Raw genomic sequence first — 144,179 nt, forward strand, 5'->3', positions numbered from 1 at the left:
TACAACAAAATATCAAATCATCCCAAACTCCCAAACTCCAAAACTACTTTCAAAATATACAACCAAACAAATCAAAAAAAATTCTAAACTCTTTCTCCAATTTTTTTTTCAAAAACAATCAATCATTCTTTCTCTCATTTCTTATTTTCAATCATTTTTTCTCTCACATACATCTATTCAATTACAATAAAATATCAAATCATCTCAAACTCTCAAACTCCAAAACTATTTTTAAAATATACAACTAAATAAATTATAAAAAATTTTAAACTCTCTTCTTAAAATATTTTTTAAAAATTTATCTCTCAAAATCAAATCAAATAAGGTCATAAATTCCTAAGCCTCCGTTTGGGAAGTGGGTTAACTTTTTAATTTTTTGACTTTTTTAACATGGGTTAAAAAACTTAATTTAGAAAGAATTTTTTAACTTTTTAACTTTTTTTAATTTATTTTATAAAAAAAATATAATAATTATAAATTAAATATAATATTTTATTTGTTATAATTAAAATAATCGATTTCATTTAGCGACAAAATCAACTTGTCAGCATGTTAGGCTGCATAAGTAGAGGGATCGACTTTTATTTAGAAGCATTGCAATGAAAACATGTTTGGTTTTGATCGGCGAAAACCACCTGTTGCACATTGATTGCTCTTACAAAGTACTTTTGTTGTGTTGTTAAACGTCTCAATCCATCTATTCGGATGACAGAGGCTTTAAAACATAAGAATGGAAATGTAGCTAGTATACTTACAAAATACTTCTTTTTTTTTTGCCTTTTTTTTTTTAACCATTACAAAATACTTTTGTTGAGTAGTTAAACGTCTCAATCCATCGGATGACAGAGGCTTTAAAACATAGGATTGGAAATGTAGCTAGTATACTTACAAAGTACTTTTGTTTTTTTTTGTTTTTTTATCCATTACAAAGTACTTTTGTGGACGTCTCAATCCATCTACTCGGATGACAGAGGCTTTAAAACATAGGATTGAGATTCAAAACAGAGGCCTTTTTTTGTTAAAGAGGTTAAGAATAATTTTTTTTTTTATTTTTAATTTTTTTCATTATATTATTTTTTATTTTTTTACATATGTTTTGAAAAAAAATTAAAAAATTAGATTTTAACATATTTCCAAAACAATTCAAAGTTTTGAGAAGTTATCAGTTGGTCATGCGGTGTATTTGTATTGTGATTGATAAAGATGATGAGATTAACAATTTTATTTTGAATGATTGACAAATATAAAATGACATAAAATTTGTAATTGATTTAGAACATGGTCACTTGATGTCCCAAAACTAACTAATAATTTTTTCAAAACATGTTTGGTTTCTATTTTTTAAACTCATTTTTTTTAAAATTTTAGAATTTTTGTTTGGTTAAGTCTAAAAATCAAAAAAAGTTTGCAAAATCCAAAAATGGATACACTTGGAAAAAGATATGTGACTTGTTCTCTTTTGCTTTTTTTATTTCTTGACGTGACTTATTTTCTTTTATTTTGTTGATTTTTTTTTTTTCAATAAATTGATCAAAAGTCTAATGTGGCCGATTTTTAAATTTTACGTTGACCCAATATTTAATGCGGAGAGATTTTAAATTTAACTTACAAAATTAAAAAAATAAACCAAACAATTGTCATATTTTCAAAACAAAATTCTGAAAATTAACTCAGAAAATCATAACCCAGCACAATGGGTGTTTAGTGTTTTTCTTGCCCATTGCAGAAGTCATTTGGTGATTCTTGGGTATATGGCCAAAAAAAATTTGAAAAATATTCAGTATGTTTGGTTTGAGTTTTTTAGATTAATTTTTTTGAAAATTAAGATTTTTGATTTTCGCATTTTTTTGTTTTTAGTGAATATTTTTAAATTTTTAGACATTTTTTTTACTTTTTTAGATGTACCTTACTTAGATGTATCTTGAGAGGGGGATTTTCGTAATCTCGGCTTGGGCCGCAATTCTGGCCGGGCTGAATGTGGTCCAAGCGTATTTGGGCCGAGCTGGGTTAGGTTGAGCCGAGGTGAAGCTTGCTCGGCCGAAGTCCAGACCAGAGTTGGCCGATAAGATCCTCTGCCAGCTTGTCTTCTCTTGTTCGCTCTTTTTAGCTCGATGATCGTGATCTGCCGTGGACCGGCCTAACTTGTCTGGAGCACAGTCGCACCGGAGTGTTGCTAAGCTCGGTTGTGATGGAGCTCGGTGAGTGGCACTGTTGAGCTCAATAAGTAGCTCCGTCGAAAGAGGCTGAGATGATTGTCTGTCGATTCGGGTATTATGCTCGCGCTTCCAACCCGGCTGGAAAGGTCTTCGGTTTATCAGCTCGACCAGTTTCAGCTCGGCTATGCCGGAATGCAACCGAGTTCAGTCGTCATTGAGCTTGGCAAGCGGAGCACTTTAGCTTGTTGTGCAACACGGCCGTTGGCAGCCGAGATGATGCAGCCCGGCTGCCAAGATCCCGGTAGTGTAGGATGGCAGTTTGGTTAAGTGATGATCAGCTAGATTTGTGCTGACAGATGGGATAGCAGCACCACGTGCTGAGAGACTAATGGGAGTAGATTTGGGGCGCAGAAGGTATATAAGCGAGTCTGCGCCCCCCATGCCTAGACAGATGAACATTTGGTGAGATATACACTTGCACTCAACTCTCTCCTCTCTATCTATCCCTATGCGTGTGTGCTAACTTGATCGTCGAATGGGTTTTCCGGCCACACACCGTCGGGTAGCTCACCGCTGTTATGCTCGCAGACAAAAGCTTGGAAGAAAGGAGTACGAGCTTGCTTGAATATTTGCTCCCCGTACATATCTAAAAAGTAAAAAATTTGTAAAAAAATATTTTAAAAAATTAATAAATACATAAAAATATATAAAAAAAATGTATTGAATTCTCTTTTATATATATATATATATATTTGGTATTTAGTGAATTTTTAAAAAAGTAAAAAAAAAAATTGCTTAAAATATTTTTAAAAAATTTAATAAAAATAAAAAAATACGAAAAGTAAAAAAAGTATAATTTTCCAAAAAATATTTTTTAAAAAAAATGAAACTAAATAAAGTGATTCTAATTCCTAAAAAAGATAGAATCTACTATTTGTGTTGAATTATGGAAATTAATGGACAAAGGATTCTGTTGTGTCGAGACTCGTCTGTAGCCTTTTTCGATAACTCAACTTTAAGTCTCCGTTTGTGACGTAGGTTGATTTTTTAATTTTTTGATTTTTTTAACTATTTAGTTTGAGTTAAAAGGTTTGGTTTGAGAAGAATTTTTTAACTTTTTTGATTTTTTTTTTTTTTTTGTGAGAGAAGAGTATAATGATTATGGGTTGAATGTGATATTTTGTTTATTATATCTAAAATAGCTTATTTTATCTTTTGTGACTAAAATAGCCCCAAACCTCCTTGCCAAACAGAACTTAAAGTCTATTTTGATAACTTATACGGTTATATTATAAAGTTTGTTGGATAGATTATTAATGTAAAAAATTAAATTAATTGGACATTGGTAGAGCCATAACAAGGTTTTTTTTTTTTTTTAAAATAAAAAGTAATAAACATTTAACATAATTTTGACAATTTTTTAAAAGTTAAGATTTGATCATGAGCCTACGTATGGCTAATAGATTTGGATAGTGTTTGACAGAGTTTTAGAATTATAATTTGAAAATAGAGTTGTATTTTAAATTTGTGAGTTTTAAAATTATGATTTGAAAAGAGAAAATTGGTTTGGTTATCAGTTTTGAAAAGAGTTTTAAATTGAATTTTGAATTGAGTGTTGAATTTTTTAAATGAGTTTTAAAATAAGAAAAGTTGTTTGATTATGAGTTTTATTAAGAGTTTTCAAAACTTAATTCAAAAACTTGTAACTCATAACCAAATACACAATTTAAAACTTGATTACAAATTCTATTCAAAACTCATAACAAAATTCTTTCTAAATTCAATTCTAAAAAATAACTTCTGAAAAAAATTGTTAATTTTTTTTTTCACATAACAGCTGCACGCACGCGCACGCACACACACAAAAATTGCTCCGGATGACTGGGTACACCCAAATATTCAAAAACTGCCCGAGAGGATATCTGGGCAGACGATCAAGTAGATCAAATTTCGAAATTCAAAATTCAAGTATTGGAAAAAGTTTTCAAAAGTGGGTGTAAAATTAATTTTTGAGAATTATATCCAAACACAACACTTAAATATGAATGTAAAATCATGATTAAAACTCGACACCAAATATAATTTTAATTTTTTATATGAATAATATATTATGTTGTACTAAACCTACAATATAAACAATTTAGATTAATAAAAGAACTCAAGAGAAGCCTCCACAGAAATTCACAATGTGTTCTTTTGGGAAGCTGGTAAAAATTTAGCTTCCAATTTTTTACCAATTTTGAGTCACATCACTTCTCACATAACTTACCACAAAATAAGTTAAAAAAACCAAAAGACATATACTATCCTTATGTCCATAAACAACTTTTTACCAGCATATACTATCCTTATGTCCATAAACAACATATACTATCCTTATGTCACATAACTTTTTACCAACTTCCCAAAATACTATCATTATGTCCATAAACAACAAAAGACATATACATATTTGTCCTAAAAATTAGTGGTTGTCTTGCGTGGAAAAGTCAATTCCATATTTATAAACAAGGGCTCCGTTTGGCAAGAGTTTTTTTTGGCTATTTTAGCCACAAAAGTCAAAATAGGCTTTTTTAGTCGCAACAAACAAAACATTAAATCCAACCCATAATCATTACATTTTTCTCTTACAAAAAAAAAAGCCAAAAGCCCTTCCCAAACCAAGCTTTTTAACCCAGATTAAAATAATCAAAAAACTCAAAAAATCAAAAAGTCAATCCACTTCCCAAATTGAGGCCTTGTCTTCTTTGCATTTATTCCTACCCGTGAAGCATCTTCTTCAGCTTTATCTTCTTTGGCTCGTGATGCTACAGAATGGAGAAGCCAAAGCAGAGTGTGTGTACGATAAGCTGAGAACATCGGGCCATTTCCCTAAATAAACCAAATTATCAATTCAATTCCCAAACTAGGCCTAGTTTTGAAATATTTCCCAAAATAGGCTAAAACGTGGTTCAGAACCACGCTTTCACGTCTGTGCGCCTGTCCCACGTGAGAATTGGGAAGTCTTAAAAGTGTGGTTACAAAACGCGCTTTTAATTAAGAAAGCGCGGTTACAAAAGGCGTTTTTAATTAATTTTTTTTTCTTCTAAAATCGCTGTTATGAACCACGCTTTTAACTTACATTTTTTTTTGTTCTGAAAGCGCGATTGTGAACCACGCTTTTAACCAAAAAAAATTTCTTCTGAAATCGTGGTTACGAACCACGCTTTTAGCTTAAATTTTTTTTCTTCTGAAAACGTGGTTATGAACCACGCTTTTTGGCAAAAAAATTTTTCTTCTGAAAGCGTGTTTGTTAACCACGCTTTTTTATAGGATTTTTTTCTTTAAGTGAAAGCGTGATTTGTAACCACACTTTTAAAACTTATATAAAATCTCCTCAGCCCCGTGTTTTGCAATCACACTTGTTACATTCACTCTCGCTGCTTGCTCTCTCTCTCTCGCTCTTACTGCTCTCTCTCTGTCGCTGTGCTTGAGCTCCCTCTGCTTCAGTATTGTCGCTCTCTGTGCTCTCTCTCATTGGTATGGCTTCTGTTTCTCTCTGTTGATCTACTTTAATGCGTTTTTTGTGTTTGTGAAAATGTGAATGTGGTATAATGTTGGTAGAATAGGGTTCATGAATGTGAAAATGTTGTGAAATCAGAAATAATAAATTAGGGTTAGGGTTTATAATTGTGAAATCAGAAATTACGATTACGGTTTGAGAAATTAGGGTTTTGAATTGTGAAATCTGTTTAAAAATTTGTGAAATCTATTTAGAAATGTGAAATCTGTTGAATGTGAAATCAGATTTCTATTGAATGTGAAATCAGATTTTTGTTCAATGTGACATCTGTTGAATGTGAAATCTGTTGAATGTTGAATTTGTTTAGAAAAATTTAAATATTATGTTTGAAATGAGAAAATGAGGGTTATAGTTTTCTACTGAATGTGAAATCAGAAATGAGGGTTTTGGTTTTGAATTAGGGTTTTGAATTGATGAATGTGAAGTCATTTTTCAATTAGGGTTAGGGTTTTAAATTGTGAAATTAGAAATGAGGGTTATGGTTTCAGAAATTAGGGTTTAAGAAATTTATGATAAGTTAAATTTTTTTAATAATGTTATATGCTTTTTTTTAGGAACAAATAATTTTTAGGAACAAATAATTATCTATAATAATAATAATTTTTTTGTATATTATTATCGTAACTAACTTTATAATTTCTTGGAAAAAAACATGGCAAAACACAAGAAATTTTTTTGTCTATATAAAAATTATCTATAATTAAAATTTCAAAATTTTCTATCCCTTTCTTTCAAAATTTCTAAATTATTATTTTTTTTTCTTTCACTTTCACTTTCCACAAATTTTTCTTTTTAATCAAAAGATATTTAAGGAATAACCATGCCATTCCCTTTTATTTTCATTCCAATAAATTAAGCACAGCCTAACAAAATTTACGATATATTAAAAAAAAATAAAAATAGAATCATATAATATATATCAGTGTCATATAAAATTGAATTACAAGGAACTATGTTTAAAGTTGTCATGGTTAGTCTAGTACTAATTATCCCGAGTCCATAGATCCAACTGATCATTATATCATTTTTTCTTTCTCTATTATGGAAAGTATAAGGGGATGTTTGGCATAAAAGAAAAGCAAGTTCAGCCAAAAGAAAATGAGGAGAAAATTTAAGGGAAATGGAGAGAAAATTTTCAGTTGTAAGAGGGTGGCCATGTCCTTCGCCGCGAATAGTCTAAGTCATCGACGACATTCTTCTGATTGTGAATTACAAATATTTTTTATAGGGTTATCAATTCTGAAATCAGAAATTAGGGTTATGGTTTCAGGAATTTGGGTTTTGAATTGTGAATCCTGTATATATTTATTGCATTGTGAACTTGGAATCCTATCTATTATTTTACAAATTAGGTTTTTGAATTTTGAATTTTGAATCCTGTCTATATTTTTTGAATTGAAAATTTAATTTCTGATTGCTTCTTAGTCCTGTCGATATGGTTAAATCTTGTTATTCTTTCGCTTATCTCTTCAGCTTCATCATTAGGCCACTATAACTAGTACAAACAATTTTTTGGGTTGTTTTAGGAAATAAGTTAAAAGCTAATTTTTTGTATTTTTTAAATTTTTTTTTTTTGGAAAAACGTATAAAAAAAATACTGAAAATGCCTTTTTACCTCGCCCAAAAATTACCAAAACATTAGAAGTCAAAAAATTTGATATAAATAAATGACTTTTTACAAAAAAATTGATATAAACATTAGAGGTCAAAAAATTTGATCCACAAAAAATTTGATATAAACATTAGAAGTGATCCACAAAAAATTAGAAGTCAAAAAATGACTTTTTACCTCTTTGCCAAAAGAGGCCTTTGAAGGCGTCTTGGAAAATGCTATTATCAAAACATTTGATATAAATAAAAAAAAATTGTTTAAAAATTATGTTTGAAAAAATTAAAATATTTGATTTATAAAATGACTCATTTTCGATAATTTTTACCCACTTGAATTATCTAATTGACTTATTCTCTATGCGCCTGCATTATGTTTATTCAATTAAGTTTTAATTTTTTATGATAGTCGGATGTCTGAATCAGTTTACGTATTTATGGACTAATCTTACAATCCACACCAAACGTCCCTTCCACGTAGATCCGACAAATCTCAATTAATACCTATAAACATGACACATACTGAGAGTTCAACTTGAGACCTGAAAGGAGCATACCTAATTTTTAACACATAATGAGAGCTCATTAATATTAATGAAACTCAAGTTTGACTCGGTTCAAGTCGATAATTTTTTTGTTATGTTATTTTTATTGCTTAAAATTATGAGAGCTCATTAATTTTTTATTTAGGTTATTTCTTACATTATTTTCCTAAGTTATTTCCTTCGTTATTTCGTATGAGGTTATTTCCCTAAGGGAAAAATCTCATAGGAAATAACCTACCAAATAACTTTGTCATTAAGGTCCCTAATGGCAGAAGCTTTAGCAAATAAAAGTAACTTCTCTTTAATTGTCCTTAAATCTCACTAATTGGACCACCAGTTTTAACAAATTACGTGAACAATGTTTGAAATAAAAATTAAGAACAAGTCATACAAAATTAGTCAAGTTATTTCAACTCAATGAAAATAATAATAATTTCATAGAAAAAGTTACACTATGATTTAAGATTTTTGTAAGACTTGTCTAATTTTGTCCAATCGCACTGAATAAATACAATACTTGATACAAATTATACTATAAAATTATATGAACAAAAAAATAAAAGAAGAATCTTCATAATGTCTTTACATTCAAACTTATTGATATATCTGTCTAGTTTATCGAAATACTAAAAAAATAGATCAAGATTTATCAAAATATCCTCAAAATAAGTGTTTTTTAAATTGTTACTATTTACATGCGTACGATTAAATCATTGCCCAAATTAGGGGCTTTTCCCAAATTAAGGCAAAATAGTAATTTATTTCCTAAAGTAGGCTTAGTTTGGACAGAATTCCTAAACTAAGCTAAAATGCGGATACAACCACGCTTTCACCGTTCTCGTGGCCCTCCCGCGGACAATTTGTAAAATCTTAAAAGCGTGGTACAATCCACGCTTTTAATTAACAAAATGTGGTTACAAATCACGCTTTTAAAGAAATTTTATTTATACATAAATTTTTAAGTAATTATTTTTTAAAAGTAAATCTGATTAAGGAAATTTGATTTTTACATAACTATGCTTTTGTTAAGTAATTCTTTTTATCTTCAGAAAACGTGGTTGCAAACCAGCACTCATTCTTGTTTCTCACAGGCACGCACACTCACTCTCTCTATCTCTCTCTTTGACACACACACATCCACAACACTCACACTCACATCAAACACATATAATTTGTAATATATATAAATTTTATTTTGTAAAATTCAGACCAATATTAATTATATATAATAATTGATAATAGCAAATAATAATCAACTATATAAAGTGATTATTTTTTTACTTTGATTCTTAAAATGTAATTTTTTTATTTAGGTAATTACACTGACACCCCCTCAGGTTTATGTTTATGACAGTTATTCCCCCACCTTTGAAAAGAAAAATTCATTGGCAAAAAAAATAAAATTAATTGGAAAAATAAATTATTCCAAAAGAAAAATTACATTAAAAAAATTATTTGTTTTGAATTTTATAAAATAAAATTTATATATATTAAAAATTATATGTTTTATGTGAGTGTGTGTTGTGGGTGTGTCTGTCAGAGAGAGACAGAGAGAGAGTGAGTGTGTGTGTGTGTGTAACAAAGAAGAGTGAGTGCTGCTTTTGATTTTTTGTTCAAAATGTGTTTTGAAAACACGTTTTTACATATTTTACTTACAAGCGTGGTCACGAATATGTATAAATCAAATTTCTTTATGTACCTACACTCATAATTTATGTAATGATTAGAAATTTAGGTAAATTAGAAATATTGTTACTTTGATGTAGGTTGCTACTTTGATGTAAAGTTAGGTTTACCTACACTCATAAGATTGTTGGATTTTCCTACACTCATAAGTTTACCTACACTCAAAGTAACAAGATTAACAACTTACCCTCATAAGTTTATGTAAATTACTTAGATTTATAATTTATCAATTACCTAAATCAACTAACATCAATTACATTTATTTAATGATTACAAATGTTGTTACTTTATAATTTATAATCATTTGTATATAATTTATACAAAATTAATCCAAAATTAATAAAAGATTTTCAGACCTAAAACTTAGCTGAATTACATTTAATGTGCACAAGAGCATGATCTTAATCCTAATAAATAATGTAAAAAGTATAACACAAGAGCATGATGTTAATTTTGTATGTGTTGTAAGATTTGTTTCTTAAAAAGCTAAAAAATCTAAAGCATTGTCATTATTTTAACTCATATTTTAATTAAAAAAATCAATAATGATTATTGGATTACAATTGCTGATTACTTAAATAAAGTTTTTGCATCACAAGTAATTGTAATTGAATGAGTTAAAATTCATATAATTCTTTTACAAGTACATGCAGATATAAGCATATTGTTGCTATTTTAATGTTTTTTTATCTTAATTGAAGCAAGTATATGGAGACTGTTCCAATTATTTTCTATTGGGGGGAAATATAATTCGGAATCCCGATGAAGGCGTCTCATATGATGCTGAGCCGAAAAGAATATATGCGGTGCAAATTGGCATCACGCTTAGCAATTTGGAGGAGATGTTTATGTCAAAGGTGGCAAGTTACGGGGAAAGTGTCCGATTGACCTTCAAATATAGATATCCTTATCGCCAGTGGCAAGCACACAGCAAATACAAGATATTACCGATCAATGACGATGAGGCGTTGCACACCGTATTAAGTATCGGTGCAAGTTTTCAAGCACCAAATTGTTTGGAAGTCTACATTGAGAAAGAGGTTGTACACAATATCCCAAACATGACACAGATGGATTCTCATCCGTTCACTACATTGCTGACGCATGGGAATGACACAACAGCGTGTCAGTCTCCTATGTATGAATCAGATCAATGTTATCCACTGGGCTACATACAACAGTCATTTGAGGGCCATGGTGTAGAATCAAGTTCACGTGGTGGATATGATTATGAATTTGAAAATAACACACAAGATGTGCCCACATGCAGTCATCATACCACTCCGGTTGAAGTTGCTGGTAATATGGCAGAAATAGTGAACAATGTGCAGTTTGCTGACAATGACATGTACGGTCCTGATGTCGCCGTAAACGATGATGACAATGAAATGTATAATGAAGAAAATTTATTGGGCGGTTCAGATGATGATGATGATGAAGAAGATGACGCCGAGGCTCCCGTTGACCCTAAAAATGCCCCCATTCCACCTAGAGTTGAAATCCTTTTCTATGACAACATTCACATGGGTGGTGATTTTGACATTAGTACCCGTGATGTCGTTCCCCGTAACCGGATCTGAAGCGCTGAAAATCCAGAGTTGGACAGAGGAATGGTTTTTGTTGATAAGAAGCAACTTGTACATGCTGTGAAATTGTACCATGCAACAAATAATCGAGAGTATAAGGCCGTAACCTCCAAGCGAGACGTTTGGGTGTCTGCTTGCAAGCACGACTGCAGTTGGTGGTTGCGTGCCTCTCTTAGTAGGAAACATGGTCTTTTTGAAATAAAGCAGTACAGGGGTCCTCACCATTGTTTATACCCACGAATGAACAAGGACCACACTAATATTAGCTCCAGTTACATTGCTTCTCATATTTTGGGACAAGTTGCGGTTAGTATAAAAAATAAATGTTTATATATACATACATATTTGTTTGTTTATAGTGTTCACACCCAGATAATCCAACTCATATGTGATTGTCGTATGCAGAATGAACCTGATATGCCAATTAAGAATGTCATTGAAGATATCAAAAAGATCATGAACTATAGTATATCATACAAGAAGGCGTGGCATGCAAGGGCAAAGGCAATTAAAATGGTATTCGGTGATTGGGATGAATCATATAGGCAGTTGCCTATATTCATGCATGCATTACAGACATCTAATCCTGGCACCGTCGTCAATGGAAGCATAGATATACCGGGCATACAACCATTATGCCCGTCTTCCACTTTGTTTTCTGGTCTTTCAAACCTGTCATTGATGGCTTTAGATATTGTAGGCCTGTTATAACTATAGATGGTACATTCTTATACGGTAAATACACTGGTATGTTGCTTGTAATAACGATTGTCACTGCCAATGGCAAAATATTACCGCTTACATTCGCTGTTGTCGACAGGGAAAGTTTGGAGTCTTGGTCGTTCTTCATTCAAAATATCAAAGAACATATTGTCCTGGACCGACAGGGAGTGACTTTGATATCTGATCAAGCTGAGAGTATTTTAGCTGCTGTGAGGCAACATTGGCTGAATCCCTCACTCAATGTATTGGATATCATCGGCACTGCTTTTGACATGTTTGCAGTAACTTTAACAGAAAGTTCAAAAATAAGGAGCTCAAACAACTTCTATGGAAATCAGGGAGTGCTGATCAACGACGAAAGTGTAATGGTTACTTAGAACAGATGCAGGCTATTAACCAAGAAACTATCAATTGGGTCCACAAGATGAATCCTGAGGACTAGGCCCTTGCATATGACGGTGGATATCGCTGGGGGGTATTGACCAGTAATGATGCAGAGTGCTTTAACAGCATCTTGAAAGGTGCAAGGAACTTACCTATCTCAGCTATGGTTGAATTTATATTTCGAAGGCTCGTCAAATATTTTGATGAGATGGGAGCCCAAGCTAAAACAGATGTACAGAATGAGTTCCAATACCCTAGGGAGATACAAAAAACTATCGAGGAGGGTATCGCAAGGGGAAATACTTTCCACCGGTGTACCGTCGGCAAATGTACGCCGCCTTAAAAGGTGCACGACCACGGTAACTCCGCTTATATCCACTGACCGCCGGTGTCCTTGACCTCCGGTACGCAAAGGGGGTTCGATACTGGCTGCTTCCTATTCCTTCCATTTTTTATAAAACACTCCAAATCTTTTATCCTACAAATTCTGCTGATTCTCTTACCTCTGCTAACCCTTCTGTTCAGACACCTTAGCTTTGATATATTTGCCCTCTGCTCCTCGTACACCGAAACAAACTTCGCCGGAGCTGACCGTCGGCTCTCTTCCCACAGCCCTATTTGCCACGTCAAAAAGTGATCTACACACATTTGAGTGAACTGCCCATAATTCTCGGGATACTCTTCTAAGGAGTACAACATTGTATACCAAATAAATCAACAAAAAAGACAAAAAGAAAAGGAGGGACGAAATAAGGTACCAGAAAGCAACTTCACCACAATAGCTATCCCACTGCAAAAGCATATTCCTCCATGCCATAAAATATTTTCTAGTACCAAATATATAGCAAAATCGGCCCGCGTGTAAGGACGAAGATTCCCCATTCAAAATAATTCAAACGCATTTATTTTCCCATCTTTGCTTTATGTCTATCATTCTGCAAAAATGTTTTCTTTACAGCCACGCAAACCACCAGAAGAGCGACACGTGTATAGCACTATCTGGCAAAGGAATCAAAAGTACTCACACCACTCATACCTGGGCCCGGGTGTGACTTCCTTTTTACTACATCCATACACGTGTCCGTAAGTACAGCAATGGACGGCTCAGATCAGCGGGAGGGGGGGCGCTGGTAATATTAATACAGCGCCCCCCCAGTCACACCACTCACACCAGGTTTTTTAACTAAGAGGGAGGCTTTGTACGGCTGGTGTGAGTTCACTGTTTACCACTACAAAATGCCTCGCCAAGCCTCTTTCCGTTTTTATGCCAAGAATGTTTTCCTCACTTACCCACAATGCCCATGCCCAAAAAGAACAACTCCTAGAACTCCTACAATTTCTTCTCCAACTAGCCTGTCAGCCATACTACATACTTGTCGCAAAGGAGCTCCATGAAGATGGAAACCCTCACCTTCATGCCATGGTTCAATGCACGAAGAAGATCCAAACCTCAAACCTGAGATTTTTTGATCTCACTGGAACCAATGGGAGGATCTACCATCCAAATATAAAAAAACTCCACTTCCCAACAGCAAGTAGACAGTATATACAGAAAGATGACGAGTTCGTCGAATGAGGAGAATTTTCAGCTAAGGGGAAAAGTCTTCGAAAAACAGAGACGAACTCTGGAGGGGAATACTTGGCAAAGCAGAAACGAAGGAACAATTCTTTGCTCTCTGTAAAGAAAGATGTTCCACCGATTACGTCACAAAGTACCCCCAATTAAAAACATTTTCGAGGGATCATTACAAAAGAGAGAGGCCTCCATATACTAGCCCCTTTAATTCATTTCCTTTCTTAAATAAAGAAGTAAAAAAATGGGCAGAAAATAATATTTTGTTTGTAAATCGAAATTTCGTTCAGTACGAGTTATGTCAAAATTGCTGTCTCTCCGTTTGAAGAGAAGACGACTTCCTTAGATTAGGGATACACAAAAACAATATCAATAATTTATATACTGACAAAGAACTCTCCTCCTCCTCTGATAACAGGAACCAGAGCAGAGGCCCATTCGCCCAATCTCCCTCTAACTCGAAGGACCCTCAAGAACAGGCAAAACCGCCTGGGCCAGAAGCCTCGGACGACACAGTTACTTCTCCGGCAGAATAAGCTTCAAGGACTACGACCAATACGTCGTCTACAATGTCATAGACGACATCAAATACTTGACAGTCCCTACCGAATTAATGAAGAATTTAGTAGGCTGCCAGAGAGATTTCCATGTATTTGTTAAGTTCCAACCAGATCTCACTATTAGAGGAGGAATTCCTTGTATTTTATTAACAAATGGGGACAGTAGTTGGTTAGATGCAATGTCCCCAAAAATGAGAGAATAGTTTGATGTTAATGTAACCACTGTCATGATTAATGAAAATTTTTATTAATTTTATTTATGAAACCACTCAAAATTTTATTTACTTACTACATTTCCCTTATCATCAACTATTGCATCTTGAGTCACATCACTATTTTTTACACTGATAATTACATTTCGTAAAACATTAGAAAATTCTGCTGCATCCATAACAACTGATCCTCTACGATCAACTTCCTCTTTGCTAACACCAACCTCTGAAATCGACGGACCAGGATCAACATCACTAGTGTCATCACCACCTCTGCGTACATCAATCTCTGACAAACTCAGACGACCTCTGCGTTCATGAATAACTAAACCACTTTCCCCAAAACCTCCTAACAACAAATCTCTTCGCCTCTCCGGTAAACCAACAGACTTAGTCTGTGTCAGAATCAGAATGGCCTTCGTTGGAGGGCAATGCCAAACATCAACATTATCATTATTATATTTTTTAGATAACACAACAATAGAGGGGGCCCTCATTTGCAAATCTTCTGGCATGTCACTCGTAGAATACTTCAGATACCCCTTCATTTTACAATACGTAACCCCCCTTTTAATATTCAAATTTTCAAGTCGATACTTCACCATCCATGGCACATGTTTGTCGTTAATTGAACAATAACCATTCCCATAATAGACTAACTCGCATTGACAATCCACTGGGAAAATAAACCACGCCTGCAAACTATCATTACCGTCTAACCTCCGATCATAAATATTTACTCTGACCAACCCACTAGCATTGGGTGCGCAAAGGAGGGAATATTTTATCAATATTTTATCAACCTTAATACTTTTTTGTTTGTATCTTAACCTCAATTGAGAAAATAAATTAGGCAATGCAAGTTCAATACAACTGAAATCACTTGTTGAAATACCTTCAACAACCCCAGTTTTTATATCGTCCACCTCCATTAACCTGAACATTAGAAATAAAATACATAAAATTACAATTCTAAACAGTTTTAAAGTACATTTGACTCCTTAAAGTAATTTTGCATTCCTTTCCACTAACAGTAGCAGCCACTAAATATATGGCACCCTTTTGAATACTTCCAACATTTCTCAACAGCATATCTTTGTAGTCCGTCCAAACATCAACTAGAAGAACCGGTCTACAACTTCTATCCCGTGACGAACGTACTCTTTGTCCTTGCCACCAACGAGCTTGAATCTCATTTTCTTTAGCAGTTAATTACACCTAAAAACATGAACTTGATTAGTTTGTATCAATATTGTCTTATAGGCCCTGCCACGTATTTGAGGTGCAAACATCTTTTCGCTGTGGACGAGGTCGCAATAGACAGATTGTGCGGATGAATCAACCCACGTGCAGTTGTAGGAAATATGAGATACGACACTATCCATGTTCCCATATGTTCGCTGTAATGTCTGAATGCGGTGACAATCCATTCGAGTACGTTGATCTAGTATGTAGACTTCCTGTATACATGAGGGTTTGGGAAACTAAATTCAATCCAATACCGCATCAAGATTATTGGGATGATCCGCAGTGGACCTTAATGCCTAATGTACTTTGTCTGCGAGAAGTAAAACGGGGTCGTACATCTATGGCTCGTATTCCGAATGAGATGGATATATCAGACAGGTGTTTGACAGCTCGTTGCAGTCAGTGCCAGCAGACAGGTCATGACAGGTGAACATGTCCGGCGCGACTTGGTTGATAAAGACTATGCAATACTTACATATTGTAATATATCATTTTGAAATTCTTTATTTGTAATAAATCATTTAATTATGTATTTTTAAATTCTTTATTTGTAAACGGGGTCGTACATTTAAAATGTGCATTACAAAATGTGTACTTGATTCAAAATGTGTAATACAAAATTTAAAATATGTATAATTTATTCAAACTTGTATAATTTATTGAAAATGTGTACTAGTTTTTCACTGTGTACTTGATTCAAAATGTGTATTACAAGATTCTATACTTAATCACGTAGTTCTTCTGCCATTTCAAAATTTCATATTTTTGAATAAATTTAATATTGAATGCTGCAATCATTGTTCACATTTTGTAATTTAAAAAATTTACAAATTTAAAAAAAATTAACCTATTATAAATTAAAATTTTAAAAATTGAAATGCTGCAGTCATTGTTCACAATTACAAATTTTATATGTAATTTACAAAATTTATAATTTATTCAAACTTTTAGCATTACAAAATCAAATATTTAAGTTTTGTCAAATATGCCATAAATGTAATCATTAATTTCGAATTGCTTCCATGTAAGTGGCACATAAATTTGTCTTTTCTCGAACCCTTAAGATTTACTTCATTGTATTTTAAATCGTTAAGTACAAAATCAATAATTACAGTTTCTCTGTTATTATGTTATGATTAAATGAGATTTTGATATGGATGATCTAATATTTCAGTTGTACAGGCTTTATGGCACATGTACCTGAGGAGGTTCCACTGTTCAGCCAGGCACATCGGGCTGACAGTATATGGGAGCATCTGGTATGCAATAACGTTTGTTGGACTTTATGCTTACAATTAAAATACATTGCATTTTGTTGTATATTTCGTGATAATGCTATTATTTAAACTGGTCATTCTATTGTGCAGGATGAGACATGCACCGTGTTAACATGCTGTCGAGCAGATTCTGGATTGTCGGAGCATCCGTTGGACCATAAAGTCTTGCAGTATGTATTACACGCGGGATTCTATGGTGTGTATCGTATCGGGCACATTTGACTGGACCACGCACTCATCACTGCTCTCGTCGAGAGGTGGTGCACAGAGACTCATACACTCCATTTCCCGATCGGGGAGGCCATCGTCACATTGCAGGACGTATCCGTCCTATATGGTCTTCGGATTGATGGCCGAGCAGTTATTGAAGTTGACCCATCTTTTGCGACGGAGCAGTGGATAGCCCTATGTGCTGAGCTATTGAGAGTAGCACCTACACCAACAAATTTACAGGCAGGTAGACTGAGGGTCAGGTGGCTGGCCGAGCAGTTTACTCATCTTCCAGATCATGCTCCAGATAAGTTGGTATAGCAGCATACCCGAGCATATATTTTATGGCTTATTGGGGGGGTACTTCTCCCTGATAAGTCACAAAACCTGCTCAAGCTGATGTACTTGCCACTGCTGAGAGACATTGACGAGATTGGGCAATACAGCTGGGGTAGCGCGGCTCTGGCATGCTTGTTTAGTATGCTATGTCGAGCAGCTCAGGTGGGTACGAGGGAGATTGGAGGACCACTTGTGTTGCTACAGGTTAGTAAGAATTTTATTACATGTCAATTCATATTGTATGCCATATATCAGTATTGTAATTGTGTTCAAACTATTTCAGATTTGGTCATGGGAGAGATTGATTCGCATTGCCCCGTCTAGGCGGCAACTAGTTGGTCCTGGTGAGCTTCCTATGGCTAAGGGGGACATGTAGTTGCCCCCCGGACCGCGAGGTAGTCGGTGGACGGTTGACATGGGCCACGAGGTCGTCTCGACCCACGTAGTGGTAGTTTATAGAGACCAGCTGGACCGGATGATCGAGGGCGAGGAACGAAATTTTTTGATTGCATTTTAGTTGTCTTCTTTATTGTATATGTATTGAGTTCACAAGCAAAATTTAATTTATTTGTCATCATTGTAGTTTATCTGGCAACCTTACGCTGGGGTCCTCGGTACGCTCCTTGACTACTGCTGACTGGGTCAAGAGATATGGATGGCGAGAGTGCCACTTATTTGTTTTGACGTGGTTAAGTGGCATCTCCCCCATCGTGTCCTCCGACAGTTTGGTCAGGTCCAGTTCGTGCCTGTCATGACCCGAACCCGCTCCTCTAGGTTAAGGCCATAACCGGCCAGTAATCACGAGATTACCTACGACCTCAAACCAAATAAGACAAAACGCATCAGAGTAAAAGGGGCCAAACGGAAGCAATTTTAAAACTTTGTCCATAGAGCCGTGCTTATATGCACATCATAACATTCCAGACATACATATGTTAATAACTCACAACAGAAAGTATAGTAACATAAGTACTGTATAGACAGGATCATTCAAATCTAAGTCAGCCAAGCAAAACTACATACAGACGTATTCAAAATTTCGCCAACCTGACAAAATGTAAATACATGACAAAAGGGCGAAGACGGGTCTCGTGCGTGAGACACAAGGGCTGACTCTCTTAAAACCTTAGTTGTTCCATACAGACTTCACTGAGGCTGGGTCTGGACTTCTCTTGGCTCACCTACAAACACATGAATGAGCGTGAGCGAAAGCCCAGTGAATAATATCAAATCAAATACAGAAGTTACATAACAATGTAGAACAACATGTTCCAAACGGCCTTGGGCCCAATTCATATTTCTATTTAACAAATATATGTATAACTATACGAAATTCAAATCAAGTGACTGTAGTTCCAAACATTCTGGCCTTTAGCCCATTCAGATTTCCATTCATGTCAAAACGGCCTTCGACCCATTCATTTATGTGAAAACAGCCTTCAGCCCATTCATTTCTGTCAAAATGGCCTTCGGCCCATTCGTTTACGTCAAAACGGCCTTCGGCCCATACCTTCGTATCAAAACGGCCTTCGGCCCACTCATTCATTTCAAAACGACCTTAGGTCCATTCATATATGTCAAAACGACCTTCGGTCCACTCATTTCTATTAAAACGACCTTCGGTCCATTCATTTCTGTCAAAACGACCTTCGGTCCATTCGTTTACATCAAAACGGCCTTTGGCCCATACATTCGTGTCAAAACGGCCTTCGGCCCATACATTCGTGTCAAAACGGCCTTCGGCCCACTCATTCATATCAAAACGACCTTAGGTCCATTTATTTCTATCAAAACGACCTTAGGTCCATTTGTTCATGTCGAAACGACCTTCGGTCCATTCATTCGTTCATGTCAGACTTTTGTCCACAATCCCAATTAGCAACTCACAAAGCTTATAAGGGAATAAACAGTTGGACATTGCTAAGCTTTCAAATATCGATATTACTCACAGTGATCGGCTTGTGGATTTGTCCTGGAGCTTGACCCTACACATTGCATGAACACAAAAGGGGTCACTAACAATTCAATCCGTTCCTTAATTCACATATTCCTCTTTAGGCCTTATTCTTATCTCTTTAACTCATTTACAATGCTTAACACATGCCTAAGAGTGCTTGCAAGTGAAAGAGAATAGAAACGAAACACAGAATGCGAAAATAAAATTTTAGAAAACAGGATCCCCACTTGAGCGTAGACTTATACGCTCGAGCGGACCCTTAAGGCCTGCAAAAGTACTGGTTGCATCAAAAATACACTCGAGCGTGAAATAGGGCGCTCGAGCGGAAGGCCTGTCTACGTAACTTCCCCCGCTCGAGCGTGAACTAACCCGCTCGAGCGGACACCAAGTCTGCAAAAAGTACTGGGAGCACGTTTTTTCCGCTCGAGCGGACATCAAAATTCTGGGTTTTCCAGATTGTGTTCTTGAGCTCTATTTCGACCTTCAAGCAAACATTTCTTGCATGTAATGGCTCAAATCTCAAATATAATTACACTAACATGGTATAAACCCCAAATTACAATCCAATGAAGCTCAATTTCACAAATAAATCACATGCATGCCCCAATCTCCTATCAAACTCACTGTAACATAATAATTTCATGCATTCAAGGTTCCCCTTTTTAATAACCAACATGCATGCCCATATTAACTTTCATTTCCACTTCTAATGATGCAATTAGTGCTCATTCCCATGAAACTCAACAAAAACATGCTTGCATGTGGGATTACACTTTTAATCTTTCATAATTTACAATTCACATGCTAGATTTTGTGATTCCATAGGTGTTCTTTACATGCATGCACATATCAACCCTCAATTTCAACAAAACTAACTTAATCATGCTCTTGATTACAAACAAACCTTGAACACACAAGATTACAAATTCAAACGTTTGAATTCAAGGTCAATTACTTACCTAGAGGCTCAATTCTTCCAATCTATGGCAATTTCTTGAGTGTAGCTTCAAATGACTCAAGCTTTAGGATCAAAACCCCAATTTTCTTCACCCTCTCTATCTTAGCCGACCCTCTCCTCTCTCTTGAGTTCAAAATCAGCCAAAGTGTAAAAAAGAGAGGAATTGAGGTGTAATGGCCCTTATATAAAGCCCCACTAATTCCAATATAATAACAATAAAGTAATTGGGCACTAATTCAATAATTGAATCGATTTAATCTGATCCGAATCAATTTCCAATTAAATTTCACCGTAGGCTCTAAAAATTACGCTAATCACAATGGCGCAATCAATTTCGGGTTCTGTGGCCGATAAGGCCTTCAATTTAATTTCTGAAGCAGATAGTCAAACAGATATTCCTACGGTGAACAGATAGAAATTCAAAACCACATATTTTCACTTAATGGCACACAAAATCGTATCAAACACATAATCATATACGTATTAAGGCCCAATTAGCATAATACAGAACAGGGGTATTACAGTGCCGGATCGGTTCGATACTGAGTGGCAGTTATACGTCATTGATAGGCGTAGCCGAGCTGGCACTGACTGGCATCTGTTTTATATGCCATATGTACAATTGCGGGATACCCGTCGGGACAGTATTGTACAGGCTGACTACAGCGATGAGGTGATCCCCTCTTCCGACCCTTATATGTTGTGGTATCGACGACATACACACCTACTAGTCGGGAATTCGAGCCACGTGTCTGAGTCCAGATATCAGGGAGTTAGGCCTTATCTTGAGACATTGGTGAGTATCATATTATGTGTCAGATAATTATTAAAATCATACTTAATTTACTTTCAGTCAACTGTAGCCTAATAATACGTCTGAATGTTTGTTCAGATGGCTGGAGCTGGGAGGTCGTATCACTTGGCTGAGGATGCCCATTTCAAACGTGATGGACAGCATGCCTTGCAGGCCGTTGCAGAGATCCGAGAGTTATTGTACCAAGCATTCCAGGTTGCCCATCGGGGAGATCGTCTGCATTACGACCACTACGGTGTACACAACTCAGCAGCTGCTCCAGACACATCAGCGCCGTCCACTTCAGCACCTGCCACATCAACTCCTTCGACATCAGTCACCCCACCACATACTACCCCATACATATCTGGCATACCTTATGTGCCTGACCCTGATTAGACACCGCCCCGATACATGCATGACGTTGTTACCCCACCCACCCAGTTACCACCACTAAACAGTTCGACCGTGACCATGAGTACACATGATGCAGTTCTCACTAACATCTCCCACGTTGACGATGAGGCCCATATTGAGCCCCCCTCCAAAGTGCGCGGGAGAGGCCGAGGTTTTGGTCGTGGCGGACGTCACGACCGAGGTCGGGGTGCGGGCAGAGGCAGATGTCAAGGTCCAGCTGCAGATCGTGATACAGTTGCACCAGATGATGGAGTTTCACAGCTCACAGTAGTATCTGATCTTCGGCCACAGACAGGATCAGGGACAGCACATGTAGTAGAGGGGGGGTCACACTCACAGGCTCCACAGGATACGCATTTATGATTGAGGGAGCCAGATATTCAGAGAATCTACCGCAGGAGACCGATGAGGGAGGTCCACGGTCAAGGTTGTGGGACTGGGGGCTAGTTGGGGCATTAGCGGGTGTGATATGGAGTGTATAGTTTATTTTATTTATAGTTTTTATTATAGTTTTTGTAAATCAAACTTGTACAAATGATGTAAATGTGTCATACTTATTTATTCCAAAAATATAATTTTACAATTTTTTATTCTTACTTGTTTTGATGATTTCCATAAAAATGAAAAGGAAAACAGAAAAAAAAGGATAAGAATTGATAGGATTTTATTAACGAGGGAGATTGGAGGACCACTTGTGTTACTACAGGTTAGTAAAAATTTTATACAAAAAAAATCTGGAAAAAAAATGTAAACATTACATAATGGATAGTTGTGGGGAGAAATAGGAATAAAAAGGAAACAAAATACATATCTAAACAAACACATAATTTTGTTTTTCCCTTTTCTTTCACTTTTCTGAATGATTGCATTCACTGTCTTTTTTTCATGTACAAACCAATGATAACCAAACAAAATGTAGACATATATATTTGTTGTTCATCTAGCTTAAACGTGTATTTCAACTATTTGTTATATGTACCTATAGTTCATTAAGTATCGTTATTATATTCCACATCAATAATGCATGAAATCATGAAAGTCTAGTTCAAGTAGCGTTCTTCAAAATAACAATAACGGACAGAAAGTAAAGGTAGAATTATAAGAACTATTCGAAAACAATTGAAATATCTCCCTTCACTGATAAGTCGTGGATAAGCATTACAAATTGCATGCATTATAGAAATGGTTTGGTCGTTCATCCAAACAATTTCATTCATTATCATCATCATCTGACATCTCAATATTAGGTTCATACATAACATCCATGCTCCAGGCGAAGTACTGGTGTGCATCATCCATTAACCCATCTTCGGCACGCTCATTTGCGGTCTTCATTAGTCCGGACTTTTGCAAACGTTGGGTCATGCGATTAACCTCGTCGCGGATACGATGCAATGCCCTTTGCAACAACTGTGGAGTGTCAGTTGGCATACGCATGGCTAACCGGCGGGGAAATTTAAGATTAACTTCACGACATAGCTCAATGAAAACGTTTTCTCGAGTTTTGTGAAATTCCCACTCAGCTCTCATGGTATTGACGGCGGCACGTGAGTAACGCAAATTTGGATTTAATGAGTATTCAAATTCATCTCCATCTGCAACCCAATAGCGACCCATTGCTGAATATAGATTAACCACTGCATATCTCATGATGATATTGCTCGAAATAGTTGTAAAACTTTTGTTGTGGTATGATACAATATTTAAACCATATATACACATGGTAGCTGTATGTATGAAATTATTGTAAACAACTATGCATCAGAGTTGTCATGTCAACTTTTATAACCTGAACAACTATGCATCAACTTGATAGGAGTTGTCACTTCGACTTTTACGAATTGCATAATTTATTGTTATTTCAAAAAAAAAAAGTAAAAACATAAAAAAAAAAAGTAAAAACGTCTGAATTAGTCAAATTACTTAAAATATTTTTAAAAAAGCAGTAAAAACTTTGGAAAAAAAACACGAAAATTAAGAAAGTATAATTTTATGAAAAATATTTTATGAAAAATGAAAAGAACCAAGCTGATCAACCGACTAAATGTCTGAATTAGTCAAATTTCTCTACCTGAAATTTTTTTTAAAAAATAAATATGAAATTACAATTTAAAAATCTTTAAAATATTTTTAAATTTTTTAAAATATTTTTTCACAAATTTGTTTTACTTTTTAGGTGTATTGACATATTAATTAATTTATTGTTATTTTTTTATGACACCCCCTCAAAATTTTAATGAATTGCATAATTCACAAGGGCACAGTAGGTATGATACGATAATAAATTGTAGCTCGGCGCAGTGATACGTCCAACATTTCTTAGTGATGCTCGCCAATGACTTGAACAGACGTAATAATTTGGATACTTTGTTTTTTCCTCAAATGCTACGTGACTTTGTGCAGCAATGCAGTGATGCATCTGACTTTGTGCAGTGATGCAATGATGCAAGTCACTTTATGCAGTGATACAATAATGCATGTGACTTTCTGACTTTGCCATGCTTATATAGTTTGTGACTTTTTTCCTCACGTTACGCGATGCGTGTGACTTTCTGCAGCGCAAATAAATGCTTTCTTTTTTTCTCACATTTCAGAATTCATCTAAGTCACATCAATACGACCACATGGCAATAGTGTTGATAAACAATTATGTGATGGACTGAAGGAGTAAAGTGTAATTTAGCGAATATAAAAAGAAGCAAAAAATGCAAAGAAGAGAAAATGGGATGACTGTGAAGTTCATTAAGTGAAAATAAGATAAAATATAGGAAGAATATTACTTTGAAAATAAGATAAAATGGGATGATTGTGAAGTTCATTAATTTATTGTTATTTTGTTTCATAGTTGTTTATGAAGAATATTACTTTAAAACAAAAAAAATTTAAGCATTTAATTTCATTTATAATTTTTTAAATACACCAATTTGTATTGAAATCGTCAATTCCAAGTGACTACTTACTGTATTAAAAAAGTAAGCATGAAAAAATAGTTTCATGTGGCGATGTGACAACTCACTGCATGTTGTTTTATTTAACAACTCACTGCTCGAATATGAAGGGATTGCATTGTCATCCTCTGGCCTACAATTATGATTTTATCTGACAACCACGTCCGTGACTACATCACAGGTACACAAAGTCACGGGTACTCAGGATTGCATGAAATGAATAGCATAAAATAATATCACGGGTATCACTTCTTCCATAGTGCCCCAGCATGCATTATCGTCACTAGATCATCTCTAGTTAACCCTCAGTATGATGACTATAAATAGCGACACCCCCAGTATGATGTTTGTTCAAGTCATAACAATAGTAATATATCTACAATTACTATTATTATTTGTTTATTTGTTTTATGAACAATGACTTCAAGAGGTGCAGGAAGTTCACGCCGGCAAAGAAATCCGAAAGTGTGGTTACTACCTCCAGTTACTTATGACTACAAGAGCGAAAAGTACTCAAGTCCGAAGGATTATTATGCTGGTATCTGAGCAGAATGGGCGTTCAGGGTAACGGAGCAAGAAGGATTATTTAGTGATCTACGTAACTTTGGGGCACCGGCACCTCATCGTCGTTCATTGACCATGGCTAGACGAAATGTGAGTGACTATGAAAAAGTAGTTAGCAGAATTAAGAAGGAGAACAACAGAATGTTGATGCGGAGATGTCGACATTTCATGCTTCAGCTAGCCACCGAAATGGCAAAAGCAAGCAATAGAGATTTGAAAGTGATTGAGCGAAATAATGTCTTAAACAATGAAAAATATCTCTCTGACTACTACATGTCAGATGAGGAATGAGAAATCAAACACCTTTATCTTTCATATATGTTTGTATGTTGTCTCATATCTTCGTTACTGGAGTGTAAGACAATGTTGTTGTTCATCTAACATACGGATGTATTTCAAGTATTTGTTTTATGAACCTGAAGTTTATGAAATAACTACATTTATAACTGCACATTTATTAGTTCATGACTTTCTTTATTGAATTGCAATGAGTTAATGAATGTTCTGGATTAATGAATGGATTAATGTATGTTGAATTATGTGAATACTTAAAACACATAAAACAAAACAAGTAGCTCGGTGAAAAGCTTCCCTTAATTGGGGCTCGTGAAATAGGGATCCTGTATGTAAAGAATTTCAATCTCCATCAGAAAAGAAGAAAGAGTCGCCTTACAATTCCTGGAAGTCCAGTCAAAATGATGACTCTGGTAAGGAATAGGGGGTTGACAGATAACTAAACTTGGGGGGCTGGACAAACAAGCTCAAAGCCAAGTGGTTGGTCCAGTTGGGGGACTAATAAAGTTCAGACAAACGAACTACCGCCTTCAACAACACATAAAACAAAACAGGTAGCTCGGTGAAAAGCTTCCCTTAACTGGGGCTCGTGAAATAGGGATCCTGTACGTAAAGAATTTCAATCTCCATCAGAAAAGAAGAAAGAGTCGCCTTCTAATTCTTGGAAGTCCAGTCAAAATGATGACTCTGGTAAGAAATGGGGAGTTGACAGATAACTAAACTTGGGGGGCTGGACAAACAAGCTCAAAGCCAAGTGGTTGGTCCAGTTGGGGAACTAAATTTAAAACCCAATTAGTTTTACTTGATTTGCTTGTCAAAATCACTATTTACAATTAATTATACACAAACAGATTGTTTTCTGCACCTTTTTCAAGAAATTGACAATTCTGTTAGTATAGAACAGCAATCAACGCAAGGCCAAAAATGTAAGAAATTTGACTTGTACTCAAATGACAACAAATAATTCAAATAGTCATACTTTTCAATGAAATACACGAACATTTGGTCGTAACAACGAATGATGCATAGCTAAGTGAAACACAACATTGCCTACATAAGCTTCATTTTTTATTACAGTCTCAATTCAGAAAGTCACATGGCAACAGTGAATTCACTGATTTACCTTACAATGAGCATGTCATTATTTTGTCCGTATATGCAGATGGATTGTCAAGTCATGTGACTTGGTGCACATGCTTTGGTTTTCTCGATTTTTTGCTCGATTTTTTTATTACAGTGACAACTCATTTCTTATTGATATATGTGGGATTCTCAATTCATAAAGTCACATGGCAACAGTGAATTCATTGATTTACCTTATAGTGAGCATGCACTTATTTTCTCAGTATATGCAGATGGATTGTCAAGTCATGTGACTTGGTGCATAGGCTTTGGTTTTCTCGATTTTTTGCTCGATTTTTTTATTACAGTGACAACTCATCTCTTATTGATATATGTGGGATTCTCAATTCATAAAGTCACATAGCAACAGTGAATTCACTGATTTACCTTACAGTGAGCATGCTCTTATTTTCTCGGTATATGCAGATGGATTGTCAAGTCATGTGACTTGATGTATAGGCTTTGGTTTTCTCGATTTTTTGCTCGATTTTTTAATTACAGTGACAACTCATCTCTTATTGATATATGTGGGATTCTCAATTCATAAAGTCGCATGGCAACAGTGAATTCACTGATTTACCTTACAGTGAACATGCCCTTATTTTCTCGGTATATGCAAATGGATTGTCAAGTCATGTGACTTGGTGCACAGGCTTTGGTTTTCTCGATTTTTTGCTCGATTTTTTGCTCGATTTTTTTATTACAGTGACAACTCATCTCTTATTGATATATGTGGGATTCTCAATTCATAAAGTCACATGGCAACAGTGAATTCACTGATTTACCTTACAGTGAGCATGCCCTTATTTTGTCGGTATATGCAGATGGATTGTCAAGTCATGTGACTTGGTGCACAAGCATTGGTTTTATCGAATTTTTGCTCAATTTTTTTATTACAGTGATTCTCAATGCAGAAAGTCACATGCCAACAGTGAATTAACTTATTTACCTTACAATGAGCATGCCCTTACTTTGTCGGTATATGCAGATGGATTGTCAAGTCACGTGACTTGGTACACAGTATTTGCTTTTCTCTGTTTTTTCATTCTAGTGACAACTCATACCTTGTTCGTATATGTGGGATTGTCATGCAGGGGCATCTTTCTAAAGCTGTTCATAACCAACTATTTAAACAACTAAAGGTGAAGACACAACCTTACAATTCATTTTGCCCTACGAAATTATCATTCATTTATTCTAAAAAATTAGCATGGCTACATGGTTCATGGAAGGGAGTGGGAATCGTAGAGGTGGTAAGAACTTGCAAATGGGTGACAGTTCACGACGAGAAGGGGGAAGGGGAAGTGGCGATGCTGAAGATGAAACACCATTAACTTTGTTAGATGCCTCTTGTGCTTATCATGATAGGTTTGGGAAGCGACATTTTGTCATGCCCAAGTACTATCGAGATCCATGTGGTTTGGTGGAGGATCCATCAGATAATCAAACAGGATATGGTTTAGCAAACGCTAGACTTCTGAAGTGGCCCGCACTATTTATAGAGCGAGTGCAAATGAAAAAATTATGTCGGGAAAATCGACTGAAGGTGCCAAAAGCACGTTCTGTTGAGATCCAAAAGGAAGATCCTGATAATGTTGATCGACTATGTGAAAGATTACAACGTGAGATTTCTCAAATGCGCCGTAGGTTAGCCCGCGATATGCAGCTGTACATAGTTAAGAAGGATGCCCAGAAGAACAGAACAGAACCAAATGGTGCGGCTATCAAGCGTATCATGGAGGATCCTGAGCTTGTCTCTGACGCTGAGCTTTCGGACTATTCAGACTCTGAGCCACCTACCGATTTAAACGCGAATTAGGTATTAATGTCTACACTTCGGCAATATTAGGTCATGCATTAATATGTAATGTCTGTGTTAGACTAAGTGTTTCCGTAATGAGTTTGTCAGATTGTCTGGCTAATATTTGTCTGTCTAACTGTTATGTTTATGTATGTATTGTGTGTTCAGTTCATGGTGTCCAGAATGTATTGTTGTCGGAGACTTATGTCTGTACTACCTATGTATTTTTGTGGGAGACTTATGTGTTTTTTCCTCAAGGTTTTATGAATTACATTATCACCTTCTAATCCAAAACAAAGACAACAGAAAAAAAAAAAAAAAATTATTTAAATGAAAACGGCTTTAGTAAAGCCAAAACAAATTTCTGAATAACACCTTCTAACCCAAAACAAAGACAAGAGAAAAAAATAAAAAATAAAAAACTTTACATGAAAACGGCTTTAGTAAAGCGAAAAGAAATTTCTGAATTACATTATCACCTTATAACCCAAAACAAAGACAAAAGAAAAAAAATATATATATATATATATATATTTAAATGAAAACGGCTTTGTTAAAGCCCAAACAAATTACTGAATAACACCTTCTAATCCAAAATAAAGAGAAAATAAAATAAAATAAAATTTACATCAAAACGGCTTTACTAAAGCTCAAAAAATTTATGAATTACATTATCACCTTCTAATCCAAAACAAACACAAGAAAAAACAAAATAAATTTACTTTAGTAAAGCCAAAAAAAAATTATAAATTACACCTTCTAACCCAAAATAAAGACAAAAGAAAAGAAAAAAAAATTAACATGAGAACGGTTTTAGTAAAACAATTTTAACCTAAAAAATTATTCTGAAATACATTATCACCAAAACAATGACAAAAAAAAAAAAAAAAAAACCCAAAAAAAAACCCAAAAAAAAAAAATTTTCTTTTTCAGAGTTCAGTTAAACTGAAACTAAATAATTGGTGTAGTTTATGTAAAAAGCGTGGTTCACAAATACGCTTTCACAACAAAAAAATTTTTGCCAAAAAGTGTGGTTCATAACCACGTTTTCAGAAGAAAAAAAAATAAAGATAAAAGCGTGGTTCATAACCACGATTTCAAAAGAAAAATTTTTTTGGTTAAAAGTGTGGTTCAGAAGAGCCCTTTCAGAAGAAAAAAAATTTAAGTTAAAAGCGTGGTTCAGAAAAGCGATTTCAGAAGAAAAAAAATTAATTAAAAGCGCATTTTGTAACCGCGCTTTATTAATTAAAAGCGCGTTTTGTAACCACGCTTTTAAGACTTCCCAATTTTCACACGGGACAGGTACACAGACATTGAAAGCGTGGTTGTAAATCACGTTTTAGCCTATTTTGAAAATTCTTTCAAAACTAAGCTTAGTTTAGGAATTGAATTGATAATTTGACTTATTTAGGGAATTGGCCCGAGAAGATCCAGCAGAAAATGGGGAGTTGTGTGAATGGAGCCCAAGTGAATTTGGGCTTGGAATCAAGTCTGAAAACCATAACCAAACACGAGGTCCTCTTTTGTAATGATGGGTTCAAATGTAGGCTTAGAATCACGTTTTCAAACCCATAATCAAAACGGACTGTCTAAGCCTCCGTTTGGCATGTAGTTTTTTTGGATTTTTTTTTTCGTTAAAATAATTAAAAATAAAATAAAATAAAATAGATAAAAAAAATTAATAAGATAAAATATCACATTCAAATCATAGTCATTTCATTTTTTCTCTCACAAAAGTCAAAAAGTCTATTTCAAACGAGGCTTTTTAACTCCGGATTAAAACAACCAAAAAAATTAAAAAGTCAATCCACATCTCAAACACAACCTAAGGCTCTGTTTGGTTTGTCTTTGGAATCATGATTTCAAGGGCAAAATTTTAAAAACACTTTTCAAAATTCATAACCAAACACATAACTCAAAACTATATTAAAATCAATTCAAAAATTAATTTCAAAACTCATAACCAAACAAACAACACAAAACTCAATTCAAAACCTTTTTATGATATAGTGTTGAATATGGTTAGTGATGAGATTGTTAAATTATTTTTATAAAAAATCAAAAAAAATTAATTTCTGTATTTAAAAAATATCTAAAACAAATATATATATATATATATATATTTTTCTTCAAATAACAAGTTGTAATTGAAAAATAAATAAATAAATAAAATTCACTATTCCGATCAACTGGCTGGATGATCAGGTAGACCCAATCCGCTCTTCTTGAAATTTAAAATTTAAAATTCAAAAACACTTTTCGAAACACTTTTTAAAACTATTTTCAAAACTTAATTCACAATTCCATACTCAAATCATAACTTTAAAAAGAGAATCACAATTTCAAAATTAAACCAAATGGAGCCCAAATTTTTCTAACATTTTAAGGTTCGAAAAATGACAACCTTAACAAACACGTGATAGTTTTGTGGGTTTTGAAACTTCATTACCAAAAACATGCAAAATTAAGGTTCGAAAAAAGACAACCTTAACACATGTGATAGTTTTGTGGGTTTTGAAACTTCATTACCAAAAACATTCAAAATGGTTTTGTAAGTTGCCATCTTCTACAAGAAGGAAAATAAATTATACCCGTAATATATATAATTTGTGTATTGTGTCAATTTAGTATTTATAATTTAATTGCATCAATTTTATAATTAAAATTTTAACAGTATGTCAATTTTATTTTTTTTGTCAATCGATAGAAAATTAATTATATATATGATAAATTTTACATTATCATATAGATTATTAATCTGCAATAATAAAAAATTCAATAAAGCTCACCGTGCCCAACAACCACTACTAATTGCATACAACTCCATAATTTAGGAGAAATAAACCACCACAAAGGTATTAAATTCCTCTCCATAGAGCTTGAACCCGCAATCTCACACCACAAAAAGTATTATACAACCACTAGGCTAAGTAGTATGTCAATTTAAAGGGCAAAATATTTTATTTATCATTTTCAAAAGGGTGATTCTACGGTACATACTCTCAACAGATGTATATCATACGCAACTTATGGCATTTGACGTGTTCATTACCATAATTGTCATAATAAAATTATTTTCAGACATAATTGAAAATAATACTAATAATAATAATTCATAATCAAACACCACAAAATGTATAGTCAAATATTTAATCAAAATAAAAATCGTAATATGTTATAATCAATATCACAGCAAGTTATAACAAATACCAATGAGTCATTATCAAATCATAACTAACACTCTAATAGATCACAACCAAAAACTATAAACCTCATAACTTAATCATATGGTACACACTCTAAAAATGAGTTTGGATTATCTCAAATTGACTATCTTAAATTGAGAGAGTATTGGGGCTTGATGGACCCATTTTGAGACTGACTTTGGTGATTCAAAGCATTCATTTTTTAAGACTCATTAAGCAGCTATTCATGCAAAAAATAAGATGATCGGACATTAGTAGTTATATGTTTGAATCACATTTACATTACAAAAAATTGAGGATAAATTATGCAAATGGTCTCTGTAGTTTACATGATGTGTCAATTTGGTCCATGTTGTTTTAATTTGCTCAATTTTGCCCCTTAATTTAACAGATTATGTTATTTTAGTCCAATAAATAACGGTTGCTAAGTTTGACGGATAGAAAGTCTACACGATGTGTCAATTTAGTCCCTACAGTTTACAAAATGTGTCAATCTGGTCCATATTGTTTTAATTTGCTCGATTTTGATAAGGACCAAATTGACACATTGCGTAAACTACATAGACCAAATTGACACATAGTTTGACTTTTCGTCCACCGAACTTAACAATTGTTATTTATTATACTAAATTGACACAATCCGTTAAATTAAGAGGCAAAATTGAGCAAATTGAAACAATAGGGACCAAATTGACATATCGCGTAAACTACAAAGACTATTTGTATGATTTACCAAAAAATTGATGACTATTTTTGAAATTATAATTATCATCCCTTTTTTTTAAAACAAATGTCACTACAAGAAATCAGTTTTTTAGGGACAAATTTATTTCGTCCCTAAAAGTGTAATATTTGTTAGGAAAAATTTTAGCCAACCAATTTTCTCCATCGCGAAGTTTGTCCCAAATGGTCCGCTCGAAAAAGTCAAAAAATGACTTTTAGAGACAAAATTTTGCATTTGTCATTATAAATAGATTTTTAGAGACAAAAATATATGGTTGTAAAAAGTTTTGATTTTGAGACAACCAAAATTTATCCCTAAAAGTCTAATTATAGTCCAGCAGGCGGAGTAGTTATGGAGACAAAAATTAATTTTTGAGACAACAGAAATTGGTCTCTAAAAGTTTAGTTTTTGGGACAAATGAAAATGGTCTCTAAAAGTTTTAGTTTTTGGAACAAATGAAAGTGATATGTAAATGTTGTAATTTTTTTGAGACAACTAAAATTGGTCTCTAAAAGATTGATATATATATATATATATATATTTGGTAACAATTACTCTAAAAATACTAGTATGAATATCAACTTATATGGGCTACTGCAGTGGTGGAGGGGTTATAAATGGAGAAAGTTTGAAAATAAAATTTGGAAGGCCATCCCCATGGCTGTCATGTGGTCATTATGGAGAAGTAGAAATGATGTGGTCTTTAACGGGAAAATCTTCCAGTTGAATGAATTATGCGAATTGATTAAGGTGAGGATTGCCTTTTGGGTTAAATCTCTGTCAAAGGAGCCTTTGTATTCAGTTCAGGATATTATTATTAACTTGCAGCATATCAGAGCTATCGGTTGCTAGACATTGTATCTGTATGTTTGGGGTGTGGGTGTTCTGCAGGATAAGTATGTAGCTGTCTGTCTGTGCATTGTTCTGGTTTGGGAGTATTGTTGTTGTCTGTTTTGAGTATGCTGGTTTTGTGATTTCAAGACCTGTATGTGGAGACTTGTAGGTTGTGGGTATTGAACCGAACTGTATTTGTTGTTTTAAAAGGTTTGCTGGTTGCATATGTTATCTTTCCCTTGGCTTGGATCTCCAAGTACAAGCACATGCTCTTTTTATGTCTCTGTAATGTTAACAAAGGATGCATTGGTGGAGGTTGAGATGGTTTTGAGCTTGGGAGTGAGGCAGTTGTGCCTATAAGTAGGGTGAGCTGCAGTGGAGGTTAACACATTGATGGTCAGGTACAAATAAGAAGGACAAGGTAATGGAGGAATCTGCTAATTGCTGGTCTGCTGGTGCTGCTAATTATTGCTCTGCTGATGGTTCTGCTAATAATTGCTGCTAAGTCGGAAGCAAATTCTTTTGGTACTGTGCGGTGCATTCTTTTAGTGGGAAGCAGATTCTTTTGGTAGAGCTCTTGTGAATTGCAATATGGGTTAAAGCTCAATCAAAGGCGTGTCCATATTCAATCCAGGATTTCATTTGTATCCTGCAGCAGATCAGATTTGCATCCAAGTCCTAATGCTACTAAGTTGTGCATTGTTGTATCAGACTGGTCTTGGAAGGGAGAGTGTTGTACTAGATGGGCTGGGGGAGTTACGGGTGTATTGTTGTTTGGTCTTTGTGTCCTGTTTGTTTTTTTTCTTCTGTGGTATTGGTATCTAGCCAACCCTTTGGCGTGAGCTCTCAAATGATTGGGTGTTGCTCTTGGTACCAACCTAGATGAGATGAAGGGTAACACTATGATGCTCGTTGCTCTTCGCCCTTACTTTATTGATGTAATCCGTTTATTGATATCAATAAAGTTGTTTCCTTTTGCTTATCAAAAAAAAACTTATATTCCTTTCTTGATTTCTCAACAATCAAACAGAAAATATCAAACATATCACCAGACCATCTGTTTATTTTCAAATTAAAATTCAACTACACGGGAAAAAAAAAACAAAAAAACAAAAAAAGCTCATTACATTCAAAGAGGCTTAATCAAAAGATAAATTTTTTGAGGGTAAATTATAAATTCACCTCTTGAACTTCACTTGTAATATGGATTACCCCACGTGACTTAGAAAATTATAAACATCATATTTTAAAATATATATATATATATTTAATAAAATTATATGAATTATTTATTAAAATATATTTTCAACATTATTAAAATTATTAATTAACTTAATGATTTATTAATAAAAGTGTCATTTGTATGAAATTAAATATTTCGTATTTTAAACAAATCTCGATTTTTATTTTATTTTTATTTTTTTGTAATTTATCCATTTTTAAAAAGATTTTTGTACTTTAAAGTATATCAAAACTATAATGAATTATTAAAATATTTTTAAAAATCACTAAAGACAGAAAAAAATACAAATTCAAAATTCAAAAAAAAAATATTTTTATAAACTCCAAACTAAACAGAAAAAATGAATTTTATAATTAAAATATTATTTACTTTTTAATAACATTTAGTAAAAGTATAATAATATTCCTAACATTTAACAAAAATACATCCACATATGTTATAATATATCAATGAGGTGTCGAACATCAAAAGGCCATCATCATCATTAATATTTTATAATGAAATTATTATTGTACAAACGCGAAATAATCTTCTCGTATAATCCTGTTGATCAAGTTTGCACTTCTCCAAATAACATTGCTTTACCACTTGAAAACACAAGCGTGAACTAATCGGCGGGTGTCTGCCGGAAACCCCTCCGATGCCTAAGTCAGCAACTAGACAATAGACAATAAGCTCTATGTATTCTAAAGTAAGAATTAGGATACCTCTACATAGGTCCTGCTATGAGCTTTTATAGATTCTACTTGGCCCAATCCTAATAGGACTCCAACTCTCTTTATAAGAGTCCTCCTACGAATCACACACCCTGTGAAGAGTGTCTATCTTGATAACACTCTACTCACAACCAACCAAGTGAGATGGTTTACACAATCCTAACAGAACTCTACTCTCCTTAGCAGAGCCCTTCTAGGAGTCTTAAGCTCAATGAAGAATGTCTATCATGATAACACTCTGACTTCGTCCAGTCAAGTAAAATGGTTACCTCCTTTGTTTAAGCTGCTGTAACCTAACCGAGCTCTATTACCTCGGTCATATACTCAATTAAGTAATGATACAAATGGCATTCGGCCGAGCTATACCAAGCCCGGCCCTTTCTCACCAACACCTCAGCTAACCACCAGGCCCACTTGTTTAGGTAGCTCGGTCCACAGTACCTCTGCCCAGCTTGGAGTTTATACAACATGGGACTGAGCTATTTGAAGCCCACACCTCGGCCTTTAGTCCGGCCCAAAACAGAGACTAAAGGACCGTAGCTCGGCCAATATTTATTTATAAATTACCCTCTCAATTGCTCCTTAATCCCATCTGCGAAGCATGATTGGGATTATTGACTTTCAGCCGAGCTACCGAAGTCCAACCACGTTGAAACAATGATTCCAGCCGAATTAAAGCTTGTTCGGCATCCTAAAATTGCGCTGGTCGCATGGCCTGTCACCCCAAAAAAGTCTGACATCACGTCCTTACCAAGACGTGTCGATTGCCCCCTCGTACTATGCCAACCGTTTCACTTTGCCCAAAAAATTTTAAAAAAGGGGCCCACTGTTTTGTTTTTAACATTTATAACCTTCGAGTTCGCAATCGCATGAAAAGGCGTTATTTCTGTGTAACCGGGCTATATTTCCTACCTTTTGTAATCATCGCCCAATTGATGAAAATTTTCGATCTCTTTGCTCAGTTACCGTGTTTCTTTTTCAATGTTTTGCATCATTCCGACTACACGTCTAACCGGATTAATTAGCTTGGCCTTACCTGATCCTGCCAACCTTTTTGAGTCGTGATCCTTATCTCGGCTGAAAAATGAAAAATTTGTTGGTCAAACCCGCCAACCTTCCTGAGCTTAGATCCTTATCACGGCTAGAGGAAGAGAACTTGTTGGTCATACCTGCCAACCTTCCTAAGCCTAGATCCTTATCTCGGCTAGAGAAAGAGAAACTGTTGGTCATGTCTACCAACTTTCTTCAGCCTAGATCCTTATCTCGGCTGAAGAGAGCTAAATGTTGGTATTCCTGCCAACCATTCTTCAACCTAGATCCTTATCTTGGCTGAAAAGAACAAAAATGTTGGTTGTTCCTGCCAACCCTCTTTAGCCTAGATCCTGATCTCAGCTGAAGAGAACAAAATGTTGGTTATTCCGGCCAACCCTCTTCAGCCTAGACCCTGATCTCGGCTAAAGAGAACAAAATGTTGGTTATTCCTGCTAACCCTCTTCAGCCTAGATCCTGATCTCGGCTGAAGAGAACAAAATGTTGGTTATTCCTGCCAACCCTCTTCAGCCTAGATCCTGATCTCGGCTGAAGAGAACAAAATGTTGGTTATTCCAACCAACCCTCTTCAGCCCAGATCCTGATCTCGGCTAAAGAAAACAAAATGTTGGTTATTCCTGCTAACCCTCTTCAGCCTAGATCCTGATCTCGGCTGAAGAGAACAAAATGTTGGTTATTTCTGCCTACCCTCTTCAGCCTAGATCCTGATCTCGGCTGAAGAGAACAAAATATTAGTTATTTCGGCCAACCCTCTTCAGCCTAGATCCTGATCTCGGTTGAAGAGAACAAAATGTTGGTTATTCCTGCCAACCCTCTTCAGCCTAGATCCTAATCTCGACTGAAGAGAACAAAATGTTGGTTATTCCGGCTAACCCTCTTCAGCCTAGATCCTGATCTTGGCTGAAGGGAACAAAATGTTGGTTATTCCTGCCAACCCTCTTTAGCCTAGATCCTGATCTCGGCTGAAGTGAACAAAATGTTGGTTATTCCTGCCAACCCTTTTCAACCTAGATTGATCTCGGCTGAAGTGAACAAAATGTTGGTTATTCTTGCCAACTTTCTTAATTACCCCTCAGCCGGGCAAAGACTTTTTGCGCGATCGGTCTACTTGTCAACCGTGTTAACTCTTGCCAAAGGCTTTTTGTCTGGTATCGTTGTTGTGCCAAAAGCTTTTTGCGCGCCCCATCTTTCTCTACCCGGATGTGTTGATGCACTCTCTCCATCAAGGCTTCCATAGTAAGGAGTGGCGTCATTATTATTGAATCCCTCAACTTATTGCCAGCCGACAAACCTTGTTTGTACCGTGCAATAGCTAGGTTTGTGGGGCAATCTCCAATCTGATTAAAAGTCTCCCAATACTGGTTATTGTAAGACCCCAATGTTTCCTTCCCGCCCATATCTATGGAGAGAAGCTGGTCAATCTCTGCAGGCGTCTTGGTGTTTGTTCTGAATCTGGTCACAAATGCCTTTACTAGTTGCGCCCATAAAGCTATGCTACCTTTTGGCAATCTTCTAAACCATGTTAAACCCAGGTCACCCAGGCTAGAAAGAAATAGGATACATATTAGAGCCTCGTTTCGCCAACACACCGCCATAACTTGGCGGAAATGGCTCAAGTGCATGTAGGGGTCCGATTTTTCCTCATAAATAGTGAATTTAAGATGGTAGAAGGTGGAGGGTAATGGTGCATTCTTTATCGCTGGAACGAATGGTGAACTCTGCAACCTTGCCAACGCTTTATCTGTCGGTTCATAGGCAAGACGCGGCTCTGGCATTCCAACCTCGACACTCCTATGTGTTCTAGGAGCCAACCGTTGTAATACAGAGACTCTGCGGGGTCGCGAGCCTAAGTGTCTTCTCTCCTTCGAGCCCTTTCTTTAAGCACTGTCCGCGGGTCTGCCGTCCTAGGCAACTTCGTGTGCCTAGATGTCGTTTGGTGCGTGTACGAGGGCCGATAGCTACTTCCCTCTGTTTGTGACCTTTCAGTCCTCGTTCTCTCAAACCTGGAGTAACGAGTCCTAGAAGTCCTTGATTGAGTGTCGCATGTTCTAAGGCTCCTACTTTCTGCTTGTGATAGCATGACTTGTCTGTCATGATCTTCTGAGTGGCGAGGGTATGCCCTGCTCTTGCCCACCTCTTCTTCTGCCGCCCCTTTGCCTTTTATTTGGCGTTTCATAGTCTCCATGTCTGCCGCCATCCTTTGTATCAATTCGTCTTGCTCCCTTACCTGATCTTCTAGAACTTGAGGACCCAACCTTCACCTTTGCCTTTCTGGGCTTTTGGAGTGACAAGGATTGGAGCCCCATCTTTCACGGGTATCCCTCCGCGGGTTCTGTCGCTGGGGATCTAACTCTGCCATGGGCGGGATAAAAGGTAAGCCTTCGCGCCTTCCGCCCCCCTCCAGGGTTTGCCCATCAATGGCAGAGTGTGGCAAGTCTTCATTGTGCGCCATTGAAATCAGTTGAAAGAAAACTTAATCAAGAGGTTCGTTCTTTGTGATTGCAATTCCCACAGACAGTGCCAATTATACGAGCGCAAAATAATCTTATCATATAATCCTGTTGATGAAGTTTGCACTCCTCCAAACAACGTTGCTTTGCCACCTGAAAACACAAACGTGAACTAATCGGCGGGTGTCTGCCGGAAACCCCTCCGATGCCTAAGTCAGCAATTAGACAATAGATAATAAGCTCTGTGTATTCTAGAGTAAGAATTAGGATACCTTTACATAGGTCCTGCTATGAGCTTTTATAGATTTTACTTGGCCCAATCCTAGTAGGATTCCAACTTTCTTTATAGGAGTCCTCCTAGGAATCGCACACCCTGTGAAGAGTATCTATCCTGATAATACTCTACTCACACTACCAACCAAGTGAGATGGTTTGCACAATCCTAGTAGGACTCTACTCTCCTTAGCAAAGTCCTTCTAGGAGTCTTAAGCTCAATGAAGAATGTCTATCATGATAACACTCTGACTTCCTCCAGTCAAGTGAAATGGTTACCTCCTTTGTTTAAGCTGCTGTAACCTAACCGAGCTATATTACCTCGGTCATATACACAATTAAGTAATGATGCAGATGGCATTCAGCTGAGCTGTACCAAGCCCGGCCTCCTTTCTCACCAACACCTCGACTAACCACCAGACCCACTTGTTTAGGTAGCTCGGTCCACAGTACCTCTGCCCAGCTTGGAGTTTATACAATATAGGACTGAGCTATTCGAAGCCCACACCTCGACCTTTAGTCCGGCCCAAAACAGAGACTAAAGGACCGTAGCTCGGCCAATATTTATTTATAAATTACCCTCTCAATTATCATACCCTTTAAATTTTTAATTTTTTGTAAAAAAGAAAAATGAAATGAAATAAAGAATAGTAAATATGTTGTATTCATAATTTAATGTATTAAGTGCAAGAAAGATATTGCTGATCGTAATGTTCATTAATTTCCTTTATTATAATTAATAATAATAATGTCTTTAAAAAATTAAAATCAAAGTGTGTCTATATTTTTGTCAAATGTAATGAAGTGATTTAGGAGTGAGCATTGTCTGGATTTGGGTAAAATCAGGATCAATTTGTTATCTACGGTTCCTGAAAAATTGGAATCAAACCAATCTGTTTAAATCGTGGAACCAATCCGAACCAATCCATTTAAACACGGATTAAATCGATTTAGAACAACGGATTTATTGGGTGTACCTCCTTATTGGAGTGTGGGACCCAATTGGTTTGTTAAAGAATTTTAATTTGACTTGATTTAGGTATAATATATTTTTATATATTATATTTGAGGAGACTCAATTCAGTTTGGTATCAATTAGGTTTGATTACAAAATTCAAGATTTAACAATATATATAAATATATTGTATTTGTTTTCGATGCACATGGTAGCAGCTAATTGATTTTGGTGAGATAGGGCTTGGTATGATTTATTCGGTGCTATGAGGTTGCTACAAATCTGTTCCACTTTTTCAGAAGTAGTGCGCCTGTTGATTTGCTAATTCGTTTGTGCTTTGGAATGTTTTTCGGTGCATCTTCGGTTAGGTGTTTTGGTGAAGTTGATTTGGGTTCGTTTTTTTTTTTGTCTTCTTCAACTCTGATTCTGAAGATTTTGGTTCATCTATTTGGTGAGGTCTTTCCTCTTTGTTTATTTGTGATTATTTGGAATTCACCTAAGGGTGGTTTGGTGAGACCATTAGTGTCTCGTTTGTAATCGTTTGGAACTTATTTGGTTGATAGTGGAATCGGATTTCGATCCCGTGGACGTACCTCACATTGAGGGAACCACATAAAAATTCTTGTGTTGCTTTTGATTTAATTTTTCCGCATTAGTTTTTATTCCCATTGATTGATTTACTTGTGGGGAATCACATATTTTCCCTAACAACTGGTATCAGAGCTTACAGTTTATTTGGGTCTATTTATTTGTGTAAATCAATGGAGGGGAATGTGGGTCGTATGTCTAGCTTCAATGGAAGCAATTGGGTAACTTGGAAAACTAAAATGGAGGACCTATTATTTTGTAAAGATTTGTATGGGCCTATTGAGGGTGATAGTGGCAAACCCGAGGGTATGAAAGATGATGAATGGAATAGGCTTAATCGAAAAGCCGTTGGTGTTATCCGTCAATGGATTGATGACAGTGTGTTTTATCATGTTGCTACTGAAACTTCAGCACATGATTTATGGAAAAAATTAGAGAGCCTTTATGATAGGAAATCAGCCACAAATAAAGCCTTTCTGTTTCGTAAGTTGGTTAATTTAAAATATAAAGAGGGCAGCCCTATTCCGGAACATCTGAATGAAATAAAGAGTATTGTTAACCAACTTGCTTCTATGAAAATTATTTTTGATGATGAGTTGCAGGCTTTGATGCTACTTAGTTCTTTGCCCGAAAGTTGGGAGACTTTGGTTGTGACCGTCAGTAATTCGGCGCCCGATGGAGTTGTCACAATGGGCCAAGTCACTAGTAGCCTGTTGAATGAAGAAACTAGAAGAAAATCAGCGGGTTCCTCTCATTCGGAAGCATTTGTTGTGAGAGGCCGAAGCAAAATAAGGGGGAGGAGTAAGACTCCTCATGGTCGTGATCAAAGCCGTGATAAATCAAAAGATGGTTCTTTTTCAAAGAAAAACATTGATTGCCATTATTGCCATGAGAAATGGCACATGAAGCGAGAATGCCGAAAGCTCAAGAATAAGGAGAAAAGGCGTGACAAAAGTGTGGATAAGAAGTAAGAAGACACAACAGTAGCTACTACCAATGGTGATCTCATGGTCGTTTGTGAAGATAATTGTATTAATTTTGTGGGCCAAGAGAGTAATTGGGTGATTGATTCCGGTGCTTCTTTTCATGTGCCTTCTCGAGTTGATTTCTTCACTACCTACACCGAAGGAGATTATGGTTTTGTTCGAATGGGTAATGAAGGTTTGTCCAAGATTATTGGTATGGGTGATGTTTGCTTGGAAACAAATTTGGGCTGCAAGTTGTTGTTTAAAGATGTGAGGCATGTTCCTGACATTCGCCTCAATTTGATCTCTGCTGGGAAGCTAGATGATGAAGGCTTCAACAACAAATTTGGTGATGGAATATGGAAGCTCACAAAGGGTTCTTTGGTAGTGGCTAAGTGCAAGAAGACTCATACACTTTATTCGATGCAAGGAAAAATTTGTAAAGGTGTTGTCAATACACTTGAAGATGACACTTCTACCGAATTGTGGCACAAGTGGCTTGGCCACATGTGTGAAACCCCGTATTTTTATATATAAAAATAATAATAATAATAATAATAATAATAATAATAATAATAATAATAATATATTTTAATTTTCTTAAGTAATTATTCACAATTTTTTTTGAATTTAACAGTCTGTATATTTTTATACTGAAAAGTTATTCAAAATAAGATAAAATAAAATATTTTTGACTTTATTACTCAATATTAATTTCTGAACCGTATGATATTTTTATTATATTTTTCTTTACATTTTTTTGTAGTCAAATTACACTAGAACCTAATATTTTCTGTACTAAAATCTAATCAGAAACCATGGGTTTGCTCCCCATGTTTTCTTACCGCCCACCTTCCACGTGCAACCATCTTCTGTATCAAAAGAAAATGTGGTGGACATGCAGATGCTATATACACCAGGTGTTGCATTCTTCTTTTTAATTTCTATCTTCTTTTACTCTTTCTCATTCTTCCCATAAATTGAGTCTAACGTTTCCTTATATTTCTTCATCTTTTGCTTCACTTCCAGCTTCATCTTTCTCTCTCTCTCCGTCGGTTCTCTCTCTTTCTCTCCCCCTCTCATTCTCAAAACTATTTCTTCTTCTTTATCTTTATTCTTACTCCTCCTCCCGACCTCCATAGTCACGGCTTTAACCCACACTATCGCCAACCCGCGAACTTCACCACCATTGGCGCACCATCGGACCGCCACCACCACCATCACCTATTTCTATTATCATCTAGAACCACCATTCACAAAGTGTTGTAGGTGAAGAAAGAGAAGAAGAAAGAAGATGGAGGAGAAAGAAGCAAAGTTAGAGAAGTTTATTTTGAAGTTCAAAAGTTGGTTTTCGGCTTACTTTCGGCATGCCAAAACCATCCATTCCGGGAAGAAGTGAGACAAATAGGCCATGTAAGATGAAGTACGAAGTAAGTTGAAGAGATTGGCGAAAGAATGAAGTAAAACCGTTAAGAACTAAGAAAGTTATGGGGTCCGAAAGATGGTTCGAAAAAAATGTCCGAGACGGTAGGAAAATAATCTTATTTTTTCGTCAAATTTTGGAGATCCGACGGCATGCAAAAAGAGACAGAACGAGGCGTGTGAGTAGTAAACTAAAAACTAGGCCGTGAGGTGAACCCAATGACAGAAAAATAAGATAAAACAGAGTTATGGTGAAGAAGATACAAGCATTTGAACTGGTGACATTGAAACCAAAATTTTGGGTCTTCTGTTCGTGTATGCTATGGCGGTTGGAGAAGATGAGCTTAAATTTTACCCAGCGTTTCTCGGCCCATGGTGCTACGGTGCACCCTAGTACCTTTAGGTTAATCGAGTGGTCCTATGACTTTGGGGATGGCCACCCTTAGGTTTTTCGACGTGTAGAATCCATTTTTGGGGTTAGATCTTGCAAATTCTGAGTCTAAGATGATGATCAACAACTAAAAGTTCTAAGAGAATCCAATGGCAGATCAACGGTGAGATCGCGTCCGATTGATGTGAAATTTCAGCAAGACGATCATGGAGCCAGGACGATCATATCTTATGATCAGAATCATAAATCAAATTCGGACGATAAATCGTTAGCAGCCTAACATAGTAAGAAAACTCTCATAACCGTCTCATTCTTTTTAATTGTTAAATTTTTAGATTTGTGTTCATATGTTAACATAGCTAAAACTTTAGATAAAATTTTGTTTATAGTTGTATGTAAATTTGTGATTGGTATGTTAAATATTTGAAGGTCATTTCTTTATTAGTAGCCTCAAAATCATGATATAATCTTGGATTTAGACTTGCATGTGTAGTTTGTGCCATTAAAGAGATGATTAAAGATTTTATTTGGTTTGATTATATAACTCTTCAATCTGCCAGAAACTTGTACGAATTTTTAGACAATTTTATGCTCAAAATTTTGAAATGATTTCTTCTACAAAGTTGTTGAGAATGATGTCTAGTTCATCCGGGAATTTTTTTCAACAATTATTGAGCTTGGTACGAATTTATACAAATTTATAATTAAATCTGCTACTGTAAGACAGATTTTACTATATGTTTAAAAACTTATTAAAAATTCTATATTAAGCCAAATCTAGTAATTTCTAACTAAAATATGAAATTTGAGAAGTCTAATTTCATACTAAATTTTTAGATTATGGATCTGATTTATAAATTTAAGTATGGAATTAATTTAAGAAAATGCGATAAATCTGTGTCATAAAATTTCTGAAAATTTTACAGAATTATTTATAACTTATTTTTGGGAATTTATTTCTGAAAAATGACCCAAACATATTTATTGAATATTCTGTACATTTTCACGAATTTTAGAACTGTATAAATAATTTATTTATAATTTTTATTATTTGAGGTATAACCTAAAAATTTCTAGACAGGTTTAAGATCATCACTTCAATTATTTATTTAGATAAAAATAAGTTATTGTGTTGGTCCAATCCATCAAATATAGTAAATTAGTAAACCATGTATGGGTGTATTGTGGTTTATTTAATATTGTGCTAGTTTAATCTTGTAGATTAAAAATCCATGCACGTGTGTGACTTTGGTTTATTTTCTTTGTATCCAAATTATTATTTCATACCATGGTTTAAATAAATTATTTATTTAAATGCTGTACATTTATTTATTATTGTGTGACATGTGTAATATTTTATGTTGGAAGTTTTAATGAGTTGGTATAACATCATGTGTGATTAAAAATTGGAATTATTTGTGATTAATATTAAAATTAACTGAAAGGATTAAAGGCATAGACAAAGTTAACAATTGACAGTTAATACCAGTTTTCAGAGTAAGTCTTGGTTTTAAAGAGTGTATAAAATCATGGGATTGACAGTTAATACCGGTTGTTCAGGGTGAGCCCTGGTTTTGAGAATTCTCACGTAAATTGTGTTGCGAAACTCTAAGATGGCACGGGACTTATTTGAACCCTTTTCGGTATTTGGTTTTGGAATAAGGGTGGATGTGCCGGTGGCATACAAGGAGGTTACGTACCCCTGGCAGACCGTTTCCTTGGGGCAGACCACGGATGCTACTACTTGGGTATATAACTCCGGACGTGGGCATCCCTGGTAGTTACGGTTGGTAACACTAAAATATTTGACCAAGGGAGGGTTTCAAATTAACCGTTGCCATGCTTAGTGGTTGGTAAGTTAAATCTCTTTGGTGAGATTTCGAGTATCACCTAATTTATTAAAATTATTGAAATTATTTTAATGGTTGTAATTTATGCTTACAATTATATTGTTATCTCATATTTATAATCTCATTATTTTTCTCTTGAAAAGAATGGTAGGTTGGTTATGTTTTCTTACTGTGTTGCAAAACTCATGGTTGCCCTGGCGTTTTATGCCAGGTTTTGGCGAGGAAATAATTGAAGCTGAAATGGAGTTGACGCTAACGTAGAGCCCTGGCTGACTTGAAATCATGACTAAAGTCGAATAACTTTATTATCTTATAAATTGGCTATTAAGGACCTTATAATTTCATTTGTTGTTGTATTTGGATAATCTTAAGTTTTTATTAAATATTATTTGAATCTTTGGTTATGTACGAGAGCTGGAATGTCCTATTAAGATGTCAACTTTTTAGTTTATTAAGTCATTTTGTTTATTTAATTTCCCTTGATGTTTAAAAAAATTTGGAGCGTCACAACATGAGTGAAAAGGGGTTGCAAGTATTGTTCAAGAAAGAGCTTCTACCCGATTTGAAAGGTACACATTTCAAAACTTGTGTTCATTGTTTGGCGGGTAAACAACATAGAGTTTCTTTTCATAAAAATGTTGCTTCTAGAAAAGAAAATGTTTTGGAGTTGATTCATTCGGATGTTTGTGGTCCTTTAAAAGTTAGAACACATAGTGGTGCACTTTGTTTTGTTACTTTCATTGATGATTATTCAAGGAAAGTTTGGGCTTTTCTTCTAAAAACTAAAGATCAAGTTCTAGAAGTATTTAAGCATTTTCAGGCTATGGTTGAAAGAGAAACAGGGCAAAAATTGAAGTGTATCCGATCAGACAATGGTGGTGAATACATTGGGCCATTTGATGAGTATTGTTGCAGCCAAGGTATTCGGCACCAAAAGACAGTTAAGAAGACTCCTCAACAAAATGGGGTTGCCGAGAGGATGAACCGCACCATTGTGGAAAGAACAAGGTGTTTGCTTTCACAAGCTAAATTGCCAAGATCCTTTTGGGGTGAGGCATTGAAGACAGTGGTTGACATGATCAATTTGTCACCTTCCTATCCTTTGAATGGTGATGTTCCAGAAAGAGTTTGGACCCGTAAAGATGTGTCTTATGAGCACTTAAGAGTGTTTGGTTGCCGAGCTTTTGTTCACATTCCAAAAGATGAGAGGTCCAAGCTTAATAGCAAGTCAAGACAATGTATTTTTCTTGGCTATGGGCGTGATGAATTTGGGTATAGATTGTGGGATCCGGTCGACAAGAAAGTCATTCGAAGCCGTGATGTTGTGTTTCTTGAAGACCAAACAATTGAAGACTTTGGCAAAGGTGATCAACCGGAGCCAAAAACTAGTGATCTCATTGACATGGATCCATCTCCTTCATCTTCAGTTGATGATGAAAATGGGGGAGATGTGCAGCCACCTATTGAAGATGTAGAGGATGATGCTAATCCTAATGAAGTTGAGCCAGAAATTGAGGAAGAACATCCAACTCAAGAACCGCCACCACAACTTGAGTTAAGAAAATCTACAAGGGACCGGCAACCTTCAAGAAAGTATCCTCCCAATGAATTTGTGTTGATTTCTGATCAAGGGGAACCGGAGAGCTACCAAGAAGCAATTGAGCATGCAAAGAAAGGTGATTGAAAAAAGGCTATAGAAGAGAAGATGAATTCCTTACTTGAAAACCAAACTTATGATTTAGTGAAGTTGCCTAAAGGGAGGAAAATTCTGAAAAATAAGTGGGTTTTCAAATTGAAGAATGATGGCAAGAATCTGAGGCACAAGGCACGTCTTGTTGTGAAAGGCTTTGGGCAAAAGAAAGGTATTGACTTTGACGAGATTTTTTCACCAGTTGTAAAGATGTATTCTATTCGGGTTATACTGGGCATGGCTGCAAGTATGAACCTTGAAGTTGAGTAACTTGATGCGAAAACCGCATTTCTTCATGGTGATCTTGAAGAAGAAATTTACATGGAGCAACCGGAAGGTTTTGTAGAGAAAAGGAAAGAGAAATTTGTTTACAGATTGAAGAAAAGTTTGTATGGCCTCAAGCAAGCCCCGCGACAATGGTACAAAAAATTTGACTCTTTCATGATGAATAATGGTTTTTTTAAAACCACTTCGGACCATTGTGTATTTGTGAAAAATTTTTCGGATGGCAAATTTATTATTCTTTTGCTTTATGTTGATGACATGTTAATTGTGGGTCAAGATTCTACCATGATAAACAGGTTGAAATTAGAGTTGAGCAAATCTTTTGCTATGAAAGATTTGGGGCCGGCAAAGCAAATTCTTGGTATGAAAATTGTTCGTGATCGCAAAGAGAGGCTGATTTGGTTGTCTCAAGAAAGCTACATTGAGAAAGTTCTTGAGAGGTTCAATATGGATAAAGCAAAGTCGGTTGGTTGTCCACTTGCGGGTCACTTCAAGCTTAGTTCGAATCAATGTCCTACAAGTGAGAAAGACAAAGAAGAGATGTTGAAAGTTCCTTATACTTCAGCAGTTGGTTCTTTGATGTACGACATGGTTTGTACAAGGCCGAATATTGCTCACGCCGTTGGTGTGGTGAGTCGTTTTCTCTCTAATCCGGGTAAAGAACATTGGGCAGCGGTAAAATGGATTCTAAGGTATCTTCGAGGGACTTCGAAGGTATGTTTGTGTTTTGGAGATGGTAAGCCGATGCTTGATGGGTTCACTGATTCTGACATGGTCGGTGATGTTGATTCTAGGAAATCTACTTCGGGGTATTTGATGACTTTTGCAAGGGGAGCTGTGGCATGGCAATCTAAATTACAAAAATGTGTTGCTCTCTCAACTACCGAAGCTGAATTTATTGTTATTACAGAAGCTTGCAAAGAAGAGTTATGGTTGAAGAAATTTTTGCAAGAGTTGGGTTTAAAGCAAGAAAGGTATGTGCTTTATTATGATAGTCAAAGTGCTATTCACTTAAGCAAAAAATCTACTTTTCATTCGAGATCGAAACACATTGATGTGAGATACCACTGGATTCGTGATGTGTTAGATTCGAAATTGTTGCAACTCGAAAAGGTTCACACGGATGATAATATTTCGGATATGTTGACAAAGACTTTGTCGAGGGACAAACATTTGAAGTGTCGAACTTTGGCGGGTATGGTTGATATCTCCACCTAAGTCGGTAGGGGGAGAATTGTTGGGTATGCCTCCTTATTGGAGTGTGGGACCCAATTGGTTTGTTAAAGAATTTTAATTTGACGTGATTTAGGTATAATATATTTTTATATATTATATTTGAGGAGACTCAATTCAGTTTGGTAACAATTAGGTTTGATTACAAAATTCAAGATTCAACAATATATATAAATATATTGTATTTGTTTTCGATGCACATGGTAGCGGCTAATTGATTTTGGTGAGATAGGGCTTGGTATGATTTATTCGGTGCTATGAGGTTGCTACAAATCTGTTCCACTTTTTCGGAAGTGGTGCGCCTTCGTTTGTGCTTTGGAATGTTTTTCGGTGCATCTTCGGCTAGGTGTTTTGGTGAAGTTGATTTGGGTTCGTTTTTTTTTTTGTCTTCTTCAACTCTGATTCTGAAGATTTTGGTTCATCTATTTGGTGAGGTCTTTCCTCTTTGTTTATTTGTGATTATTTGGAATTCACCTAAGGGTGGTTTGGTAAGACCATTAGTGTCTCGTTTGTAATCGTTTGGAACTTATTTGGTTGATAGTGGAATCGGATTTCGATCCCGTAGACGTACCTCACATTGAGGGAACCGCGTAAAAATTCTTGTGTTGCTTTTGATTTAATTTTTCCGCATTAGTTTTTATTCCCATTGATTGATTTACTTGTGGGGAATCACATATTTTCCCTAACAGGATTCACATACTTAAATAACAAAAAATATATATATAGAACATTTTAATTTCATAAAAATATAAACATAGTATCATATTAGTTCTACAATAGCAACGTGTCTTTCCACAATAGCAATATACTATTCTAGAATTTAAACAATTATAAGAAAACTAGTTCCACTATAAGTATTTCAACCATTATAAATTAAAACTAAAAACCAACAAACAAAAACAATAAAAGAAGATACTATGCAGATTTAGGTTTGGATTTAGGTTTTATATGGAATAAGAGAAGATACTATACGGGAGGGTATATAATATAAATATAGGATATTTGTATATAGTTCGGATCGATTCCAATCCGGAACCAATCCGTGGATTACGGATTTTTAATTTTTCAATCTGGAACCGAACCACGGATTCAAAAAATCAATCCAAACTTACCGGATTGGATTAGACTGGATCGAATTATAAATTTTACGGATTCCTTATTCAGCCCTAGAAGTGATTAAGTATTTTTTGTCGTGGAGTGTCCGTGATTAATAATCTTAAAAAGAATATTGCAGAAATCTCAAATATTATTTTGGTTGATGTTAAAAAATAATAATAATAATAATAATAATAATAAATACTGAAAGTAATGTCCGCGAGGGAGTGGCTGTGTATATAAAAATCTTGCTGACACAACTTCAAAATGTCACGGAGTGACCATGTATTTTGATCAAATGTGGATGTTCTCGATTTTCAACCTTTATCCTATCTTCTTTTCTTTGCATGTCAAAGTCATGTTTATCTCCATATGATGTTCTGCTTCTAAATTTTTCTGTCATTCTATCTAAATACACTTTCGACCAAATGATAATCTTATAAATTATGTTGTCTCAATATTCTCATATAATTTTATCACTAATAATGCATTCAAACAGAAAGTCAGAAATAATTTGGAGAGGTATTCCTAAACATATTGATCTGGTTCATTGTTTATCGCGGATACTATTATTATTATTATTTTTTTCTCCAACATCAATTTCCATACCTCCAGTTGGCCAAATTTATATATATATATATATATACATATATCAATTTAATGCAATTCGAATTTCAAGTGTCCAAAGCTGAAATTTGTACCCGCAAACAAAAAAAAAAAAAAAAAATGCAAAACCAAAATATTTGGCCAAGCCAGGTTTTACAGTTAAAATTTTTAAAACATAGTCCTGATCTTATGAAATTTTTTGAACTATTACAAAAATATATATTGCAAACTTTTAGGTTTTTTTATTAAAGCCTTGTTTAAGCAAACTCAAAATGGGATCGTGCATTAGGTGGCAAAAATAAGTTTTTACATAGGGGAAAAAAAGATAGTTAACCTTATGACGTTTGATCTCCTCCTTTAATATTTTTCTTGAACCATTTGGGGAAACAAAAACCCTAAACATCTCTGAAAAATACATTTTTCACTATGGTAAAATGTTATTTTGCCAAGTTTGGGGCAAGTAGGGTGTTGATCGATGTTTCTCTTCGTTGTGAGGTTGAGAGAGGCTACAGTAGTGCCAAGCTAGTTGTCTCCGATAAGCAACAAACTAAGACCTAGTGCATAAGTAAACTCCTAAAAGCATAACTCATCTAAAAGAGAGTGATGTATGTAGCTTCATGTCCCATCCTATGCATTGTACCTCTTTCTATGCCTAGTATAAATCATATTCATCTACTGATTTAAGATCCTCGTGTATGTACTCAGCAATATTTAGAAAGGGTAAATATCTTACCCATTTTTTAAACTGAAAACATTAATGTTTCGGCATAATCCCAACAAATATCAAAAGGCATAATTAAAATAAGAGTACACATGCATTCCAATTAGAAATTTCGTTTGCCCTCTAGTGTTCTTCATAGATTGTTTCACTTTTTGCTGCCTTAAAACTTAGAGCTTTGGTTTCATTGGATTACTTAGGCCTGATCTATTAGGAAGATGTAAATTTTCCCATTCATCATCATCCTCAGCTTCAGCAAAAAACCGATCTACCATTTCTTCACTGACTTGCCATAGTTGTGGAGGCTCCCACTGTAAAAACAAAAACAAAAGAAGAAGAAGAAACAAGTCATAGTAACGGTCAAATTACAAGCACGGTTCAAAGTAGTACAGGTTCATATTTTTTAGGCATATTGTAGACAAATCCTCTTCATTGTTGTAATTACTTCTATAATCCAAAGAACCTAAATAATGATAATTATTTGTTCAAACTTCAGTTGAGGGGAAAATTCTGACATTTTCTCAGTGTGTGCTGAGAGCTTTTGTTGTGCTGTGGATTCATGGCATCGTTTGATTGAAGTGACAAACTACAGCACAAATTAAGAAGTGAACATAAGTCATTCTTACGTTCGCTGTAAAGAAAAATGATAAACGAGTAAGTTTTTTTCTTGAACCGCTTCTACATTTCCGCATTGTTTTGTTTTTCTAGAATATACATCAAATAAAATTTATGTAAAGCAAATGTTTTCTCTAATATACTCTGTCATCACAAGAATGTCCACCAGTCAGGAACATTTGACATCCCAATCAACTGAGTTAAGGAAGCGTATGATCGTAATTAATGATTTTATCAAATTTACTAATACATGTATTATCTTACATATTTGATTACAGATTTGTTTTGAAGTACTTTACATACTACATGATCGTCTATATTCTAAGATTCCAATCCTTATATTCTACAATGAATATCAGTTTTTCTAAATAACTGTAGAGATGTGGATCAGAAACTGTCAATATGACTACCAAATAACCTGTTGGACTACTAGCCCAAAACATATAGGGCTTGTTTGGTTTGTTTTTAGGAGAGTTGTTTTTGAAAAAAAATTTGGGAAGAGAGTTTAGAAATTTTTTTGGTTTCTTTGGTTGTATATTTTGGGAGAGTTGTTTTTTTGGGAGTTTGGGATGATTTGATATTTTGGGAGAATTTGAGTAGATGTGTGTGAGAGAATAAGTGATTGAGAAGGAGAGAGAAGAGAGAAAAAGTGATTGATTGATGTGTGAGAGAGAGAGTGATTTTGAAATTTTTTTGAGAAAAACTCAAACCAAACAATTTTTTAGAAATTTTTTTCTGAAACTCATCTCTCAAATGCAAACCAAACATACCCATAATATCAAGTTTCACGTGATAAAATAGTCTTCTTCCTCCATCCCTTTGCTTAGGTTATATATATATATATATATATTATAGGCTTTGCTTGGATTTCAGATTTGTGGAGAAATTTATGGATGAAGAAAAAAATAGAAAAATAGCTTTTATTTCTTTTTCTTTTTTTTTTCTTTTATAAATTTCTCTACAAATTCAAGATCCAATGTTAATGTTGAAACAAAAGCAAGTAGTCTAATATAGGAATGCTAAAGGTAACAAGCAATTATTATTATTTTTTTTTGGTACGTACCTTGGGCTTTTTATCTTTGTCAATTAGCATAGCTCTGGCACCCTGCAAGTTAATGTTACATGATTGAAAAACAAAGTTATAATTTACAATAAGATGAAATAAACTTACATCCTTTATGTACATGTTCTTTGTCACTTTCGTTTTTTTGTCAATTGTGTTCATAAAGTTCCTAATTTGAGTCAAATTAATCCAATTTTAGATGACCGTCTAAATCATTAAAGGATAATAATAAAAATCGGAAATGTTTCCTCAAATTTGAGTTTTCTAAAGTGACAACTTTATCAATTTAATATCTAAAATTGTAAGAATATGCTTTATCTTCTTCATTAGTGTTTAAGAATTAAAGTGACGGAATTAAAAAACTTGGGGAACTAATGTGACAAGGAACACATACTTCAAGGATTACATGTAGATTTTTATTATTAATGGTCCATTTGAAATAGAATTAATTTGACTAACAAAAAAAAACAGAAACAAAATTAACATTTCAAGAATAAAAAATGATACCAAATCCATATTTTAAGGATCATACACATATTTTATCCTTTAGAATATATGAAAACGGTAGATTCTATATACCTCATAGAAATCATTGTTGACCGTTCTTCGCATGAAATGACGAAAGAGAGTAAATTCACGACTGAGACAATGTTCAAGTTTTAGCACCCTTCCTTCTCTAATCTAATCAAGAACCAAACAAGATTATGTTAAGAGTGAAATGAACAAAGGTTGAATCTGTAGTGCGCACCTTCCAAGGGTGTGCATGATGCACACTTCAAAGTTAATGGTTTGATTAATGCAAAATTACAATTCAATCACATCAGACCATAACTCCAACAATTAGTGACTTCACTGAGTCATATCTAGGAGTTATGATCAGATGTAATTGGGTCGTAACTTCAACGAAATTGTATCGTAAATTTGCACACATCCTGTTGTAATCAAAATAGATGCTCATTATGTACAGAAAAATTATATTCATACACAAATCCATCTTCAATTTTGTTTTGTTTTGTTTTGAAATGAAATGTCCACAACAAGCCACATCATTATGTATGAAAATTATATATGAATTTTTTTTTGTATAGCATTACTCTTATATACACCTGTAAGAGGGTACACAATACAAACTGACACATAAACAAATGTGCCCTCTCATCTTAAATGTTGCTATAATGCACTTGTAACAAGGAATTTTCCAAATGAATTCAATGAAAATAAGAGAGCTTTTATTATTATTCTTACAGATCGTAAAGTAATTTTAAGACTCGTTGGTGAAGCTGACTTCAAAGAACTTATTGCCTCAACAATCCACTTATCTGTTCCAGTTTCCATTTCTTCTTCCTAAATAAAAGAAAAGAACCAGTGAAAACTTATTGTTTGGGTTAGTTGCACTTTTGATTTCTAAAGTACATGCTCTTTGTCATTTGAGTTTTCAACATTTCAATTGTACTAATTTCATTGCCAAAGTATTGAATGTATCCTAAAGTAGTTCTCGAGCTGACATCATCCATAAAAGCTCAGAATCAAGGATAAATTTGGAAACAAAAGATATACTTCAGCAAAAAGGTTATTGCGATAACTTTTTGGATGACGAAGTTCAATTTTGTTTCCAAATTTAGCTTTGATTCTGATGGCTAATACAAATGGTGTCAAACACGGGACCACTTTAGGAAACATTTAATACTTTAGGGATGAAATTGACACAATCAAAATGTTGGAGACCAAATGATACGTAGTGCATAGTTTAGGAATCAAAAGTATAATTAACCTTTTTTCTGAGAAGGATAGATATATACCAAATGGAATAATTTTTGACAAGTTTACTTACTAGTGATGATAAGATTTCTTCAACTGTTTTTCTAGAAAAACACTTGTTGATGATCTCTACTCTGTTCATCAATAAATTTCACTAAAATCAAGAGCTTTGTCCATGATACAGTCCTATATAATAAAAATCCACAACAAAAGCACTAGAAATGCATATAAAAACAAATTGGTGAATGAGAGCCAACAAAAGGTTGAAGTAAAACAACAATAACTAAGTAACCTTTTATGAAAGCTATCTTGCTTTGCATGTCCTTTGTATATAAACTTGCTGACGAGCTTAGAAATGGTCAACGTATCTGCAGCAACCAGCTCACATAGCGCATCTTCTAACGGTTGAAGATCCTAAGGTACAAAGGAAAGAGAGAGAGAGCGGGAGAGAGAGAGAACAAAAATATATTCTGTATTACACAAAAAGAGTATAAGGAAAAGAAAAATGTTATATGTCGATTTATTGACAACATTTTGTATCTTCTCTACGTAGGTTCCTTAGAAATAATCATTAAAAAAATAATGATCCTAGTGAAATAAAACGGTGAAAAACCATTGCTATATAGCGTTGGACCTTAAAACCTTTAATGTTCCAATCCTTTTCTTAGTTGCAAAGTCACTTTCTGAAAAGGAGTTGTCTACGAACATTATTATGAACCAAGTTTTGATAATTATGTTTTTACAAGTGGCCAAAATCATATTGGTTTATTTTGTAATATAGAATTAAATATGATGTATCACTATTATTACAATAAACACCCATGGAATAAAGGAACAAAAGAGAAGTAAAATAAAGCACCGAAAAAAAAGGACAGGACACTTCTTGGCCACCCAGACAGTAGAGTCGTGGGTGGTCAATTAGGTGGGTGATCAATTAGGTCACGCTCAATTGTTCATTGTTTAGTACTTTCAATATTACATTAATGGAAGCATTAAATACATTTTAATGTAGCGTGAGAAAAAATGATTAAAATTTTTTATTCCAACCAATTTTCCATCTATGTTCTAAACAATATTTTTCATAAAGTAATTTCAATATAATTTTTTATTCTCTTTTTAAGATTGTGCATAGCATGAAATTTATGCTAGTTTACAAAGAGTGGTGCTATTAGGTCTCATTTTTTCAACCAAAACACTTCATATTTCATCTTTATTATGCAAATTTTGCACAAATGTCCAAACTGTCCCATCTCAGGAGGGAAAAACAAAAGTTTAAAGGTGAGCATTTTTCAAAAAATTATGATTGTTTTGTCATTTTAAACTTCATATCAACTAGGTCTAAATAAAATGGGCAAAATGATTAGGAATTGAAACTTCTATAGCACTATGTTCTTCTTTCCCTTGTGCACAATACTTAACATTTAAAAAGTATCTATACCATTTGTGAGTTAGAAGTAAATTTTAGTGGTAATATAAAATTATATTAAATAGTATGTTAACTCTTTTTCGTTTCTTGATTTCTGTTCATTGCACAGGTTTATTGCTATTATCATTTTAGAATACCTTTGAAAGGACAAAGTGAGTTGCAAGGCCACATGCAAGCATTTCAATTCCATTAATTCTTGCTCCAGTAAGCCCTAAATATTCTCCTGTACAAGTTGGGCATGTGATAAATTATAAAGAAAAAATTATATATATGAGTTTAAAACATTGGACAATATGAGTTTAAAATATTGGACAGTTTTTGGTTCAAGCCCCAATTTAAAATAAGATAGAAACACATGATATTTTGATTAATTTGAACAATTCGAATGGTACAGTAACTAAAGAACAATTATGCAACTTATAAAAAAATGACTGTAATAGTTATAAAAAAATGACTGTAATAGTCATTGACAAGTCTAAAAGGAGCATTTGATTCCCTTTCCCTAAATGGTCTCCACAGCTAAGTCGAAAATGAAAAGATAGGAAATCTTTTAAGAAGTCCTTATTTTCCCAAAATTGAAAATTAAAAAATTAAAAAATTAAAAGGGAGCTTCAGTTAGATGTTTGAGAGCTCCCTCATTATAAGATTATACTAGTACAAGGACACAAAAAAAAGTTTTCCAACTCCAATCCTGTAATATTTTGGAGGCCAATTTATGACCAAAATACCCCCACCCCACAATAGCGCTTTAGCAAGTAACCCCTTACTTTTGAATTGCTTGGAATATTAAAATTCAATAACATTTGATCTAGATCAACATTATTTTTTTTAATTATAAAAAAAAAAAATTGTATTTTTGAATTCATCGTGTCGAAATCTATCAAACAACACACATAATGAATAGAAATCTGAAAAAATTTGACAAAATTTTACTTGTTCACTGTTATCTCACATTTCTCCATAATAGAGTGAGGGCCACCACGAGAAGTGTTGGGAGAAATTCCTTTAGGGGCAGAAGGTTGACCTGAGGTGTCAATCACCTTACCTTAATCTCCAGTCACAAGAGTAGGGGCAGGACATGGGGATCTATGGCCATTGGCCTCAGCATTCTCTTTCTTGGGAGAAGAAACCTCTTAGGAAGCCTAAGCCAATTCCAAACTTCCAATGTGGAGCAAGTAGCAGTATGAACCATCAAAGGCGTCTTCCAGAAGGAAAGATTGAAAGTTGGAGACGTCTTCCGTCTTCCTCATCCCTCTACTTGGTGAAGATAGCCTCAGCATTCTAATTTTGATGGTGGAGAAAGAAGTTTTCATTTCTCCCTCTTATCCAACTTCCTCTTGGCTTGGGCCATAACCTCAAATGACAGTACTGAACTTAAATTGAGGAACAACCATTTTGGCCACAATGGCTATAGAGGGCAGACCACCAGATAAGTCAAAATAGAAGACCAACAAAAAAGAGATAAAATAGAGGCATACCAAAATTCTTAGCAAAAAGCAGGGTCTTGAATCCTCTGTGCTCCTGGCGAAGACCTAAGGCAATATTGTCTTTCAAACCATCCTCTAAGGAGATAGTAGACACTACAGAAAGAAGAAGAAGAAGAAGAAGAAGAAAAAAAAAAAAACTGGTTGACACTAGAGGAAAAAACATTTCCAGAAGGTGAGCAAGCATACTTATTTGGAAAAGAGAGTCAGAGCCCAATCATTTCAGCATGTTGAACTTGGACTTTATGATGTCCAAATCCTTAGCTGTAAGGGTGCGAGCCTATATAAGTACCAAATTATGTGCTTTCTAGGGTAGATTTTCCTCTCCCTCCTGATTAACAGAGGCTAGACAAGAGAGGTCTACAACAAAGTACAACTTAATCTTGGACATGATCTATTGGAGGGAATGAGACACAACTAGGAGATGGAATGTAATGGCAACCCAAACGACAACTAAAGTCAATCCAATCAAACTGGAAGAGGATCTGGGAAAGGTCATTAGAAGAGAGACACACAGAAGAATCATAGGAGTCACTAGAAGAATTTAAACAGCTCAAAATCTTTGTCAGAGATAAGTCATGAAACGAGAAGGCAGTGTTAAGTTATGTGCTTGAGGACAATAGTGTCATTGTACTTATTCCTTTGTTATTATAAATACATGTGTTTAGAGAGGTAAGAAACCTAATTAGGTTTTGAGCCTCCTATTCCAGCAAATCTCTTCTCTCTCTGTCAACTCTTATGCTCCAAATTTAACTGTAAGACAAAGCTAGAACAAAGTAGTGCTTTTAAGAAACCTATGGCTCAAAAATCAAAACTATAAATTGCTGATCCTCTTCGGATGGGACAACCACAAATGGTTAGAACACCAAAAACATGCAAACGTAAGACAAAACACAATAGCCATGTCAAATGTGGCATTAACGGTTCTCCTACGTGTCGAAAAAATAAAATTTGCCAATTACTCATTAAATGCATTACATCATTTCCCCAATATGTCACATTATACTGCAGATATGAGGGGGGGCAATTGATCAGGAAAATTTGAACAGTAAGCCTAAGGACAGAGCTGGCCAAGGCTAGCAAGCCAAGGTTGACCCAAGAATCTTTCTTAGGTTAGGTGGGAAAGGAGGGAGATTCGAATTTGAAATACATGATTAAGAGAGTAAGGATAAACTTGTGATAAGATAAAAACAAAGAGCACACGATATCTAGAAGTGACAACCTTTGTCATCTCCACAATGCATGCCTAAACTTATGGAGTCAATAACATTATATAAACAAAGGGAAACACACCAAAAAGAGGTAAGATCTCAAAATGAGATCACTATCCTCATAGCTTTGGTCGTTGTGGGTAGTGAAGGGTAGTAAAGGATAAGGACCAAAATCTGAAAGTACACAATGAACTAAAACTAATATAAAAATTATGAAAAGTCAAATAGTTTAAAAATCTAATGAAATTGTTACAGAAAAAATAAGAGTTAAAAGTGATACCAAAATAGCCTGGCAACCTAGAAAGAAAACATGTGGCACCAACGTCAGGAAAAAGTCCTATTGATGCTTCCGGCATGGCAAACACCTAAATTGGACATCACACAAATGAATTATGTTAGGATTTGTGCATGGTTGAAGTTTAAAGCAATGTATGTTTGATTGAGTTTTTCTTTCTTTTTTAATTTGTATTTTCAAATGCATATGCACTAATGTTATCATACAAATTACAGAAAGGTGGAGTATTATTGCAACATATATTCATGCAATAAATAATAATAATGTTTGTCAAGGTGCTAGACAAAATTTTAAACTCCACAAACTCTGGTTCTAAAACTCATTAACCTTATGGGTAAGTTTAGTCAAAGAAATAAGTATTTTTATTATGCAATCATGTCTTAAAACATACTTACAAAGATTACCATTTACAATCATAGTTATTTCAGTCTTCATGTCTTAAAACATACTTGAAATGAATTTTGGGTTGTTGGTCAAAAATTTTTTTTTATAGTTATCTCATTCTTCGCATATGCAGCTGTGAGATGTGCAATCTATACACCATATATAGGAGAAGCAAAGTTAATGAAAGGTTAATGTAATGGGAGACCTAAATTCATTTGAAGCATTGCTTTCAATATTAACAAAAGCAGTTGACTGGTTGAAATGAAGATAGTAAAAAAAAAGGAATAACTATTAGACTGGAAGATGGATTTTAAGGCTGTGTTTAGATCTTAGATTTGGGGAGGGAAAAGAAAAGGAGAGGGGGAAATGAATGAAATAGAAGCTAAGTTTTTTCACAAATCCCTCTTCATTTTTCTTTTCCTTCCAAAAATACCTTCATAAATTTAAGATCTAAACAGCATAAATATTGTAAACAAGCATTTGTAGGTGCATCCAAGTCATATACAAGAGCCATGGTTAAGGTTTGAGAGCCAACAAGACCACTGTTGAAAATAACTCATTTAGAACTTATCATTGGCCCGTATACTTTAAAATGTCATCTTGGACTTATCAATACGGCTCGTATTGTTTAAAATGTCATTTTAACCCTATAAATTTAGATTTTTTATATGCTTTAAAATGCCATTTTCAACCTTTATATCGCTGTGGTTATTATGCCTAAGATTCCACTTTGAATTTGTACACTTGGTTAGTATGCATAAAATATCAATTTGAACTTGTTTACTGGGTTCATTTGCCTAAAATGTATTTCAAACTAGTTAATTTGTTTAGTACACCTAATATATTCACTTTGAACAAGTCTGGTATGCCAAAAATGTAAATTTGAATTTGCTCATTTGGCTAGCATCTTTTAATTTCACATTGAAATTGTCTGTTTGGATACTATATATGTCACTTTGCGCTTGATAATTTGATTAATGTACTCAAAATATCCTTTAATGTCGCTTTAATTTTGAATGTTGAACTTTGTCGAAAATGCCATTTTGAACCTTTGGATTTAACTCACCTTTTGAATTTTGGGTTGTATGCACAAACTGTCATTATTCCAGACCTTTGGATTTAGATTTTATGCTTAAAATTGTTACCTCAAGCACATTTTTTCCCTTAACTATCAAGCAAAAATTTCCACTTTGAACTTACTTTGGCTAGTGAGCCCAAAAATGAATTCTCATGTTTTCAAGAAAATATTCAAAAAACTCATTTTCAAATGAAGAGCATCGAGGTCAGGGCCTACTTTTAGTAAGCAGTTTACCTTGTCAAATGATGCAAATAGCAATGCAAAATCAATGTGTGGGTACAAAGTTTTTCATTTCTTTTCTAACAAATGAAGCCGATCATTTTGTTTCTAACTTTGCCACAACCCATAAATGACAAGTAACTTATTCGGAAACAAGGTTACCTAGTTTTGGACGATGTAGGATGCTTAGCCCCTTCACTAACCTTTTTTTATTCGAATAGACAAATATAGAGTCAATTTTGACCTACCACAACTTAAGTCAAAGTTAGGTGATGCCTCATTTTTTATTTTGAGGACTTATTACTTTTCAAAACTCATATGTTAAGTCACATTTATGTTTGCATTTTGGATTCATTTTAATATAAACATCTAAAATCATATTAGGGTGTGAAATATAGTATAGTTAGAAAGTAATTAACAGAATTTCTTACGTTGAATTCCATAATTTTCAAATTATAGAAAATCTGCTGTACATGACTGCAGGACATTCCATTTACATGAATGTGGAATTGGAATAGCAAGAGTTATGTTGAAGAATTTGAATAAAGATGAATTTATTCTACTGTAAAAAAGTGTTTAACTATCTTCCATTTTTTATGGGAGACAAATGCGACAAAATGAAAATGCTATAAATATTTAAATGTTAAAAAAGAAATTTAACTGCATCAAACAAACATGTAATTGGAAAATAATCAATCTATGTGCATATCAATTAACTAGAGCGTGCATAATGAAAGATAAAGGGTAGATAAATACAGTATGCTCAGTGACAATGCGAAACGTTCCGAACATGGATAGTCCAGCACCTCCTCCCATTATAATTCCATTAATAAGGTAAACCTTCAATAACAATTTTAGTTAGATGAAATAAGCTAGCTATGACAAAAAGAGAAAACCAGGGCTTGTTTGGTTGTATTTTCATTTCATTTTTTCTGTTTTCATTCCAAAAAACACAGAAAATTTGTTTGGCAAACTGTTTTTGAAAACTATTTTCAGCAAAATTTTCTAAAACCAACCCACTTTTGAGGAAATCCAAAAAGTTGTTTTCAAATTTTTAAAAACTATTTTCGCACAAAAATAAAAATGATATGAAAATGCAATAATTCTAGAAACACAGATGTGTTTTACAGAATGGAACACAAATGTGAGACAAAGGTGGGGTCCACATGTGAGTGCCACCATTTGGTCTCACATTTGTGTTCCATTCTGCTGTGGAACACATCTGTTCCTAGCACTCCTCATGAAATGATGGGTGTTTCCAAACTTTTCATAAATAAAAATAAAGAAATCGAAAACACAAGCAACCAAACAGGTCCGGTTGAACTTAAGTTACTTATAAATATATATATATATATATCTCACCAAAGGTTTTTTATAAGTAGCCAGTAGATAATCTAAACAGAGTTGTTTTTGGTAAAACTTTGCAGCGAAGCTCCAATGTCCTAAAACAAGTTAAAAGAGATTTCATTTCAATACTATTTGATTACATATAACATTTGTGCCATTAATGAAAGCTCAAATTAGAAGAAAGTTTGTTGTCTCTTCAAGGACAGGCAAAAGAAAAGGAATGATTTGTAAAACAAAAAAAAAAAAACAAACAAACAAAGAAACATCTTATAACCTGCTATACTATATTGAACCACTCTGACAACATCTCCACCGGCACAAAATGCTTTTCCCTTTCCCTTTCAAAAATAAAAGCTAGATTAGAACTCATAAATTATTAATAACTACAGTAACGAAAATTAAACAAGCAAAAAAAAGTGTACGTGCTTCATCAATGAGCGGCAAATTAATCAATGAAGTTGCAGGGATGAGCAAATCATTGTTGAGGCATTAATTGGTTAAGCTGGCTATTTAACATTTATTTTTGCTTTGTCATGGTGATGTGATGGAATGTTAATTTGAACACAGGTGATGATTACAAAGGAATGCAAACCATAGCAAATGAGGCTAGTAGTAAGAGAGTTGCTATATATGATTGCAATATTTTACTAAAACTCTTCACCTCCTATGTGATTTTTTGTCATGGTGAGTCCTATAATTTTTTTTTTTAAAATATGCTGTGTTTTACATGTCCATATGTAATTTGTTGTGTGGATATACATAGGAGGTGAAATAATATTCAGTGACAACTATCATTTTCTAGTAGTAAACTTCATTAGAAGCTATAGAGAAGGTGACAAAGTTTTCCGGTACTTGTAGAGTATTTGCTTGGCTTGACTTGTTTGCATCCCTAATTATTGGATATTTGAAGCATTGCTCATAGTTTCCACTATTCAAATAGTCTTAACAATCCTACAAAATTTGTTCCATCTCCACCCTCAAATACATATTCTAAAATTTGAATATTTGCTAGATTCTAATCAATTTGTGCGAGCAAAAGAAATTGGTGTGGGGAAAAAGCACTAAATCCCTATGAGTCAATCAAGCTCAGACCCCGAGGTCTAACTCCAAGATCTCCTTACCCTATCCCCCTCCTTCCTGACCAAACAAACATAATAATAATGATAATTTGTTCATTCTATATTGAAGTAAATATATTAGAAAATATGGCAGTCATAACTAAGATACAATAAGTGTTTGGTGTAAATACTACAAAGCCAATTAAAGTATTATGGTGTGAAATTAACACAAAGGATGAGATTTTTACATGGGAACTCTAGCTTTCTTTTAAAGTTGCATGTTTAATTGCAAAATTCTTTGTTTCTAAATGCAATACATTATTTATCATCCTTAGAGGGAGGAAATAGAAGCAAGCATTTCCCATTCAGTCGGTAATGAATCAATACGAAGGGAAAGTGTCTTCCATGGGAATCACAAGTTTCGAACAGGCTGATATTAGTTGGGTATGCTCCTTCCATAGGTTACTTTCTTGTACTGTGGGTGTTAGCAGACGTTTTTCAAAATTAGTTGTCTTACCTTAAAAATTACAAATTTGATTTTAGAATCATCCTCATACACTCTCAAGGCTGCTCCAATTTGAGAAATCTGCACATGAAACATAAAAATAAATAGATTTCATTTTCTAAAAGTATAAATTAAGATTAGTTAAATAGAATAGACATGCCAATAAGTTGTATCCTTTCTAATTAGCCTTTCGCATTGACATTGTCATATAAACTGATCCACAAAAATGACATCTTTTAAACCAAAAGAGAGCCGCACACATGGATAATTACAAATTAACAAAATTATCAAACTTCGTATATTAATTTAAATTATCACTTTCGTAAGAAAAAAATGTCTCTATTTTTTAGAAAGGAGGAGCTCATTCTTGTCTTCTTCCTGAATATGATAAAAAGAAAGATATTCGTATAATGTCTTCAAAAATGACACAAAGTTCAAGCTATATTTGTCTTCTTTAAAAATATGACACAAATTTTGATAATTTATACAGTTTTCTTTTTCTTTTTCTTTTGCCTTCGTCTACATCTTTTGTCAATTGATACAAAATTCACCATATACATTGAACTGGTTGATTTTCATAGCACACCCATAAGGTGTGGACACCTTCTAGTATATATATAGTGTTTAAATATTCAAGACAAGCAACAATGGCAACAACTAAACATCGTTTTCATGATTTTTACACAGGTTACAGCCACTTAAGGCTGTGTTTGGTTCATGAATTTTGGAAGGAATTTGGAAAAAAAAAGAAGAAAAATGTAGGTGAAATGCGAATGAAATATAATTATATTTTACCTAAGTTTCATACACTTTTTTCCTTTCCCTTTCCAAATCCCTGAACCAATCAGACTTACATGTCATGCCTCTCAGTTTGGATGGAGGAGTTAGGTGAGAAGAGAAAAGAAATTGTAAGAATAGAAACTCTTTCACTTGTTTGGATAGTTAAATAGATGAAAAATGGTGAGCTAGGTTACACGGACTCGGGTACGAGTATCGGGTGCGGGTGCGTATCTAGGGGTCGAACACTTCAAAATTAAAAAATAAGGATACGTGGATATGTATCCGAATTTGGATACGGGTACGGGGATATGTTAAATAGTTTTTTTTTTTTTAAATATATTTATTATATGAAGATGAGTTATATTATATAAATAATAAATAAAAATCTATGGAGATGAGTTATATTATATATATATATTTTTTATAAATATTTTTATTTTAATATACATTAATTATTTAATTTATTTATTATATTTTTTAAACAATGTGTTCTAATTAATTTTTTTATTTTGTTTTACATACATGTGTTTATTCTTTTTATTAATATATATAAGTATATATTATCTTATAAATATATTATATGTTATATAATAATTATCATTTAATATATAATAATAATAGTTATTATTATAGTTATTATAATAAATATATTATATGTTATATAATAATTGTTAAATATATATAATAACAATATTTATTATTATAGTTATTAACTATTAATAGTTTATTAACTATTATTATTATTATAGTTATTATTATAATAGATAGATACGAATAGATAGACAGAGTCAGGAAGAAGATAAAACGACAGAGAGAGGGAGAAGGAGAAAAGGTGAAGCGATCGCGATCACGATCGCGAGGGAGAGAGAGAAGGCGAGAAATAGAGACCGGACGGAGCTTCGATCGACTGATGGAGCTTCAATCTTCGACTGGATCGACCCGATAGAGCTTCGATTGGAGGTCTTCGATTTTCGACTGGATGGAGCTTCGACTGTATTGACTGGATGGAGCTTCGACCAGGTTCCCTCTTGCTCTCTCTTCTTTCATTTCTTTTGCTGTCTATGAAGAGCTGTGTCCGAGATCGAACAGGCAAATCCGACACAGATCCCACACCCGCACCCGTGTCGTGTCGACACGAGTGCTTCGCCCAAAAGTGGCGAGTCCATGTAACACAGATGGTGAGAAAAGGATTCCCACCAACCCCATGTTTTGTTTCCCACCAAAAGTGGTAAGATTTGGTGAGAAAGGAAACTGAGTTCAATGAAAATTTTCTAAAATATGAAAATTATCCTTATGAAAAAATTATTTTGATAAAATAAAATACAAGACAATACAATACTTTCCTCTTTTTTTTTTCTTCCTTTAGGTGAATTCAACCAAACTTAATGGTGAGAAAAAATAAATCATTTCCTTTTTTTCTCACCTAGGTAAAAACATAATTATTTCTTTTCTCACCTCACGATCCAAACGGGGTGTAAGAGAAAAATATTGAACGCTTGACAAAAAAAAAACAGTTTCTAAAACCAAATTGTGATGAATAATGCTACATACAGCAATTGGTATACCAATTAGTGTGTTAAAGATGATGTAGCATAATTTTAAAAATTTTAGATATTTGTAATTTGTATAATAGGTAAAATTAGTAATAATATCATAACATATATTGGTATACTAATTGGTATATCAATTGATACATGTAGCACCACCAAATTGTGATGGTGACCTTAAATATTTCCATGTGTGGTTGAAATTCCAAACCATGAGAAAACTGAAAATAGACTTAGGCTGTGTTTGATTTAGAGATTTGAAAAGTGATTTGAACGGTGAAAGTTTCACCTATATTTTTTCTTTTCATTTTCAAATCCCATCTCAAATCTCCAAACCAAAGTGTTTGGCTCACTGTAATGAAAGTGAACATTCCTCCATTCCAGCTAAATCAAATGAAAAACATAGAATTAATGAGGGAAAGAATGTGAACCTTGGCTTCCGATTAAAGAATTCATATGTTTGCAAAATGCAATCCCTAGTAGTAGCAGACCTGAGCAAGCTCACAGCCACAGCCACACTCAAAACTCCAAAATCCACCACCGTCATGGCTGGAGGAGCTGTGTGTATGGTGGCACCTATGGACGTTTCAGCCACAGATGTGTGTGTGTGTGTGTGTGAGAGAGAGAGAGAGAGAGAGAGAGAGAGAGAGAGGGGCGTAATGAAGTCAATGGGTGCAATGGCAATTCCGCCCGACCCGATCCACATCTTGCCGCAGATTTTTTGTTAAATGGTAAAAAGTGAAATAAATAAAAATTATGACAAATTATATAAATGGTCCTTATAATTTATATGTTATGTCATTTTAATCATTTTAATTTTAATTTGTTCGTTTTTTATCCTGAATTTTAAACTTTGTATCATTTTGGTCTAATTGAAAACGGAAGTTAAGAAATTAGATGAAAATTTTGCGCAAGAATGACATGTGATTGGTTTTTAAGGGTAAAATAGATATTTGGCTTTCTTTTTGAGCTTCTTCTTTGCTTGTGATTGAACAGAACCATTGACCACCATTGTGCGCCGTTTCACTGCCTTCTGCTACCATTGCCTCAGCCAAACAATAATCCCAACATGAACAGATCATCATAACTATCAAAAATTACAAAACAAAATCTAATTTTCAACCCTAGATCAAAAATCACAATACAAAATCAACCTACAAACCCTAGCCACGTCTTCAAATTTGAAACCCCATATGTACAAATCTCCATAACTAACAAAAGAAAAGGAACAAAAGCAGAGAAAGAGATGGAGAATATAAGCGAAAGAAAAAAAAAAAGATCACCATCATTGATTGCTCCGTCGCCGTCGTAGTTGGTTGCGTCGTTGATTGGGCATTTTCTAATAATCAACAACAATGGTCTTGTCCACAACAAAATCATTCAATGTTATATTTAATTTTCTATCGACATGTGAATTTGAAGCTAAAGTTGAATCTAAAGTGTCGAATTCGATGATAGACAATGGGGATATGTGAGACAATAAGCTTCAAAGTCCTCTGCCACCAAAGAAGAGTGGTTTTGATTGTGATTGTAACTCTTCCTTGACGAAGCAGTCATGGATTTGAATTCAAGCTTCTTCAAATCGCAAGCCCTGGCACCTTCTTTGATGGTGTTGTAAGTGCATAACCAGACCCTTTTCCAGTGAAAGGGTCTCGAATCTTGGCAGCCTATTTGCTACATTTTCGCTGTTGAACCCCCTTGTATTTCGACCTAGATGGCCTTGGTCGATTAGGGTTCAGGGTTTTGGTTAAAACTCTTTTCTTTTAGAGGATTTCTTTCTATCGCGTCACCCTACCTCTCCTACAATCGCAACGCCATCACCTCACTCCTTTCATTTCAAACTCACGACAACAACTGCCTTGCCATCCCTCATAGGCCATCGACGCCACCTCTCTCTCCCTCCCTCAGCTCTTCGACGACACCTCCTCTTTATCCCCCTCTCTCTCTCTCTCTCTCTCTCTCCTTTGTACATATATATATATATATATATATACATATACATATATATCATTGAGTTAAATGGGAGTGAGTTAACTCACTCTGAGTTAGATGGCTAAATCATTGAGTTAATTGAGAGTGAGAGCAAAATGTCTGTTTTGCCCTTGGAAACCAATCATATGTCATTCACGTGCAAATTTTTCGTCCAATTTCTTAACTTCCATTAATTGGACCAAAATGATACAGAGTTCAAAATTCAAGGTCAAAGTCGAGCAAATTGAAATTAGAGGGACCAAAATGACACAACGTGTAAACTACAGGGATCATTTGCATAATTTATCCTAAAAATTAAGTTTGTTGTTTACCATGTGTTAAATTAGTACATTTTATATTTTTTTTATAAAAAAATGTAAAATATAGATTGAGTTTAAAATGACGTGATAAAGAGATAATGTGATTTAAATGAAATAATTATGACCTAAATAAGATAATATGCTAAAATAATATATGTTATTTTAACACATGCCAAATAGTGCCTAATAATGAAAATTATGAGGAAGTTAATCCCGTGTGTGGTTTAATTTTCTTAAACCTATTTCATATATAATTTTTAAATAAAATAAATTAATTTGATGAAATAAATAAACAAAAAATCAATATTTTGAAAAGTCATGAATAATTTTCAAAAATGTTAAAATATTTTTTGATATTATTTTTATCAAACATTTTGAGAAACAAACCAAATATGGCTTAATTTTTTTGTATAACTCATAATAGCATGATAATTTATTTATTTTCAGATTACAAAACCGATAAAAGATCAAATCAATTTGGTACAACGGTATCACAAGATCTTAAAAAAAATTAAAACTTTCATAGAAGAAAGTTGCAAAAATTATAGGAAAATACAATAAAATTTAAATTTATTAAAAAAGTAGTTAGAATTCTTATTTTCTTGTAAAATTTTCATCATAATTAAATTCATAAAAGAATATTATTTTATTTTCTTTTTATTTTATTTTACTTCACTTTTTATCATTTATTTATTTTTAATAAATGGAGCCTAGGTAACTATTTCTATAACAAATTTAAACTTTCTTATATTTTCTTGTATTTTTTGTTAGAAACTAGTATAAGCTTAATTACCATGTTATCATGAATTGTACAATAAAATTAACTGTTTTATAACTTACACTACTTTTATACTAAACAAAATTAGAAGAAAAAAAAAATTATTATTGTTATTTTTTATTTCCCTTACTTTTCACCATTTTCATCCTAACTAAACTTTTTAGAGTAGAGAAAAAAACAAATACAAAATTGCAAACCAATGTCATCCCGACTAAATCACATATTTAACTCACTTCTTTACTTCTCATATTATATCATTTTATAACTTATCAATTATTATTCATAATATATCGTATTATTCATAACATCTATACTATTATATTAAGTGAACCTTAGATTTGGTCTCTTGAAGCTCCTATCATGTGGAATTTAGGTGAATTACATTAAAAAAAAAAAAAACCCACGTTTTCTAATTTTCCTAACCAACTACTTAATACTCAACTTCAAGTAGAGATGACAATTTGAACCCGGCCCGATGGGGACCCGACCCCCCGATCCCGAATTGAACGGGTTTTTCCCGAAAAATATCCCCGATGGGACGGGGATGGTATTCAAAAACCAATCCCCGAACAATTTTGGGTCGGGGACGGGGATAAGTGTCCCAGGCCGGGGCCGGCCCGTCCCCGTTTCCCGGCCCGGTTTATCCCCAATGTGAAATTACGATTTTACTCCTATATATATTAACCAAGCCCGTGTCTCTCATCTCACGGATCATCTCACTTTCACTTCTCTCTCTCCCACAGAGCCGTGCCTCTCATCTCTCTCTACCTCACTCACTCACTGACTTCTCTCTCTCTCTCAGATCCACCACCATCGCCGTCCAACGGGCACTGTCGCTTCACCTCCGTCGTCGACTCTCCACCTTCGTCCACCTCGTCACTTTCGCACTTCTCCTCCACCTCTGTCTACCTCGCACCGCCGCTCCACCTCCTCCGTCGTCCATCGCGCCGATCTTCTCCAGATCTAAGCTGCGACGGAGAAGATGAATATATATATATATATATATACATCACGCCGATCTTCTCCACATCTTCTCTAGATCTTCTCCATCACGCTGATCTTCTCGGTAATATATATATGTATATATACATTTTGTTGTTGTTGATGTTGATGATGATGATACTCTAGTTGTTGATGTTGATGATGATAATACTCTAGTTGTTGATGATGATGATACTCCAGATCTTCTCCAGCTGCTGTTCTGTTTTGTTTTTTTTTTTTTTTTGGTCGGGAAATATTCGGGGTCGGGGAAACCCGATCCCCGTTAGGGGACAGGGGTGGGGACGGTGATAGGTTCACCGTCGGGGATCGGGGCCGGGGCCGGGGAAATTTTCACCATCAGGGATCGGGGACGGGGAGTGTGATCCCCGGCCCCGCCCGCCCCGTTGCCATTCCTAACTTCAAGAAGAATTATAATAAAAAAAAAAAAAAAAGCCCATTTTCCATGTTCCTACTACAGTTTCTACCGCCCTCTTTAACTGTTTTTAAAGGAACTAAATGGAGACATATCAGGGATCATGTTCATTTCCAAATTGGAAAGTAAGTTCTAAAGCATTTGCCAGTATAGTTTGCATAATAACACATGGTATGCATTTCTTGGGATGTTTGATGTGGCAATTAATCATATTTTGGAAGTCCTGGCCTATGGCCATCAATCGAAGACAACACAAGAGTTATTTCTGAGGAATTTTTTTCAAATTGTTCAGGTAATGTGTAACTGTCTACTAACCATCTCCCTTTGTATTTTTTAGTTTCTTCTCTCTTTCTATAATAATTTTCTCTTTCAAAGCCATGCCAAAACAAAATTGTTAAAAACAAAAACAAAAACAAAAAAGTGGGGGAAGAGAGATATAAAGACACAAACTACCACTGCACAGGAGGAGTTCCTAACTACCATTGCACCAGTCGAGAGTTTTTAGTAAGACATGAGGCAAACTCTCTTCTCCTCTTCTCTTCTCTCTCTTCCTATCACAATGTGTTAAAATAATTATTGATTTCTGAATTAAGAGTTGACAGAGACATTGTTTAAGACATGAGCCAACAAATTGGAAACCAAGTATTGCATGCCACTAATTCCCACCATGCTCTAAAAGTAAATTACAAGATTTTTGTTATAAAATGCTTTCTTTTTTTAAATTTTATTTTTTGGTTATAAAATGCTTTCTTTTTTTAAATTCTATTTTATGTTTCCCATTTCAAATATCTAAATGGCACTTTGAGATTCTCTCTGTTAATTTATACTTCTTTGATAGTTTCCCTAAACTATTAACATCTTTCGAGCATTAATTCTATTTAGAAGCTTTAATCCATTTTTTCATTATTAGTTTAATTTTGTTCATTATTAGTAGAAATTTATTTTTTCCAGATTGCTTTGATCTCACATAATGTCTAACTTATACAATCGCCTCTAACTGACTTCAGAACTAACAACTTTTTGAAGGGTTGCACCATCAACCTTCTTCTATAGTAAGTGTTCTTTGTTTGTTTATTTGTTTTTTTAAAGTATAAACTTTGTAATTGTTTAGTAAAAAAAATGGTATTTATTTATTAGTTATTATTTATGTTTATTAATAAGCAGTTTATAACTATTACTTTCCAACTGGAAAATTCACATTTCCATTTTGTTGATCACGTTGATTAAAAAAATAACAAATGAAAAAAATATAAATGTATACATTATAATGTAAATTTTAAGCTCATAATTTTATGAATTTTTTTCATTTTTTCCACTATATAAAAGTTCAATCTAAATTGTAAATAAAATAATAATAATTATTATTATAATAATAAAATAATAAATTATATACATTATGATGTGGATTTTACGCTCATATTTTTATGATTTTTTTTTTCATTTGTCCCATCATATAAAAGTTCAATCTAAATTACAAATATATATATATATATAAAACATGTATACAGTATTGTTTCATTATGATTTGAATTTTAGACCCATATTTTTATGAATTTTCTTTTTCCATTTTCCCCACCATATAAAAGTTCAACGTAAGTGATAATTAATGCCCCATCACCATGTGAGAATTTTGTAGGTCTTGACTTTTTTTTTTGCGATGACCTATTGTTGGGTTATTATATTTTTTCATGTTACTTTATAATTTTGTGCTTTTTAGAACTAATAACTTTTGAAGGAGTTGTTTAACACCATCAATTTTCTTCTCCTTTAAGTGTTCTATTAGTGTTTATTTGTTTTTTTTTTAAAAGTATAAATTTTGTAATTGTTTAGTAAAAAAATTGTATTCATTTATTATTTATGTTTTTATGTTCATTAATTAGCTGTTTAGAACTAATAAAAAAATCACATTTCTATTTTGTTGATCATGTTCATTAAAAAAATAACAAATAAAACAAAAAAAACTATATATACTTTATTTATACTATCTATACTATTATATTAAGTGTGCCTTGAATTTAGTCTCTTCAAACCTTTGCCATGCACTGCCACATGTAATTTAAGTGATTTGACCATAAAAAAGAAAAAGAAAAAGAAACACATCCTACCTTTTCCACTTTCTCCCTCAATCAACTACCCAATACTGTTTACCAAAAAAAAAAAACTACCCCTCTCTCTCTCTCTCCCCTTTGTTATCACATTTCTTGCTCAGAGTTTTCTCTCGCCCTTTGAATCTCCAACATGAAGGCTCAACCTCCATTGATTACGTATCCCAAGTTTTCTCTGTGACCAAACAGTTTATTAGGACTTTTCTTAGTGACACGGGTTTTGAGAGATGCCCATTTCATTTTGAAATTCTATATGGATTTCAAATTCATACAGTGTTGATTTCATTTATTGTCTTTGGTGTCCATTGCTTTTAAGGTTTTTTTTTTTTTTTTTTTTTTTTTGGGTTATGGCTAGGTTATTTTAATTTTTTTTTTATAAATCTCTTTGATTGTAAGTGTTTTAATGGGTTTGTATTTTTGTATTTTGTGTGTACTAATTTAATTACATTTTTTAAATTCTTCATTAAAAAATAATAAAAAAAAAGATGAAAAGTTTCATTATATTATCAAATTCTTAGGGGAAAAAATTGATTAGCATTTTACTTGGTTTATATGAAAAAAAAAAAATCAACGTAATTGTTTATATATATATATTTGTTGTGTATATCAAATTTATTTGACTATAAATATTCTAAGAATTTTGAATTTATAATTTTTAAAAAGAGTACTATTTTTTTAAGAATTATTATTTTATTTTGTTTATATCAAAATTATAAGTGTTCTTTATTTATTTTTTTAATAAATTTGTGATGTATATTTATTTTTTTTAAAAATAATATTTTTTTAATTTGCGCACACGTCGTGTGTGCCCAACCGCTAATATCATATTATATCATGTACAAATACTATTTCAGGTAGAGTAAATTATACTTTTTTTTTTCTTATATTTCCTGATTTTCTCACTTTAGTTTTTTATAATATTTTTTCTTTCACTTTTGATCCCTTATAATTTTTCTCAAGCTACTTATAAAATTAACTTCTGCGTAATTTTGGACGACAAGTATAATGTAGACAATCACTTGGGGTTAGTGGCAAAATAAATAAAGAAACCAAAGGAAAATGCTTGAAAACCAAAGAAAAATAGATAAATTTTCCTTCTATTAAACTAAAATAAATATGAAACCAAAGGAAGTCAACATACCATTTCATATAATACCAAAATAAAATAAAATAAAAATATACCATTTCATAGGTGAGGCTGTTCAGTTTTTGTGGTCTATTTAGTGTAACCTTCCTCGTATATGAGTTCTCCGCAAACAGCACCTGATCAATAAAAATACAAAGTTTATGTTTGTTTGGCAATACGAACATAAATTTCAGTTGTTCTCTCTCTCTCTCTCTCTCTTTTTTGGGGGGGAGGGGTGGTTGCATATTAAGTAAGCATATATTATTAAGAGAGATATTTATATTTATGTATTTATTTTTATTTTTTTTACACTGTAATTATCTAGCCTACTTTTACACTGTATTTGATTGAAAGATTTGGAAAGTGATTTAAAAATAGAAAGAGAAAAAATGTATAAAACTATGTAAAATACAATTATATTTTATTTATATTTCACCTACATTTTTTTTTTCATATATTTTAATCAAATATATATAGTGTTAAAGATAGCTGGGGTGGCCCGTCCATTATGCAGGTTAAACAATCACCTAAGACCCCACATTTTAGAAGGCCTCCATTTTTAGGATCCTTAAAAAATTTGTTATTTCTTTACGCCAAAAAATGAAGTTATTGAGCCCTCACACTGGATCAAATAAATAAAAGGCACATTTGCTAGAATGTTAATGAATGACCATTTTTTTGGTTTGGCCCTCAAAATAGTAAGGCATGCTAGAAGCCTTCTTCAAATAAGATCAACCTTTCTTTTCAATTGAAAAAATATTATAAATTGTAAAAGTATGTTAGAAAATTTTTCTTGGGAAAAATTAGTAATTTTGCATTTTGCAAAGCAAGATAAATTAATTTATATATAAAAAAATTTCCATTGAAAAATTAAACAATTGTTATTTAAATGTCAAAAAGTTTTCGTTCGATATATTGTCCACCCTAGGATAGAGAAATCCATGGCAACAGCTGAGCAAACCCATTTAAGGCATCAAAAATCTCCCCACCAAATCGCATCTTATCCTAGAGTTGATCTTGAGACCTTTTAAAGAGCTGCCCACCCATATTATTTTCATTTTAATTATGATTTTTATGTATATTTTTGAACTAATGCGAATACTAATTATTTTAATCATAATTTAAAACCACATGTGCTTAGTTAGTTTTCCATTTATTTTAATGACAAAAAACAAATGCATTACAGTTTTTATATTTTTGAACTACTTATAATTTTATTTTTATTTTTTATTTTAAAATATGTATCAAAGTTCTAGTGTAAAATTAACCTAAGATTTATTAAGCATAAATAAGTTTAAAATTTTAATTATTTAAAATTAAGGAAAGGTATTTTTAACATTCATATTATCAATTTTAAACTTTATAGAAACTGTGCCAGGCATACCCTATATAGCAACAAAGACAACAACGATGACCATATTACTTGCAAAAACATATTACCAAAAATTATTAGCATTGAAATGAACAAAGTTTTTTATAAAATAAATAAATAAATAAAATAATACAATGGAGTACCGGATTAATGTCTCTCTCAAACAAGTTGTGGGAAGCCATGAGAGATGCTTGCAAATCCTTGAAACCTACAAGAAAAATAGCAGTAAGTTTGATTGGAAGTACCTCCAATCAACCAACATTTCTTCAATATATATGCCAGAAAGGTTACATAATCATGCGATGCATGTACAAAAATGACAGTTGAAAGAAACAATCTAAATGTAAATGGAAGGAAAAAACTGAAAGAATCAAAATTTTAGATAGTTACATATGTAAGAGTTATTCGAATATGAAAAAATGCATGATATAATTTCAAAAATATATTTTGAGCTATGTGTTTTATATAATAAACTAGATATAAACCTGTAAGTATGGAAACACAGAGAAGGAGAGCAATTGCATGCAAGTTTTTAGTAAGCTGCAGTGTACACTTTCTTATAGAGTCCTCGTCAGTGTTGGTCTTGTATTTATTGGGTGCTTTTGGTTCTTCACCTGCCCATTTTCGTCATTGCTACTTCATTAAATGAATGGATGTGGACGAAATTACTCTGGGACGATTTTAATATTTTTTATTTATTTATTTATGTATTTTGTTTATAATTTTATTTTTATCTTATTCATGAATTTCATCTTATTTATGAATGAAGATTCGTTGTTTTGGTGACCTTTTGTTTTATTCATGAATAAAGATTAATTGGAGTTCATGAATTTGGTGGTGAGTTAATATTTCACTACAAAAAAATTTGTTTTTTGCGACGGTAAACGGCCGTCGCAAATGCTCCCGGAAGCCGTCGCTAATGCCTTTTGCGATGGTAATGTGGCTTTTTGCGACGGTAAGGGGGGGTTGCGACAGATGGGGTTGCAAAAGACCTTTCGCGACGGTAAGTACCATCGCCATTAGTTTCTGCAACGGTAAGGTGTGTTTTTTGCGACAGCATTTTTACCGTCGCAAATAATGGGGAAAAAATCACTTTTCGCGACGGCACGTAATTTCCGTCGCTAAAAGTGAGTTTTTGAGACGGGAACATTACCGTCGTTAAAGGCTCTGGCATCTTATAAGTATTGGCGACGGCATGGTTTACCGTCGCTAAAGGTGTCCTGTACATTCAATAAGACAGCTTTTGCGACTGTGTTGGTACCGTCGCAAAAGCCTATTAATGGTTTTTGCGACGGGTTCTTCTCCCGTCTCAAAAAATTAAAAAAAAAAAAAAACCCTACTGATAAATTATTAAAAAAATTAAAATAACATGTATTAGATAAAAAATAAGTATAAAAAATTGAAAAATTACAGAATAATATAAATACGTACATAAACAAAAATTGACAAATAATGAAAATTAATAATATTGTTCCATTCATAGCAATACATAAATAAAAATTCATAACAATAAAAATTATGCCACTACATAACGTCGCATAATACATACATAATGTTGCTCCCAAATTTAAATAACATAAATCAAAATCAAAATCAAAAGTTTTCGTCTTCATTCGTTCGTGGGTTACAAAAACAAAAATTAGTCATAATCTTGATACGCCCGCATTCCAGAAAAAGCCAACTGCTACTCAGGAAATATCTGAAAAAAACAAGATAAAAATAATTAAAAACCATATAATGTGTTAATATTTTAATTATAGAAAAATATAAAAAAAAATTGACAACTATATAATTAGAAAGATAGTTTAGTAAATAATTTTGACTGGACCGAAATCCGGCTCTAACTCCCAAACTGGGAACCCGATTCGAGCCCCGTCTTCTCCCACAAGTCTCTCGTGCCTAGGCGGTCGTGTGTGCCAAGTTTCGTGCTAAACCGACGCCGTTTGGTGATTTTGGGGCGTTAACGCCTCGAAAAGAAGTTTCTTAAGGAAGTAATTTGCCTAAAGTGAAATCCGACTCTAACTCCCAAACCGGGAACCCGATTCGAGCCCCGTCTTCTCCCACAAGTCTATCGTGCCTAGGCGGTCGTGTGTGCCAAGTTTCGTGCTAAACCGACGCCGTTTGGTGATTTTGAGGCGTTAACGCCTTGAAAAGAAGTTTCTTAAAGAAGTAGTTTGCCTAAAGTGAAATCCGACTCTAACTCCCAAAACGGGAACCCGATTCAAGCCCCGTCTTCTCCCACAAGTCTCTTGTGCCTAGGCGGTCGTGTGTGCCAAGTTTCGTGCTAAACCGACGCCGTTTGGTGATTTTGGGGTGTTAACGCCTCGAAAAGAAGTTTCTTAAGGAAGTAATTTGCCTAAAGTGAAATCCGACTCTAACTCCCAAACCGGGAACCCGATTCGAGCCCCGTCTTCTCCCACAAGTCTATCGTGCCTAGGCGGTCGTGTGTGCCAAGTTTCGTGCTAAACCGACGCCGTTTGGTGATTTTGGGGCGTTAACGCCTCGAATTCAAGTTTCTTAAAAAAGTAGTTTGCCTAAAGTGAAATCCGACTCTAACTCCCAAACCGGGAACCCGATTCGAGCCCCGTCTTCTCCCACAAGTCTCTCGTGCCTAGGCGGTCGTGTGTGCCAAGTTTCGTGCTAAACCGACACCGTTTGGTGATTTTGGGGCGTTAACGCCTCGAAAAGAAGTTTCTTAAGGAAGTAATTTGCCTAAAGTGAAATCCGACTCTAACTCCCAAACCGGGAACCCGATTCGAGCCTCGTCTTCTCCCACAAGTCTCTCGTGCCTAGGCGGTCGTGTGTGCCAAGTTTCGTGCTAAACCGACGCCGTTTGGTGATTTTGAGGCGTTAACGCCTCGAATTCAAGTTTCTTAAAGAAGTAGTTTGCCTAAAGTGAAATCCGACTCTAACTCCCAAACCGGGAACCCGATTCGAGCCCCGTCTTCTCCCACAAGTCTCTCGTGCCTAGGCGGTCGTGTGTGCTAAGTTTCGTGCTAAACCGACGCCGTTTGGTGATTTTGGGGCGTTAACGCCTCGAATTCAAGTTTCTTAAAGAAGTAGTTTGCCTAAAGTGAAATCCGACTCTAACTCCCAAACCGGGAACCCGATTCGAGCCCCGTCTTCTCCCACAAGTCTATCGTGCCTAGGCGGTCGTGTGTGCCAAGTTTCGTGCTAAACCGACGCCGTTTGGTGATTTTGGGGCGTTAACGCCTCGAAAAGAAGTTTCTTAAAGAAGTAGTTTGCCTAAAGTGAAATCCGACTCTAACTCCCAAACCGGGAACCCGATTCGAGCCCCGTCTTCTCCCACAAGTCTATCGTGCCTAGGCGGTCGTGTGTGCCAAGTTTCGTGCTAAACCGACGCCGTTTGGTGATTTTGGGGCGTTAACGCCTCGAAAAGAAGTTTCTTAAGGAAGTAATTTGCCTAAAGTGAAATCCGACTCTAACTCCTAAACCGGGAACCCGATTAGAGCCCCGTCTTCTCTCACAAGTCTATCGTGCCTAGGCGGTCATGTGTGCCAAGTTTCATGCTAAACCGACACCGTTTGGTGATTTTGGGGCGTTAACGCCTCGAATTCAAGTTTCTTAAAGAAGTAGTTTGCCTAAAGTGAAATCCGACTCTAACTCCTAAACCGGGAACCCGATTCAAGCCCCGTCTTCTCTCACAAGTCTCTCGTGCCTAGGCGGTCGTGTGTGCCAAGTTTTGTCCTAAACCGACGCCGTTTGCTGATTTTGGGGCCTTAACGCCTCGAATTCAAGTAAAGAACGCAAAGATGCATTTTAGCTTAGAATGCAAAGATAAATTTTATACCTGATCTTCTGGTGGTGGTGTATATGGATTCTCGTCTTCTGCAGATTCCCTAAATGCCCGGTGGCCACTCGATGCATCAGGAACCTATGTTAGTCAGTGCATAATGTGTTAATCATATTCGAATTTCATACATAATCTTGAGTGAAAATTGAACTATCAAACAATTGTGATGTTTATATGGAACCTGTCTGTTGGGATCCACACTCGCCCCCTGTGACACAAGGGCCATCATCTCAGTTCTCATCTGCTGCAAATGTGTAGAGAACTCTGCTCGCAGCTCCTCCCTTAACTCATTCCTTAGCTCAGCACGAACCTGCTGCGTGATCTGATCAATAGTCGATGGATGGGGTGTTGACTGTGATGGCCCAGCACCATCCTTATACACCACTCTCCGAGGCACGATTCTCCCGTATGTGCGACAATATCCATGTCTGTCATGACCTATCAACTCATGGAAAATGGCATTCCTAGCCTCCAAAGTCCGACTATCCGCAGGTAGCATAGAGAGTCGACGATTAAACTCATCCTGTATTGAATAAGACACACAAGTATACGCGAAATTAAGATGGTTGACACACAAAAAATAAACTTTAAATACAATCAAAGGTGTTTGGAAACTACCAAGGTCTGGATAACCTCTGGGTCATCTACTCTACGTGTCATAAGCCAAACATTCATCTTATCAGTAGACTCCCCCTTACTGGTCATCTAAATTTTTTTTTAGAAATATGAAAATTAGAATCCAAATAATTTGCAAATATACAATGTTTATTTATATAGAAAAATAAAACAATAAAATGTAAACCTCATGCCGTATCTGAGAGAAAGTAGTACGCATCGTGGTATGAGCTATGCCGTGAGCTCGCCGATTTTTAGCGTTCCTACTTGCAATTTTCTATAACAAGTTCAACAAATGTAAGTATGTAAATATGATTTGTATGTTTACATATCATAAATATAACGTAATTGTATACCTCAGCATCGGAAGTACGCCAATACTCTACAAGTTGTTCCCACTGGCTTGGCACAACGTTCATAGGAACATCATCCTTCAGATTAGGATCAGAGCTTCTAGGCTTGAAATACTTAGCCTTAAGCTTGTTCTTGTGATCCTTCCATATGCTGTTGCAGTTTTTCATGCAGATTGCCTTGTACTCCTCTGGACATATATTCAAATTGTCCTATAAAACACAAAGTTTAAGGCTAAGTATAACACAAATTTGGAATTCGAATTTGTGGACAAAAATATACTTTTACCTTCACATCCTTCCAGATAGCATCAACAATATCATCAGGCACACTGTTCCAGTCAACAAATGTAAGAGGAACAATGTTACCATTCCGGACAATAATGCCTAGTTGAGTAGTTAACTTGGCCACGTTATCCCCTATTGGGCAGTAATTTCCATCAAATTGTATGTGCAGCTTTTTACCAGTACCCCACTCTTTAATGCCCTTGGCACATCCTCTACCACGCCTAGTCGAGGTTGATGAAGAACTAACATGACCTGCGATATACAATAATAATAAACAATATGCAATGGTAACAACCAAATGCAAATTTAAATAATGTGAATACAAATCATATCAAATAAACCTGATGTGGGCTGTGAAGAAGTCGAAGGGTCTGCAAAATACAATGAGAATAAACAAGTTATATATAATGAGCATAAATAAATGTATGTGTAAATAATTTTCATGCAAATCAAAGCAAATTTAAATACCTGCGGATGGCTCATAAGCTGATGATGATAGCTGCTGTGGTGCCATTGATGGTGGACGCACCGATGGTAGGCGTGGAGGCCGAGTACATGGTAGCTGCTGTGGTGCCACTGATGGTGGTCGATACGGTGGTAATGGCCCCTCAGATGGTGGTGGCACTAATGGCCCCTCCGATGCTGGCTGATGTGATGCCTCCTCTAATGGTGGTGCTACTGATGTCCTGTTATGTAGCACATCAGACATCATGCGCCGGGGATGATCAGGCTTCCTCTTCCTTCCCATAATAATCTTCAAGCAATATAACATTAATTGACATTAGAAACATAGACAATGGTTTGTCATCAACTATAATATGACATGATTTGAACTAATACAATTACAAAGACAAAGTAAATTAAGAAATTGATGATTAACTACAACCTTGGCCTTAATTGAATTACTAATGTTGATTACATATCAGCCTATTTGAACATCAACTGTTTCCCCTTCTGCGGCTTCCCTCACCCAACCAACTTCTTCATCACGAAGCATTATATTTTCTTCCAATTGTTGGCTCATGTATGGCTCGATTTGTGGATCAGTTGAACTCATATCAAATAAACCTCTTTGAGACATCTTCACCACGACTTGCCAGTCTTGTTGTAACGGGTCTGCAACATACCAAACTTGCTCTGCTTGGGACGCCAAGATGAAAGGTTCATTGGTAATTCGATCATCTCGGTACAACAAATGATTGAAGTTCACCAACGTGAAATTGAAGACATCTTCTTTCTTTCCATGAATGTTGTCAATCCAATCACACTTAAACAACACATGTTTCTTCTCATTGGAATATCGAATCTCAACAATATCTGTCAATTGTCCATAATAGTACACAGACCCCAGACGAGGATTCTTGTCTTTTCGACTAGCATAACTTATGGTATCTGCCTTCAAAGCTACACCACAATTTTGTGTGGCTCGACGATCATCCATGGCCTTTACTCGATACCGAAACCCATTCAGTATATACCCGTTGAACCTCCTTGCCAGGTTATGAGGACCATTTGCCAATAGAATAATCTCTTCAGAAAGTATGACATCAGTAGTCCTTCGCAAAGTTTGGACCTATTTAACACGAAATGTAAAATTTAAAATGTAGATCGACTTAAGTAACTAGAATCTATAGAGTTAAATACATACATGTTCCTTGAACCAAATGTGAAAAGTTTCAAAATGTTCACGCCGAAGTTGATGATCGTCGACACGAGGCATTTTGAGCTTAAGTACTTCAAGGTGTTTGCTGTGTAGATTGAAATTTTAGCCATACAAAAATTTTAGTTGAAAATTCAATAAAACATAATAAAATATTGAGTGAGTGACTTAACCTACTTTATGAATGGTTGAACCGCGCTTGTATTGCATAAGATGTACCGATGAGCTTGTACCCAAGAAGTATTATCAAGATAAAAGCTTGTGTTTTCACCAGTAGCATGACCCAAATTATCAGCACCACTATAGTTCCTCACAGGTCGACTAGATTTGGTTTCCACATCACTGAGATATTGTGCACAAAAATTCATGCATTCTTCCATAAGATATCCTTTAGCAATTGATCCTTCAGGACAAGCTCTATTACGCACGTATTGCTTCAAAGTAAGAAGATACCTCTCAATTTGATACATCCATCGAAACTGAATCGCTCCACCCAATAACGCTTCATCAGCTAGATGTATAGGCAAGTGCTCCATTATATTAAAAAAACTCGGAGGAAATATTTTCTCTAGATGACAAAGTGTTACAGCGATACGATCTTTAATATATTGCAAATCCGTCGCACGATTCACTTTCGAACACAATTGTCTAAAGAAATTGCTCAATTCAATCAAGGGTTCAATTACATTCTTCGGTAACGATCTGCGAATAGCCAATGGAATAAGTTGTTGCATCAGAATATGACTATCGTGGCTCTTAAGACCCCCAATGCTTCTATCATGTAAGCGCACACGACGTGATATATTGGATGAATACCCGTCGGGAACTCTTACTTCCTTCAACACTTTCAAGAACAAATCTTTCTCATCCTTGGTCATCGTGAATTGTGCTGGTGGTAAATAGGCTTTATTCGACCCTCTTAACTGCAAATGTAGGGGTTTTCTAATATTCATATCTTGGAAATCACGCCGAGCATTAACACCATCCTTCGATTTTCCTGCAACCCCTACTATTGTCCACAACACATTGTCACAAACATTCTTCTCTATATGCATCACATCGAGGTTGTGTCTTATTAGATTGTGCTCCCAATATGGCAATTCATAAAAGATACTCTTTTTCTTCCAACTATGGGTGCGATGTCCAGCTTTCTCCTTCTCTACCTGTCTCCTATGCCTCTCCTTAAGGTCATCCCTATTGTATTGGGTTAAAATACCCTCAGATTCTAATTGTAGCAACATCTCAGTTCTAGACAACAATTTTGGTTTGAGTCTGACTTCCCGACTACCATCAAATGATACTTTATCCTTCCGGAATTTATGGCCAGTAGGTAAAAATCTGCGATGACCCAAGTATGATTGTTTCCTACTATACTTCAACCAACACGATGTAGTTTCCTTATTGCAACAAGGACATGCATATTCTCCTTTAGTGCTCCATCCTGACAAGTTTGCGTATGCAGGAAAATCACTAATTGTCCACAGTAAAGCTGCATGCATTTGAAACATTTGATTTGTTGATGCATCAAATGTTGACACACCCTCATTCCATAGTTCTTTCAACTCCTCAATCAACGGTTGCATATAAACATCAATCTTGTCACTAGGTCCTTTCGGGCCGTCAATAAGCACAGATAAAATTAGAAATGGTTGCTTCATGCACATCCATGGCGGCAAGTTGTATGGAATGAGCACAACAGGCCAAGTGCTATGAACTATGTTCATCGTCCTGAATGGGTTAAAACCATCAGATGCTAAGCCAAGCCTTACACTTCGGCAATCATTACTAAAGTCAATATTCCGACGGTCAAAATCTTTCCATGCAAGGGAGTCAGCAGGATGCCTGAAGACACCATCATCAGCTCGTTCCTCTGCATGCCATCTCATTAACTTGGCCGTCTTGGATGACATAAACAACCTCTGCAACCTTGACTTTAAAGGAAAATACCTCATCTGTTTTGCAGCTACTTGTTTGCCACCTGTGTTAGGACCATTTGAACCACCATCACCATTTGATTTCCATCTAGAACTGTTGCATATGACACATTTATCAAGATTGGCGTCCTCGTTTTGAAACAACATGCAACTGTTGGGACATGCATCCCACGTCTCATACGTGAAGCCCAAATCTGTTGTGACCTTTTGAGCTTTATAATATGAGTCTGGGAGTTTCACACCCAACGGAAACGCCTCATTCAATAACTCAAGCAACATGTCAACAGACTTGTCCGTCCACTGATTAAGCACCTTCAAATGTAGAAGTCGAACAATGAATGACAAAGATGTGAACTTCTGATAACCCGGATACAATTCACTTTGTGCATCTTGAAGAAGTTTGAAATACTTTGCAGTCTCTGCATTTGGACCGAGCTGGGGTTCAGATGCACGGCGATCAGGCCCCTGTGGTTCATCACCCTCAACACTTGTACCGGCATGTGGATTTCCCATAGCCCCTTGTATCATTCCAATCATATCATCTCCAATGTCTAAATTAGCTAATGTTTCATTCTCTCGATTACTATGCAGAGATATGTAAGATTCCCCATGATTAATCCAATGTTTGTATTTTTGTAAAAAACCATTCAAAATCAGATGCTCCCGTACACCATCTCGTACAAAATAGTATCGATTCTCACACTTCCTACACGGACAACTGATCATCGAACCTTCAACCCTATTGGTGTAGGCAAACACAAGGAATTCATCAATCCCATTAATGTATTCACTCGACATCCTATTTGGCAAATCAATCCAACTCTTATCCATCATCTGTACACATCCACAAGAATATCTCACCAAAGTAACTCTAAATATAATACCTACACATAAATATTCACTCGACATCCTATTTGGCAAATTAACGAAATGTCTAAAATTCCTATTTAAGGTTTAAATTAATTAAATTAAAAATTTAAGATTTATTTTATTATAAGGGTTAAAATCCTGTTTTTTTTTTTTTTTTGTATTTTTTTTATTTTCTCTTAAATATTTTTATGACTTATTTAAACATTAGCAATTTAAATTTGTAATCGAACCATTACATGTGTATGATATCAAACCCCCATTGTCAAAATTTTATTTCGTTAGTAAAGTTTTTTCAGACCTCCACTGACTTTCCGTGGTTAAAAACACCCCCATTAGTTAAAGATAAAACTTGATGACTTTATAATTGAGTTTATATTATTATTAAAACTTTATAATTGAGTTTGTCTCATGGTTATTTGTAATTGAATCTTCTTAAACACCAATATAATTTGAGACGATTTAAACAATTAAAGTATTAGTTTAATTTATTTCGTTCTTAAGTTCGTAAACTCAACACAAGTAACTAAAAAATACTAAAAATAATATATTTTTAATGTTTGACTAGCTGAAACTACTAACTGCATTTACTGAGCCAAAACTATGAAAACTAAAATAGCTAACTTGATAGTTATTAGTTCAATGGAGTTGAAATTTAGTGATTTAATCACTGTTTTAATTAAAAAAATAAAAATAACTATTTTGATAGAGATGCTCTAATATAATATGAATAAGAAAATAGTTGTTTGGCCGGATGATGTGGTTGTCTAAATTATAAGATTAAAATTTTTCACATTATGTTAGGTTGCTACTGTTACTGATTTTGACAAACTATTTCTAATTAGAGCATATGATTTGGAAAAAATAAAAAAATAAAAAACTTGAAGGATTGAATGGTAAAATTGATAATTTATGGATGAAATAGAAAAAAAAAATGATAATAGTTGAAGAGATATAAATGAAAACAACCATAAAAATAATTAAAAAAATTAAAAACACTAATTGATAATAATTGATAATAATTGATAAATGTTGATAATAATTAAAAAATAAACAGATTTATATATATATATATATATACATATATATAGACAGATTTATTAATAACCATGAGACAAATCTGTTATATATAGACAGATTTCAGATTTATATACATATATATAGACAGATTTATTAATTAAAGTATGTTCTTAATTAAAGTATGTTATTAATAAACAGATTTATATACATATATATAGATAGATTTATATATATATATAGACAGATTTATATATATAGATTTCAGATAAACAGATTTATATATATATATATAGACAGATTTCAGATTTATATATATATATATATATAGATTTATATACATTGCATATATATATATAGACAGATTTATATATATATACACAGACCGAGAGAGAGAGAGAGAGAGAGAGAGAGAGAGAGAGAGAGAGAGAGAGAGCATACGCAGAGGGAGAGAGAGTCGTCGCCGGAGCACCACTCTTGTCGCCGGAATAGTAGTGCATATAGGTTTCTTATGCACAAGTCTGATATTTCAGATATACACAATAATACCATGATGGTGTTAAGGAATGCATCTTTTTTTGAGGACATATTTCCTTATCGAACCCGAGGAGAGGATAAAAGTTCTGAAAAGGAACTTAAAGATGATCCTAGTGGTAGTGATCAAGATGAGAAAATAGATGAGCTAAGAAGGAATAAATGGGCTAGGACTTCCAAGTCCTTTGGCCCGAACTTCTTTACTTATATGTTAGAGGAAGAACCTCAAACTTTTCATGAAGTTATGACTTCATCTAAAAGTCTCTTATGGAAAGAAGCAATTAAGAGTGAGATCGACTCTATCTTACAAACCATACCTGGGAGTTGGTTGATCTACCCCCAGTCAGTAAGGCCCTGGAGAGTAAATGGATCGTTAGAAGAAAGATGAAAGCGGATGGGTCAATTGATAAGTATAAAGCTAGGCTAGTTATCAAAAGATACATACAGCGACAAGGCCTAGATTACTTTGATACATATTCAACTATGACAAGGATTACATCCATTCGCGTGGTGATTGCAATAGTCGCTTTATGTGGTCTGGAGATACATCAAATTGAGGTAAAGACAGATTTCTTAAATAGAGATTTAGATGAAGAAATCTATATGGAGCAACCTCAAGGGGTTTTCATCTCCAGGGCAAAATAAGAAAGTCTATAAGCTTGTCAAGTCATTATATGGTTTGAAGTAAGCTTCTAAGTAATAGCGTAAGAAGTTTGATAACGCTATGTTGTCAAATGGGTTTAGAATCAATGAGTGTGACAAATGCGTATATGTAAACGGCACTGACAAAAGTTTTGTCATTTTCTGTCTATACGTTGATGGCGTACTCATTATTGGTAGTAATGATGAAATGATTAGAACTACCAAAAGATTGTTAAACTCTAAGTTTGACATAAAAAATATGGGCCTTGCAAATGTAATTCTGGGTATTAAGATTATCAAAACATCTAGTGGTATTGTACTTTCTCAATCTCATTATGTTGAGAAGATACTTGAGAAATTTAGTAAATCAGATATGAGTGTGTTTAGGACATCAGTAGATATGAGTCTATATTTGACAAAGCATAATGGTGAGAGTGTCTCTCAGCTAGAATATTCTCGGATCATTAGGAGTTTGATATATCTGATGAGTTGTACAAGGCCGGATATAACCTACTCTGTTAGAAGACTTAGTAAATACACGAGTAATCCCGAATGCTACTCATTGGAGGGGTATTATGCGGGTGTTAGATTATTTACGCAACACTTGGGGATTATGAGCTGCATTTTGGGGTGCTCGCAGATTGGTTTTGTGCGGTTTGCGGTTTGGTTTTGACCCGCCCGTATGTATGCGGTTTGGGAAAAAGTCAAACCGCAACCGCCCGCAGTGCTGTTTGCAATTTGTGCAGATAGGATTTGCAGATGTGCGGGTGGTTACTGGCAGTTTGCAGTTTGGATTTTTTCCTTTAAAAATTAATTTTTAAGTTTTTTTTTTCCCATTTTGTAAATATTTATTTTGGGTCATTTTCTTCCAATTTTCTAAAATCCTCCAACATTAATAATTAATGAATTAAAACTTATAAAATTAAAAGCACAACAAAATCAATTCCTAACACAAACAAATCATTCAAAATATTCAAAATTCTAAAATCATTCAAAATCCTAAAATCATTCAAAATTAATCTGCTACCCAACAATACAATTAAAATAAAATCATTCAAAATCTTAACTAAATCATCAATCTCATTCTCCAACTGCTTTCTCAACATTCTCCATCTACTACTACCCAATAATACAAAATTAAAGTAAAATCATTCAAAATCTTAAGCTTACCTAAAAGTAATTCTTCATTAACTATTACATTCATCCAAAATGCAATAACGAAATGAAAAAATAAATAAAATTGTTGTCAAACAAACTTCATTAACTATTACATTCATCCAAAATGCAAGAAAAAAATAAAATAAAATTGTTGTCAAATAAAATAAAAACATATGCAACACAATATCTCAAACTCCATCATCATAAATCACATCCAAGTTCCAAAAATTTCAATTCCATGCATTTGGTTGATGAACCCTGCACAAAAACAAACTGAAAAATAAAAAATTTAATCTTCAATCTTCATAATTCCTTTGACAAAAAAAAGTGTAAAAGAATAAAGTAATGAAAAGATAAACAAATATCTATATATTGCATCTCAATATAATAAGAAAATGTGTTGAGTATATGAAAAATTTACCAATGACCAAATGGATTAGAGTTCAATTATAGTATTAGCATCAACATTATAGGTTAAACTTGAAGATGCGCTTGACTCCAAAGTACCTAATTAGGAGTTAACAAGAGAAGATCAATAAAACTTACATTACAAAATGAACAATACAAAAAAAAAAAAAAAAAATGAAGATGAATAAATTCTCATATTACCCAAGTCATATTGCTCAAATTCCTTTACATCATCCATCACCTTTAGAAGAGAAGTTGGAAGGTTGCTTCGAAGCCAATTTTGAGTACATACAAGAGCTTCAACCATATAAGACGAGAGTGAACTACGAAATGGATCAAGAATACGCCCCCCCAGCCCCCGTACTAAAAGCCGACTCTGATGTAACGATAGAAATAGGCATGGCCAACACATCCCTTGCAAGTTGCAATAGCACTCTATATTTGGTTGCATTCACCTTCCAATAATCCAAAATCTCAAATGTTTGATTCTTTGCAAAATGTTCAACCTCGGACAAATATTGTTCCAATTCTGACTTAGATCCACTAGTTTATCACCCCTCCAAATAGGAATTAAATTAGGAGTCAACCAAAGAATAAGGATCATTATCATCATCATCTTCCACTATATTCACAACTTCACTCACACTTGGAAGTTTTTCATTTGAAGGATAAAGTGTGACATAATGGCTATACAAACGACTCAAACGACTCAAACGACTCTTAACCTTGTCTACCATATCTTCCACCTTCTTATTATCTCTAAGAAATAAATTTGAAAAGAAAAACTCCAAGTATGTCATTTTTTTGGTAAGATCAAAAACAACCGCAACATACAATAATAAATTAATCTTACTTCCATCCCTCCAATACTAGCTAAACTTTTGTTTCATAGTCTTTGCCATTGTACTCAAAGTATCATCCTCTTTCAAAATTAATTGGTTAATTTTGCTTTCAATAACAAACATTTCTTTGTAAAAAGCATTGGAAATAACAAAGAGAGACCCCGAAAACTTCTTAGTTGTAAGATAAAATAATTTTAGAAACTTCAAAAATAATCTACATTTTTTTCCAATCCAGCTCATTCGGACTTCTCCTTATGCCACCAATCAACATCCTTGAAATAAGGTTCAAAATTAGAATCCACAAATTTCAAGCGGTTAAAAGCATTCTCATACTTTTCGGCGGTCTCCATCAAATAGGTAGAGTTCCACCTAGTTAGTACATCTAGGCATACAAGAGCTTTTGAATCAAGTTTGAGTGTAGCCGTACACTTCTTAAAAGCATCATACCTATGAGGAGAAGACCTCACATATCTCACCGTAAGTCTTATGTTGTCAATAGAATCGTCCATTTCTTTCACACCATCACTCATAACGAGATTAAGAATATGTGCATAACAACGCATATGAATAAACTCATTTTACAAAATAGTCTGATTCCAATCTTTGGTTATTGTTTTCAAATATTGAATGGTAAGATTATTAGAACTAGTATTATCAACTGTTAAGGTAAATATGCTATCAATTTTCCACTCAATCAAACAGGACTCAATTTTTCTACCCAATGTTTCTCTTTTGTGATCTTCAACTTGTTGAAAATTTATGATTCTTTTTTGAAGTTTCCAGTCATCATTAATGATATGCACAGTCAAACACATGTAACACAAATTCTGAATAAATGTCCAAGTGTCCGTAGTAAAGCAAATTCTACGATCCTTCATGGCATTCTTTAACGTATCTTTTTCATTCTTGAATATGTTAAGCACTTCTCTAGATATGGTATGACAAGAGGAAATTGGTGTGAATTTGGGTTGCATGACATTACAAAATCTTCTAAATCCAACACCCTCTACAAATCTAAATGACAACTCATCAATGACAACTATCTCCCCAAGAGACCTTCTACAAGCATCAAAATTAAACGTTGTTGCTACAACCTCAACACCCTCTTTATTTTGTTTCGGTTTAAGATTTAATGTTTGTTGACCATCTTTATCCCTATTTGGATATTCTTTACAATTGGGTGTATGACTTCTCAAATTGCTAGTCCCATGAAGCTTAGAGTCAACCAAATACACTTTCTTGCAATATTTGCATACGGCTCTACGCTTCCCATAGGTCCCAAAAACCTTATCAAAATAATCCCAAACTGTGGATGGTGCTCTCCCCCCTTCACCCTCACTCTTTCTCTTTGGGGGTCTAGGAGGCATAGGTTTATATTCGGGTTCAAGTTCGGCTAAGGGGGGATTCATTTGAGAATTAGAGGATTCCGGAGGTAAAAGATTCACTGTGGGAGATTCAATAGTATCCTACATTCAAACTATACTACAAATTCAATTCATATTCAAAAAAAAATTCAGATTCAATTTTATTCAGATTCAATTCAGATTAAAAAAAAAATCAGATTCAATTTCGAAAAAAAATTCAAATTCAATTTCAAATCAGATTCAATATCACCCACCCAAAGTAAGTAATTAACAGAGTAATAGAATAGCATAATTCAATTTAAAAAATAACAGAATAATAGCAGAATAGCAAATTCAATTCAAATTCACAGATTCAATTTCATTCAAATTCAATTTAGATTAAAAAAAAATTCAGATTCAATTTCAAAAAAAAATTCAGATTCAATTTCAATTCAGATTCAATAACACCTACCCAGAGTAAGTAATAAAGTAAGTAAATTAAACAAAAATGAGAGAGTGAGACAAATCTAAAAAAAATCAGATTACAAAGATCAAATTACAAAGATCAGATTACAAAGATCAGATCAGATTTACCCATCTACTAGATTCAGATTACAAAGATCAAACTCCCCCAAAAAATTAAACAAAATTAAAAATACAGACAAATCTAAACAGATTCAATTTCAAAAAATTCAAACAATTTCAAACAAAAGAGAGTGAGACAGATCTAGGAGGGAAAGAGACAGGCAGAGAAGGAGACACAAAGAGAGAAAGAGACAGAGACAGAGACAGAGATACAAATCACAAATCGAGGAGAGAAAGCAAGACATAGAGAGCCTCCTCAGAGTTGCCAGAGAGAGAGAGAGTCGATTGCAAAGGTCAATCGTCGCGTGCGAGCTGCACAGATGAAAAACGAAAGAGAGATGAGAAGATGAAGGTCGATCGATGCGAGCTGTGCAGATGAAAAATGAGAAAGGGTGAGACAAATCTGATTGCCTAAAAAAAAACATAGATCAGGGAGAGAGAGCGTGACAGAGACAAAGACACAAATCACAGATCGAGGAGAGAGAATGAGACAGAGAGAGCCTTACCTCTGAGTTGCCGGAGAAAGAGAGTCGATTGCGAAGGTCGATCATCGCGTGCGAGCTGCGTAGATAAAAAACAAGAGAGAGATGAGAAGATGAAGAGAGCTCTCTCTCAGTCTCAGTGAGTCAATGAGATAAGAGAGTGAGATTAGGGTTTTGTTCTCAATTGGTTTTGTTTGGGTTGGGGCAAAAAATATCATCTATAGATGGAATAGATGAATGGTCCAGGTTTTTTCCAAAAAAATGAAAGGTGTGGCTGGTTCTTGCAAGTGCGGGTTAAACCCGCAACCCGCCTGCAACCCGAAAAATTAAAATATTTCAAACCGCACCCTACCCTATTGTATTTGCGAAACCGCTAATGTGTGTGTGGGTAGGGTTGGGTCGACGGGTTGTGTGGATCGGATAACCCTATGCCCAGCTCTAACTGTATTATATACCAGATACCTAGCGGTACTAGAAAGGTGTAGTGACGCGAATTGGATATTTGATATAAAATACTCCAAATCCATTAGTGGTTATGTGTTTACCCTCGGAAGGGCAGTCGTGTTTGGTAACCTTCCAAGCAAACGTGTATATCAAGATCAACGATAGAATCTGAGTTTATTGCTTTGGATAAAGCAATTGAGGAAGCTGAATGCCTTCGCCAATGAAGATATTCCACGTTGGTCGAAACCTGTGTCAGTTATCGGTATTCATTGTGATAGCCAATCGACGATTGGATGGGCACAAAATAATATGTATAATGAAAAGTCTAGACATATCCATCGTAGACATAATTTCATACAACAACTACTCTCTAATGGAGTTGTCTCTCTAGACTATGTAAAGTCTAAAAACAACATTGCGGATCTGCTAACTAAAGGGTTAACTTGAAAGTTAATAGAAACGTCGTCAAAAGGAATAGGGTTAAGGCCTTTAGTAATGTTACCGGAATGAAAAACCCAACTTAGTTAATTGGAGATCCCAAGATCTGGGTTCAAAAGGACAACCTAACTGTAACAACCCTCGTCACTGTTTACCGATTAACCACTAATTACTGCTAAACTGAGACTGATTATGATTGGTAAATGAATTGATTGAGGTACTGAACTGACTGACTGAAATCTGGAACAGAATTGATTAAGTATATTTGTTTAATTGTATGTCTATCTGTTGACTGTTTGATTATCTGTTAATGCCTTTGTGTTTAAATTGCGAATTGAAGGCCTTATCGGCGGTTGAATCCGAAATTGATCAATGTTCTATGATCCTTAGAATTAATGTGATTTTATGGCATATTCAGTTAAAATGTGATTTGGTACGATTAAATTAGGTTAATTATTGATAAATTGCACAACTTAGACTTAATTGCAATATTGCCATCCTTAGTGGCCCACTACCTCAACATATTGAGCCTTGTACACAATTAGACAAACTTTTCCTCAGCCTCATTTAAGCACCAAACCGATCTAGAGAGAGAGGGAGTGAGAGAATTGATGTGTTCTTGAGGGATTTGCTTGGAATCTTGAGGACATTGTAGAAAACTTGCAACATTGAGCCTCCATACCTCTAATTCAAGACTTAGGTAAGGATTTCACCTTCTCATTGTTGAATTCGAGCTAGTCCTTGTATGGTTCATGTCTAATTGAGGAGCTAAGTCATAATTTAGTTCTAACATGTTGAATTATAGCTTAATTCATGCATGCATGTTTGAATTGTTGAGTTGTGAGTTGATTTCATGGTAAAATGTTACATGCATGTTCATATTGTGTTTAAGTCCATGATTTCATCTTGCCCTTGGAAGAATTGGCTCATTAGAGCATGAAATTGAAGCTTTGAAATGGTTTAAATTCATGCATGTTATGTTTGATTTATGTTCGTGAAAATTGGTTTCAAATTGAGTTGAATTGATCTTCCTTTTGGGCCCTGATTTTACAAATTGAGCTTTGAATCATGTTATTCTATGTATTTACAAATGTTTTCCGGGAAAAGGGCCCAAAGGAATTGGTTTTAATGCATTTGAACTTGGTTTGAGCTTGGAAGTTCAAATCTGGAAATTCCAGATTTTGAACTCCCGCTCGAGCGGGGGGAAGTGGCGCTCGAGCGGGAAATTCGTGCTCCCAGTACTTTGCACTGTTTTGATGTCCGCTCGAGCGGGACCTTGTGTCTTACGCTCGAGTGGCTATCGAGCGCCCATCGAGCGTGATTTTCACACATCTAATACTTTTGCCCTGTTTTGCAGAACGCTAGAGCGTGAAAGTCTACGCTCGAGCGGATACCTTTGTCTGCATGTTCGCTCGAGCGGGTAAACCTACGCTCGAGCAGGATCTCTGTTTTTTGAAAATTCTAAAAATGTTTTCTGAATGTGTCTTTGCATCCTCATCCCATCCTAGGCATTCTTAGGCCTAGTTTAAGACATCTTAATGAGGATATAGATGTAGAACACACCAAGGCAAATTAAGGATTAAGTTATTATCTTTCATGACTGTGTAGCTTAGTGTGTGTTCAATCTGTAACTGTGTAGGGTTGGCAACTAGGAACACGCTCTAGCTTTACTGTAGCCCAGAACTCTGTGAGTAACAACTGTGTAAAGATATGTTCAAAATGATTATCTTCTGAACAATTGAACTGTACTGCTTTCTGAACTGATACTGTTAATTGAATGAATGTATGTTCTATATTCTGAACTGTATTGTGGCATCCTTAGCAACTGCTGTTTACTGTTACTGTTACAGAGATCTCTGTCGGTTCCCTCGTTGGAACCACTACTGCTTACTGATTGATGGCCATCATTTACTGTTTGGTCTTTTAAGACCTACTGTTTACTATACTGTTATGCTAATGGATGTACCACATATGACTGAATGACTGATATACTGAATTAACGAACTGTTTTCATTACTGTAAGGACATTCATTCTTAACCTCTTTACGCATTACGTTATTCACTGGGTTTTAACTCACTGCTCATATATATATGTAGGTGTACAGGCACCAGACCGTGGTTAGAAGCGTCAGGGTAAGCTCTAGTTTTGTCAAGCCAACCACTGTGCCTCACTGCGAGGTTCTGAGCCTGTCAAGCTATGGTTTAGGGGTGCTTTAATTCCCCTCGCCTGTCTCTGTAACTGTTTTGTTAACTGTATAGACTGTATAACTGTATAGACTGTTACTGTACTGTTTAATAGGGATTAGGTCCCTAAACTGAATGATTGTGTATATGTACATACTGTTCTGTACTGTTCATGTATATGTGTATGAAAAATCTTTTTGCATATAGACTCACAGCTCATTGGACATTGTTTACTTACTGTATTGGCTTCTGCCAGCCCATGTACTCTGTATTACTGTTCTACTGTTAAGCAGGCCTTCGGTGATCTCGAATTACTGGCCGGTTACGGTACTAAACCCATAGAGGCGGGTTTGGGTCGTGACAGAGTGGTATCTGGGCGATACTTACCACGAGTTATACCGCACACACGTGTCCCAATGAGCTATAGGATATCCTAGAAAAGCGATTAGGGCATTACATGAGTATGATAAGTGTGTGGCTATGACATGACTGAATATATGCTAATGTGTTAATCTGTTTAAACAAAGGACTGCCTATATTGATAACTGTTATAACTGCCTATAGTGAAATGGATAATGCGAGAACTGCAAATGAATCTGAACCCTCATCCTCTGAGGCAAGAATGGCAAGGCTGGAAAGAATGATCGAACTAATAACTGAAAGACTAGATCAACAACAGAATCAACAGCCCCCACCTCCTCCTCCGGTACAGCCGGAGCAGAATGTGAATCTTAATGATGGGGACATAATTGCTCTCACCCATAAGTTCAGCAAAATGAAACCGCCATCCTTCCAGGGAGGCCTTGAACCGTTAAAAGCTGAAGCATGGGTTCTTGAGACAGAAAAATTATTTGAGGTTTTTTCGTGCTCTGAAGCACATAAAGTGCTATTGGCCACCTTTACTCTGCAAGAAGAAGCTAGAAGGTGGTGGATGCTTATCCATGATGACAATACTGTTATGACTTGGGCTCAATTCAAAGGAGCCTTCTTTGAAAAGTACTTCCCTCAGTGTGTTAGGGACAGAAAAGTAACTGAATTTGAACAGTTGAGACAGGGCACAATGTCCGTTGTTGAATATGAAACGAAGTTCACCGAGCTTGCTAGATATGCACCACATATGGTTGACACTGACTACAAGAAGGCCAGAAAGTTTTAAGGCAGCCTTAATGTTGCAATACTTGCAAAATAAATGTTCTGAAATTACCGAATTATGTAAATGTTCTTGACCGAGCCTTGATGGCTGAATCGAACATCGAGGCACTGAAAACTGAAATACCAGCGTCTGAATGACGTGGTAAAAGGCAGGGTTTTAAATTCAAGAAAGGCAAGCATAACCCATTGAACAAGAGGCAGAATACGGGGTCAACAACTAGCCCCAGCCAAGGGAGTGGTTTCATACCACCCTGTTCTGAGTGTGGCAAGAAGCACAAAGAGGTCTGTTACAAAATATCTAGAGCCTGTTACAGGTGTGGCAAGGTGGGCCACATGGTTAAAGACTGCCCCTCTGCTCCACAAGCCAATAGTAAAGCTGCACCAAGCGTGGCAGCATCAACTGTTGCACCAAAACCGAACCCCAAAGCTACCGAGAAAGAGCCCATGAGGCAGGGCCGAGTGTTCGCCCTAGTACCGGGAGACGTGCAGAATACCGAGACCGTTGTGTCAGGTATTCTCTCTATTTGTACTCAAAATGCTTATGTACTGATTGATTCGGGGTCTACGTATTTATATGTGTCGCATGCTTTTTCGCGAAAACTGAATAGACCATTAGAACCCATGAATTATCTGTTAGCTGTATCATCACCCATTGGGGGATCTATGACCTGTGCATATATGTACCCTGCTTGTGAAATTATTGTTGGAGATGCACATTTGTTTATTGACTTACTGCCCCTGAACATTGATCATTTTGATGTAATATTGGGAATGGACTGGTTAACGAAATACCATGCTACCATAGACTGTGTAACGAAACAAGTAGTTTTTCGCCCACCGGGTTTACCCAAATTTGTGTTTAATGGGGTTAGAGTAGTACCTCTTCCGTATTTGATTTCATCTATGAAAGCTGTTAAATTGATTAGAAAGGGGTGTAAGGGATATCTGTGTTCTGTATTGACTGTATCTACTGATGATAATGCTAATGTGAACAGTATTCCTATAGTTAGAGAATTCCCAGATGTTTTTCCAGATAATCTGCTAGGGGATTTCATTGACAGGGAGATTGAATTTACCGTTGATGTGATTCCGGGAACGCAGCCAGTATCTAAAGCTCCTTACCGAATGGCTCCAACTGAACTGAAAGAATTGAAAGTGCAACTGCAAGAACTGCTAGATAAGAAGTTCATCAGGCCTAGCACTTCGCCATGGGGCGCTCCTGTTTTATTTGTGAAGAAGAAAGACGGCTCACTGAGACTGTGTATTGACTACTGTGAACTGAACAAGGTAACTGTGAAAAATAAATACCCATTGCCACGTATTGATGACTTATTTGATCAGTTACAGGGTGCTCAAGCGTTCTCTAAGATCGACCTCAGATCAGGATACCATCAGTTGAAAGTTAAACCAGAAGACATTGACAAAACTGCTTTTCGAACGAGGTATGGACATTACGAATTTTTAGTTATGCCTTTCGGAGTTACCAATGCACCTGCTGCATTTATGGATGTCATAAACAGAATCTTTAAACCATACCTTGATGACTTTATTGTAGTATTCATTGATGACATACTGATTTACTCCAAAAGTATAGAAGAACATGAACATCATCTGAGACTTGCCCTACAGACCCTAAGAGAACAGAAACTTTATGCTAAACTGTCTAAATGCGAATTTTGGCTTGATCATGTTATGTTTTTGGGGCATGTTGTTAGCAAAGATGGAATTTCTGTTGATCCGTAGAAAATTGAAGCTGTAGTAAACTGGCCTAGACCAACAAATGTGACCGAAGTCCGAAGCTTCTTGGCACTAGCCACGTATTATAGAAGATTTGTCAAAGATTTCTCCAAAATTGCCTTACCGTTGACTCAGTTAACTCAGAAGGAGATATCGTTTGACTGGACTGACCAAAGGGAATCAGCATTCCAATAGTTGAAAACTCGACTTGTAACTGCACCGATTCTTACCCTACCTTCAGGTACGGATGGTTTTACTGTATTTAGTGATGCTTCTCATAAGGGTTTGGGATATGTTTTAATGCAGAATGTGAGAGTTATTACTTATGCTTCCCGACAACTGAGCCCGCACGAAAAGAACTACCCGACCCATGATCTGGAACTTGCTGCAGTAATATTTGCACTAAAAATCTGGCATCACTATCTATATGGGGCGACATGTGAAGTATATACCGACCACAAGAGTTTGAAATATTTCTTCACACAGAAAGAACTGAACATGAGACAGCGGAGATGGCTAGAGCTGATTAAAGACTATGACCTACAGATTTTGTACCATTCGGGAAAAGCCAACACCGTTGCCGATGCACCGAGTGGGAAATCGATTGGAAATTTAGCCTGTTTGCTTACCGGGCAGAAGGAATTGCTTTGTGACCTTGAAAAATCTGAAATTAAAATCATTTTGCGAGAACAAGGTGGAACCTTAGCTGCTATTTCTGCTCAACCAGCACTGATTGAAGAGATTAAAGAGAAACAGCAACTGGATGACTTCTTGAAGAAGATCATCGAAGAAAGGGAAACTAAACCAAGACCGGGTTTCAAATTTGAAAGTAATGTACTGAAATTTCAAGAAAGACTGTGTGTACCAAATGATACTGAACTGAAAAAAAGAGTTCTGCAAGAAGGCCACAATTCAAAATTTTCCATCAATCTGGGGAATACGAAAATGTACCAAGACCTGAAACTGAATTTCTGGTGGCTGGGAATGAAGAAAGAAATTACTGATTTTGTATTGAAATGTCTTCATTGCCAACAAGTTAAAGCCAAACATCAACGACCTGCAGGCTTATTGCAGTCCTTACCCATACTGGAGTGGAAATGGGAACATATCTGTGATGCCCCTGTTCCGTAATATGCTAATTGGTCCCTAATACGTATGTGATTATATGTTTTGATATGATTTTTGCATGCCATTATGTGAATATGTACGACTTTGGAATTCTACCTGTTCACTGTAGGAATATCTGTTTGAATAATCTGCTTTGGAATTAAATTGAGGGCCTTATCGGCCACAGAACTCGAAATTGATTACGCCATTGTGGTTGGCATAATTTTTGGAGCCTACGGTGAAATTTAATTGAAAATTGATTCGGGTTAGATTAAATTGAATTATTTAATGGCATTGTGCTCAAATTGTTTAATATTTTAATTGTGGCTAGTGGGGCTTCTTGTATTTGAGCACTACACTTCTCATTCTCTCCTATACCTTCATTTTTGGCTGATCAAACTCTAAGAAGGGGGGGGAGGTCGGCTGTTAGAGAGAGAGAGGGAGAAAGTTGTGTAATTTTTGGCTCAAGGTTGCGAATTTGACGTCCAACTCAAGAATTGACCATAGATTGAGCTTTTAGGTAAGTGATTGTTTATGAATTCATGAGTTTAAACTTGTGATTTTGTGAATTAAAGGTTAATTGGTGATCAAGAACAAGAGTTGTACTCTAATTGATGAATTTGAAGTTAAAATGCACATGCATGTATAGGATCACCATGGTTTTGCATAATCAAGCATGTATTGGGATGAATATGGAAATATGAGTGTTAAATCCTACATGCAAGCATGTTTTTGTTGTGTTCCATGAGAATGAACACCATTTGCATTGATTGGAATAGAAATGGAGTCAAGAATTGACATGCATGCATGATTGATGAAGATAGGAAGCTTAAATGCATGAATTTAATGTATTGGAAGTAAGTTTGGTATAATTTGGCTTTGCATGTGATTGATTCATGGGAATTGAGTTTCAATATGTTGTAATTTGGTGTTTGTACCATGTTAATACATGATTATGTGAAGTTTGGACCGAAATTATGCATTTAGAGCCTTTGAATGTCGAGATGAAGCTCAAGAACTCAATCTGGAAAACCCAGATTTTCGATGTACGCTCGAGCGGGTGAAGTGCCGCTCAAGCGGAGAAATCGAGCTTCCAGCATTTTCTGCAGACATGGTTCCCGCTCGAGCGGGGAAGTTGACGCTCAAGCGGGGAGCTATGTAGACAGGCAGTCCGCTCGAGCGGCCGAGTTCATGCTCGAGCTGGAATTGAAGGCAACCAGTACTTTTGCAGACCTAAGGGTCCGCTCGAGCGGGGAAGTCCACGCTCGAGCGGGGACCCTATTTTCTGAAATCCTATTTTTGCATTTTGTGTTCTGTTTTCCGTTCTCTTTCACTTGCAAGCACTCTTAGGCATATGTTAAGCATTGCAAATGAGTTGATAAGATAAGAATAAAGCCTAAAGAGGAATATGTGAATTAAAGAACGGATTGAACTGTTAGTGACCTTTTTGTGTTCATGAAACGTGTAGGGTCAAGCTCCGGGGCAAATCCACAAGCCGATCACTGTGAGTAATATCAATATTTGAATGCTTGCGAATGTCCAATTGCTTACCCCCTTTTAAGCTTTATGAATTGCTAATTGGGATTGTGGATGTAAGTCTGATATGATTGCATGAATGGACCAAAGGTCGTTTTGATGTGAATGAATGGACCAAAGGTCGTTTTGAAATGAATGAATGGACCAAAGGTCGTTTTGAGGTGAATGAATGGACCAAAGGTCGTTTTGATGTGAATGAATGGACCAAAGGTCGTTTTGATGTAAATGAATGGACCAAAGGTCGTCCTGATATAAATGAATGGACCAAAGGTCGTCCTGATGTAAATGAATGGACCAAAGGTCGTTTTGACACATGTGAGTGGGCCGAAGGCCGTTTTGACATGAACGAGTAGGCCGAAGGCCGTTTTGACATGAACGAGTGGGCCAAAGGCCGTTTTGACATAAATGAATTGGCCGAAGGCCATTTTGACATAAATGAATGGGCCAAAGGCCGTTTCGACATAAGTGAATGGGCCGAAGGCCGTTTTGCCACGAATGGAAACCCAAATGGGCCAAAGGCCAGAATGTTGGAACTATAGTTACTTGATTTGCATTTCGTATAGTCTTATATATTTGCTAATTAGAAGTATGAATTGGGCCCAAGGCCGTTTGGAGCATGTTGTTCTACATATTGTGATGTAACTGTCATATTTGATATTATTCACTGGGCTATCGCTCACGCTCATTCATGTCTTTGTAGGTCAGCCAAGAGAAGTTCAAACCCAGCCCTAGTGAAGTCTGCTAGGAATAACATGAGTTTGGAGAGTCAGCCTTGTGTCTCACGCACGAGACTCAACCTTGCAATTCTTTTATGTATTCCCCTTTTGTCTTGTTGGCAAGGATCTTGTGTATATCGGTATGTAGTTGTGATATGGGTTGACTCAGTTTAGATAATCCTGTCTGTAATGGATTTTGTGAAACTGTATTTTTGACGTGGATTATTAACATATCTGAGCATGGTTTGTTTGATGTGCCATGTAAGCACAGCTCTATGGACAAAGTTTTAAATTTTGCTTCCCTTTTGGCCCCTTTACTCTGATGTGTTAAGTCTGTTTTGGTTTGAGGCCGTAGGTAATCTTAGGATTACTGGCCGGTTACGTCCTTAACCCATGGGGGCGGGTTCGGGTCGTGACAGAGTGGTATCAGAGCACGAGTTAATAACTCACACACTTGTCCAAAAGAGCAATAAGCGTCTAAAAAAGATCTAGGATGCATTAACATGAAATTGGAAGCATTGATAATATGCTTAACTATTTTGATATGAACCTTGAAAGCATCAAGAATATGCTTAGGTGTTTCGATTTGAGTAATTATGTGATATAAGTTTGTGAACTACTTGCATTGCAATTATCTAAATATATGTACTCCTTTGTATATGCATACTTGTGAATCTTTTGTATAGAGTATAATGCAAGTTTAATCAGATAGTGAATAAGAACTCTATAAGGTTGTGTTTAGCCTCAATTATTTCCTGATGATATGAAATGACAAGTTCTCTGAGATGCTATGTTTGGTATACGTGGTTGCTCAAATTCTCTTTGAACATAATGGTGGTATCCTTAGCGGAGGCCCTCGCCCAGCGGACATAATACTGTGGCTTATGGTCATCAAGCCCTAGCCTGGGGGAAATAATACCGTGGCACAGGCCCTAGCCCGGGGGAAATAATACCGTGGCCTATGTATGTGATATGTTACCTGGTATTAGATGTTCCATCATGGAACTTGTTATGCTTGACCAATATGTTATGTTATGCTAAAGGAAGTACCACACATGATTGGAATATGAGATATGAATTGTTACACTAATGTGTACAACAAGTTTGTTTTGATATAATGCACATACATGAATATATGAATCACGAAAGGTTGTTTATATGCATTCAATTCTGCCTACGGGTGTCTATTTGAAATATGAACATGATTTGAGTATATAATTACTTAGTAAATGTTCAGCATGCGATATTTGATAAATATGCAATTATCTGTTACGTAAGTGATTAATTGTGTACGATATGTGAAAGGAGAATATAACAATGTGCCTATGTGCGAATGTACTCATGTGATTTTGTGTTTAATTTCGTATTGGGCATCCCAGTATTTGGTAAAGTTTGATAAGAATTTGTGTAGAGTATGGGCAAATTAAGGGCATATGGGTTGGAAGGTTCTTCCACAGCCCGACTTGGTAGTCCGGAAAGAGTAGTACAAGAATTGGCAGAGATCTTGAGACAACAGCGTCAGTTGCCGCTACGGCAAGAACCTTTGCCACCACCAGTGTGAGAAACACTGAGGAGTTTGTTATCAGACTTCTGGGGCTCGTTATAGATATGGTAAAATGGACCATACGGCAAGGAATTGTCCCCGGATTGAACGAAATGTGAATGAATCCTCTGCCTTGGCTAAATCCGTACCAGTGGTAGAAATTGCTACTCAGGATGGAGTAATCACACTCATTCCAGAAAGCACTCAGAATGTTGTAACCATTATCCCAGGTATCTATACTGTTTACAAATGAATGCTTATGTGTTGATTGATTCTGAATTAGTACGTTTGTACATCTTCGCTTGGGATATTATTTGATTCAGATCGGCATATATTTCATATCTGCTGCATGTGTATCTAGATTGGTTAGACTCACATGATCGAGACTGTATTCTTTGGAGGTATATGCCCCGTTTGGGAAATTTGTGAAATACGTTTTGGGATATTGATTGACTCTGCACATGCACATATATATATCTACACCTATGCTCAGGGTGATTTATTATGTTACCGTCTTCAATGACTAAACCACTGGAATTCTGATTCTGTAATCGTGTGACCAAGTTGAGCGCCCTAAATGATGAACTCTATAGTTGTGAGACCATATATTTTGATTGGTAGAAGGTTGACTGGGTGATGTGACTAATTTGGAACTTTTGCGTAACAATGCCATACTATGTGTACCCGAGGAACTTTGTATAATGTATTACTGTGCACCATGTTCTTGCATATAAGGCTTATTTGGGAACTGCTATACTGATTATGATATGTACCTCCTGATATGAACACTTGCATGCTTATGTAACTATACCTGAACTTATGTGGACAATACCGTATTGTACGTAATTTGAAACACTTTGATATGAACAGTTGTGATGAATGATTCTGATACGACCTTGAGAACTGATAAATTTAGGGCAGTTGTGAAACTATCAGCCATGTGCCTAAACAAACGAAGTGAGCTTTACAGAATCAAATGTACCCTATTTGAGAAAACTTCTATCTGACTTGATCCAATAGAACCTTTGTTTGAATTGACCCGATAGAACCCTCATTGGATATAATTTGACGGGACCTTTGTTTGATTTAATCTGACAAGACCTTTGCTTGGATTGGTTGATAAGAACCTCTATCTAAGTTGATTTTGTAAAAGGGGGTTAAGAATTGTCTATAAATAAATGACCAGATTATTATTGGCAAGAAAACTGATGGACCCAAAATTTGAATCCATTTGGAGTGCTTGACTTATTTGAAAGACCTTTTGTGGGCTATCAATAGATTGATCTACCTATGAACACCATTGAGAACCAACCTTCAACTATTGAGGGCATATGTGTTATAGATGAACTGAATTGTACAAATCCCGTGATTGGGTGTCTTGAGGAACGATGCTTGTGTATTGTCCCATCCTAGTTGGTTTGATGCTATGGGGACTGATGATGGCAGATTGATTTGACTATAAGCAGTACCGAACACTTGTCCTTGACTGATCAGAATATGTTGTGTATGGGAGAGTGGTTGCTTTAGTGTTATCAGATTTTGGAAGATCAGGTTACGGTGAGTGGTATTATGTTTGTTTTGATGACATTCTTGGGGCGTCCTTTCGTGCTAGGGGACGTTAAGCCTATGTAACACCTTTGATCAAGATATCTTTTGCCACCGACGGTTTCGTACGGGTGGGTTTGACTAATCGATCTCGAGTCGGCCACCGACGGTCGTGAACGGGTGTGCGTGATTCCGAGACGATTATTCCTTTGTTTTGTCCGGAATGTCATCCTTTGGTATTATGTAAATGTTTTAACATCCAAGAAACTTCGAAAAAAAAAACCCTGATTGTTCGAAAAGTGCGTGAATTCGATATGCTTTGTATATAACTACCCAGTGTCATTATATTCTGTGATTGGAACCTTGAGAAGGCGTGAATTGTGTTTGACATGCGATTGACTCCTTTGATAATGCCTTTGACATCATGGGGATTTACGTATACGAATTGCCTTATGCTTTTAATGACTATCAGATAAAGTAGGAAGACTTGATGGAACAGAGAATTGAATACTGAACTGAATTGTGAATTGCAAACTGTAAACTGTTGAATGAACTGAGAATACGTGTGTTTTATTAGAAGTCGATTGCCTCAGTGTTGTTGTGTTTTACAATTGGTACTATAGGGATATGCGGACTATATGCGTTGTATGGGTAATTGCCTCGATACTACCTTGTTGGTTAGGGAATCGGTGTCTGGATCCACTTTGAATTTCCGAAGACTTTTGATTGACCTTGGATAACTGTGATGAGTCACTGGACTAAATGCCGAATCGGATTGTGAATTATGGAATTATTGAAGAAGGAATTGAACTTTTGTGACAAGGGAATAGACCGAACCTCTGTGACAAGTTAGCTGACATTTGAAATAAATATGTTGGTGACCTACCTTGAAGAGGGCAGTTGGTGAATATGTCTAGATATTTTTCGGTGCCAACAGGTTGATGTTGAATTTCAGATAGTGGCGGGACTACTTCAACCTCTCTCCATTTTGGAATGGAAATGGGAATATGTGGCTACGAATTTCGTTGTGGGGCTACCTTGAGCACCCAAGGTATAAGTCCCATTTGGGCTATTGTAGGTAAAATTATTGAAGTTGCCCATTTCTCCCTATAAAATTTTGTATGATGCTTGTAGACTAGCCACTGTTTACATCGATAAGATTGCTCGTTTACATGGAGTCCCAGTATCTATTGTTTAGATAGAAATTCTAAATGTGTTTGAATTCTGAAAAGCCTTCAAGAGGCAATGGGGGCTCAGCTTCTGTTCTGTTATGTTACCCGGATCCGGAGGTTCCTTTATGGAACTGGTTATTCGTAACCTCACGTGTATATGTTTTGTTCTATTCCGTTCCGTTCTGATCTGTTAATGCTAATGGATGTATCACGTAAACTTAATCATGACTTATGGTTTCTGTGTATGATCTGGACACATTAGGAATTTGTTACGAAACTGAATTATGATTCGGCGCTGTTTTCCATCCGCAAATTGATGTATGATCAGAAAGAACTTGTTAGATTTTTGGGAGGAATGCTCCAAAGATATGCATTAGATTTTTCAGGGGAGTTGGAAAGATCTATCCATCGTTGGAAAACTTTGCTTCCAACAACAGCTCACGCTTTAGTTTTGGCATGGCACCGTACAAGCCTTGTATTGCAGAAAAAGGTAAATCTATGACTGATTGAGAATAGAGCGTTGCTTGATTTTGAGACTAAGTAAATGGCTATAAAAAAGGATTGGAACCGTTGAATGAAAAGTGTTCCGAATTGTTTCGACTGAAGGTAAAATAAGTTTGGAGGACCAAACTTCCTAAAGGGGGGAAGACTGTGATGCCCATGTTCCGTAATATGCTAATTGGTCCCTAATACGTATGTGATTATATGTTTTGATATGATTTTTGCATGCCATTATGTGAATATGTGCGACTTTGGAATTCTACCTGTTCACTGTAGGAATATCTGTTTGAATAATCTGCTTTGGAATTAAATTGAGGGCCTTATCGGCCACAGAACTCGAAATTGATTACGCCATTGTGGTTGGCATAATTTTTGGAGCCTACGGTGAAATTTAATTGAAAATTGATTCGGGTCAGATTAAATTGAATTATTTAATGGCATTGTGCTCAAATTGTTTAATATTTTAATTGTGGCTAGTGGGGCTTCTTGTATTTGAGCACTACACTTCTCATTCTCTCCTATACCTTCATTTTTGGCTGATCAAACTCTAAGAAGGGGGGGGAGGTCGGCTGTTAGAGAGAGAGAGAGGGAGAAAGTTGTGTAATTTTTGGCTCAAGGTTGTGAATTTGACGTCCAACTCAAGAATTGACCATAGATTGAGCTTATAGGTAAGTGATTGTTTATGAATTCATGAGTTTAAACTTGTGATTTTGTGAATTAAAGGTTAATTGGTGATCAAGAACAAGAGTTGTACTCTAATTGATGAATTTGAAGTTAAAATGCACATGCATGTATAGGATCACCATGGTTTTGCATAATCAAGTATGTATTGGGATGAATATGGAAATATGAGTGTTAAATCCTACATGCAAGCATGTTTTTGTTGTGTTCCATGAGAATGAACACCATTTGCATTGATTGGAATAGAAATGGAGTCAAGAATTGACATGCATGCATGATTGATGAAGATAGGAAGCTTAAATGCATGAATTTAATGTATTGGAAGTAAGTTTGGTATAATTTGGCTTTGCATGTGATTGATTCATGGGAACTGAGTTTCAATATGTTGTAATTTGGTGTTTGTACCATGTTAATACATGATTATGTGAAGTTTGGACCGAAATCATGCATTTAGAGCCTTTGAATGTCGAGATGAAGCTCAAGAACTCAATCTGGAAAACCCAGAATTTCGATGTACGCTCGAACGGGTGAAGTGCCGCTCGAGCGGAGAAATCGAGCTTCCAGCATTTTCTGCAGACATGGTTCCTGCTCGAGCGGGGAAGTTGACGCTCGAGCGGGGAGCTATGTAGACAGGCAGTCCGCTCGAGCGGCCGAGTTCACGCTCGAGCTGGAATTGAAGGCAACCAGTACTTTTGCAAACCTAAGGGTCCGCTCGAGCGGGGAAGTCCACGCTCGAGCGGGGACCCTATTTTCTGAAATCCTGTTTTTGCATTTTGTGTTCTGTTTTCCGTTCTCTTTCACTTGCAAGCACTCTTAGGCATATGTTAAGCATTGCAAATGAGTTGATAAGATAAGAATAAAGCCTAAAGAGGAGTATGTGAATTAAAGAACGGATTGAACTGTTAGTGACCCTTTTGTGTTCATGAAACGTGTAGGGTCAAGCTCCAGGGCAAATCCACAAGTCGATCACTGTGAGTAATATCAATATTTGAATGCTTGCGAATGTCCAATTGCTTACCCCCTTTTAAGCTTTATGAATTGCTAATTGGGATTGTGGACGTAAGTCTGATATGATTGCATGAATGGACCAAAGGTCGTTTTGATGTGAATGAATGGACCAAAGGTCATTTTGAAATGAATGAATGGACCAAAGGTCGTTTTGAGGTGAATGAATGGACCAAAGGTCGTTTTGATGTAAATGAATGGACCAAAGGTCGTCCTGATATAAATGAATGGACCAAAGGTCGTCCTGATGTAAATGAATGGACCAAAGGTCGTTTTGACACATGTGAGTGGGCCGAAGGCCGTTTTGACATGAACGAGTAGGCCGAAGGCCGTTTTGACATGAACGAGTGGGCCAAAGGCCGTTTTGACATAAATGAATTGGCCGAAGGCCATTTTGACAAAAATGAATGGGCCAAAGGCCGTTTCGACATAAGTGAATGGGCCGAAAGCCGTTTTGCCACGAATGGAAACCCAAATGGGCCAAAGGCCAGAATGTTGGAACTACAGTTACTTGATTTGCATTTCGTATAGTCTTATATATTTGCTAATTAGAAGTATGAATTGGGCCCAAGGCCGTTTGGAGCATGTTGTTCTACATATTGTGATGTAACTGTCATATTTGATATTATTCACTGGGCTATCGCTCACGCTCATTCATGTCTTTGTAGGTGAGCCAAGAGAAGTTCAAACCCAGCCCTAGTGAAGTCTGCCAGGAATAACATGAGTTTGGAGAGTCAGCCTTGTGTCTCACGCACGAGACTCAACCTTGCCATTCTGTTATGTATTCCCTTTTTGTCTTGTTGGCAAGGATCTTGTGTATATCGGTATGTAGTTGTGATATGGGTTGACTCAGTTTAGATGATCCTGTCTGTAATGGATTTTGTGAAACTGTATTTTTGACGTGGGTTATTAACATATCTGAGCATGGTTTGTTTGATGTGCCATGTAAGCACAGCTCTATGGACAAAGTTTTAAATTTTGCTTCCCTTTTGACCCCTTTACTCTGATGTGTTAAGTCTGTTTTGGTTTGAGGCCGTAGGTAATCTTAGGATTACTGGCCGGTTACGTCCTTAACCCATGGGGGCGGGTTCGAGTCATGACAATATCACTATGGATTTTATTGTGAGATTGCCTCGCTCCAGTAAAGGTATGGACTCAATTTGGGTTATTGTTGATAGACTGACTAAATCTGCTCACTTCTTACCTGTTAAGACAATTTATAATGCAGACAAATTGGCTATACTCTATATTGATGAAATTGTTAGACTGCATGGAGTGCTTGTGTCCATTGTTTCTGACAGGGTTTCGAAGTTTACATCTAGATTTTGGCAAAGCTTACAGACTGCATTGGGTACTAAATTAAGACTGAGTAGTGCTTATCATCCTCAGACCGATGGCCAGTCAGAAAGGACCATCCAGACTCTGGAGGATTTATTGACAATGTATGTCCTTGATTTTCAGGGAAACTGGGAAAGCCATTTGCCATTGGCTGAATTCGCTTACAACAACAGTTATCATTCAAGTATTGGTATGGCACCTTTCGAGGCATTGTATGGCAGAAAATGTAGATCTTCGATTTGCTAGGCAGAAGTTGGAGATGGGCCTTTGCTTGGGCCCAAGATTGTATACGAAACGACTGAGAAACTGAAACTGATAAAACAGAGACTGAAAACCGCACAGAGCAGACAAAAAAGTTATGTTGATGCCAGAAGACGAGATAGAGAATATGAAGTGGGTGATCACGTGTTTGTGAAAGTGACACCGATGAAAGGCCAGACTTGTTTTGGAGTCAAAGGCAAGTTAGCGCCGAGATACGTCGGACCATATGAGATTATTGAGAAAATCAATCCGGGGGCGTATCAAGTTGCGCTTCCTCCTGAAATGGAGCATATGCACAACGTCTTGCACATTTCTATGTTGAGGGATTACCTCCGGGATCCTTTCCACGTGATAGAGCCTACTCGTGTAGTGTTGAGTAATAACTACACTTACGAGGAACGGCCTATTCAGATTGTAAACAGACGGATCAAGAAGTTGAGAAACAAAGAGATCCCGTTAGTGAAAGTTGACTGGCAAAACCATGGTGGCGTGTATACCACTTGGGAGAGGGAAGATGACATGGCTAAAAGATATCCTGAACTATTTCCACTGAACCCTGTTTTCTTCCAAAACGAAGGTAACTCAAGTTTAGAGGACTAAACTCTTTTTAAGGAGGGGAGACTGTAACAACCCTCGTCACTGTTTACCGATTAACCACTAATTACTGCTAAACTGAGACTGATTATGATTGGTAAATGAATTGATTGAAGTACTGAACTGACTGACTGAAATCTGGAACAGAATTGATTAAGTATATCTGTTTAATTGTATGTCTATCTGTTGACTGTTTGATTATCTGTTAATGCCTTTGTGTTTAAATTGCGAATTGAAGGCCTTATCGGCGGCTGAATCCGAAATTGATCGATGTTCTATGATCCTTAGAATTAATGTGATTTTATGGCATATTCAGTTAAAATGTGATTTGGTACGATTAAATTAGGTTAATTATTGATAAATTGCACAACTTAGACTTAATTGCAATATTGCCATCCTTAGTGGCCCACTACCTCAACATATTGAGCCTTGTACACAATTAGACAAACTTTTCCTCAGCCTCATTTGAGCACCAAACCGATCTAGAGAGAGAGGGAGTGAGAGAATTGATGTGTTCTTGAGGGATTTGCTTGGAATCTTGAGGACATTGTAGAAAACTTGCAACATTGAGCCTCCATACCTCTAATTCAAGACTTAGGTAAGGATTTCACCTTCTCATTGTTGAATTCGAGCTAGTCCTTGTATGGTTCATGTCTAATTGAGGAGCTAAGTCATAATTTAGTTCTAACATGTTGAATTATAGCTTAATTCATGCATGCATGTTTGAATTGTTGAGTTGTGAGTTGATTTCATGGTAAAATGTTACATGCATGTTCATATTGTGTTTAAGTCCATGATTTCATCTTGCCCTTGGAAGAATTGGCTCATTAGAGCATAAAATTGAAGCTTTGAAATGGTTTAAATTCATGCATGTTATGTTTGATTTATGTTCGTGAAAATTGGTTTCAAATTGAGTTGAATTGATCTTCCTTTTGGGCCTTGATTTTACAAATTGAGCTTTGAATCATGTTATTCTATGTATTTACAAATGTTTTCCGGGAAAAGGGCCCAAAGGAATTGGTTTTAATGCATTTGAACTTGGTTTGAGCTTGGAAGTTCAAATCTGGAAATTCAAGATTTTGAACTCCCGCTCGAGCGGGGGGGAGTGGCGCTCGAGCGGAAAATTCGTGCTCCCAGTACTTTGCACTGTTTTGATGTCCACTCGAGCGGAATAATTGACGCTCGAGCGAGACCTTGTGTCTCACGCTCGAGCGGCTATCGAGTGCCCATCAAGCGTGATTTTCACACATCTAGTACTTTTGCCCTGTTTTGCAGAACGCTCGAGCGTGAAAGTCTACGCTCGAGCGAATACCTTTGTCTGCATGTCCGCTCGAGCAGGATCTCTGTTTTTTGAAAATTCTGAAAATGTTTTCTGAATGCGTCTTTGCATCCTCATCTCATCCTAGGCATTCTTAGGCCTAGTTTAAGACATCTTAATGAGGATATAGATGTAGAACACACCGAGGAAAATTAGGGATTAAGTTATTATCTTTCCCGACTGTGTAGCTTAGTGTGTATTCAATCTGTAACTGTGTAGGGTTGGCGACTGGGGACGCGCTCTAGCTTTACTGTAGCCCAAAACTCTGTGAGTAACAACTGTGTAAAGATATGTTCAAAATGATTATCTTCTGAACAATTGAACTATACTGCTTTCTGTACTGATACTGTTAATTGAATGAATGTATGTCCTATATTCTGAACTGTATTATGGCATCCTTAACAACTACTGTTTACTGTTACTGTTACAGAGATCTCTGTCGGTTCCCTTGTTGAAACCACTACTGCTTACTGATTGATGGCCATCATTTACTGTTCGGTCTTTTAAGACCTACTGTTTACTGTACTGTTATGCTAATGGATGTACCACATATGACTGAATGACTGATATACTGAATTAACAAACTGTTTTCATTACTGTAAGGACATTCATTCTTAACCTCTTTATGCATTACGTTATTCACTGGGCTTTAATTCACTGCTCATATATATATGTAGGTGTACAGGCACCAGACCGTGGTTAGAAGCGTCAGGGTAAGCTCTAGTTTTGTCAAGCCAACCACTGTGCCTCACTGCGAGGTTCTGAGCCTGTCAAGCTATGGTTTAGGGGTGCTTTAATTCCCCTCGCCTGTCTCTATAACTGTTTTGTTAACTGCATAGACTGTATAACTGTATAGACTGTTACTGTACTGTTTAATAGGGATTAGGTCCCTGAATTGAATGATTATATATATGTACATACTGTTCTGTACTGTTCATGTATATGTGTATGAAAAATCTTTTTGCATACAGACTCACAGCTCATTGGACATTGTTTACTTACTGTATTGGCTTCCGCCAGCCCCTGTACTCTGTATTACTGTTCTATTGTTAAGCAGGCCTTCGGTAATATCGGATTACTGGCCGGTTACGGTACTAAACCCATAGGGGCGGGTTTGGGTCGTGACACTAACTGTGTGTAACAGAAGAATCACTGAAGAGGTAAATCCTCTTGCTCATTCCTTTGTACAATGATACCCTGTGAGGGTGAAAGGTCAAGCTAATTGTAGACACCCCATTTTTGAACTACAATTCGCTCCCTCTCCGAAAGGGAAGGCGCGAGGAGCGAGTTCGGGCGGTCTACACTAATGCTTTTAATGACCTAAATGATATAAATAATCAACCGTGGTATAATGCGATATATTATATAGGTCACCTATGTGAGTACGAGGTAAGGCTGATTCTTTAAGAATTTATAAGGCCAAATTCTTTAAAAACATTCATTGAACAAGGCTAGTGTTCCAGAGTCATACCGGACAAGCCAATGAGAACAAGAACAATAGTTGAACTGACTCTTGTGTGAGGTCTATTGTCTCAGTTTACACAAACGACAGAACAATTCAAGATATCACATTCACTAGTCAGCTAGTAACTCCAATAGACTTTTACTACGAAAGGTTCAAGGCCAACAACTACCCTTTCTACTGCAAGGTTAGTCTGTGTGCTCTTTCTTCGAGTCTTTGTCATAAACGTTGTTTGTTTTATTTATTAGGTCAATTTTTATTCATGTGGGGGATTGTTGGAAAAAATTATTTTATGGTGATTTTAATGTGAAATTAAAGTAGGTTTCAACCATTAGTTGAGATGGAATCAAATAGGTTTAGATTTTTTGTAATAAGATCTTTACACCATAAAAAGAATTACAAAAAAACATTAAGAATTGAATGAAAAATTGTCTCATAAAATTGGCCTCATAAATGAGATATTGAGAATTGTGTATAACTACTAATCCTACATTGATTGTAGAGGAAAGCATTGATGTATATTTAAACATCAAGATTTTGATAAGGACATGAGCCTTTTGGGGCATCCAAATTTTCCGAAGGAAGGGAGTTATGGATGCTTCAAAGATGGGCTTGGGCCAAAATTATGGTCCAAGTTAATTATGCAAAAATTACCACACGCACGCGCCGCTCACCCGCCCGAACCGGACTTGACCGGGTTCATGATCCGAGGGTCGTGGATCTTGGATCTTGGGGCTTAGGACTTGGGCTTGGGCTTGGGCTTAGGCTTGGGCTTGAGATTTGCTGGAATGGGTTAGGTTTGGGCTGGGTTGAATTGGTAGTCCACCAACTTAATCTTTTTAGGTCAGGTTTGTGTGGTGGCTGCAGAGTGCGTATTACTCCACATGTGTATATAAAGTGTGTAACTCACACACTTATTCTCCATCAATTTTGTGCATTACTCCATTAGTTTTACAGGAGTAATGGGCTGCATTTGTTGCTAGCCTTCATGGCTGGAGGCTTATCCTTTCTCATCCATTATGTATAAAAAGAGGTCATCTTCTTTAGTTTCAACACATAAAAATTTTTGCTCTCAAATTATAGTCAGTCTGCTCCATGATTTATTCTTTCTCTGTGAGAGAGTGATGCCGTTATTAGTTTGCCGAAGCTAAACAGAAGGTGCTTCTACATTAATGGGTCTATACCGTTGTATGCTGAGAGACAAACGCCGATATACCTCTAACACCTACGGTGAGACGACAAATCTATTTTAAGGAGACTGTGGTACCACATAGGTTTCGGTTTGCTATATTTTCTTCATTTTATCTTGTTATGTATTTCTATTCAATCTAGTTATAATTTTCAATATGTTTTCTTGTTCTGGAGTGTAATTTATTAAATATGAATATGTTTGTTTATTTTATTTAATTACACAATTTGTACAACACTTGAAAATATAAATAGTTTGAATTTTTAAACAAGTTTTCGTTTGTTTTTATTAAAATTTTTTCATATTTTACTTACATTTTTTTAGTTTGTAAATACATCAAGATTAAATTCATCTAAAATTTTTTTTTAAAAAAAAAGGAAAATCTGAACAAAAATGTACAACAAATTTTATTCAAATTTTCATTTGTTTTTAGTTACTTTTTAAAATATTTTAGTCAATTTATTTTATTTTTTAGATTTATTTAGATTAAGTGCAATTAAACAAATATAAAAAAAATTAATGAAAATATTAAATAAATTCACTAAACATAAAAAAAGAAAATTCATTTAAAAACAATTTTTAAAAATCAAACAAGACTGGCCTTGTTTGGTTTGTTTTTGAGAAATAAATTTTGAAAAAAATTTTCTAAAATTTTATTTGGTTTAGTGATTTAGTAAAAAAAAAATTAAAATCACTTTCTCTCTCCTCTCTCCTTATCAATCATTTTTTCTCTCTCATCTCTCATTTTCAATCACTTTTTCTCTCACATACATCTACTTAACTACAATAAAATATCAAATCATCCCAAACTCCTATACTCTAAAACTATTTTTAAAATATATAATCAAACAAACTAAAAAAATTTTAAATTCTTTCTTCAAAATTTATTCTAAAAATTTATCTCTCAAAACCAAACCAAACCAAACCAAACCAACCCTATAAATTTCTAAAAGAATCAAGGATGTAAACCAAAAACACACCTTATAAATTGCTAAAAGAATCGAGAGATGTTGGGCTGCATAAGGGGGGTGTTTGGTAGGGCTTTTTTGAGCCAGCTTATGGTTTCTGGTTTTTAAAAAGTTATTTTGGACTGTTTGGTTAAACTTATTTCAAACAACTTCTGATTCTAACAACTTATTTTAAGTCAAAAAAGCTGATTCTGAGAAGCTGCTCACCCTTTACTTCTGATTATCAGTTTCTGCTGTGAACATGTTAATTCACGGTTATACTCTTAGATTTTTTTAATTTTTATTTTTTTAAAAATAGAAAAAGACCCAAATGGACTATAAAATATTATTATTATTTTTTATGAAAAATGTAGACAAATAGTGAATAATAAAAAATAAAAATTAATTGAAAAAACTATTTCACAATTTATTTAACAAACATTACTCAGCAACTTAAATCTATAATCCAACAGCTATACCAAACAAATTAACAGCTTCTAATTAAAGTCATAATCTATAATCTGTTAAGTTATAATTTATAATCTGTTTTAACAGCTGTGTGGGTGATTTTCTGACCACACTGCCCATCTAGTAATCAGCTGTAGAGTACCGGCAGAATAGATGGCTTCAGCTCACCTGTAACAGAAAGAAAAGGCTCCGGCGGTGGCTCTTCCACCTGGGGGCACTCCGACGATCAAGTCAGTATATCTCTCAACCTGGACACGTGGCACCTCGGCTGACACGTCGGTGTCACCTTGCCACGTGTTGGTATTCAGAAAATACATCCCCACAACTGCCCCCTAGGTTCTATTACCTTAGCATTCTGAGGTAATGGAACCTATATTTGTATTTTCTTCCAGTAAATCGGCTTAAAGTTTGATAGCCGAGATCATCTATTTCAGGCCGACATGTTTTCCCTAAAAAATCAAGATTTTTAAGGAACTTCTCACGCGCATGAGCTGTCATGCACTTCAACCCAACCGTTTCATCCACACGTTTCTTTCTTATTGGTCCGTACACGTGACGCGCCAGTTAGCCACCTCTTTTCTCACATGCGCCGTTTGACATCCTCGTTCTTCTAGGCGTATTGATTGCTTTTGCCGCCGTTTCTGTTTAATCAAAAACCCTTCTCTCTTTTTTCCGTCTTTTCACTTTTTCATTTTGAATTCCCTGCTCTCTCTCTCTAGCCTTCGAAATCCCCCATTGCTTAAGCTCCAAAGCTCTGCAACCTCCTCCGTTCAACGCTTCCGGCGAGATTTCCACCGGTCTTTTGCTCCTGAAATCATCGTAGGACATCGGCAAATCCTTTTCCGGTTTCCCTTTTTCTGGTAAGCTTCTGTTCCTTTCGCTTTCAGTTCCCTGATGTTTCTTCTTCTTTTACTATCGCCATTACTGTACTGTTTTAAGTTTTTTAATTCATAAATCGTATATCTGAACACATTCATCCATGATTTTGCCTTTGCCTACATTTTGAATACACGCACTGTTTCACTACTTCTTTGCACTTTTGCCACTGTTCTTGGACATATACTCTTGTATTCTTCATGTTCTTGATAGCCCATCCCAATTCTTGTTCCTGAAATTTTGTTTTTGTTTTCTGTTTTTTGCATGTTTTCCAGATCTGTATCTTTGATCTTCATCTTCATAGCTTTAGGTTTGGGATTTGTTTATAGAACCCATGATTTAGGGCAAAACTGAAACATTCCTTACAAATTTCTGTACCAGCCTAAACCTAAGTTTTGTCGAGGTATCATTAATAAGAAACATCTTTCTTCTGAATTTCAACCCTTTTAATTCAGGCCGATATCATGGGTATGTGGAGACACAGGATAGATACCCCGACCAAACTTGAGTACTTTAGGCAGAAGTTCTTCATCCCTGCCGATGTCCATCTGAGACTGGGTGGGGATAATGACTCCATCATGCCTACAGAAAACGCCATGCCCCTTCCCATTGTAGCTTTTACTGAGTGTGGACTCCGGCTCCCACTCAACATCCTTTTTCGCGAGATCCTTCATTATTATAAGTTGAACCCCATGCAACTGGCAATCAACTCTTATCGAGTGATTTTTGGTATTATTGCCTTAGCTAGACAAAAAAGCGTTAGGATCACCCTAGCCGATATACAGTATTGTTACACCATGTGTGCCCTTAACTTGAAAGAAAAAGGCTTTATTTATTATCTTAAGCCGAGGTCTACAGAATTCAAAATCGTAGCCGACCTCCCAAACTCCAACAAGGGGGCTGGAGATGACAATCTTATTACCTTAGGAAATTGGGAGTTTGCTCTAGACGAGGACATCCATCTCTACCCTCTTCCCCGATCCATTTTAGAGGGCAAGGGTAAGAGCCCAGCATTTTAGCTTTGCCTGTTTTCTTTCAAAGTTTTAAATATTCTATCTGTTTCTGACGTCTGTTCTTTTTGCAGCTGTTCGTCAGCCACTAAAAAATTTTCGCCAATCCTTTGTCCCCAGCAAAGACTTGAAGAGACTTCTGGATTTGCCAATCGAGAAGCGAAAGGCACCCCTGCTTCTCAACTTCATCCCAACATACAGATCAGCTCTCCCCGATATTCCCAGGAAAAAGAAGAAGAAGAGCTCATCTCCTCCCTCTGCTATAACTCTTCCAGTTGCTTCATCATCGCGAACAGACCAATGATCAACCTCTGATCCAGCAGAACAGCCGTCGACCTCGGCTCCATACCTCATTCCACCATCCCAAAGAAAGCGTCGCCGACGTCTTGTTCTTGCATCCGAGATGGGTCATGCAAAACTAGTTGCTAAAGACCTCCTAGCTGACATTCCATCATCTATTGACGAACAACCAATACAAACCCAACCTCCAGAAAAACCAGAAAGAATTAAGAAAGCTCAACCGAAGGCGAAAGTGACTCAGGTTGAGACTGAGGACACTTTGCCAGCCCCACAACTGGCTCCAACTCAGAAAACTGCCTCTGTCCCTTCGAAGAGGTCCGTCGAAGTACTTCCTTCTGAATCTTCTAAGTCAAAAAGGCCGAGGTCATCTGCAACGACTTCGAGATCAAAGAAACCTGCTGTCCCCTGGGCCCCCGAGATCACCCTAAAGGACAAGCCTGTAATGGCAAATGACAGCGCCGACGATATTAATGTCGGCGTTGCGCTTTACTTCTCCCAGGCGATTTGGAACGGAACGCCAAGTACAGCGAGTATGAAAATTATGCCTTAATGTTACAGCATTCCGTTCAGGTATACGTCTTCTTCTTGATAAATTTTTCTTTCTCTTTATTTTACACTTTGAATATTCTTTAATACCTTTGTTTTTCTTTCAGGCCATCCAGCACGCCCATTCTTTCTCGATGCAGTCTTTTGAGAATCGGCAAAAGCTGGCCGACATGAAGAAGGGGTTCTCTTCTATTCAAAAGATCAATAAAGGCCTTGAATAAAAAATGAAGAAGCTGGAGGATCAAGCTGAGGCTGCAATTAAAGCCCAGAATAATGCCGAAGAGAAGGCCGAGGCTACTGAGGCTATCAGAAAAGTGGCTAAATCTCAAAGGAGAGAGGCCGAGGAAAAGATGGCCCAAGCTGAGAAAGAGCTTTAGGAGGCCCTGGCCACCAAAGAAGCTGAAATCAAAGAGGCCAACGAAAAGGCATATTCGCATATTCGCAGGGTATGGCCGACGTCACTGAGGCCTATGAACTTCAAGTGAAGCAGGCATGCAACAAGGGTTTCACCCTTGGTTGGATGTCTTTTCTAAAAAAACTAAATGTCCCTGATGATTCGCCTCTGAGAAATGCCGACAATATTCCTCTTCCATTTCCTCCTGCCCAACCCTCAAATCAAGACATCAGCGAATCTGAGTCTGAGGATGCCGATGAGGAAGAGGATGAGGCTTTGGTCAGAAAATCCAAAGGCGCTGATGGGGCCAAGTCCCCTCCTCAGAATGAGCAAGTCCTAGACTTGACTCAGGACGATGAAGGTGATTTGGTTCCCAAAGAAACTGTTCCTGAGATTGCACCAGCCGACATCCCTTCTGAGGTCAAGACGGTTGAAGAAACTCTTCAGGAAATTGACGCCGAGATAGCGGCAGAAAAGGAGGCCGAGGTGGTACCTGATCCTCAATTTCAACAATCTGGCGGAGAGGAGCCTTAGTTCTAAGTCTTCTTTTTATTTGTATCTTCTTGCTTCTTTTTTTTTTTATTTTTTATTATTTATTTATTTTTTATTTTTTTTAGGGAGGGATGTATGTTCTTTGTATGGCCGATGTGCCCCCCTTTTTACATGGAATGTTAATACAACTTTTCTCTTTTATTGAATGCTTGTACTCCTGTCTTTTCTTCTTTGTCTTCGTATGATTCTATACTTAGAATATTCTGCATATATCGTATGTACTCTTTCTTCTTTGTGCAATCTTTTCGGGGTAACATACCTCGGTTATGCCACCCGATAATTTATCTCGGCAAGTATCTGTCCTGTAAATTGCTTATAAGTTTCAACAAGGATAAACATATAATGGTTATAAATTTTTATCAAGTTATAACAAATGTTAAGCAATATATTGGCTTAGCTTCAACATGTAAATTGCTACAAATTTTAATAAGCGTTAAGCATTACTTCGTTTTAACTTCAACTTGTAAATTGCTACAAATTTTAACAAGTGAAGCTAAACAATTATCTCGGCATAACTTCAACTTGTAAATTGCTACAAATTTCAACAAGCGTTAAGCATTACTTCGTTTTAACTTCAACTTGTAAATTGCTACAAATTTCAACAAATGTTTTCTTATGAACCAAACAGTCCCATTTTATGGGAAATGACCATTGAGGGCATAGACATTGTGGTCGTCAGTGGTAAGACTAATGGGCAAGCTTGGTAATTTAATAATGTGAAAACACGGAAATAGGCCAGCAGTTTCGTATGCTGTTACATTAGTTGTTCCTTATTCGGCGGTGGTGAGGTTCGATTTGAAGGAAAGATTTGGGGTTTTCAGAAGGAAATCTACATCCGAAATCGGAAGTCGAATCTGTTTGGGGCAAGGTAACACTACATTACGGAAACCCTAATTTGAATTAATTTGTCAACGTTGTGGTGGTGACGTTCAGTGGGAAGACATTAAGCCTCGTATACTTCGATATCCGACTGCGTTTGCGATAAGGATTGGAAGACGGTGTTATGTGAGGGGACGTCTGAGAATGACAAAAAGGAGTGGAGGTATGTTATTTTTGACCGTTTTGTTTTTGATTTTTGAAGTTGTTTTCTTTGATACAGAGAACATTCTTGTGGGGTTGTAATGTTGCTGTTATTGTTTTGTTTTTTGAGAGGAGTTGTGGTTGTGGCTAGTGTTTAAGTTCGATGTTTATGTTTGGAATTGGTTGTGGCTAGTGTTTAAGTTCGATGTTTATGTTTGGAATTGGTTGTGGGTGTGTGTTTGTGGGATGCTATTTTGGGTTTGATGACGGTGTTGGGTACGGTGTTGGGGATGATGTTATATTGGGTGGACAATGTCTCTGTTTCCATTATGTTGTTGATTATTACAATGTCACATTGTAGAATGTTAATGTTTTAATGATGTTTTCATGATGTTGATTATACTGGTTGGAAAATGTTAATGTCTCTGTTTTCATGATGTTGTTGATTAAGGCAATGTCAGATTGTAGTATATACGTGTTTTGTTGTGCAATTCTGGGTTGTTGGGCACGATGTTTAATGTCTTTGGTTTTGTGATGTTCTTTATCGTAGCAATGTGATGTTGTATAGCGTTAATGTTTTAATTATGTTTTGATGATGTTGTTGGTTACATTGGGGAGTGTAGACACCCCATTTTTGACCGCCCTTAAGACTTGGGCGTTACTGATGGTTTACTTGGTGGTAAAAGGTGTGCAGGGCAAAAGTTCAAATTAGTCAGCAATGAGAGAGTCAAATCCCAACTTCATACCCCTTTTGAACCAAAACAATCTTGATCAAAAGATTTTAGATTTTAAAATCCTCTCTTTCAAAATGTTTTGAAAATAAAATTCCTACGATATTCCGACGCTTACATTTCGGTAAATATTGCGCTTTTCGGTAAACCGAGCAAGGACAAGTTGGAGATAAATGAAAGAGAGATGAAATCTTTGAAAAATCTTTCAAAACACTTTGTTTAGGGGTTTGGAGTTCAAGAAAAGACGAAAGGAGAGGAGAAAACTAGATTGGGAGAAGTTCGGCATGAATCCGGGTAAGAGAGAGTTGAGCAGCCCTCGCTGAATTGGGCTTATTCATTTACATACTTGGATTTTAGCTATGAGGCCACCACCGTTGGAAAGCTTACTTCCGGGGCTTCATTTTGCACTCAAGAATCTCCTAGAGCCAAGTCCGGGTGGGGGAGATATGATTGGTTGAAGTTGGGTATCATCCCGGTAGGATCGAATCTGCGCAGCTTCACCAAAATGGGCATAACTTTTTCCACAGGAGGAATTTTAATGCAAGGTTTGCGCCATTGGAAAGATAACTTCCGGGGCTTCAATCTGGACACCCACTGGCCACTTTTTGGCTTTGGAAGCCACCACCGAACATCAATTTATCTGACCGGCCAAATAGATGGCCGACCGACCATTTAAAATAGCCGACCGACCAATTTTTCTAGTCGACGACCTTCCGGAGTATTCTACAGATTGAGTGGATGCCAACTGTGCCGGCTGGAGGGCACAGACTGGATCTTCCATATGCTCTTGATTTGAAGCTTCTAAGAGAAGCTTTAGTCTCTTAGCTCTATAAAGGAAGCCCTTCACCTCCATTTTCAAGGGTTAGAAAAACCAGCTGGGATTCATATATGCACCCCTCCATATATCTCTCTTCCAAACCCTTCAAATCCTAAGGCTCTTGCCCCCTTTACACTACCACTCATAGCACCACACCTCCACCATCCATTCTAGCCCTTTGAAGCTGATTTCCAGAGGCTAGGAGCACTATTTCTTGGATCAAAAGTTGTTGAAGACTTAGGCTACAAGGGTAAGTCTCTTTTCCCTATCTTTTAGCCCTATTTTGCATGCTTTCTTAGCCTTTGTTGCTTGCATTTTTGGGCACCGACCCAAACTGGAAATAGTCATATTTTGTGCTCATCTCCATGTTTGATTAAGGGTCTTTCTCTATTTGAGGTCCCCTCCTCACCCTTTGTGTTTAAACTCTCTTTTAGGCCTATTTTTGCATAGTATTTTAGGCTTATTTGTGAGCTGTTTTGGACTTTTTCATAAACTGTGAAATATCTTTTTTTGAGCCCCTCTTCAACATTGTTGAAGGGCTCTCCTCTGTTTGAGGCCAGCAGCTACCACTTGTCCCTTTACCCCTCTTTTAGGCCCTCTTCTTGCATGATAGTTTGACCTTATTTGTGATTATTTTCGTGGCTTGATGTAAACTGTAAAGTACCTTTTTTTGAGCCCCTCTTCAAATTTGTTGAAGGGCTCTTTACCATTTGGGGCCAGCTGCTGTCCCTTTATGTTTAATCTCTCTTTTAGGGCCATTTTTGCATGATAGATTAGCCCTATTTGTGTTCATTTTTGAGACTTGTTATAAACTGGAAATATGCATTTTTTGGGACTGTCTTGCATCTGTCTTCATGCTTCATGATCAAATAATGCATGTTTTGTATAGCTATAGGTCATTGCATATGCCTAGTTTTGAGTTTCGGGGTTCATCTCGTGCATTGGGTGCCATATTTCCATGTTTTGGGGCTGTTTAGCATCATACTTCAGTGCTGGAATTTGCGTGTTCATATGCCATGTTTCATCATTTTCCATGCTTAGTTAGAGTTGCGTGTTGTATCTTAGGATCGGTTCATGCATTGGACATGTTTGTGTGCATTTTGGTTGCCTCATTTCCATCTTATTGGCCACAGATATGAGTGTGGCTGAGGTCCACTCACATTGGTATAAGTCCATCCTGCATTGTGTATGCCATGTTTCAATGCGTTGTGCATGTTATGTTGTTAGCATTGTGTGTGCCATGTAGTTGCATTGCATGTTTGTATGTTTGCTTGCATGCTTAGGTCGCATGTGCATCGTTGCACATTGCCTCGCCTCTTGATCAACCATGATTGAGGTTGGGCCCCTTGTATGTTTTGTGTGTATTGCATTTGACATTGAAATGTATACTTGACTCTTCGGCCATCATGCATCGAAATACGCAATTGGTGGCCCGAAGGTCGAGGTCCATGCTCCCTTGAGTCCATTGCATGATAGGGGTGTGGCCATGCATACATTTGCCTGAAAATTTCATGCCATACACTGCTTGCCCTCTGCTGCTGTCAATTGTAGGTTCTGCAGGAAGCTTTGGCCGGTCGGCTAAATACAGTGCCGACCGGGCAGTAATTTGTGGCCGATAGATCAAAAGGCAGCCGGTGATCATCTCCTTCAGCCGGTGGAATTTTGTCCTAGCCGGTGGTATTCCCTAACATCCAGAGAGCATACTCTTGAACTTTGGCAGTCCCCAGAGGAGCAGGGCAGTGTTAACAGAGGCAGCAGTGCTATGGCAGCGAGTTTCCGGGCGAGACGAGTCAAGAATGCATCATTCACGCATCCCGAGGCGGGGCTGTGGCCACCCTCTTTTGTTATTAATTTGTTAATTAATTAGAGGGCTTGTAATAATTAATTAGCTAGGATAGTTGATTCGCTATTCGGACTGTATTATTCTTTTGGACCCTCCGAGCGAGGGAAATTGTGTAATAAGTGTGCGTGAGTGTGTGTATGTTTTTCAACTCCACGTCTTTCTTCCATTTTATTTACCCGCTTATGATGGTAGACTAGGGCATATTTAAATTAGCATACCTTATGCTATGCATGCGTGCATTCATACATTTGTCTTGCATGCACCAAGCTCGGCACATCATGCTAACTGCATTGTGTTTCAATTCCAAATTGAATACGTGTTAGTTGTAGCATTTCACATGCCATGTTTAGAATAGCGGAGCCCATTTCTAGTTGCATTTCGCATGTGTTGCATTAGCCATCTTAAACTAGGATCATGCATATGATTACTAACTAGTTTCTGTTTTGGCTTGGAGTACTCGCTAAGCATTTATGCTTTAACATACCGCATGCGTGTGAGTGTTGCCATAACAACATGATTACCATGAGGCTAGCTGCTTATGTGATATAACTGCTTGAATGCCTGTGGATGGAGGTTGAATTACCTAAATTGGAATAATGCATTAAAACTGTGAGTTTTAAGCCCACTAGATAGTGGCAAAACCATCTTTTCTAAAAGCCCACTCGAGGGTGGCAAAACCTGCATTTTAGCCTACTTGCGAGTAGCAAACCATCTTCAAAACGAACATGCAATGTTTCGTTCCAATTTAGGCGATTTGGTCTATACTTGTTTGCTGCGCGCATAACATAGTAATTCTAGGCTAATAAATGGAATAAGAACACATAACCTTTTCAAAACTGGATATCACGGTTAGTAGAGGCCGATCTTTGATCGGGCGAGAGGGGTTGCTCATAGCTAACCTTCCCCAATCGTACCCAAGTTCTCGAGCCGAGGCAACTTTAGTGATGACGGACACGTGGCCTTTGGTACCAAGTCAGGGTTTCCTAGATTCCCCCATAAAAAATATTTAGGTGGCGACTCTGTATCTAGCAAAGCAATCTATGTTTGGCACTTCTTTCAAAAAATCAGTTTTCTCAAAACGATTTACCGGATTTGGACTCTTTGGTTCAGATTAAGAACCGTAACACAAATTGAGTCCGAACTGTAGCGAGGCCCACGGGCGCGTCTACAGTTTCTGGCGACTCTGCTGGGGACTTAGAGAGCTTGACTCGAACTCGTGATATCCTGTTTTGATTTCATTTATGTGTCTCTTTTCATTGCATGTGCATTGGTTCGCCTAGGACACCGTGTTTACCATCTACCATTCCTGAACGGTTTGCTGGAGGCTTGACTTTGTCAAAGCATGCCATAAGGCTGACCGGTTGTGGGCTCTGACAGTGTGGGAACACAAACCCCGATTTTACCGGGGCACCCTTTTTGACCATTCGACCTAGTGCATATCGAAATCCATAGTGACTATTCCAAACTAGGACAGGTTGCTTACCCGATTATAGGTTGTTTGAAACTGCTGCGTGCGTAGTGAAACCCTAGCTCCTGACAAAATAGGACAGGGAAACCCTCCCCCAACATAGGGGTGTTTTGGCTCTCACTTATCTGTTATGTGCTATCAGAGTGTGTCTCTACAGGAATGCATGTAACAGTTTGCAAGTCTGGGTATCAGGCCTGCGGGCATCAGTATCTGGGAATCAGTTTTACCTGAGGGTATCAGTTTACTAGCAGAATTTTGGACAGAATTCAGTAGAGAGCATAGTTATTCGGCGGCTCATATCTGTTTTGGTGAAATCAGGATGAGATGCTGCATGTTTTCTCTTTTGCTAGGAGGGTAGTCTTGGAACCATAGCTTCAGAAGGCTCCGATATCCCCCAAGGTTCATTGGACTTGTGCTGATAGACTTTGTCAGGTCAGAGATTCAGTTCAAGGGCAAATCAGTGTTCCTCCGCCAGAGGCAGGGTAAAAGGGGCCAGTTAGGCACAGATCACTGGTTTAGCAGTTACCAGATCAGTGGCCCTTATCCGCCCCACCAGTCAATAGTCAGGCTGAGGCCTCAATTTTTATCAGTTTTTAGTCACCCCACCAGTCAGTCAGTCGGAATAGCAGAACATGGCAGGGATGGAGGAAATGATGCGTCAACTCCAAGAAAGCATGAAACTCATGCAGCAAGATACTGCCCGCCAGACGGAATTTGCCAAACAGCAGGCTGCAATCATGGCCCAGCAGGCTGAGCTAATCACCAGCCTGAAATAGCAAAACGGAGCATCTGCTTCGCATCAGGCTCCTCCCCCACCAGGAGCTCTAGCACCTGGGGAGACACCAAATGTCCAGGAAGGTACGGACATTCTGATGGGGCCGGCTCCACCCCCGATCCTACCCCAGCTATCTAAAGCACCGATCAACCTACCGGACTCTCCCTTTGAGTTCGAGACAGACCCCACAGCATTGAAGTTGAGCAAGCTCGAAAAGCTGTTCAAGAGATCCCAAGGAGTCAAGACCATCCCTGACATCGAAGATGGATATACCGACGCAGCTGTGACGCTGCCTGACAGATTCTAAATGCCGCACATTGATCGATTTGATGGGTCCGGGGACCCCATGGTGCACCAGAGACTGTTTTCAGACATCTTAAGGCCAATGGGCCTCAGTAGACTTCAGAAGCTGTCTCTGTTCAGCCAAACCCTATCGGCTGTGGCGGCCATATGGTATGCCAAATTAGAAGATGATGTCAAGAGAAACTGGGACGAGATGGCCGAGGCCTTCATTACGCAATACTTATACAATACACAAATCGAGATTACAACCCGTGATCTCGAGACAACAAGGCAAGAGCCTAAAGAGAGTTTCTCAGAATTCGTGACCAGATGGAGGGCCAAGGCTTCGATGATGACCATTAGGCCAACGGACAAGGATCAAATACAGATGGTTGTGCGTAACCTCCAGTCCAAAATAATGCAGAAAATGATCGTGCTCCCTTTCCCTACCTTTTCAGATTTGCATAAGATGGGAGTACAAATCGAGGATGCCATGAAGCAGGGCCTTATTGACCAGGAGAAGGAGCAGCCTAGGCAGGCATTTTCTCGTAATTCGAATGCGACCACCAGTGGTGATGCGGCCGTAAGATCTTCTGAAGTGGGCATGGTCACCACCACCACATCAAAAATAGCTACCCCATTCACCGGTGCTTCCGAAAGTAGCTCACAAAAAACCAAATACCCACCTCGAGTCAAGAGGGTTTTTACTCCACTTCATATGCCTTTGTCAAAGGCTCTAGAGGTCTTACTCCGGAAAGGACATCTGAAACCGTTGGAACAACGGCCCCTACCCGATCCTATCCCTGCAAAGCATGACCAGACTAAATACTGTGCCCACCATCAACAAACCGGTCATGACACCGACAGTTGCTTTCGTCTGCGCCATGATGTACAAGATCTGTTTGACAACAGGGCCATTGCTGCACCAGGTCCTGCAAAGTCTATCGGCACTTGATCAGTGAACTTGTGGAGGATAAGGTGACGATGTGATCGAGGGATGAACCACCTGCGGATAGCACTCGATTTACTCCAGATATGGCGTATGGCACGCACCGTTTTGAGCATTTGGCGAATGTTACATTCTGACTTGGGTATTGAGTCAGTCTTGTTGTTTTGCTTTGAGTCAGTCCTTTTGTTTTGAGTCAGTCTTTTCATACTGAGTCAGTTGAGGTCTGTCTTATCGTATTGAGTCAGTCCTGTTTTGTTAGAGTCAGGTGATTCCAGGGGTGTTACCTCGGGCATTACTATTTTGTTTTGTGTCTATCTTTTGGCTTTCTTTTGAGTCTGTTTCTGCCATGGAGCCAGTTACACCAACAGATCTGAATGAAACAGCAGTGATTTTCACACTCTTGTGTTTGCTTCTGCCTTGCGCCAGTTGTGCCAGAAATTTTGAATGAAACGGCAGTGTTTTTCACCTACTCTTTTGTGCCTTGAACTCATTGCATTGACCTAAGTTTTTTAAAACCTTTTGAACACTGCGGTGAAAACAAAGAGAAAAGAATGCCTCGGGATTTGTAAAACTTTGATCAAATTGAGAGAAAGAGAGGCGTGCTAAGCCCTTAATGATTGAAATCTTGTTTGTCGGCGTGAGTACTAAGAAGGACCCTGGCTTGATCCAGACTGGTTCCACACTATCTTCAGCGCAAGCGATTTGTTGTTTCTTTAAAAACTTTCAAAAACAAAATGTTTTGCGCAATCTTGCGAAGACCTGTATGAAATCGCTCTTGAGATTGTGCAGCTTAGGATCACTCTCAGCCTCAAGACTTAAGCCCTTGCTTTAAAACCTTGAACCACAATTCGAAGTGTTCAACGATCGACCATCAAGGGAAGCCTGTGTGGCCAGATTCAAAGCAGCCCTCGAACTAGGGGCAAGAAAAGTCAGATCAAGAAGATCAAGTGTTTTCAAAGGAAGCTTGCAAAGCTAGATCAGAAGCACCCTTCGAACTAGGGGCAAAACTGTTAGATGTGCTCGAAGAGTCAAAAAATTGGGATGTTTCTCAAGCTAACAAAGGTCGGCAGGAATGCCAAATCCCAGAAGGGAGCAAAGAAGACAGTTTCTGCTGAAGAACAACTGAGTTCCTATCCGCAACACTAAGGGCAAATTCAACCCCCTATTGGATGGACTCCTGCATCGTCAGCGAACAACAGCCATTTTCCTGGACTCAGATGACTTCAGGATCTCAAAACCATTTGACATGGACAAAGCTACACTTTTACCCTTGAGAAGCTCGCTGGGCCGAAAACCCAGAAGGGCGACCCAGGCAAAAGTTAGAGCAAAGAAAAGAACAAAAAAAAAGAGAAAAAAAAGAAAATAAATGAAAAGAATTAAAAAGAAAAGAAGAATAGAGCTCGCAAGGTTGAAAACCCAGAAGGGCGGCTTTGGCAAAAGTTAGAGCGTAAAAGGAGAGGTTAATACCCGAGTGTACCTTAACCCCAAACTACATAAGGCTTGATTCCCATCTTTGGGATACGTAGGCAACTTCATTCTGAAGTCCAGCCGTAAAACACTTCAAATTGATTGTGCCTATGTATTGGTTTTGATCATCTTCGCTTTCTTTGTATCCGAGAATTTGGTTGTGTTCGTCACTCTGAGGACTGACTACAACTGGGTGGCCATTCAAACAAGGGTCAACTTTCCGTTGCCATTCAATGCGCTGTGGCGCCGTTCAAACAAGGGGCAACTTTTCGTTGCCATGCAGCTCCCTTCAAGTAAGGGGCAATTTTCCTTCGAATCTGAGGTTGTGCATCTCGAGAGTGGGTTCTGTGCTCGTTGAGCAGTGGCCGTTTGCAAAAATAGTTTTTGAGAATTTTTACAGAGGTTGACTAATTTTCTCTCAAAAAGCATTCCATTTTTTTCCAAAACTGGACCATTTCTTGGACCCAAAAAAGGAAAATTTTCAGTGCTCATAACCTGACTTGCATGATTTTAAATCAGAAAATTGAACAAGCATGTTAATCGAACTCTCATTTTGGTCAAAATTGTCTTAGTAGAAAGCCAAAAACAAAAAAATGGTCAAAATGATGGACTAGGGGCACAGTTGAGTCAGGTGTTCTGTCTTTTCCCTATTGCCACAATACTTGCCAAGAAGGGCACTCTACCTGCCAGAAAAGGGCACAACTGAAGTTAACAACAAAGGGCTGAAAGCTCTCATATCCTCCGAGCAGTGAGGTATCAAGCCAACTGCGAAGCATGAACTGGAATGGAGCAAGGTATTCCACTCCCTCATCCGGACAGATCTAATCACGTCCAAACTCCTTAGCGAAGCATCGTCAACTGATGTCAATTGCAAATCTGAAGTGCGTCTGGTCGCATTGCAAACCCTTTGTGGGAGAAAGTTCACTGTTGTGAGCAGAAGAAGAGAATCTAGCAGAATGCTAGGGGTAAGAGCCCGCAACTTCCTATTTATCCATCAACCACCCTGGGGAGGGATGAAAAATGAGAGATTAAAGAATAGAGAGATGTGCGCTGAAAGAAAAAGGAAGAAAAGGGTTTTGAGAGAAAAAATAGCCTGAGGGCCGAGTGATGTGAGAATCACAAATGAGGAAAGGGTGGGAAATAATACTCGAAGAAACTGGCTCCTAATGCACTGAGAGGTCTCTCGTCTTTGTAACACATCTGTATATCGTGTCTTTTTTTTTGATTGTCTCGATTCTTGCTTTGAGTCGTTCCGAGTGTGTCTCGATATGTTTAGGTTGTTTACCTTTTTGTTTTCCGTTATTGACTCTTTTTCGCTGTATTCAATTGTAGGCTCAATACCCGGTTGAGAACTCATTTCTCAATTTCAAAAAAATCGTTTTGCGCTTCGAGTGCCGTGCCATTCTCTACATTTGTGCAAAACAAGAATTTGTTCTTTCTTAAAACCGCAGGGTTCAACCCAGGTCATGCAAGAACAGTAAAACAAGGACCTATTTGAAGCTATATGGGTTCCAGACTACAAAGCAAAAGAAAAGAGGAAATGTCGGGTATCTGAATTTGTTTCAACTTCAGTAAGTTCCGAGACTACATTCCGTGTGTACTTCTTCGGGTCTTGCCTTTGCGCTGAAGTACGAGTGTGCCTCTACCTCAAGCTCAAAATCAAGTCTGCTTCAAGCCAGAATGACGATCAAAAGTGCTCTCCCTGAGTACCATTCCCTGCCAGAGGCATCTTGGCTGTGTTCGCAATGAGTTCCTAGGAGACCAACTTCGAAGGTGGAAACTAGAGTTCGAATGGCTGATGCCTAGAACGTAAAGGTTCGGGATTTCCGGGACTAAAGTCTGGTTTAAATACCCAGAGGCGTGTCCTCGGCTTGAAATCTATATGGAAGCCCCATAGGTTGAGATAGCATGTATGCACCTCAATTCTGGACACTGAACCAACCTAGTCTGTCACCCCGTTGGAGAATAGGGAAAGTTGTGAATATGATCAGGAAGAAAGGCAACATCCAAAGTGTTCTACGTGAAGAATCCTTGTCAGTATTTCAGAGCCTTTGTACTGTGAGTTGAAGGTAAGTGTTCGAAGAGCACGAGGGGAGATCCCTGTCAGAGTAGAGCGGTTCATCGCCACTCACCCCATGAGGTGCTTTCTAAAGCGCCGCTACGCTTGTTTATTGTGTTCCTTAAACATCATGCATTGTATTGCATTGTATCTATCAAGTTTCTTTCTCATTCATGCACGATATTGTATGTACGATTCATTCAAAGAAGTTCCATTTTAGATCCTTTATTTAGTGTATCAATCACATTTCATTCAGTTAGTGTATCAATCACACTTCATTTCTTTAGTGCATCAATCACACCTCATTCACCCTTACTGTATCTATCACACTTTCTTCGTTCGCTTAGTGTATCAATCACACTTCATTTATTTAGTGTATCAATCACACTCTCTTCACTTAGTGTATCAATCACACTTCTTTCATTTTGTGTATCTATCACATACATTCTCGTTTTGTGTATCAATCACACTTCACTTTATTCACTTAGTGTATCAATCACACTTCATTCACTTTCACTTTTGTGTATCTATCACACGCATTCTCATTTTGTGTATCTACCATGCACATTTTCACTTTAGCTTATCTATCACATACATTCTCGTTTAGTGTATCAATCACACTTCATTCATTTAGTGTATCAATCACACTTTTTCATTTTGTGTATCTATCACATACATTCTCGTTTTGTGTATCAATCACACTTCACTTCATTCACTTAGTGTATTAATCACACTTCATTCACTTTTGTGTATCTATCACACACATTCTCATTTTGTGTATCTACCATGCACATATTCACTTTAGTGTATCTATCACATACATTCTCGTTTAGTGTATCAATCACACTTCATTCATTTAGTGTACCAGTCACACTTCATTCATTTAGTATATCAATCATGCTCTGTTCACATAGTGCATCTATCACACTTTGTGTTCATTTTCAGTATATCAATCATACTCTGTTCACATAATGCATCTATCACACTTCGTGTTCACATTTAGTATATCAATCATACTCTGTTCACATAGTGCATATATCACACTTTGTGTTCACATTTAGTATATCAATCATACTCTGTTCACATAGTGCATCTATGACACTTTGTGTTCATTTTCAGTATATCAATCATACTTTGTTCACTAAGTGCATCTATCACACTTTGTGTTCATTTTCAGTATATCTATCATACTATGTTCACTAAGTGCATCTATCACACTTCGTGTTCACATTTAGTGTATCAATCACACTTCATTCATTTAGTATATCCATCATACTTGTTCACTAAGTGCATCTATCACACTTTGTGTTCATTTTCAGTATATCTATCTTACTCTGTTCACTAAGTGCATCTATCACACTTCGTGTTCACATTTAGTGTATCAATCACACTTCATTCATTTAGTATATCCATCATACTTGTTCACCAAGTGCATCTGTCACACTTTGTGTTCATTTTCAGTATATCTATCATACTCTGTTCACTAAGTGCATCTATCACACTTCGTGTTCACATTTAGTGTATCAATCACACTTCACACATTTAGTATATCTATCATACTCTGTTCACTAAGTGCATCTATCACACTTCGTGTTCACCTTTAGTGTATCCATCATACTTGTTCACTAAGTGCATTTATCACACTTCATGTTCACCTTTAGTATATCTATCATACTTTGTTCACTAAGTGCATCTATCACACTTCGTGTTCACCTTTAGTATATCCATCATACTTGTTCACTAAGTGCATTTATCACACTTCATGTTCACCTTTAGTATATCTATCATACTTTATTCACTAAGTGCATCTATCACACTTCGTGTTCACATTTAGTATATCAATCATACTTTGTTCAATTGGCGCATCTATCACACTTTGTGTCCATGTTTAGTGTATCAATCACACTTCATCACCTTTTGTGTATCTATCACACTTTGTTCGCTTAGTGCGTCTAGTACACTTTGCGTTCACCCTTGTGTATCTATCACACGCTCACCTAGTGTATCCATCACACTTTGCTTCATATAGTGTATCCATCACACTCGCTTCACTTTGTGTATCTATCACACGCTTACCTAATGCATCTATTACACGTTCACTTTGTGTATCTATCACACTATACTTACTTTGAGTATCTATCACATGCTCGCTTTGTGTATCTATCACACTTTACTTGCTTTGTGTATCTATCACACGCTCGCTTTGAGCATCTATCACACTATGCTCACTTAGTGTATCTATCGTACATGCTTACTCACTTTGTATATCTATCGCACATGTTCGTGAAGATTTCACAATTTTCAAACCGGCTTCGCGTAGCGTATAAGTCCAATTATCAAAGTCTTCCTGCATATCATTTGCATCCTGCCCTTGAACTACGCTGGTTTGATTCCTTGCAAAGGGATACGTAGGCAGCTTGCGGGCACAACCATTTATTTATCGGTATTTTGTTTGTTTGTCCAAGTCTTCAGCCTTGTAAAAAATGGGTCGTCTCTAGGCTTTGACCTTCACTCACATCACTTCTTGACTTTCGAGTTCTGTCAAAGAGGGGCAACTGTAGACACCCCATTTTTAACCGCCCTTAAGAGTTAAGACTTGGGTGTTACTGATGGTTTACTTGGTGGTAAAAGGTGTGCAGGGCAAAGGTTCAAATTCGTCAGCAATGAGAGAGTCAAATCCCAACTTCATACCCCTTTTGGACCAAAACAATCTTGATCAAAAGATTTTAGATTTTAAAATCCTCTCTTTCAAAATGTTTTGAAAATAAAATTCCTACGATGTTCCGACGCTTACATTTCGGTAAATGTTGCGCTTTTCGGTAAACCGAGCAAGGACAAGTTGGAGATAAATGAAAGAGAGATGAAATCTTTGAAAAATCTTTCAAAACACTTTGTTTAGGGGTTTGGAGTTGAAGAAAAGACGAAAGGAGAGGAGAAAACTAGATTGGGAGAAGTTCGGTATGAATCCGGGTAAGAGAGAGTTGAGCAGCCCTCGCTGAATCGGGCTTATTCATTTGCATACTTGGATTTTAGCTATGAGGCCACCACCGTTGGAAAGCTTACTTCTGGGGCTTCATTTTGCACTCAAGAATCTCCTAGAGCCAAGTCTGGGTGGGGGAGATATGATTGGTTGAAGTTGGGTATCATCCCGGTTGGATCGAATCTGCGCGGCTTCACCAAAATGGGCATAACTTTTTCCACAAGAGGAATTTTAATGCAAGGTTTGCGCCATTGGAAAGTTAACTTCCGGGGCTTCAATCTAGACACCCACTGGCCACTTTTTGGCTTTGGAAGCCACCACCGGCCATCAATTTATCCGACCAGCCAAATAGATGGTCGACCGACCATTTAAAATAGCCGACCGACCAATTTTTCTAGCCAACGACCTTCCGGAGTATTCTACAAATTGAGTGGATGCCAGCTGTGCCAGCTGGAGGGCACAGACTGGATCCTCCATACACGTGTATGGAGGATCTATGCTCTTGGTTTGAAGCTTCTAAGAGAAGCTTTAGTCTCTTGGCTCTATAAAGGAAGCCCTTCACCTCCATTTTCAAGGGTTAGAAAAACCAGCTGGGATTCATATATGCACCCCTCCATATATCTCTCTTCCAAACCCTTCAAACCCTAAGGCTCTTGCCCCCTTTACACTACCACTCATAGCACCACACCTCCACTATCCATTCCAGCCCTTTGAAGCTGATTTCCAGAGGCTAGGAGCACCATTTCATGGATCAAAAGTTGTTGAAGACTTAGGCTACAAGGGTAAGTCTCTTTTCCCTCTCTTTTAGCTCTATTTTGCATGCTTTCTTAGCCTTTGTTGCTTGCATTTTTGGGCTCTGACCCAAACTGGAAATAGTCATATTTTGTGCTCATCTCCATGTTTAATTAAGGGTCTTTCTCTGTTTGAGGTCCTCTCCTCACCCTTTGTGTTTAAACTCTCTTTTAGGCCTATTTTTGCATAGTATTTTAGGCTTATTTGTGAGCTGTTTTGGACTTTTTCATAAACTGTGAAATATCTTTTTTTGAGCCCCTCTTCAACATTGTTGAAGGGCTCTCCTCTGTTTGAGGCCAGCAGCTACCACTTGTCCCTTTACCCCTCTTTTAGGCCCTCTTCTTGCATGATAGTTTGACCTTATTTGTGATTATTTTCGTGGCTTGATGTAAACTGTAAAGTACCTTTTTTTGAGCCCCTCTTCAAATTTGTTGAAGGGCTCTTTACCATTTGGGGCCAGCTGCTGTCCCTTTATGTTTAATCTCTCTTTTAGGGCCATTTTTGCATGATAGATTAGCCCTATTTGTGTTCATTTTTGAGACTTGTTATAAACTGGAAATATGCATTTTTTGGGACTGTCTTGCATCTGTCTTCATGCTTCATGATCAAATAATGCATGTTTTGTATAGCTATAGGTCATTGCATATGCCTAGTTTTGAGTTTCGGGGTTCATCTCGTGCATCGGGTGCCATATTTCCATGTTTTGGGGCTGTTTAGCATCATACTTCAGTGCTGGAATTTGCGTGTTCATATGCCATGTTTCATCATTTTCCATGCTTAGTTAGAGTTGCGTGTTGTATCTTAGGATCGGTCCATGCATTGGACATGTTTGTGTGCATTTCGGTTGCCTCATTTCCATCTTATTGGCCACAGATATGAGTGTGGCTGAGGTCCACTCACATTGGTATAAGTCCATCCTGCATTGTGTATGCCATGTTTCAATGCGTTGTGCATGTTATGTTGTTAGCATTGTGTGTGCCATGTAGTTGCATTGCATGTTTGTATGTTTGCTTGCATGCTTAGGTCGCATGTGCATCGTTGCGCATTGCCTCGCCTCTTGATCAACCATGATTGAGGTTGGGCCCCTTGTATGTTTTGTGTGTATTGCATTTGACATTGAAATGCATACTTGACTCTTCGGCCATCATGCATCGAAATACGCAATTGGTGGCCTGAGGGTCGAGGGCCATGCTCCCTTGAGTCCATTGCATGATAGGGGGTGTGGCCATGCATACATTTGCCTAAAAATTCCATGCCATACACTGCTTGCCCTCTGCTGCTGTCAATTGTAGGTTCTGCAGGAAGCTTTGGCCGGTCGGCTAAATACAGTGCCGACCGAGCAGTAATCTGTGGCCGATAGATCAAAAGGCAGCCGGTGATCATCCCCTTCAGCCGATGGAATTTTGTCCTAGTCGGTGGTATTCCCTAACATCCAGAGGGCATACTCTTGAACTTTGGCAGTCCCCAGAGGAGCAGGGCAGTGTTAACAGAGGCAACAGTGCTATGGCAGCGAGTTTCAGAGCGAGACGAGTCAAGAATGCATCATCCACGCATCCCGAGACAGGGCTGTGGCCACCTTCTTTGTTATTAATTTGTTAATTAATTAGAGGGTCTGTAATAATTAATTAGCTAGGATAGTTGACTCATTATTCGGACTGTATTATTCTTTTGGACCTTCCGAGCGAGGACAATTGTGTAATAAGTGTGCGTGAGTGTGTGTATGTTTTCCAACCCCACGTCTTTCTTCCCTTTTATTTACCCGCCTATGATGGTAGACTAGGGCATATTTAAATTAGCATACCTTATGCTATGCATGCGTGCATTCATACATTTGTCTTGCATGCACCAAGCTCGGCACATCATGCTAACTGCATTGTGTTTCAATTCCAAATTGAATACGTGTTAGTTGTAGCATTTCACATGCCATGTTTAGAATAGCGGAGCCCATTTCTAGTTGCATTTCGCATGTGTTGCATTAGCCATCTTAAACTAGGATCATGCATATGATTACTAACTAGTTTCTGTTTTGGCTTGGAGTACTCGCTAAGCATTTATGCTTTAGCATACCGCATGCGTGTGAGTGTTGCCATAACAGCATGATTACTATGAGGCTAGCTGCTTATGTGATATAACTGCTTGAATGCCTGTGGATGGAGGTTGAATTACCTAAATTGGAATAATGCATTAAAACTGTGAGTTTTAAGCCCACTAGATAGTGGCAAAACCATCTTTTCTAAAAGCCCACTCGAGGGTGGCAAAACCTGCATTTTAGCCTACTTGCAAGTAGCAAACCATCTTCAAAACGAACATGCAATGTTTCGTTCCAATTTAGGCGATTTGGCCTATACTTGTTTGCTGCGCGCATAACATAGTAATTCTAGGCTAATAAATGGAATAAGAACACATAACGTTTTCAAAACTGGTTATCACGGTTAGTAGAAGTCGATCTTTGATTGGGTGAGAGGGGGTGCTTATCGCTGACCTTCCCCAATCGTACCCAAGTTCCCGAGCCGAGGCAACTTTGGTGATGACGGACACGTGGCCTTTGGCACCGAGTCAGGGTTTCCTAGATTCCCCCATAAAAAATATTTAGGTGGCGACTCTGTATCTGGCAAAGCAGTCCATGTTTGGCACTTATTTCAGAAAATCTGTTTTCTCAAAACGATTTGCCGGATTTGGACTCTTTGGTTCAGATTAAGAACCATAACACAAATTGAGTCTAAACTGTAGCGAGGCCCACGGGCGCGTCTACAGGGAGACAATGTTAGTAATGTTAATGTTTTAATTATGTTTCCATGATGTCGTTGGTTATTGTAATGTCACATTGTAGAATGTTAATGTTTTAATGATGTTTTCATGATGTTGTTGATTATGTTGGGTGGACAATGTTAATGTCTCTGTTTTCATGATGTTGTTGATTAAGGCAATGTCATATTGTAGTATGTACGTGTTTTTTTGTGCAATTATGGGTTGTTGGGCACGATGTTTAATGTCTCTGATTTTGTGATGTTCTTTATCGTAGCAATGTGACGTTGTATAATGTTAATGTTTTAATTATGTTTTGATGATGTTGTTGGTTACATTGGGTAGACAATGTTAATGTCTCTGTTTTCGTGATGTTGTTAATTATGGCAGTGTCACATTGTAGTGTCGACGTGTTTTGTTACTTTGGGCTATTGGGTACAGTGTTGGGTATGATGTTATGTTCGGTGGACAATGTTAATGTGTATGTGTTCATGTTGTTGTTGATTATGTGAATTTAATAGTGTGGAATGTACATGTTATGTTCTGCAACTCTGGGGTGTTTACATTCTGAGTGTTGTTTGTTATTTGTGCATGGGTGATTTTGAGGCAGTCACCATGGAAAAAATGTGGTGGTGTGGCACGTGCCGTGGGCGATTCTGATTTCACGTCAGAACCGATTGTTGTGAAAAGACAGGGGAAGATACCATTCAAGGGCAAAAAACAGAATGTCCATGTAATGAAGAAAATGGTAGTTGACACTACGCGCCTGGCGTATCATTCTAACATAAATGGGGTTATCAAAACCGTGCTAGAAATAAATTTGATAGCAGCCCATGAACGACAACTACGAAGAACACCATTTTGGGCAATGATTAATTCCATCTGCAAACACAACTTGTCGTCGAATGCATATAAAAAATGTGATGAGACAGTGTTCCGAATACTGCAGACATATAATCCTGAGGATGAAAAATTCTACATCAGGGGAAAAGGCATTCCATTGCATCGAAGCGATATCCGACTCGTTTTTGGCATTTAGTGCGGCGTGGACCAGCTTGATTTAGCTCATAGGTCGAGGCCACCATCTGATTTATTCAACGTCGCTACGATATTGTGGGGAGGATATCGTGCAAAAAAAATTAAAGAACTATTGGATGATGCAGTACAGGGAAATAGTCTTAATGAGGAGGAAGATGTCGCGAAGCTGCTGTCGTTATATATATGTGCAAAATTGTTTTTTACAATGACTGGAGAGTCTATCGGGTGGGCATTCGTCCGAGTTATTGACAAACTAAGTACGATACAGTTGTATGATTGGGCTACTGCAATACGTGTTGCGTTAATTGCATCACTGAACGAGTTTCATGATCGGCCGGAAAGGGTAACCGGATGTGTTGTCGTTTTACTTGTAAGTTAATGTGTTATTTTTGTAATGTACTATTTTTTTAGCAACTGGCATCTTTGTATTAGTTTGTTAGCATGTCATGTTAATGAATGTGTTTGCAAATGTACTGCAGTTTTTTATTTGTGAACACACCAACCTTATCGAGCTGGAACGACACAATGTGCTGCCAAGGTTCTGCAGATGGAACATTGCAAATTTGACGACCAAAATGAAAGGGGTCGACTTGAGTAGCGGAAGACAATTTGAGGTATGACATGGGAGGATGAGTTGTATGGTTTTAGTGGATGGTACGTGTTGGAGTTGTTAACAATTTTGTAACGTGTTTGGCAGGTAAGGTGTGATAAACTAGAGGGGGCAATTCTTGAACGATACAAAATAGGTACGACATTGGTTAGTGGTGAATGTATGAGGACAGAAGGCAAAGTGCTCGACGTACAGCCAGTGTCGGTGCATGTCGGTGTGCCATGTAAAGATGTTGGTGCTGATGTTGTAGAGGCAAGTTTGAACTGTTGGCAAGTGGACTCATCTGTAGGGGTCCATGTTGAGAAAGGCGAAATGACAGATGAGGCAGACACAGACGATGGAGGCAGCAAGTGTGTTACGAAGCGTGGATTGGGCGCGGTTATAGGAGGTGAAGGGTGGCCAGTATTGTTCCCAGATCTGCTGGATTTATCAAGCACGCAACTAGCTAAGGATGCAGATATAGAAGCAGGCAGTGGTAGCAATAAAATGAGTGAAGCGCGTGACAGAGTAGCGGAGTTGGAGGAAGAATTGAGGCAGAAATCGGAATGTGTACGTGAACTTGAATGTAAGGTTACGAGCATGGAACGCGCACTTGGTTCACAAGCTGCAAATTTGTGTATGGGGTTCGAAACTGTTATCAGTTTGAAAGATACTGCAATTGCACGTTTGAATGCCCTAGTGTCGGAGATAAAAACAACAGTAGCACGATTGGACGACCAGGTTGACGAGTACGAGGCGCACTAGGTAACGCAGCTGGCTAGGAACACAACTAAAAGTCATGGCACGTCATCAGACCAACGGGGTGAGTGTGAGTTCACTGCACAGTGGTTTAATGGAAACCAGACGGATGGTTCGGTGAATAACACGACCAATGTCGTAGGTAATAGTTCTGAATTGAACGAAGCACGCATCGTTGATGTTGATGTAGGTAATACCGTAGGTGGTGGACACAACGTAATGGTGGGGAACAAGGATAAAGTTGTAAATCAGGGGTCAACGTTATGTGCCAGGGTATGGGCTCCAGTGGAAGAAAAAAGTAAATGCAATTCTGCTGGCACAAGTAACGCAATAGTAATAGCGAGCAATTCGAACATTAAACATGTTCTTGATCAGCCAGGCAGTGATGTGGTGGACAGGGTAATAGACTTTGTGAATATTGAGGAACCGAACATCACATCGTTGGTGCGGCGTGTGAATAGCAAAGCTAGGCGGGAGTGCGGTTACAGGATTACAAGTATCTTGGGTTGGTGAAGCGTTGCAAACAGTTAAAAGATGAGGGCAATATAGCCAAAATCATAAATGAGGATATAGTTAACATTGAAGACGACGAGGGAGGGCGTAAAACATGGGCTGGATTTGGAATGAAAAATCGGTATCTGGTTTGGAAATTGTTGGCTGAAGATGAACAGAAACTGTTGCAAGTGGTGTACACATTTGAAGGGGACGGGTAATGTACTCGTTTCGTATTTTAGTTGTTGTGTTTTTCTGTGGCATTGGTTATTACATTTGAATTGTACTTATGTGATTGTGATTTGGTGTAGGGTTCTGATATGGAGTGCAGCAGAGTATGGTGTGCATGTTAATTTCAAAGACATCCAGTCGCTTATGCAAGGGAGCGACTGCCAGGAATGTAAGTATGATGTGATATTGTCGATATGAGAACGTCAGCGCTTACAGCATTGACTTGGGTTAAGGTTTTTTTAAAAAGGGTTAGGAGCATCGTTTTGTACGGCTAATGTATTTGGAACATGTGAATAATTTGTGTTGCTAGATTATTGACGCATATGCTGAAATTTTAAAAAGTTCACAGAACGTAGCGGCTGTTAATTGTGCTAATTTCAACAAATCTTACTTCCATAGCAGTGTGTGTTCGGTATGTATATGGTATTATGAGTAGTGTTACATTGTCGGATAGTGTTGTGTATTTTTTCCCGACAGATGGGCAGTGGAGTTGTGGGTTTTTTTTATTGGTTTGCAATATTTTGTAGGATATGATGAGGAACACAAGTGTAACGTCGAAGGACCGTTACCTGAACGTGCACCTTACTGCTGCATCTGGGTGCAAATATGTCCATTACCCTATATACCATGTGAATCATTGGACGACCATGGTGTACGATTCAGACTCGGGGACATGGACACACTACAATTCAATCAAAACGCGTAGAGGCAGCCAAGATGATCATTTTGCTGAGGCGGTGAAAGTGGTAAGTACAAGTGAATGGTAATTACATGTATTTGTCGGGTGTGCGTGCGTTGTGTATAAGGTGATAGGGTGTGTTTAGTGTGACTGATTGGGTCGTGTTACCTAACACAGAAACAGTAGGTCGTCGATTACACAAAACGGGTATTAGGAAAAGTACAATCCATTGTGGGTGTCACATCAGAGAATATCGACGGGCCATTGGAGGCTTTGGGTGATTGTCCCCAACAACACCCGGAATCGTATGTTCAAATTTGAACTCCAGCTTAAATTTGTTCTATTGTCTGTTAAGCTATGTATTTGGTTTGATAATGTTGATTACGTGTTCACGTGTTGGCAATTGGCAGTCCGGATTGTGCTGTTATGGTATGCTTCATCATACGGCAGTACGCAAATAACGTGGAGATTGAAGGTTCAATGGATGGGATGACAGCCAGTGCGTTCAAAGCAGAAATAGTTAAGGCATTCATCAATGATCCACATAGAGGGCTATGAAATCGGTCTCTGCCCTGACTGATTTGGTGGAATGCATAAATTAGCTTAAATTTTTGTTTTTGTTTTTTTTTTTGCTAAACATGGAAATGTTTTGTTTATGTGGTAGTGATTTTTTGATGGTCCACTAGTTGCGTGTCTATTACTGGAGAAACACAAAATATTTTACAGCAACATTGGGAAACATGGGCAAAATCAGGATGGCTTTTTTGGCAGGGTTACTAAATGTTAATGAATTTTGCGCGTGTTTCGTTACATTGTGTTTGTGAATGATGTTAGTTATGGGTTTGACATATTGTAATGTGTATGTGTTGGATATGCTGAAAAATGAGTAATGTGGTTCGCTTTGGGTTAATGTGTGTAGGTGTTCTGGGGGAAAAGTTGTACGTAGGATGTTGTAGAGGCGGTGTATTTTAATGTGTAGTAGGTAATACAGTCGTACTGTGGTTAGGGTTGATTGTGTACTTGAATGTATGTAAGTGTTTCAATTAGATGACATGCGCAAGTTGGAAGTATCGTCGTTCGTCGTTCGTTCGGTTTGCAGCGTAGTTATTGTGTTTAGGTAGGGGATGGTGTTAAACCCAAAAATTGAACTACAGGATGCTACATTGAAGTTGAAACGTTTGTGTTTGAAAATGTGTGAAATTTTTTGCTGTCAAAATTTACTTGGAAAACATGTTAATTGTTAACTTAATGCATAATACATGTAACTTTCAAGTGATTCGTCCAGCACCACGAACAAGCAAAAAAATGTTTATAACATGTTAATGTATCAGAATTGGGTGTAATAGTAAATGCACATCACACATCGTAACTAGTGGTGAGGAAAGAAAATGTTTTTGGCTAATGTGGTTTTGGAAAATTTAATCAAAATGTTAAATGTAGTGGCAGGTGGTAGGGCAGAATGCGCTTGTGAAAATGGGGTGAAATGTGAAAGCAAACCCACATGTACGATCCATATGCAGTTATAATGTCATGAAAACGTTGTGAAGTCGGAATTTAAATCAACGGGAAAAAAGGTTGTAAAAAAAGAGAAAATGTACGAAGTTCAATGAATTAGGAAAACACCCGCAAAACAGACACAGGAAATAAACTTGCTGTAACATGACTAAATTGGCTCCTTGTAGGTCTTCCTATTGTGGTTGCCAATTTTTCCACACCGACCACAACGGATCCGTTGCACAACCTCGCCCTTTGATGGAATTCGTATACGTTTCGGCCTGCCAGGCAGACGCTTCACCTTTGGGGGCGCTATCATAAAATCGTTGGGCGTAAATGCTTGCTTCTCAACAGTTGGAATCGGAAAAATTGTTCCGCTATACGAAGCTTGAAATTCGTCAATATGATAGTACGTTTCAATAGAATCGTATATATTCCGTCCACTATTACGGAAAGCGACAATAGCATGAGAACACGGAAACCCATTCAGCTGCCACTAGAAACATGAACATGATCGCCTTGCCACATCAACCAAAACAGAGGGTTGACTATGCACCTCGTCATTAGTCTGACTAACACTACAGCCCCTACTGTCATTATATGCCGTGACCAATTTCTTCTCCATTTTCGGGCATAATATGCCGGTCCACTCCCTTGCCTTGACTCTACACTCCACCATTTGTTCCATTATTTGACCCCTAACCATGTCGACCAACCTAGTAATTGGAAGATGACGCGCCTCTCGTATCTAGTTGTTAAAAGTTTCAGCTGCGCTCGACCACATCTCACCGTAACTTTGCCCCCTGAAAAAGGATAATAACATTGAACACAAATTTATTTTAAAAAAAACAAACTGCTAAGCATGTTAGAGTGTGTAAGAAATTGAAAAAAATTGAAGCCATTAAAGTACTACGCAGAACGGGTACAATCAAACTTACATGAAATACGCATTAGCCCAATGGGATGGATGCAAGTCTTTCAAGAAGTTTTCAATCACAGCCAGGCTACACTCTTTCAACACCTCTATTTTTTTATTATAAGATGGTATAGTAGGGGCATAAGCACATTCTCAGAGCTTCCACATCAACCCAACTTTACGAGATGCATTAACGTATTTCATTCAATCTCTCAAATTCATTTGAAGATGTAGCAAACAAAATACGTGGTGTGCTGAAGGAAAAATAATTGGCATAGATTGTAAGAGACCCGCGTGACAATCTGATACGAACGTCAACGTACGCCCGTCACCCATGACTTCTTTAAGATTCCGTAAAAACCACTTCCAATTTTGTTGATTTTTGGAATCAACAATTGCGAAGGCCACCGAAAACAAGCCTGCAAAAAAATAGTAGACAAAGGCATAATTGGAGTACACATCTGAAATTTTGCGTACAGTACATATATATGTAAAAGATTCATAAAAAATAATCGGAACTGAAATGTGACAATTGTTTTTCTTAGCAAAAAATAAAGGAAAAAATTTGATATATCACCTTTATTGCCATCTTTCGCGGTAGCAGCTAACAAATTCCCCTTGAATCTGCCTTTCAGAAACGTGCCATCCACAAAAAGTAACGGCCGACAATGGTTGAACCCATCTATACATGCACGAAAGGATATAAAATACCGAACGAACTTCCCAGTTTGTTGGTGAAATTCAAGGTTAATGTAACTGTTTGGGTTCTTTTCCATAACGGAATCACTATACCACCTAAGTTGGTCGAATGACATAGCGTGATCCCCATACACTTCACCTCTCGCTTTCTCAACCCCTAACCACGCAACCCGGTAACTAGTATCCAAACCGTAGTCATTTTTCATATCGACAACAATGTCCGTAGGACACGTTAGTGGCTGAGCACGCACCTGATCTGCGACAACGCTTGAAACCAAATCGGACCCCGTACGTGGGTTTGTATGTGTTCAAACAGCAGCTCCACAATTGTGCACACTATCTAACTTCTTAACGCATAAAATCCCATTCGATGACAACACCCTCGCATGCACTGACCATGCGCATCTTGTGGACTCTGCAAACTTACAAACTGCCGTAATGCGAACTGAATCATTCTTCAAATACTTGAATTGAAACCTGCGTTCCACGGCATACTTTCATAATATTTCCCGAAATTCACTAGCACCACCGGCGAAACATTGTCCAACATGGGTAATCCCGAATGCCCATTGAGCAGACAAGAACGTCTTTAATTTGTTAGGACAATATGTTGGTAACAGATCCGTCTGATCATCCATACTGAACGTCTGATTACTAAAATTCGACTTCTAACCTTCATGGCAATACGCACCCCTATAGTTGCCGTCTACCGGAACGTCTCGGATTTGAATAAGAACATCAAAATGTTTCAGCCCAAATGACTTCGCAAGGCACAACATGTTTTGGATATCGTCATCGCTATCAACCTTAAACTTCTTATACCCGGGGACATCCCATAACATATACATTGCATCTCATACCAAGTCGTCGAACTTGCCACAAATATCATCGACCAGCTGTGTGAATGTCGTCGCTCGATGCAACCGAGCAACAACATTTTTTTGCCCATAAGTGCACAACAACAACACACCATCCATACTTGTCATGCAACCCATAATCGAACCATTAGACGGCTAACGCGTACGACAATGAATGAATAATAACATAACAGTAGGCATTACACAACAGCGATTCACTACTGATTTTGAAAAACAGTGGACTCAAAATCAACACGCAAGAAGCATGC

General features: G+C 36.7%; 4 protein-coding genes across 5 annotated transcripts; all 4 read right to left on the reverse strand.

Moving 5' to 3' along the window:
• Positions 1 to 37,357: 37,357 nt before the first annotated feature.
• Positions 37,358 to 38,071, reverse strand: LOC145791726 (uncharacterized). The gene has a single exon (XM_082872149.1). The coding sequence runs from the start codon at positions 38,069 to 38,071 to the stop codon at positions 37,358 to 37,360; it is 714 nt and encodes a 237-aa protein (XP_082728275.1).
• A 12,738-nt stretch (positions 38,072 to 50,809) lies between these two features.
• Positions 50,810 to 75,223, reverse strand: LOC114298991 (putative 3-hydroxyisobutyryl-CoA hydrolase 3). 2 transcript variants are annotated; one of them, XM_082869870.1, is made up of 16 exons: positions 75,159 to 75,223; positions 74,817 to 74,881; positions 73,358 to 73,438; positions 63,273 to 63,341; positions 61,972 to 62,035; positions 61,713 to 61,792; positions 61,107 to 61,190; positions 58,655 to 58,739; positions 55,817 to 55,902; positions 54,546 to 54,667; positions 54,327 to 54,387; positions 53,741 to 53,839; positions 53,075 to 53,176; positions 52,496 to 52,537; positions 51,333 to 51,403; positions 50,810 to 51,128 (listed from the first exon to the last, which is right to left on the reverse strand). In XM_082869870.1, exons 2-16 carry the CDS (start codon positions 74,853 to 74,855, stop codon positions 51,086 to 51,088), a joined length of 1,128 nt encoding a protein of 375 aa, XP_082725996.1. In that variant the 5' UTR covers positions 74,856 to 74,881; positions 75,159 to 75,223; the 3' UTR covers positions 50,810 to 51,085. The 2 variants fall into 2 exon arrangements, with proteins under 2 accessions (XP_082725996.1, XP_028099462.2); XM_028243661.2 differs by lacking the exon at positions 51,333 to 51,403 and having other exon boundaries at positions 75,159 to 75,219.
• Positions 75,011 to 81,690, reverse strand: LOC145791727 (uncharacterized). Its single transcript, XM_082872150.1, has 6 exons — positions 81,389 to 81,690; positions 80,627 to 81,313; positions 80,209 to 80,494; positions 80,082 to 80,111; positions 79,742 to 79,992; positions 75,011 to 75,034 (listed from the first exon to the last, which is right to left on the reverse strand). The coding sequence occupies exons 3-6, from the start codon at positions 80,486 to 80,488 to the stop codon at positions 75,011 to 75,013; spliced, it is 585 nt and encodes a 194-aa protein (XP_082728276.1). The 5' UTR covers positions 80,489 to 80,494; positions 80,627 to 81,313; positions 81,389 to 81,690.
• Positions 81,691 to 141,607: 59,917 nt separating this feature from the next.
• Positions 141,608 to 143,259, reverse strand: LOC145791728 (uncharacterized). Its single transcript, XM_082872151.1, has 3 exons — positions 142,932 to 143,259; positions 142,601 to 142,773; positions 141,608 to 141,934 (listed from the first exon to the last, which is right to left on the reverse strand). The coding sequence occupies exons 1-3, from the start codon at positions 143,257 to 143,259 to the stop codon at positions 141,608 to 141,610; spliced, it is 828 nt and encodes a 275-aa protein (XP_082728277.1).
• Between the last annotated feature and the right edge of the window lie 920 nt (positions 143,260 to 144,179).

Source organism: Camellia sinensis, chromosome 5, assembly GCF_055761805.1.
Source record: "Camellia sinensis isolate YWXY chromosome 5, ASM5576180v1, whole genome shotgun sequence".
In the NCBI taxonomy this organism is placed as follows: domain Eukaryota; kingdom Viridiplantae; phylum Streptophyta; class Magnoliopsida; order Ericales; family Theaceae; genus Camellia; species Camellia sinensis.

Bases quoted from the DNA above. Each gene is read 5' to 3' on its own strand.
- LOC145791726 (XM_082872149.1), bottom strand. From the start codon at position 38,071: ATGCCAGAGCCGCGTCTTGCCTATGAACCGACAGATAAAGCGTTGGCA.
- LOC114298991 (XM_028243661.2), bottom strand. From the start codon at position 74,855: ATGGCTTCCCACAACTTGTTTGAGAGAGACATTAATCCG. The intron at 53,840-54,326 runs GTAAGTAAACTT...TCTTTTATTTAG, and splicing joins AAGAAATCTTATCATCACTA to GAAGAAGAAATGGAAACTGG. The intron at 53,177-53,740 runs GTAAGAATAATA...GTTCTTGATTAG, and splicing joins TTAAAATTACTTTACGATCT to ATTAGAGAAGGAAGGGTGCT.
- LOC145791727 (XM_082872150.1), bottom strand. From the start codon at position 80,488: ATGGGAAGGAAGAGGAAGCCTGATCATCCCCGGCGCATGATGTCTGAT. The intron at 79,993-80,081 runs GTTTATTTGATA...TGTATATCGCAG, and splicing joins TTCTTCACAGCCCACATCAG to GTCATGTTAGTTCTTCATCA. The intron at 75,035-79,741 runs GTAAAAGTATAT...TGATTCTTTCAG, and splicing joins CTATCTGGAAGGATGTGAAG to TTTTTTCCTTCCATTTACAT.
- LOC145791728 (XM_082872151.1), bottom strand. From the start codon at position 143,259: ATGAAAAATGACTACGGTTTGGATACTAGTTACCGGGTTGCGTGGTTA. The intron at 142,774-142,931 runs GTGATATATCAA...ATTTTTTTGCAG, and splicing joins CGCGAAAGATGGCAATAAAG to GCTTGTTTTCGGTGGCCTTC. The intron at 141,935-142,600 runs GTATTTTGTTTG...TCATGTTTCTAG, and splicing joins TTTTTCCTTCAGCACACCAC to TGGCAGCTGAATGGGTTTCC.